The sequence below is a fragment of the Dreissena polymorpha genome, chromosome 9 (genome assembly GCF_020536995.1).
Source record: "Dreissena polymorpha isolate Duluth1 chromosome 9, UMN_Dpol_1.0, whole genome shotgun sequence".
Lineage (NCBI taxonomy): Eukaryota > Metazoa > Mollusca > Bivalvia > Myida > Dreissenidae > Dreissena > Dreissena polymorpha.
In genome coordinates this window covers 42,967,428-43,109,252 of record NC_068363.1, presented here as the reverse complement: position 1 = coordinate 43,109,252, position 141,825 = coordinate 42,967,428, and the positions used below count along the sequence as shown (strand labels likewise).

Here is a 141,825-nt window from a genome sequence, read left to right as displayed (position 1 = left end):
TGCTTCTGTGCGTCCCATTCTGCGTTAGCCATGACTTTGCGAAGAGTTTCGTAGTTTCCCTGAATAAAAAACTATATATGACGCTTAAATGTGCGTTTATGTAACTTTGTTAAGTTAAAAAGACCATGGATAGGGCATTGATATCTAATATTTTGTTCAAGACAGGGGTCTCCCAACCCCGATGAGTGAATAAGGTTATGTTCAGTGGTAAGTATTAGTCAATTGTTGAAGAAGAACGCTCAGTGTTATGTGTAGGGTCATTCATGGTGTGGTAGAGGCCGTATTGGTTGCAAAACTGTTTAAGTTTGTTGTAAGAGTCCTGGAAGTTGGTAATAAAGTCACCGCTTATAATATTATTAGTGATTCGTGTCAACAGCAAGATGTATAGTTTTCTATAGCCTAGTGTATATGTGCAGGTGTATCTGGGGTCCAGACAGAGTATGTTTATAAAAGGTACAATGTTCGATCCATATTGATGCAGTACCATTCATTTCGAAGTCAATGCGTCTTACGCCAGATTTCTTTTAATGTAGACTGTAACACCACCGTGACTGTTCCCAGTACGATCTTTTATTTTAAGAGGTTTGAAATTTGGGAAAGTCAGATATTGTGTTTGGCAAGTTTCAGTTACGCAATCTTTCTGTGAACGATAACATGTCGAAATCTTCAAATTCGCTAGATAAAAAATCTAATTTCTTAATGATATGTAGGTCGTTGTAGAGCTTGAAGGATAAATTGTTTCATCTGAGTATGTGATGTTGAAGAGGACTATATGTTCGTTGAGGAGATAGGACCGGAATAAGGGTTGATGTCACCAAATAATAAGAAAAGTAGGAACATGTAGGCGTTACCACTACTGAATGAAGAAATAAGGAGTTTAAGTAACACCCATGTCATATCAATATTGGATAGGTGGATTTCAGTGATTGTGAACTTTGAAATGGTATACGGTGTTAATGTTGCGAGACGGCATTGGTATGTTCTCGTGTAAACGAAACACTAGCTAGTAGTCATGTTATTCCTGTACTAAAATGCATTAATGTTAGGCACGAGAAACAGTATCGGAACAATCGATAATTTTGAAAAGAATTAGAAAATATACCAAACTACATGGGTTGCTCCAAGAAATATAGTTCAGTGGGATATATACTGAAAATAACAAATAAAAAGTGAGAGAAGCGAAGAGACATGCATGGCATGTTTTGATTAAAGTACGAGTGTGTGGATGTTATGAATGGGGTTGTACAAGAAAGATTCAGAAAGGCCAAGTCAGTCAAGTTGGCTTGAGTCACCAGGAGGCTAATGTATTATAAGGACCAGTTTACTAAATAGAGTACTGCTACCCTTGTTAAATATGTTTGTCGGATTGATATTAAAGGGGCCTTTTCACAGATTTTGGCATTTTTTTAACTTATTCATTAAATGCTTTATATTGATAAATGTAAACATTGGATCGTAAAAGCTCCAGTAAAAAATCAAGAATAAAATTAAAAAAAGGAAAAGAACATTGCCCGGAGCAGGTTTCGAACCAGTGACCACTGGAGTCCTGCCAAAGTCCTGAAGTAAAAACGCTTTAACCTACTGAGCTATTCCGCCGAGAACACATGCTAAACGTATTTTATACGTTATATAAGCAATCTTCGTAGTTTCACAAAATTTAACGACAAAAACAGAACTCTCCAAATTATTCAATCGTTTCGCGTTGCAACGCTTTATAATTTTTAGGTTTTAAAATCGTCAAAAGATGCATATAATGGCTATATTAGAGCATGGTAAATGTTCAGTATTACTGTTTCCTCACAAATATCATAACCAAAACGAAAATTTGCGAATCTGAAACAACTTTTTTCAATTTTGTCAATTTACCAAAGCGTGAAAAGATCCCTTTAAGTCCGCATCATGGCAGCTCTAATACGAAAGCGAAAAACAAGGGCAACATTCTGTTTTAGTGGAGTGCTGTTGTATGCGTGCATACTTGCGTGTGCATGTTCGTGCGTGCGTGCGTGTGTGCGTGGGTGAAAAGGTATGAAATAGTATGGTAGTGTGCGTCCATGTATGTGTTTGGGATTTGTGCATGTGCTCGCGAAATAGTACGAAGCAAGACGGGTCGAAGATATGGTTCGTCATAGGATACTTCGATTTAATTCGGAGATGGGAAAAGAGCTGAAAAAAAAAGAAAAGAAATAATGATAGAATCAAAATAACAGAAAAAAACAAGTGAACCGTTGTTAAGTAAAAAGCATGTTGAAAAAGGTCATCGTTGTATTGGGTAACGCTCATTTTCTTTAAACACAGCTTATTTTTACATTGTAAGCATTTGCAAACAGTTGATAGAAGTGACTTCTTCGTGTTTAGTTTTGATGGTAATGTTTCCATCAGCAGACCATACCTCAAGAAGACTGCTGCTTTCACGAGAGATTCGAACGGATAGTTGTTAGCTGTCCATCGATGTAAATCCCTTTAAACTTAACACATTTGACCTTCAGTACGGAGCGGTTATTGTAAAATGTCTGTTGGCTCTATACGATGCCAACTTCACCAGAGTATCTTTTGGACCCTTTTGCTTTGTCTACCGAGACGGTAACTTTCTATAGATGTCGGCGACATTTATTTTTGTCTGAAGGGCCTCGCAAACTACGAGGACCAACTCGTCGGTGTTTTCACAATCGGATTTCGGTATGCCGGAAAACCGCAAACAGTTGCGTTTGCTCTACTGCTCAGCTGCGTAGGAGCGAAGTTCAAGGTCATGAACGCGTTTTCTAAGGATTTCGTTAGAGGCTGCTTTTTTATCTTCAATTTTGTACAGGTTTGTTTGCAGACCGGAAATCACGTCCTCGACAATCCATAGAATCGCTGACTGAAGCATTACCACGATGTTGCTTTGTATAGTGTCTTTTAGCGCAGCGGCCATTGCATTAATATCGTCCTGGTACAGGGATATATTCGCTCCAAATGCTTTGCTTCGAGTATTCGTGTCGCAGGTTTCTTGGAATAGGTAAAATAACTACTTCTTGTATTTAAGTAAAAATTCTGGTGAACAAAGTCATTCTTTTAGAATTTGGAATCAGTGTCGATATATTGCTTATACTGCGAGGATAACAATGGGATAACAGTCAGTGAAAAGCTATCGTTTGCGAGAAATATATTTTGCAAAATTGATTAGCAGAGTCCGATAATCATGAGTTTAGTATAAATCAATATTCGAATAACGGCATTTCAATGCCCGGCAATACTAAAGCTTGTAAAGTACATGCATCTTTATTTTCTTTTTTTACTTTTTGACTAACGACAGTTAAAATCAGCAACTGAAAAACGTTAACGTAAACGCTGTTATACCTTGAGCACCTCTCAAGCTTTGTGTCTAATTCCTAAATCACAGATTCAGACACTGAAACATCGCATTTAGCTTACACGAAAATACAAACTTCTCGCACTATTTGCGGAAGCGGTTTTAAAAGGGCTTTACAGAACGAGTTCGCGACAGAGTCTCGTTTTAATTTGATCATCAAGAACGGGTTCCAATTAACAAAAACTTTGTGTATGTAATACATTCGCGAATGTTGACCAAAAAATCTTATCCGTTAATATTAATAAACGATTGATGTATTGTTTCAATGGTATTCACGATATTCACGATAATATCAACGTATGGACAGATATAATAAAAATACAGTCCAATTGAATATTAACTTTTCTTACACTAGAGATCGTGGACCCATCTTAACAGAACGTAACGTTTTTGTATTTGACAATGGGGATGTTGTCCCTAATTCCCACATGACGGTATACTGCAAGTCATGACATTTCTGTTAATCAAATTATGGTGTTGATGTTGGCTTGTCTTAATACAATCAGCAGTATATGTTTGTTTACTTTGCTTAATAAATAAGAATAATCGCATGTCATAAAATGCGAAAGAATCGGAAGAACTATGAAATCTTTTCCCTGTATGCGTTTATTGGATACTAACAATGAAGCAGACTTGAAGACTCTAATGTTTCTGATTTGTAAGAATTGTCTTTCATAAAAGTATATTTATGATTTACTAAATGTGATGAAATATTAGAGATTATTAGAAACATAAATCGAGATTCTTTTGTTTACATCATTTTGACATGAATGAACGCTTTAATATACGTCCTTTTACTATTCATGATATTAAATCTTCAAAAATCAGACAACTGATAGCGTTCTAGCAAGTCTTTATCCCGGTTTTTTGTCTCCCGCAGTCGTATTAACCGAAGACGACTTTCAGGTGATTTCTTGAGTGTACGTTTTAAACCAACAGCCATTGGAGATGGTAATCTTTGCATTAACGTCATTTTAAAAATCGGGTTTGTGTAATACGATTTTGTATTCAGTCTACAATTTTGTCAGGCAATTCAATTCAATTCAATAAATGTCAATCCAATCGAAAGTTCAAAATTAAAAGTGAAGACAACAGTTTATAACTATAAGTAATTTATTTCATAGCCTTAATCTACCTTACATTTCTTTATCGTTTACATTCTTAAGATTTCTCACTTTACTGCGAACGTTTTTTACGGTAGTACCCAGAACGCTCATTTTTACTTTCGCAATAAACAAAGCAGATGTATGTTGCTTTAATGCTAGTGTTATATACAAATGGTGGAGCAAAATATAAAAAGAAATGTTCATAATTAAATACAATTAAATGGATTCAGTAAAAAAGTATATTATATGTCTATAAATGTCGGTTTATACAAACACATCATTGAACGTATGGCAAAGTGTATTAATTGATTTTCCAAGAATGTCTGATATGTGCCCACATTCAACTAAGTTGCATTTCAATACAACTGTACACCTTTCATTTTAGCAAATGTACTTGTCTGCTCGTTTAGAACAGGCATGTAAATGATTTTACCACCCGTAATATTATTTGTTTGTCTACAGCTCGCACAACATGCCATGCTCTTGATTTGAGCAGCCATTGAATCAATTGCACGTGTTATGGCCAACGGGAAAAAACCAAGTGATTAGATATAACTGTCAATTCTAGGCAATTATTAAAGATGTACTTGCTTTCTGGCAGAGAGCATAAGGTTAGGAGGGTTGAGAATGATTGCATATAATTTCCACAGGGCGACCTTTTATATGATACTCTACGTCTTCGACGGACCTCAAGCATGTGATTGTTATTGTAGTGTATCAAACGGGAGATATTGAATATTTTCCCTAACATTGCAAACGCAGTTGGAGTGCATAGTAAATATTGCATCTCGACGAGTTCCGCGAGATTCAAAGCCAAATGCAATTGATGACATTACTCTTAGAGGCGGCAATATTTACAGCCCCACTGATTATATCTATGATATTTTAATTTAAAAAACACACTTAACGTACGTGAAGTTTGTATTGGAATACCATAAACATATATACTTAGTTATTATATTTTATGAAATGCGCCAGCCCGTGTTTATTTGCTATGTTTGTCCTACATATATGCCATATTACGTTATAGGCAAAATCACATTATACATGGATACCACGGACTTATCGTTTATTCGCCTTTTATATTCGTGAATAGGGAACATTAATATTGTCAACATGAGTTATGACTGACTGGATCGGTTCTATAGTTTAAGTCAACAAAGTGCACATGTACACACGTTTTCAAACAGAATGTCATTTCTTAACGGACAATTGCATCATATGTCGTTGTACTACTACTACTACTACTACTACTACTACTACTACTACTACTACTACTACTACTACTACTACTACTACTACTACTACTACTACTACTACTACTACTACTACTTCTACTACTACTACTACTTCTACTACTACTACTACTTCTACTACTACTACTACTACTACTACTACTACTACTACTACTACTACTACTTCTACTACAACTACAACTACAACTACAACTACTACTACTACTACTACTACTAGTACTACTACAACTACAACTACAACTACTACTACTACTACTACTACTACTACTACTACTACTACTACTACTACTACTAGTAGTAGTAGTAGTACTACTACAACTACAACTACTACTACTACTACTACTACTACTACTACTACTACTACTACTACTACTACTAGTAGTAGTAGTAGTACTACTACAACTACAACTACAACTACTACTACTACTTCTACTACTACTACTACTACTACTACTACTACTACTACTACTACTACTACTACTACTACTACTACTACTACTACTACTACTCCTACTACTACTACTACTACTACTACTACTACTACTACTACTACTACTACTACTACTACTACTACTACTACTAATACTACTACTACTACTACTACTACTACTTCTACTACTTCTTCTACTACTACTACTACTACTACTACTACTACTACTACTACTACTACTACTACTACTACTACTATGTTTGTTTATCGTGGTGTTAACTATTATGAAAAAAAGTTACGGTAGGCAAAACTATTCGGAACAAAAAAGGTTCTTAATTATTATATACCAATTTTTAGTTTAATGAATTAAAACCATCAGTTATCTTGCCAGTAATCATATGTAATCAAATGTTTCAGTATGGTAGCAACTAACCGGTGTATTGAGCTGACAAGATAGAGATCACCTTATTAGGTTGCTAATTTGAAGGCAAATACTTTTAGTTTGAGGGAATAAAAAAGGAGAAGGGTAAAAATAGGCTTCTCACACAGTGTTAATAGCTTACAATAAGCTTTTTCATTACGGTAATTATTTATCAATGATTCTGTGTAGTGAAATAATCTTGAATAAAATTGTGTATTTTTGTTTTTTATTTCGTATAAATGGTGAATTTATGCGCAATTAAAACTTTTATTGCGCATGTGCTTAACGTGATAATGCGTTAGGTTGAGATATCTATTGATTTTTCTTTTTTAATATATAACAACATTTATAAAGACATTAAACAAACATGATTTGAAAGCATACATTAAAGACGTTGTTAACAATACACATTTACCAAATGATGATAGACGCAACAACAGCCAGAACATGTAAATAAGCGAAATAAAAATTGTTTATAATATTGAAACACAATAATTAACTTTTTCCGCCTACGACTACGCTTAAACGTTGCGTGGCTTCTCATAATGGCGTAGTTTCTGAACAGTTTTCCGCATCATTTGCTGCGCTACCAGCCGATGAGTTGATTTGCATTTCGTACACGCGCGCCCCTCTTTCGCAAAAGAAGCCCCGCAGCCGCTCCTGTATCTCTTGTCGAAACGTTGACGAAAATGCAAAACAGATTAAGAAAGAAAACGTTGGGTTAAAGTATGAGAGAATGTCGCCTATAACTACAACGATATTTACAATTGTGTGATAAATCTCTTTGTCGTGCAGCCACGCCCTGGGCATGTTAGTTTTAATTACAGTGATCACCGTGGTTGGTGTCACAAAGACGACGAAGAAGATAGACAATGCAATCGTCATGATAGTGATATCGACTGGCACTTGGTAGTTACTGGGCGTTTTCTTCCAGGTAGATTTTGTAAGCGTTCCGTACACAACTAGGATGATAAAAATACTCAACAGTACAAGAGGTATCATGCAGTTGAAACTCAGAGACACCCAAGGCCATATTAGGGTAAGAAGATCATTTGGAGTGTGAACAATATAGCATCCATTTTGGAAGAGTTCAAACGTCCATATGGCATGGACACTCACAACGGTTAAACCGATTATTATGATGACGACTGCAAACTTTGCCATAAATAATGTGCACATCGACTGCGCTTTATGCGGTAGGCATATAGTAATATACTGATCTACAAGCATGGCAAACACAAACCAGATTCCGGAATATACAGTGACGCTCATGACAAACTGCCAGAGTTTGCAGGTAAAATCGCTCAGCTCGGTGAAATAGGTCAGTCCTGTAACGCCACAAAGCCACTCAGTTCCAATCATGGGTACAAGTATAATCAGATTGCCAACGGCATAGGCAGACAGGTAGAAGCAAATTGACCAGTTCTTCATGTTCCGCTGTCGGACAGTGAGCAGAATAAGAATATTACCGATGGTTCCAACAACTACCAAGACTGGCACAACGTACAAAGCCGTTGCCGTTGCGAATGTGATGTCGCCATCGTTATTATAAAACGGTCTGCTTGTCGACATGTTGCTCGTATTGTTTTCCTGTAGCTGTTTGCTCGCGTCCTGTGTTATGATGTCCAGTCCGTCAGCTGTTGTGTCCATGACAATACCCCGGATAATACAGAACCCACCGAAAGGGTCAGCAGTGGATCTGAAAAAATATGAAGCTTAAGGTCATTGAACGTTTAACATTGATGAAGTCTTCGTAAAACATGACAATATAACTAGCTTCCAACAAATGACAAATGTTCGCTGTCGCATTTTTATCATACACATGGAACAATTTATCGAGATAATATGTAATAATGGGCGTTCATGTTACACCTATTAATGGTTAATTAAGTACGTCGTTTTGATAAATAAATCTTGATAACGTATATTTCCTACTTTGATGATATGTGTCTATAAGAATCCAACAATTAAATGGGAAAACAACATATTTTTTTAATTTTTGAATTTGTCTTCTAAAAGGACTTAATCTGGAACTGGCTTCAACAAGAATTGAAATTCGTATGCGAATATATGATTGAGCTTAAAACGTGTCCTGTTTTGTGTGTTTTACTTGATTTGTATAAAGTCGTATCTTTATCAGTTCACTTCCTGGCCATTGGGTAATTTTCAGTTTGCATGAAAAAACACCTCCTCAGGGATCCCGCTGAAACATTTTAAAACCTAATTGTGCTTAATTAATAAATACCTAAATTATGTCTTAGTGAATACTACTGAAAAAAGTATGCTGAATAATTGTGCATTGATGATGTTTTCAACATATAATTGCTCTTATTTAAGCGTGAAATGAATGTGAAACAAGCTAATTCGTTTAATTGATATCCCCTTCCAAAAAATGTAATTTGTGACGACGGACAACGCCAATTGTATATCCCTCCGCCTTTGGCGTAGGTTTTATTCAATGAACTACATCCGCACAGTTACCAATCTGATTAAAAGTATGTAAAACAGTTAAGCCGAACATGAATTGTTATCAAATCCATGTCTAAGGTTTTCAAGGGTTTCAAGTATTGCAAACGTATGTCGTGATCCTGGTAAATCATCAGATTAAATATGGATGAAGAAACCGTTTAAAGCATATCTAATTATCAGATTATTAACCGAAAAAATGCGCAGAGAAGCACATATACGTGTTTTTATACAGAAGCAATAAGAAACCCATTTTGTCGCCTCAATGAACCAGAGACGATAATATAAGGAAGTATGTTGCAGTGCGTTAAGTTGAAATTTCCATAATAAGTGCAAAGGGGTAAACAAATCATAGCACATGATCTCTATCTTTAACCTAATTTAAAACAATTTGTACCAGTAAATAATGATTAAACAGGTACGGTAAAATGAAAATGCTTATCTTGCTTTAAAAGATGATTTCCATCCTGAAAAGAGCTTTCCTTCCGTATGTGCTGTATTAATTGGTATTTTATAATTATGCGCAATTGCGTTCATTGATATAATTTTCAGGAAAAAAAAACACTAGCTGGGAACAAAAGAGGATGTAATTGTATATATATATATATATATATATATATATATATATATATATATATATATATATATATATATATATATATATATAACAATTTTGTGTGTTCGTGATTGATGTGACGGTGTCGTGTGGTGTATTATTTGAAATATGCTGTTGTTATCTGAAAGACTAAAGGATCTTACTATATTGATAGGAACTTGTTCACATATTTTAGTATTGATTAAAATGCGTTTTATTAAGGGTTTCGAACAGTTTAGTATGTGATACTTACAAATAAACGCAAATATAATTATTATTAAGCAAAAAACACGACGTAATTATTAAAGTATATTATTTACAGTTTTACCTGTCAGTTTCTTTAACTTATCACCACAAAGTTTGTCACATGTTATCATCATACGATTTACCTTTAACAAAATTTTAGCTCAAAAATAAAGAAATATACTCATATTTGTATATTTCCTGGAGGGCATATTAAGTGACATATTGTCAAGTCCTCTAAAATAGTAACACACTACTCTCAACGACATAACTGACAGAGAAACAGTATTTGTTCGAATAAAAGTGTCATCAGTGATGAAAATTGATGCTAATTCCCTGGGCGGTCCTTGATGTACCATCCAGCGATTCTTTACATCGACATGATGTTTTCGTATTTGTATGAACTCAACCAATGTACCTCATACAAACGTATACAAAACAATTAGCGGCACAAGGTAAAGCACGTTTTTGACTAAAGGGCTAGTATGATAAATGCTCAATGTTATCCATAAAATTTCAAAGAACACATGTTTATTATAAAAAGCACCAAGTACAGCAGAGCATTTTAATGTATTACCGAAATTGTAAGAGCAATAAATAATCCAAACAATTATTGAAATTTAACAGTTTAATAACTCTAATGTCTGCATCAAAAATGACAAAGATCAAAATGAACTATTTAAAAAAAAATGTATTAACAAAACTGATGTAATTCATTTATACACTTATGCTATATAACAGCTTTTTGTGTTTTCATCTAAATTCTAAATAAGAAACATAAAAGAAATCAAACTCAAACTTTAACTATGTTTTTACAATGTAAATAAAATTGTGGTCAAGTTTTCTCCACTCTTCCTTAAGAGCTTTTTTGCCACTTAAAACAGATTTAATGTTTAGCTTCTCCAAACGTCGTTTAAGGATGCACATTATACAAAAGTAAACTTGAGCAGCATCTGAAGACCTCGACATCCATTTTTCATAAATTTCACTTTCTCCTTCTTAAGAAACTCGATGGTATGTTAAGATGTATGACTTAAGAGACTGTTCTGATGGAACATCATGGAACCCGAACCTTGCAGAAACAGTTTCGGAACGTTATTTCAAAGAAACGGCTTCAATTCCTTATTAATATAGAAGTTGCTATTAACTAAAGTTACTTTGCTGACAAGGAGTGTTGATGTCACTTTTATTACGAATGTTCTTGATGGATCCTAAGAAATATTGAATACCCTATCGCTTTCAGCCCGTTTTGAATATTCCTATACGTATGTATAATCTTTAAAAGTCCAGACTAGAGAGAATTTCAATAAGGCTATTTTGAGCAAACTATTTAAAACAAATAGTTTTTAAAAAAAATATACAGCTACTATTCTTCCGTGTTTCATTATTGTTTATGCGCACCTTTCTATAAATAACGAATAGCAATTTTGAAACAAAAAACTGTTGATGGTAAATAATGAATTAAAACAAATTTCACGGTTTCTTAACTACGTATCAGAACTCAGAATGGTTTTTATAGATCAATACACAACGATTAATCGACATTTATATATTGAATTTAAATGCCTCTTGCGATTATTTAATAGGTCAGAAAAAAGCAACACCAATGCCTAAAATGCTTAATAATTACAATTTCAGTTTCTTCACCAGAACATTACACGCAGTAAGACACGAGTTCAGTGTTCTTTTGTCTCAAAAGCTACTCTGCTTCATCGAGAACAAACGGTATGGTGATTCACTTTTCTATACCGGCAATGGACAGGATGCTGTGTGGATATTATTTCCTGGATAAGACCGCAAATATAGTTACTTCTTTGTGAGTTCAGTCAATAAAATTGAGTTTCTGAACGGTATATATCGCCCATTGGTGCAAAAAGGTACCATGTGCCTATTAATTTAAAAGTCACAGGGTACCTTTTTGCACCAATAGGGCGGATTATCTATAATAATTACCACTCATCGTTTACGTTTATAGATACATATATGACTGATGTTTATCGCCAATTTAACAATTCACATGTATAATCATTAAACCAATGTCTATACATATATATTACACTATTGTGGTGCCCAAAATGTACTTTTATAGAAAAATCCTAAATTGGTGTACCCAGTTAATAGGTGAAAGTAGTTTACATATACCAATTTACGGTTACGTACATTAATGGGTCACGTTGATAGTTTGAATTGGTATAATAGAAACATTGTCGAATCGTGACACACACACGTTAATCGATATAAAGATAATTATGAACATGCATAGAAAAATGATATATTTATGAATCGATATGAATAAATTTATATTTCTCGAATGTCCAACATTATCATCCGGCTAAAATAATTGTTTATATACTCATGTTTTGATCTGATTTAACAATTTTGCCGACATATATAATTATACCATCTATACGTAGAAACGTTATTGTTCCCTATTATAAGTTTTGTGATATATAATAATTTCGGCTTGGTATATGTTGTTTCAAAAGACCATACACGCAGTTTTTTTAAAGCTTTCTCTTTACCTTGTTTCAAATGACGCGCAGTATTTCAAATTCATATTACTATAAATATATTCAGACTTTTAAGTTAATTAGCCAAAATGCTTGCGCATTGAAATATTGCTCAATGTTAAACACGAATGAGCTTTAATTATATGATCACAAAGTTTGCATTAAAACAAGTCTTCACGCAGCTGATTGTTAATGTCATATCCTATGCATAGGTGCTTCTACAAAAAAGATAATGAACAACGAATTAAATTGTTTCTAACAGTGGAAAAACACCACATGGAAATTTAAATTTGGAGGGAAATCCACATTTAGAACTTCAAAATACAACTATTAAATCGTGCCTAATAAAAAATTAGTAATTACAAAAAGTACTAAAAAACAAGACATCGTATATCACATGACTTTGAATCATGAAAATTCGTTCGATAATAGTTCAAGAATTCAAAAATAAAGTATCTACAAATTTACAAGAGATGTCATGGAGTATTCCGCATTCTAAATAATTTACATACACATGTCATGTGTTATGTGAAAATAGCTTCTGGCTGAGAACGATCATCATTATGTGAGGGACGCGTTGAACATTGGGTTTGCTTGTTGGTGTATAATTGGCACAACACAGCAGAAAGGTTTCGTACAAATGTATTATTATTTAGTATCAAAGCGAATGATTAATGTTCCCATTTGTTGACTATTAACCGGTTATATACATTTATAACATGAAATTTGTTGATTGTATGTGTCATTATTTTAAATATTGATGAATGAAATTATTAAGTATAAATTGGGTGCTTATAAATTCAATTGCAGAAAGTAGTATGGATAATGGGCAGTATGAATACTATTTTAACTGAAGATGTAAATCGAATACAGATTAATTTAAGTGAACAAAATTATCGATATTAGAATCCGGATTGCTTGAATTTTTGATGTCGGTCCCGGCGAAATATATATATATATTTATTTATTTATTTATTTATATTTATATTGGGGTCGTAAACGAATGCGATCATTCTTACTCGGATATGCGTATGCTAATTGGTAAAGGGTCAGCTTTAATCACGAAGTGCTCACCACACTTATATACACGATTTAAGTATATTGTTTTTTGTTGTAAATGTCAATAAAATGGGAAAACGGTTTTAACATATTATTGTTTACAACCATGTTAATAAAAGTGGGATGTGACATCACCATCTGATGTTAATCCGTTGATCGCATATTTAATCGAGCATGTCTATGAGTTTAAAGGGAGATCGCCTGCAGTTGCTTAAATCTTTGTTTCGGCGAAGCCGTTTACCCAGTTTGTTCACCTCACCTGGCCTTTTAAGCATTCAATGAAATTTGAAAAAAACTCCCTCCAGTAGGTTAGAAACTTTTCAAAAGAGAAAATGTGCATGCTAAAAACAGTAATCACATTTATATTAACATGAAATTCAATTGACTTTCTATTTAGTGAAGTATATGTATGAAAAGGGATACAACAGTTCTTTTTGCAACGATGTTACACTCAACCTTCGACATCAATACATTTTGTGGGTGCTCCTTTATACTTAGAAGATTGTCAGAGGCAGAGCGTCTGAATGTAAAAGTTATGTTCTAATAGTTGGTGATTACTGCCATATTGCATACTGTGTACTAGTACAATTTGTATCATTTAAGTATTGTTGTTCCAAGCCTGTTATTTGCTTTTTACCAAAATATTTTAAATTGTTTTCGAAATTGTCCGTTGACAAGTATTCAGTTTCAAACAAGCCGTCGTCCCAGCAGTTGAATCGTCATCTCAGTTTAATGCATAGCATTCCAACCCGCGATGTATCAGGGTCGGTTCGCGGTCAGTCAAAAAATCGTTATAAACACGCTATCGTGATTACAAAGTGAGATTGAATTTTATGTTGACAATAGGCGATTCAATTATTTTATGTCAACAATCGAGTATTTATGTGTTTTCAACAATTCCATAATAAATACTGTTTTTCAATAATTTAACAGGAATTATTCAATCTTATTGGCCAAATTGCTGAGCACGAGCGATAGTATTCCTTATAATATTTATAATCGAATCAAAAAGCAATTTCCTACTAACCACAAAAACAGGTTTGTTCGAAGAACGAGCGTATTAATATTTCAATTATGTACGGATAATGGTTGGCCGGTTGACTAAATTGTTTTTATTTCATTTGAATTATTCTTGTGTATTTCTGTTTTGTTTATATAGATATATGATCAATAAAATAAAGTAATGCGAAATAAGCCATGAAATCAGGCGCAACAACCCGTTAACGATTTGTGTGTGATGCAGCTCAGAACTGCGCAGAAAAGGACATTCGCCGTTTATCTTTTTTTAAAGATATTTCTTGTTTTATTCCAAAGACTTGAACAACGGATGGTGTATATGCTTAATAAAATGGGATGCAGTTATTTTGTTGTTGTTGTTGATATACAAATACATACCAAGTATCCGGATATTCTATTTTGTGTATTGTATGTGCCTTGTGGTGATCATAACTGTCCGTTATTCAAATGCATCTGTATGTATTGATAACTAGATTGAAGAAAAGAGGGAAACTGCCGTGGTTAAGAATAATAAATCTCCTTCTCCGTTTAAAGTATCTACAGTGTTATTTATGGATTTTCATGTAACACTCAAAAATTATATTATTGTGAAAGAAATAAAATCACACTTCATATACTAATACAGAAAAGGATATTGAGAATACACTGATTTGAAACCCAAATATAAATAGGCTTTCTCAAGTATTTAGGAATAATTGTTTATTACAAATATTAAATCATTCAAATGAAAGTGCGTATATGTTTTAAGGGCTTTGAGAGGAAATTAAGTGTAATAGTATCATAACGTGTTCTTCAATAGTTACAGAGTTATCCTTTACTATTGTTCTTGTACTTTCTATAACTCCATTATTGACACATATTTCCAAACAAAACTTCATTAATCTAAAGAAAACATGGTGATTTAGTCCGGAGTGCTTTACTTTTCATTCTCTTTAAAGTGTGTTTTTATTTTTCTGGCTTTATTCCAGGTAGAGCAAAATTAAAAAGTATAATTTTATTTATTGTTTTATTCAAATAATTCATGCAACTTTCCGATTCACTGTCCTTGGTTTATTTTTTATTTATTTTTTGGCAAAACATTGTTGTTTTTATATCATTGTTTGTTATGAAAATTCAATAAACAATACAATACCTTAGATATGTTTGATTTAAAAAAAATGAATAAAATGTGTGTGTTTTCTCCAATTGTGAAGGAATGTGAAGGAAAAGATCATACTTTCGGGTCGAACTTATACTTATTTAATATTATTTCAAATATTGATATTTAGAGACAATTTACACCGCAGTTGACATCATATCAAAATGTATGCCTTTCAAATATAATAATATTTTTCCCGCTCTTACGCAGAAAGAGTACACGTTAGCATTTATTTTGAATTGACGCCTATTATTATTAATGAACTCGATTCCTTCACAACAAACACCAAAGCCATCAACATGATACTTAAAGAATATGTGTAAGTCGTTATATGTGACTCTATTTACAGCTAATCAATTTAAACTCGTTATATACCGTCCAGAATAAACCTGTCAACAAAAAGATGTGTCGTTGAATAGATTTTCAGCGGTTACGCATCTCCTTCAAAACAACGCGAGTATTTGTTAAAACGTTTGTTATTCGTTTAAATTGAATATATTAAATATGTACTTCCCAGTTGGGTTTTAATTTAGTTATTAGTTTCAAGGATGTTTACTTTCACTCATTTTTTGTGTATGACCAATGAAGTTTGTATGTTCTTGTTTTTCTAATCAGTCGAGTATTTGAAGTAACAAACATATTAATTGAAAGGCTTGATTAATTTGCTTTTGATTCAATAATTGTTCATTCCAAAAACACTAGATAAAAGCATAAACACATTTAGGAGTGTTAAATAACAAACGCAGCAAGTATAATAATTTAAAGAAATACACTTCACAATACCATACCTATTTACGTCGTTCGCGATTTGATTTGTCGGCACTTTCTAGCGGCAAGCTAGATTCCTTGACTCGATCTTTTATTTCAAGTAAATTCATTCACGTTTTCAAAAAAATTGTTATTAAGCTCCAATGTTTGAGACACGATATTCACCATTCATTTTATCGACGATATTAACATTAACCGTCTATTTGTGATTCTGTTTTGACCTTCACATGTCATGTAATCACTTCTACAATACGTTCAGAATCCGTAATTTAGCATCATTGAATGATGTATAATAAAAATACATTCACAACCTATTATCAACGTATATTCGTTATAATAATATGGTCTTGTGTCTTTCTCCGGTGATTTGCCGTGTTTCAAAGTTGTCATATATTATGAGAGTAAGGCGATACAAAAAAACTCACAATTGAGAAACAATTTTTACTATGTTGTTTTCACAGCCTGCACCATAACACGATCCAACAATTATATGTTGCAAAATACTGAGCCTTCTGTCGCTGTTCCTTTAAATATCAAAACCGCATTAGTCGCTTTTAAATATCCGCTTTATGAACACAAATGAACAAGCAAATTGCAACAATTTAATATTTCTCTCAGTCTCTCTCTTACTAAGACTCGTTTACCGTGTCCTTTTTATGTCCAATAAATGTTTCATGTGCCATGCGAAAATTAACGGGCACCATGATCCATGAATAAACAGCGAAAACTATTTGATGCAACTAAGTGAAAGACAGCGTTCGTAGTTAGACTACTGAAAGCGTCTTCAGCGACGAAAGTGGAGAGAAAAGACCATTGCGCTCCGTTTTGTATCATGTGGCGACGTTGAACCGATATTCCTTGCCAAGATTAACTTGGTGCAGGAACCATTATTGGACAATTTCTGTCGCCTGGTTATGTTCTATAACCAATACGACTGCAGGATATATGAAAGTCCCTGGCCGAGAGTGTCGCGTTTGTGGAGTCATTTTAACACAAATTGAATCACATTGGGATTGATATGCACTTTGGGATGAATCTGTACTTTTTGGATAAGTGCTAATGTCCTCTAAATCAATATATTTTACACAGAAAACTTCCATCTTAAGGATGCCGTTTAAGTCAAATAATAATAGTTGCTAGCACGCTGAAATAAATGTAAATACCAAATGTTAATTTAAGATTGACTAAAAGTTATAAGGTTACCCTTTATGCATCTAAATTAGCGAAAGTCTATAAAATCAAACTAAGAATGTTCAATTTACCAACCGAATTTTAATATCTAAGCATAGTAAACTAAAATAAAACACAACACAGAAACACAAATGTCGTTTAAAGTCAGGAATAAAAATATAAAAACACAAACTTTTGCTGAAAGATAAACTTTTTCTGGTTAATAACATGTTAAATGTAACTTACACAATCAGAGTTTATGAATTAGGAAATTCTTAACACAAATGCATTGGAAGTGTAACACAATCTGAGGTCGTTGTATTCGGGAAATAGACATACCACAACCAGGCTTAAAGTTAGTATTGGATCAACTTTGCTGTGCATAATTACTAAAGTGCACAGAGGAATATAAATCAAATATCGATACCATTATACTGTTTGCTAATGCATTCTAACTATTGAATAAGTTTATTAACCGGATGTGTTTTTTTTTCAGCAACAAAAGAAATCATTTATTTAAATGCTGTGTCCTTTTCATCAGCTTTTTAGTAAATGAAAGAAAAAAGTGTTACCTGTCTGACTGGGGATATAGTTTTCTATGTATAGATTTGAACACAGTTAAACAAATAACTAAACAATATCATACACGTGAAATAATTCTACGTTCAATTACATATTTTAATACCATTGAATTACCAATTAGAATAGGAAGCAGTCAATATTTAAACACTTATGATAATACGTTTAACAGTCAGTGTAATCAACCGTTGGAGCCAAGTTAGCATTAAAATTCTGTTTGCAGTATAATAAAATTCACAACGTGTTGCATTCGCCTTTTTCTTACGCTACGGAAATGGAGCACGTGATCGGCTTGAACGCAATCGCAGTGTGCTCGTCTGAAATAAAGAATACTGCGACATTTTTCGTCATTGAGGTTTGAAAAGTATAGTTCTCGTATTTTGCTAGGCGGACTCCATATGCACTACGCTTTTGTGATAAAATGTTCACTTCCGTAGTTGTTCACGAAACATTCGGCATAATACATTTATGAATCTCAGACGCTATATGAACATTTACAGGAGAACAAATCTCAAAGATATACCTAATAAGATTTATTCATGTATATTATCCCCGAGAGCCTGTGCGACGACGCATTTTTTTCTAAGATATGCTAAATAAGCTTCATTAGGTTCATTATCCCCTAGAGCCTGTGCGACTATACAAATCTCTGTTTAATACCTATCAGCCTGGCCCAGCATTGACAATGTCACATTTGCAGTCCTAAAATATGGAAAGACCTTAGCACATTCACTGTTTAGATCAAATATTGTAAAACAGTGTTTGTGTCGAAAAAAGAAGCTTTGAAATTAAAAAGGGGTAAATTGAAGTTGATTCGACACTTTCCACATATTGTCTTAATAAAAAAAAAACTTATAAAAGTAAAAGGCATGTATGCGAAAATATATCACCATAACCTATAATAAAATAGTTGAATTGTGTGTGTATTATCCGATATACTAACAAGTGTCTTAAGTTGCACGCACTTTGTGTTTCGAAAAAAAATATTCGCGTTTATGTTGCATGTCAGACGGTTGTAATTTTGCTGCTCAGATAAATATTAAACCATGGAATGATCCATTTACAATTAAATTACTTGTTAATACATTGTAATGTTTTCCTTTTAATTGCCTTCTATGAGATTTATATTTAATCACTTGTGTGTATGGTGATTAAATAATGACTAAGTAAGAGATCTGGTATGTTAATTAATTGCTTTTAATTATGTGTATCGACTTTTAGAATGATGTGATTCCAGCGTTTATATACATGTATTTATATTTATTAATATTTTATATTTAATCCGTTGCTGTTTGTATTGTCTTGTATATTGTATTATGTTTCTCCATATAAGCTACCAGCGCAATACATTTTTGCAAAAATACCACCATGCAAACTTAATTTATTTATTTTAATACGTTTAAAATAACAATGACATTTACCAAAAGGAAAATCTGAACTACATGTAGGTAATCATGCAAGCATCTTGAACAAAATCACCCTCTTCCAAATAAAAACTTTTCCGCGGAAACCTTTTCTTGTTAACAGAGACCTTGACAATTATTCAATTAGACCCAAATGAAATAACTGTAAAGTACAAACATACGCTTTTAGTGCAATGCCTCCGTGCAACTTAAGTTATTGATCAGAAACAATAATTCTATTTTAAGAGAGATTGATCTTGGGAAATAGTATCGACCTTCATAATGTTCCCTCTATACAAAGCTACGTCAACCGTGATATATCACTCTAATATCCAGAATTATAAACTTCGCTGAAAACTTGCAGACGAGATGAGCTTGACCTATTGATGTGTTAGAATGCGAATTGGATAAAACTGAGTATATGAGCTAAAACGGAATGCTGTGAAAAGCATCCCACACTCCGGATGATATAGGCACTACAAAGCGTATTGTTTGGAAACACATGGAATAAATCCAGCAAAGCACTCTAATAATTAAAAAAAAGATAAAATGTTCTGCCATGTTTTCTCTTAACACCGATATGAGTTTTTGACTACAATAGCGAAATGGAGTAGAATTTGTGATGGGTAATTAAATATGGAAATTCATTAGCGTGGCTGTATGTAAAAAAATAAATTCGTCAATAATAAATGCATCGTAAATGTAGTTCTCATAACAATGCTGAACAGTTGTCAATTATAATATTTTATAAAAGAAATCTACGTATATATGTTATGCTAAATAGTAAACGTTTAAGTGTCATATATATTCGTCGATATAACCTTAAATTATCTTAAGATAATTCCGGGAAAATGTCATCAAATTTTTCATGTAACAATGTTCCCTTTCGATCCAATTTCGATATCACTAGTCAGTTTTGGTTTACAGTTTATTGTTTTTAACGCTACGTAAGCAATCTAGGTATTACATGTATATAGATATTAAAGAAAATTGTTACACATTCTGTATGATAATTTCGATTTCATTAGATTATAATCCATCAACAATACAAGTTTTTTCTTTTTGTCTTCGTTGTAAGTTTGAGTGTGTGTTTAATTGTTTAAATTATGTATCAAATATACTTCTTTTTAGATCTATTTTTAACGTGCAAAACAGGTATACGTATATTTAATTATAAGTATTCGGTGTGTTTGTTGTGATGTTGAAATTTGATAAAGCGACTAAAAGCATATATACGTAAGTTAAACGTTAACCTAGAACATTGCATCTTTCATCAGGACAAAGGAACAATGAAACAAAGAAAGAAGCCGTTGAAATATTACATTCTATATCCATAAACAGCTGTACGTTTTCTTGTCATCACATATTTACAACTGAAGACGCTGATCCCGTCAGCATTTTATGTGACATTAATTAAGGACTGTCTGACATTTTTATTCTATAAATACAATATATAGATACATATACATGTATTTAGAATACGTACAAATGACGATTTTGTTTAGGACTCGTAAAGCGATCCGAACGGAACAGCAAACACAAATAGCACGGCTTGCTCTGAACATGTACTAAAACATCAGTGTAATTAATAAATAAATAGAAGTGTATCTTGCTATGACAAGTTATTTGCCTGTGCGACACTTTGAAAACATACGAGGTGAAAATTAATACTAATATTATTGTTTATTTCAATGCCATATTTTGAAGACCAAAACAATCATGCAAGTACGGGTGTGGTTTTTAAATGTACTACGATTAATTCACAATACATTGATCGGAAGAACCATTATTTTCGCAAGTGGTTGTTCATTCTACAAATGTATGTTAACACGGTTGTGGAATCGAATCCACACGTTCTTGCACTACAATAAATACCCTATTATAACTAATATCTCGTTTCCACTCTTGTAAGTACTCGTCGATAACTCTTATTTTAAACAAAAACAAAAATGAGCCTCATTGTTTTGTGAGTTATAAGACCACACATAGTTAAATCCGTATTTACATCGTAAGTCATTGACATTTCCGTACCAGTTACATCAAGCTTCATATAAGTGTGCCAAATCATGTAAAATTATTGACAGTCATAGTCCTTCAGAGCTTTGTGTCAATCACACACTGCAGTCTAAAAGGGTGATAAATGAAAAAATTTAAGCTTCACAGAGAAAGGAAAAATATGAATTGTAAACAAAATGGTCTTAATTGTTCACGACACAAAGACAGCGGATAACGCAGATGAAGTTAACATATACATGTACGATGACTTTCCAGGAGCTAAGAACCCCAACGAGCTATCAAACGTCAATTGATAGTACTAATTACATAACATAAGTCAGGATGCGACTTTAAGGTCATACACTTCATCTATTCCGGAAAAGCCGTTATATCGTTAGGCGTATATGTGAAACCTAGTGGTGAAAAGTAGTTGTCATTACCATTATAACATTATATTATGTCTTACCATTAGCCATTTAGGAGATCTCTTTCCTGTTTGTAAAATGCGAATACTCTAAGTGCAAACAAACCATGTGGCGAGGACTTCCACAAACATGGCGCGAACAGACAGAAACGCAGTGGATACCTGTTAAGGTCTTGATGTACCTGGAGATCGTGAAGATATTTTGAGCATTCTCAAAACCTTCCTGTTCAGACTATTCACGGAGCATGACTTTAATGCGAACCTAGTTAAGTCCAAGTAAAGGCTGCTTTAAAGTAGTCAAGACCTTTTAGGAACGTAAATGGTAAATTCCTGAACCCACAATGACGTGTAACACCGTTGCACACTGCATTCTCGACACGAATGTTCTTGTAATGTATACAGCTGAGCGCATGGCGAATACCTACAGAAACCTTACTCAGACTTTCGCAAGCCCCTCCTAGATTAAATCTAGGAGTTAAATGTGTTTTTTATTTGAAAATACCGCTCGTACGTGACAACGATAAATTTAGTTGTTTGTGCAGCTGTGTTGTATGAGTTTGCGGAACCATAAGTCAAGAATCATAGTGTCGGTTTATCATAGTGTCGACATAGGAGCGGCTAATTTTAATTAGCCGATAATTAGACAGGTACAACTTGCAACATTTCATTACAATATCTTAGACGGGAAGTTATCAAACAGGGTATCTAAAAGTATTTCGCGATTTCGCCGAGTCATTTCCAAAAAATAAGACTTCGTGAAATACATAATTGGAACACGTTCTGGTGTAAGGTGGCCATTAGATGGCATGTGCTCTTCGTTTAAGGAACTCGTCCACAGATATGTGCCTGTTTTAAAGTGTGTGATTCTATACCTAACATGAGATCTTTCAGCTTTTGTGAACTGAAAAGTTCAATTATAATAACCAGATAAACATGTTATGTATATAAAAGATTACATTTCCTAGTGGCATTCGAACCATATTCTCTGGATCAAAAGGCATATACCTAATGAAAATCCTGTATTAACTTGGGTGCATTTCCCAGTTTAATAAAGATATTCACTGATAAAAACCTCCCAAAGCTCCATTTTTCCTTCTTTGATTAGAAATCAATATTTTAATTTTGTGGATATGATCTTATGTAACAAAAATTATTAAAAGAACTAAGGCTGAACTGATAAACAAAGTTTAAGACAAATATGTAGGGCGCTCGGGTTAATGGAAGCCAGCAACGTGTTTATACCCAAGCTAACGAATGATGACTTTTAGCAGGAAACAATTGCTACAAATAAATAAATGATTCTTTAAACTCATATGTTTTACCAATATGTATTTGCTAATACGGTTTGTAAAGAATGGTCCTTTTTATAAACATTGTATAAGTGTACAGGATACATAATCAATTATTAGAAGTATACACAGTTAATATTATATAACTTTGTCTTAAACTTTGTATGCATCTAATAATTGAATTAAACTTATAGTTCAAGCCAACAAATATTCCCTTCTAAATCTAAACAAACCAAAATAACAAAAATACTTAATTAATGGGTTCGAAATGTTAACCACCACTATGCATCTGTCTCTGACAGATAGACATGCGTTTTGCAGTTGACAACGCACCACTAACCTTTCCATGACGCTTAATGTTGACATTAAAAAACAAAAAACGGAGTTAAATTGAAGTCATATTCCGTGTGTGTCTCATCCAGACGATCGCATTGTCAATCTCAGTTGGGAAACGCTCAAGTGCAGAAAAGGGTTCATTGCCGAAAAGACAATTCGCGGAAATGATCCGACAAAACAACGGCAATCAATAACTGAGTGGGCAATTGCCATATAATGTTAATGTTTTATTTAAACAAGAGATCTGTTTGTCAGAAACACAATGCCCCCTACTGCGCCGCTTTGATTGATTTTTTTCATCATTTGGCAGGTAGAGATAATTATCTCCCTTTAAAGCTTATTACTTCCCTTGGATCAGTTTTTTTGCTATCTTCAATATTGAAAAAGTTATGAAGAAGCTAAAAGTTTTGATTAAAGTTTGGAACACACACACACACACACACACACACACACACACACACACACACACACACACACACACACACACACACACACACACACACACACACACACACACACACACACACACACACACACACACACACACACGCACACACACCCCCTCACACACACACACACACACACACACACACACACACACACACACACACACACACACACACACACACACACACACACACACACACACACACACACACACACACACACACACACACACACACACACACACACACACACACACACACACACACACACACGCACGCACGCACGCACGCACGCACGCACGCACGCACGCACGCACACACACACACAGAGAGACACATACAATGACAGACAGGCCAAAAACAATATACCCCCGATCCTACGATCCGGGGGCATAAAAAGATAGTTAAGTTTCAAATCAAACCAATACTGTTTGATGTACTTTTGTAGAAATGGTTTGAACTTATATCGTTCGATTGGTATACTGTTTGTTAAATATCATAAATCAGACGTCCTCATTAACAACTAAAATACAGAATCAAACGTATGAAACACTTTGATATTGATTGTTTATAGTATATGTGAAAATATAGACGTCAGTAAGAATACACTATCTTTATAATAATCAATAATGGAATCAACACTACTAATATATATTATATATATTAGTGCAATATGCCAATTATAAAGGGGCACACAAACGATAGTTGAGTGTGAAACTGGTGTATCCACTTTTTATTGGAGATAAAATAGTTTCAGGACGAAGTCAGTTAACGTAGTTACCGAAACATTTCTGTATGCCTATGCCTGATTATGACTCTGAAGTACATTCGCAGACACAATTCATTCAATACACAGTGTTTATTCCAATAATTTATACCAAACCTTTTAACCATATGAGTGGTAAATTGCGTTTCGTTCACTCTATGAAGATAAATCATAAAATTGTATGTTTTGTGAACAATGTAAAGTCGTGGTACCAAGAAATGAAATTATGAAAATAAATATTTAGAATTTTGTTTTTTCTCAAATGTATAATTATTTTCAAATATAGATGCATATTTTATGAAAGGAACTATCGCACTGAGAATAATATGAAGTAACTATTTAAACCAAGAAAAATCTTCAGTGTTTTTTAGTTTATTGGGCTGAAATGGGATACCCTTCTGATCATGCCGGAACCAAGGAGATCGTTAAACGTGTTCAATGCTAACAATTTGAAAAAAGAATGTTATATGTCAGTCATAAACCATACATATTAATAAAAAAGCAAATAATACTCGTGACATGTTTTTGCTTTCGAACGGCAAAAAAAACTGTTTTGGAATGGACTTTGCAATCTTGATATCCTTTTCATCAACGTCATTACCCCCTCTGTTCATCAAATGCAGTAAAGAGAAGTGTCACATGCAAAGACTCTACGAATGACTATCATACTGCAAAGGCGGATATAATGTGACAAACGCATCGATTCCGCTTTGATTTTAGCCGTAAGCAAACGCCCATAGTTATATTTAGTAAAACCCATGAGAGGAATATTGATTAGGAAATGTTCTTTTGTTCAAACAAAGAGTCTTCAGAGAGTAGCTTTAATTTAGAGCAAAACGCAATATTTGCAATTGTGAAAACACACATTCATTAAAGGAAATGCAGTTTTCTGAGAAGTTAATGACTTGTGGATGAATTCTATGTATCGGACAGCAGTTAATAAAATAAAAATTTGAATACAACTATTTACAATTTGTAATAATCGTAGAATATGTATAGGTTATTAGACGTTTCACCGTACAATGGCGAGTCCATTATGACTTCAAACTGTGTGCAAGTCCAAATATATCACGTATTACCGGTATACAGTTTAAACGTCTAATTAGATTTTTATTCTTTATTCCTTTCTTAAGCTCTTTGTTTGATTTTTACGCTGCAGTATGTTTGCTGCCCGATAAGGCCACTCCAAATTGATTTGTTGGTCAACGGATTTTTGTGAAAAAAGTTGAAGAGGCGAGCGAAAAAAACTACTTTTTTTTTGAAAACAGGACAATTTTCGAGCGAGCGAAGAGCGAAGAATACAAAAAAATCACATTTTGATAGAAAAATATTGCATTAACAAGAGATACAGGTTTAAATAGCTATAGTTTACATTCAAATCAATTCTTATACAAAGAAAAGAATCTTTGTACAATCAAGCAATAATATATCTATGAGTTACATACTTTTCAAATAAAAATGCACTAAAATTATGTTTCAGCACTTACACTTTAAAATGTAGAACACAAGTCTAAAGCTAGTGTTTTCATATTAGGAATAGCATTACTTGTAAGCTTTAATTTAACATTTTCTAATGCAATTAGTAAAATAATGTTTATATTTTTATATTGAATAACTCTTCCATGAAGATTCTGCGCTGTTATATGAATTTGCAGCCGTTAAAGCTTCCGATATGATTTCATGTCGGAACGATGCTACAGCAAATTGACGTTAAACGATATGAGGTCGATGTTTATCGACCTCATATTTATAGGAGTAAGTTGCATATGACCTTTGACCACGAAATATAACCATATCATTGAAGTGAGGGACACATGTCTACCCTACTGCTGCTTATATTTGTTCGAGGTATGCAATAGTGACAGCTGTGAAAAGGTATACCATGTTGCAAGCTGTGAAAAGGTATACTATGTTCCAATAGCACTTGAACAGGGACAATCATCAAAATGATAATGACAGACAGTCGGACAAAGGTCATGCATATAAACCATTGTCGATACCTTATTTTAAAAGGGGCATATCGATGGCTAGTACTGTATTATATTTTTCTGAAATAAATTATATACATTACAAAAAACTGTTTTGATGTTTCTAAAATACACGGACCTAGCTGTAAGCTGTAAAGCGTGTTCCGTCAACCATGTATTTTAATACTTCTAAAACATTGTCCCTGTGACTCTTTTAGAACCAGCCTTTAATGATTGTATGTTTATTTTTGTTCACTTTAAATTGTGTTATAGGAAAAATTTGCCTACATATAGGGAAATACCGTCAATATGCCCATGTAATGAAGAAAATACATACAAAACTTACGCCATGTTTCCCTTTGTTGTTAAATTGAGCATGCTTAAACTGTATCTGCTGATAGTTGCATGTTCGAACGTGAACAAAAACAATCAAATAAGTCTCAGAACGAAGCAGATATGTTTATATTTATAAGGGTTCGCTACAGCAACTTTTCACCGCAATTTGTTAAAAGGTCACAATATACTAAATAGTTTCCCTATATAATTCAATGTAAAAGCGACAACTTTGAGCGAAAATAAATGCAACAATTTGCACATAGAGACCCCCATAACCATACCTTTTCTTAAAGGCCATTCTAAGCGGAATCGATTTATGCAATAAAAAAGATATGTCATATTCAAACCAAAAAAGAACTTGACGCTAATCAAAATCGACTGTTTTTGCAACTTTTTTTTCGGCCGTTTCTTAGTGGAATGTAACCTTTTTCAGTGCAATGCTTTACTAAAGTCTCCAAGTTTATCATATTTCAGGGATTCGGTCGTGAACACCTATTTATGCCCTACCATTATCTCCGAAAGATAAAACCCGAACAATAGTTTAAGATGTAAAACATGCCTTCGGGTCAACTATATTTTTTTAGAGAGTACAGCCCTACATGAAACGAGTATTAAGTATATTGTAACCAAAACGGTCACGCAGGAAGCCATTTTTCTGGTCGTCTCGATCGAATTTTCGAGCGACTACAGTTATCGATTAAAAAGGTTACGAAACACTATATTGGGCATTCATATTCAGCGTCAAAATCGTTTCTGCGAGATTGCTTTTTTCACAAATAAAAAAACACATGCGCTATGGTTACAGAAGGACACAAAAATAATGCGAGCGGTATTTTTTTTCCCCATTTTGAAAAAATAGGTGCGGCAAATCCGACGACCAACACATCAATTTGGAGTGGCCTAACCTGTGAAACTTACTGAATATATACTATGTTCAAGACAAGGGCCTTTGTGAATTGATTATTTTACATTTCGATACTTTCTCGGTAACGGTTTTTATCGTTATAAAACAATTGCTTAGTGCACGTGTTCTGAACCGTTCAATATGGAAACAATTCTGACTTTTTTTATCCATTACCGGAATAAATTGGATGAATTAATTGGATATAGTTGATTTATTTTATTAATTATAAGATTTATGATTAATAAGACCTGTTCGGAGATTTTCTGACAAATGTCAAAATACAATTATACAATTATACAAATGCTATTAAAAAATGCATTTTTCAATCTTTTAGCAAATTATATATAATCATATTTTAGAGATAATATAAATATATAAAGAATTCAAAAGACAAAAAATCCGAAAATAAAGAACAAAGATGAAAAAAACATATTTGGTCTGCTTTGTTCAATTGTAATTTAATCGTTCAATTAATGTCACACATTGCAATCAGAAAAAATATCAATATACAATACATGTAAGACTCATTAAGTTTGAAGAGTTACTTACATGACAATCATTGCAACTTTGTGGTTACCATGGTTACCATTTAAAAATGGAAAAACATCATGCAGTGATTTAACGTTATTATTTTAGAATCGAATATATATTATTAAAACTGAATAATAATATTGGTATAGGTAAAATGTCTACAACTTTCAGGCATATTCTATACATCTGAGTTCTTGAGGTAGTTTACTCTTAAATCTATAGTCATAGCACAGTCCTATAGACTGCTCGTGATCTTTTAAATATTGCAGTAATATGAGCTAGTATATGTATTATGATATGTAATATTAGCTGAATTTTTTACCAATTGTTGGATTGTTACATCTGCCAGTGGAATAGACTCGCAATAGTTCATTTTGAATTGCGTTCAGATTCTTTCGCTTACAACACTGGCACTAAGAAGAGAGGCTGAGCGTTTCCAGTTGGTGTGATAAACAGTTAATTATCTAATTTTCTTCACAAGATTGTCACAAATTCATTGACATCGTCTGCACTGCAACACTGCCTGGCCTTTTCATCTGAATTATCTTATGTTATTCTGTATTTAAACAAAAATAACATGTAATAAATTGTCATAAAATTAGTCAAATAATTTCATTATTCTGCTTCTTTTGTTTAAAACAAAGTAGACATGGGTTGTTATTGTGTCATTGTATATTTCATGATAAGGTAAAGTCAATTGTGCCATAGTTAAAACAGAGCATTCTTTGTTTCAAAAATAGAATATCTCTTTAACTCATTTACCACAGTTACTTAACTTTATAAAATCAAATATTTCCAAGGCTGGTGTACAATTTATCCAATTGTTATGTCTCCCTGTTTATACTGGGGGACATAATGTTTTTGCCCTGTCTGTTTGTTGGTTTGTTTATTGGTTCGTTGGTTTGTTTGCGTCAAACTTGAACATTTGCCATAACTTTTGCAATATTGAAGATAGCAACTTGATATTTGGCATGCATGTGCATCTCATGGAGCTGCACATTTTGAGTGGTGAAAGGTCAAGCAAGGTCATCCTTCAATGTCAAAGGTCAAATATCTGGGGGAGGGAATAGTGTTTCACAAACCCATCTTGTTTTAAATGATTCTGCCATGTATATTCAGATGATTACCCATTAATTTTATTATAAATATACATCTGTTTTAAGAATTTGCATGTAGTTGTGTCTTATTGGGTCTATTTTAATTAATCCGCCTCAGGAAAATAAGACAAACACACAATTTCACTTTTTAACTATATTATACTATTATTACACTGTAGTTATTTAAATATTTCACAATATACTTTACTTTTCATATAAAGCATTAAACACCTATTATCTATTGTTTCTATTGTTTCTATAAAATATTCCCATGTATGTCCTTTCTCTATAAAACCAAAACTCAACTAAAACTGCTAATCTATCAAAGTTATTCTAACAGCTTTTTAAATGTCAAACATCTATTCAGGAAATTTATTTGCTGCAATATAAACAAAGAGCATGCTGAAATTAATTCTCTTTCAACAGAGTGATATTAATGTAAACAACAGGCATCACAATGTTGTTATTAATTTCATGGTTAAATGCTATCCATTAATTTCCCTGCAGAACATTCTTCCCTTCCTTGATAAACTTTAGTTTATCAAAATGTCAAGTATACCAGATGTATTCTAACTGCTTATGCTAACTGAACAAATTTGAAAAGTATGCCATATACTATATTCTATCAAATGCCGTAAGTATAAGACTTATACTGTATTCTATCAAATGTTAACAGTATGACATATCTTCTGTACTATTTGCTCATCTAGATTCAGTGGAAGCGTTTATCTTACTATACTAACTATAATTTACTGTAATATCATTCTACAATACAAACGAAACACTTTAATCTCCAAATTCTCAACTACACACAATCGCATTATTTTTATAAACAAATCTTTAGCATTTCACATGCATATATATGATAAAAGTTTGTAATAAAGAAACACATAATATACATTCTCTATCATCAAAATGTCATACAATGTATATTAAACTAAAATGTAATTACAAGAAATAAAGCAAAATTTCAAGCTCTTCAGTTTCACAAATGTTTACTATGTTTGTCTTCCCATAAATATGGATACACATTTATTATTATGCGCTCTGAGTCAAATTGCAAATCTGCATATAAAACTTTTTACACCTAACAGTTATAGTTACTGTGGCTGCTTTGTGGATTATTATGCCACTTAACACAACAACCAACATTCAACTCGCGTATTTACACTTTGTCTTGGAGCTGAGTTCATGCTCTAATCTTCTTCATCTGGCACAATTAAACGAAGTCAAACTGATCTCTTCAAAACTGATTGTCCAATACGAACACTGACAGTGCGAACATGACCATCAGCTCCTGGGAAAATCTCCACTATTCTACCAAGAGGCCATCGACCTCTAAGCTGCTCAGGATCGACAACAAGAACAACTTCTCCTATCCTAAAGTCTCTGTGTTGTTGAAACCACTTCTTTCTGCCAGCAAGCATTGGCAGAAACTCTCGCAACCAACGTTTCCAGAAGTGTTTCACGAGTTCTCGTATACGTCTCTAGCGTTTAATTGGGCTATAATCTGTGTCGTCAACTCAGTCTGGAGCAAATTGACCTCCAACTTGTCCAAACAGGATATGGTTTGGAGTAAGTGGAGTGCAATCATCAACATTTGCAAACTGGTACGTTAGTGGACGAGAATTTATCAAACTTTCAGCTTCAGTGCAAGCTGTGATGAGCTCTTCATCAGATATATCAGCTGAGGTAAAGATTGCTGATATTGCTCGTTTTGCTGATTTAATCATTATTTCATGTACACCACCCCAGTGTGGCACCGTAGGAGGGTTGAAAAACCACTGTATTCCTCGGTTAGCAGCACCTTCTTTGATTTTGTCTTTGTCTACATTCTGCACTAGTTCTCTTAGTTCTTTATCTGCCCCGACAAAGTTAGTGTCATTGTCAGTATACACTGAAAATGGTAAACCTCTCCTATTCACCATTCTGTAGAATGCATTCAAGAATGCGTTTGTGTCGAGACAAAAGGCTATTTCTAGGTGCACTGCCCGTGTTGATAAGCATGTAAATAGACAGAGGTATCTCTTTGCTCGTCTTGTTCCCCTTCCCTGGATTGTAATGTAAGGACCACCAAAGTCTACTGCGACATTACTAAATGCACGCATGGTTACTCTTGTTCTCACTTTTGGTAGAGGTGCCATGATTTAATCCTTTGTATGGCCTTTCCTTCGTTTGCATTCAGAACGCTTGCTTTCCCAGTCTCTTATTTGTTCTCTAGCAGCTACAATCTAGTATTTCACTGACAGATCAGAGAGTGTTTGGTTTGTTCCGCTATTATTGTTCTTTTCATGGGCATCTTTCACAATTAACTCTGTAACTGGACTCTTTCTGGGTAGTTACACCGGATATTTTGTGTCATATGGAAGAAATTCAGAGTACTTTAGTTTACTGTCACTTCTAATCACCCCTTCGGTGTCTAATCTTGGATTAAGTTTGATCAGTTTGCTGGAGATTTCTACTTTCTGATTCTTACTAAGTTTATCATACTCTTCTGATAAAGATCGTCTCTATGTCTCTTTGATCATTTCAGTCTTGCTTTCTTCAATTTCAACTACATTCAATGGCCCATGGACTCGATCTTCTTTCTTCATTTTGCAGTTTTCAACAAATCTAATGACCCATGCTCGAATTCTAACAAGTTTTGTCCAATTTGAATATCTTTCCGGGCTAAGTCTCCACTCTTCTTGTGACACATAAAATGTACGCAAATTTGTTTGTGGTGTTTTTCGCATTTCAAGTTTTTCATCATTACCCACATCAATTTTGCTCTTTGGCTATTCGTTTTCAATTTCTTTTAGGAAGCTGGGGCCTTCCCACCAATTGTTCGCAACAGCAAGACTGTTAACAGATAAACCTCTTGACACATAATCTGCTGGGTTTTCGTTTGTTGGAACATATCTCCATTGACTTGGATTCGTTACTCTGTGAATTTCACCAATTCTGTTTGCAACAAATGTTTTGAATTGTCTGCTGTTATTTCGTATCCAATGTATGCCATTCATGCTGTCCGACTATAATGTTACTTGTTTGATTTCTATTTCAAGAGTTTTGCAAATCCTTGATGTCAGTTTAAAACCAAGTGTTGCTGCGAGTAGTTAAAGTCTTGGGATACTAGTAGATTCTGTGGGAGCAACACGACGTTTTGAAGCTACAAAGCGTACAGTCACATCCTCATTTTTATACTCACATCTCAAATATGTTACTGCTCCATATGAATTTGATGACGCATCTACAAATGTATGAATTGACATTGACTTCAGGCGTGTTTCATTATTTTCGTTTTTGAGACAACGTGAAATCTTGATCTTATCTAAATGTTTAAGCTCTTCGAACCACCTTTCAAAATTCAACTTCTCTGCTTCTCTCACATTTTCATCCCACTTAACCAGATGTCTTGCATGAGTTGTTTCCCTCGCACTACATATGGCGCTAAAAAAACTAAAGGATCAAATATCCTACAAACAGTCTTCAATACATATCTCTTTATGATTTCATCTGGCATAGTCATTTCGTCACCGACTTTGAATATAAATTCATCATGTTTTGCTTGCCAGGATAATCCAAGAGCTTAAGTTGTTGGCAGATTTCCTGTTCCTAAATCTTTTTCTGCTGCTCTATCTTCTTCTGGTATTGTTTTTAACACTTCTAGTGAATTTGAAATCCACTTTCTAGCATGCAAATCAGCTTTCTGCCACAGCTCTCTCAATAGTCTACATAGTTCTATTCCCTCTGTCATGTATTTCGTAGAATCCATGCTATCGTCAGTGTAAGTAGACTTCAGAATTGTCTCAGCCGCCATCGGATATATGTCAGCATGCAGCACAGCATTATGTTGAGATACATACTGGGCTAGATATGGTGATGAGTTAACTCCGAACACTAAACGTGTGAATTCAAATGTTTCAATGGGGCTTTCTGGTGATTCTCTCCATAGGAATCTTTTGTACCTTTGATCCTCACTTGCCAGGCTAACTTTCAAATACATCTCCGCTGTGTCACAAACAACTGCGATCTGATTTCTTCAGAACCTTAGCAACACATCAAACAGTTCTCTTTGCAATTTGGGACCTGTACTAAGATACTCATTCAAACGTGTGCCTTCATGTTTGGATGACGCATCAAACACAATGCGAACTTTTGTTGTTTCTTTTTTGGCCTCACTACAACAAAATGTGGCAAATACCATCATTTTTCATTGCCTTTTCTTTCAACCTTCTTAATAAAGCCTTTCTCTTCATATTTCTGTATAATGTCACTATACTCCCGCTTCAATTCAGGAGATTTCTTCATTTGTTTCTCAGTGCCATATAGTCTTTTTAAGGCACTACTATAGTTGTCAGGTTATGTCTCTTTATCTGATTTCCATGGCAATGGAACTATGTATTTATTGTCTTTGTGTGCAATACTGTTTTCTATTTGAACATGCACTTTTTGTCTTCTAGTGACATTTGGTTACACTCCGTTTCACTTTCAACTTCCCAAAACTGTTTCAATGAAGTCTCCAAGGTATTATTAGCATGAAACACAAACATGTTAGTGCTATCGTGATTATTCTCTCTATTTATTGGCCCAACACATGTCCATCCAAGTGGTGTCAATCTAGCCACTGGTTCACCATCACCACCTACTATCTCTACAAGTGACCTATGAAGGTGCGCATAGTCAAGACCTATCAGTAAATCTATCTTCTTCTTTCTACCAGTACTTGGGAATGGTATGTCTTTAAGATGTGGCCACTGCTCTTTCATATTTTGCCAATTCACTGTTTGAAGTTTCCCAGTAACATTTCTTGTTGCTTGTGCTTCTATTTAAAGTTTATATTTTCTATTTAAGCTCTGGAGTTTGAACATAACATTCCTAGTGCTGAATCTATCTGATTTTCCATTCATCACACTAACTTCTATGGTTTTTCGTTCACCTTGGAGTTGTAATTCACATGCAATTCTTCGTTTAGATAAGACGCTGTACTCCCGTCATCTAACAATGCATTGATGACTAATTCACGATTGCCTGCTGATACTACTACCGGAATGGTTCTCAGAGCAATACTTGATCTATTATGAGCACTATATGTCTTCGAGACATCTTCTTGTGGTACTGGGTGAAATGCTTTAGCATTAACATTCAAAACATCTCTATGTAGTAGTCTGTTGTGTGTCTTTGTGCAACTATTTATTCCACACTGTCCCTTTAATCTACATTCTTTCCCCATATGATTACCTTAAAGGCATCTGAAGCAAAGTCCAGCATCTTTTGCTTGTTTCCATCGTTCTTCTACGTTCATAGCCTTGAATTTCATGCATTCCCATGCATTGTGATTTTCTCTGCAAATTTGACATTTAACAGATTGTTTTTGCTTTGCGTCTGTTTTTAGGAAAAAGGTCTTTTGGGGTTTCATTCGCGGGTTTTCTTGGTGTTTAAACTATAAATAGTCTCATTTGCATGGACTGCATATTCCGTCTCTTCATTTACAAACGTTTTCAATGTTTCAACAGAGTCTGGTAACGATTTGTCATGGAGTGGTCTCATATAGCGTGTTAACATGGTTTGTGGCAGTTTCTTTAACAAACGGTGGTATAACGACCCTCCTTCAAGATCATGAAGATGGTTTACTCCCTTTAAGTTAATAACTGCAATGTCAAGTAAATAAGCGAATTTTTCAAGTTCTTTCGGCGATTCATTCTTTAACGGCTGGAGATTCTCTAACTCATCTAAGAATTGGTTTACTACTCTTTTGGTACCACCATATTTCCTGTCAAGCCTTTCCTTTGCAGCATTATATGTCTCTTTCGAATGTCCCAGATTTTCAATAGAATGTAGCGCTTCGCCGCCTAGGTACTGACGTAATTGCAGAAGTTTGTACTGTGGGGTACTTGGCGATTCGTCAATACATGCTTGAAAAGCTGCCTTCCATGCAGGGTAGTTTGTCTTGTCACCAGTGAACACGAGGATCTTTACTCTTTGAAGTTGTTTCCACATATCCTTGCCTAATGCGGAATCCGATTGATTCATGATCTTGGTCAGACTTGGAGCTTACTGTGTGGTCAGACTTGGAGCTTTCTGTGTGGTTAGACTTGGAGCTTACTGTGAAAACTTCATCATATAAACTCATGAGTTCATCATACTGTTTTTCAAAAATGTCAATTTCATTCAAAGTACTTGCCAATTCTGTTGAATCTTTCACCACTAAGGCTAAGTCTTGAACACTTTGTACTGCCATGTCCATAGCCTCTTCAACCTTGTCAAGAGACTCTTTCGCAAGATCTTTGTTTGGCGGATCATCGCTTAAAATGTCTTTCATTTTATTACGCGCCCTTGTGAATGCTGCTTTACATCTAGATTTCTTCACTTTTAACTCTACCAAATTCTCCTGATGGGCCTCCTGAGGGGTGTCTTCATCTTCTTTGTCATTCATTGTGAGATGTAGAAATAGGCAAACCACGCTCTGCTACCAAAATTGTTCTATTGGGTCTATTTTAATTAATCCGCCTCAGGAAAATAAGACAAACACACAATTTCACGTTTTAACTATAGTAAACTTTTATTACAGTGTAGTTATTTAATTATTTCACAATATACTATACTTTTTATATAAAGCATTAAACACCTATTTTCTATTGTTTCTATGGTTTCTATAAAATATCCCCATGTATGTCCTTTCTCTATAAAACCAAAACTCAACTAAAACTGCTAATATATCAAAGTTATTCTAACAGCTTTTTAAATGTCAAACATCTATTAAGGAAATTTATTTGCTGCAATATAAACAAAGAGCATGGTTAATTAATTCTCCTTCAACAGAGTGATATTAATGTAAACAAAAGGCATCACAATGTTGTTATTAATTTCATGGTTAAATGATATCCATTAATTTCCCTACAGAACAATCTGAAATAATTGAAGTTGAATAGACAAAAAACGATTGTCACAAAACTTTACAGAGGTTTTTTAAGAAAATGGCATATGTAAATTTTAACTCGCACTTAAAATTTTGCCCGACGTCGGGCTCGGAAAGGAATCGAGTTGAGATCGAAAAAGGATCGGTCGATCAATGCCCGGTTATCGCCCGGCGATCGCCCGACTTCGGATGAATTGTACGTGTATCGGCAAAAGTCAATGTTTTTCCCAGGGACATATCCATCGGCCGGCGACCGTCTGATTGCCGGAGGGCCTCCGCACGATGACTGACGGACGCCGGACGGAGCTCGTCATGATACAGGTACAATAAATCCGATCGCTGGTCGATAACCGTGCGTTGATCGTCCGATTTTTGTTCGATCGCAACTCGATTCCTTGCCGGGCCCGACGTCGGGTAATGCCTCAGTCACAAATAATCCGGTCGCCGGCCGATGTGTCCGATCTCCAGGCATCGGGAAGACTGGACACGTCGGAGCCGTCCGCCGTCCGATGAGTGACAAAGTATAAAACCTCAGTCACAAATAGACACCGATCACCGTCCGATCAGCGGCCGACGTTTTTTTCGCTCATCGGGCTGGCGCCGGCCGATGATCGCACGCACATCGGGTCATTTTGTAGCTTCGGGTGGCGTCCGGATTAATTTTTTATATCAAAGTTTGTTTTACCCGACATCGGGCCCGGGAAGGAATCAAGTTGAGATCGAAAAAAAATCGGACGATCAACGAACGGTTATCGCCCGGCGTGCGCCCGACATCGGATTCATTGTACGTGTATCATAACGAGCATCGTCCGGCGTCCGTCGGGCATCGTGCGGAGGCATTCCGGCAATCAGACGGTCGCCGGCCGATGTATATGCCTCTGGGAATTACCTTTACTTTTGCCGATACACGTTCAATGAATCCGATGTCGGGCGATTATCGGGCGATACCCATGCGTTGATCGTCCGATCTTGTTTCGATCTCAACTCGATTCCTTCCCGAGCCCGACGTCGGGTAATTTTTTTAAGTGAGACTCACTGTATCTAGGTCTATTTTCAACATTAAATTCACATAACACTTCCACTTTTTATACAATGGAAGACAGTTATTGTAGGGATATTTCAAGGTAGGAAATTTTCTTGGAGAAAAACTTGGTGGGAAAGAGCTATACTTATCAGATGGAATTTATCATAAAATCATAAGCAAACAGTTCCAAAGTCTGCATTTAAATTACATTAAAATGTAACCAAAAATATAACAGGAACTGAGAAAGGTTACTATCGCCATTTGAACTTTCGTTTTCAGTTTTAGATATGTTGGTTTTTTGTAAAAAAAATCATATAACCAAAAAAAAGTGAAGTTGATTAAAAGAATAGCACTTGCCTTGTTAAAAGACAAGTTAAATCCAAATAATATTATTAGCATCAAGCTAAAACAAGTCAGCTCATTAAAATTTAAAGGTCAAAATCAACTATTTGTGTGACAGAAAATACTTTGAATGACCAGTCTGTGACCAGTCTGTGCCAATTTTATATTACTTCACTACGATAAACGGTAAAATAACAGAAAACATTAGGCAATTCAAACCAAGTAAAGCGCAATTAAGTTCAGCGACGTCATTTCACATGAGTATTCTCATTATGATGCTTGCCGGATTAGCACCAAAAGTCTCAGAACACGCCACAATTTTAAATTTATTTATTTATTATTTGTGAATATATTTTTATAATTTTTATATTGATTATTTCAAAAACAAAATCAAACATATTAGTTGCTTCGATTTTGCACGCGTGCACTATTTTTAGCAAAATTTCGTATAAAAAACTTATTTATTAAGTATTTGATTCTGCCTAAGAGAAAACATGGCCTTAACGGACAAGAGATTTTATTTTTAACAATTCACCGTGTCGAATAACCCAGGGCAATGCAAGGCATTCCGAACACTAGTCGCTTTAGCTCTTCGTAAAAGTTTCTAACAAAAACGAATGCCCGTCAGCAGGGACATTAAGTAAATTAACTGTGGGATATTAAGTAAATACATGACAGGAATTCCAATGTTCTTCCAATTATAGAGTTTTGTAAGAGGAACAAATGTAAAATCAACAAAAGTACTTTCTTTTTGCGACAAAAAAGGATTCTTATCCGACACTTACGATAAGATGGTTTCCGTATTTGTCAGACAAATTTGAAAAAGTAGTTACGGCCGTAATGGACATGCATTGACTTCGTAGCACTCTTCGAAAATCATAATATTTTTGTTGAACATTATTATCACTTTTAAAAGAAACAAATAGTAATGCATAAGTGTTTACGTTTCCGTATGCTCTAACGACGCGCGGGCACCCATGTGTCGTGTACAATATATGTGTTTTCGTCCTGATTACAAAAATCCGTAAAAGATGGTATTCACAATCGATGCAGTCTATGCCAAGAAGAATAAATAAACTTACGTTATAAAATATGACCGTCTGCACAGGGAACAAGCCTCTTCCAAGTTTTCTTCCAAGTTTATTAATTTAAAGCTCACTTCATGCATAGCATGACAATATGAGCCAAAGCGGTGCGGTAAAAACGAAACGTTTCACACATTCTATAATAGCCTTTATAAATCTCTGTTGTTCCAGTTGTATAGCTTTCACACGTGACCTCACTTTGTCTTTCTTTTATAATATATTTTGATATTTGACAAAGCTATGCGGATTGTGTCACGTAGTTCGGTAAATAGTCAGCTCTCGGTACTTAATACGAGAACTTGGGGTGAATACGTTAGAAAAAAACATGTCTAACTAGAATAATAATTCCTTTCTGCGCGACAAAACATTACAGCGCAAAATTATAGTTTTACCTTCAGATATTAAATCCTACCGATTAATAGTCAGATTTCGGCATGATCGATAACTGCGTTTAAAAATATTCGAACCATCATTCGAGTGTTAAAATATTAAAGTAAGGGTTGATGATATCAACCAAATTTTAAATGGGACCAATAACCCATACTTTTACAACTCACATCAAGGATAACAGAGATAAATGCAGAGACCTTTTTGCATGTATTAGTTACTTATCTACAATAGAGGGCGCTTGCACTGCATAAGTGGCTTATCGGTAATCCCTTTGCAATTTCATTCATTCATTCATTCATTGGATGCTGCTGCTACAGCACATTTCAGTTCTCAGTGTTATCTAATAATCTTAGATGGAATATTTCAACTTTAAAAAATTTCATCTCATTTATTAATAAATTAGCAATATTTTAAAATAAACAGACATTTGGACTTTTAAAAACTTGGTGTAAAAATTTCGTTAGTTTGGATTATTTGCCTAATTATGAACTAAAATGGACATAATGGCTTCAAGAAATAGCAGAAATACTTAAGGAGCATTTGCGGGGAGATCGGTCACTCGTTCTCGGGCAGTTTTTTGCCAAATAAATAACCTACATGTTGTCTTCATTGCAGATACTCTGTGATATAATCTACACGATTTCATCATTGCAGATATTCTGTGATATAATCTATACTATGTCTTCATTGCAGATATTATGTGATATAATCTACAGGTTTCCTGTATTGCGAATATTCTGTGATATAACCTACTCAATGTATTCATTGCAGATATTATGTGATATAATCTACACAATGTCTTCATTGCAGATATTCTGTGATATAACCTACACAATGTCTTCATTGCAGATCTTCTGTCATATAACCTACACGATGTCTTCCTTGCAGATATTCTCTCATATAACCTAAACTGTATCTTAATTGCAGATATTTTGTGATATAACCTACAGGTTGCCTTTATTGCGGATATTTTGTGATATAACCTACTCAATCTCTTCATTGTAGATATTCTGTCATATAACCTACTCAATGTCTTCATTGCAGATATTCTGTGATATAACCTACAGGTTGCCTTTATTGCGGATATTCTGTGATATAACCTACTCAATGTCTTCATTGCAGATATTCTATGATATAACCTACAGGTTGCCTTTATTCTCTCATATAACCTAAACTGTATCTTAGTTGCAGATATTTTGTGATATAACCTACAGGTTGCCTTTATTGCGGATATTCTGTGATATAACCTACGCAATGTCTTCATTGTAGATATTCTGTCATATAACCTACTCAATGTCTTAATTGCAGATATTCTGTGATATAACCTACAGGTTGCCTTTATTGCGGATATTCTGTGATAAAACCTAGTCAATGTCTTCATTGCAGATATTCTGTGATATAACCTACAGAATGCCTTTATTGCGAATATTCTGTAATATAACCTACTCAATTTCTTCATTGCAGATATCCTGTGATATAACCTACAGGTTGCCTTTATTGCGGATATTCTGTGATATAACCTACTCAATGTCTTCATTGCAGATATTATGTGATATAACCTACTCAATGTCTTCATTGCGGATATTCTGTGATATAATCTACACAATGTCTTCATTGCAGATATTCTAAGATATAACCTACACAATGTCTTCATTGCAGATATTCTGTTATATAACCTAAGATGTCTTCCTTGCAGATATTCTCTCATATAACCAAAACTGTATCTTAATTGCAGACACCGTGTCTTCATTTCAGGTATTCTGTGATATAATTATGGAACGAGGTCAGTTTGACACCATGTATAAGTTTATCTCACAAAAACACGAACCCAGACGCCCGTTTGAAAATACACATTGTCAGCTTACAGACAAAATGGCGGATACGCCTGTCACTTGAAAAGAAAGTTTTATTTGTTATATTAAAAAAAGCTTCTTCATACAGGCATCAAGCTGTAGGATATTTAACAGATGTATGGTGGCATTGTCAGAATAATACTGATATACAAGAATAAGCTAACACATCAAATAATAACACATTGGAAAGTACATATTTCAAACAGTTCTCCATAAATTATTGGAGGATTATAATGCAACAAAAGATGAAAATCGGGGGTGAGAAAACACACCGTAAAAATATTATTACATAGGTTAGTATGAGTATACCACTATTAACGAGCAATCTCAAGTAGAATGACACTCTTCCTTAGAATTTATTATATTTTTAAATAACACACTCTTCCTTATAAATTATTACAGTTTTTGATAACATAATCATCGGAAATGTCCTATAATTCAGTAACAAGTTACTTGTTACAGTGCCATGCGATTGCCTGGCTCATGCTAACCTACATCTAGTAAATTCCGATTTAACGTGTATACCATTACGCATGCTTCACTATTTGCGCATAAATTCTCTACTGCTCAATTGTTACATTTTTGTTAACGAAAATATGTGTGTTGACCAGCCCAGGTGAGCATATTTGAGACGAGGTGAGAAAACGGGGTGAAGTTTCCTTTTTCTCATCTGAATGTTCGCCATTTAAAGCATGTTCTGGACTTTTCTTTCAGCGACGAACTGTCCCTTCGGAGATGTTGTGTTCGGTGGCAACATGGCAAGGAACAGGGGGGTATCTGCTCCTGAAATCGTGAACGAAACAGTCTGTATGATGACAATTATTAAACAAATCATTTCATATCAAGTGATTGAATAAGCAAAAGGTAATACATGTAATATGGTTTTATCGTCTAAAGACTGATGAACTACTATTGAACTAATATTAATTGCTTGGTTAACTTTTTTTAAATGTCTGATCTTCTATTTTCAAGAACAACTTCACTCATGTATTTGGGAGATTTGACTGGTATTTTTATAAGTGAAATGATTGATCAGTTATATGTACAGACTTCACAACTTCCACAGTTTTACTTTTATGCATTGCTGCTTTTTTTCCAAAACGACAATCTGTATTTATTCCATTATAAAATAAAATAATTTGTAAAATACTTTGAGTTTAACACCGAACGAGGTAATTCTTCTTATTGAGACATTTGTAACTTAACAGTAGAAACAGTTCACAGTTTTTAGTCGTTTAGTGTTTGCTACACATAATAATTGTTTCATGTTAAACTATTTTACTCATACATGAGCATGTGGTTTCCGTAGGGACCTGGAGTCTAAACACTTTGAAAACATTCTTTTTGAGGTAATACTAAACTCTAAATGGGCAATATCATGTGTGTATAGACCGCCCAATATGAATAACTGTGAGTTTTTTCAAAATCTTACTATTATGTCAGACAATATTTTAACTAAATTTGATCACTATATGATTATAGGTGACCTGAATTATGATCTTATGTGTGACAAAGGTCGGCCACTTTTAGATTTTACTGAGATTTTTTACTTGCACTGTTTAGTAAAAAAAAACTACATGTTTTATGAAACATTGTACTCCATCCTTACTAGATGTTATACTTACAAACTCTAAATCACTATGTATGAAAACCCAAAATTTTGTTACTGGAATTAGTGATCGTCATAATTTTATATGTACTGAGATAAACAATACTACTCAAAAGATTGAAAATGTTAAAATAAGTTATCGAAGCTTCAAAATCTTGATGTAAATGCACTAATGCTGATCTTTCAAAAATCAAGATCCCAAATGTAAATGAGTTTGACCCTAGATCAGAATGTGTAAATATAATGTATCAACATTTTGAGTCTGCTGTTTCAGACGTCTACGATTTACATGTACCAGTAAAACAAATGTACAGAAAAACCCAAGCAAGTACCATATATGAACAAAACACTACGTAAAGGAATTTATCTTTAAAAGATGTACTTGCACAAATTCCAAAAACTTAAAACACCCGGAAATTTGGAAATTTATAGGAAACAAAGAAACATAGTAAATAAATTAAAACACAAATCAGCAAACCAATATTTTCAAGAAAGATGCATTGGTGGGGCAAAAACATCAGATTTTTGGAAAACCATTAAGCCATTTTTATCAAATAAATCATGTGCAGAACTGCCAAAGATAATTTTACATGAAAACAATAAAATCACAACCAATGATGATGATAACGTTGAAATTTTTTATTCATACTTTGCAAATGTTGCCCAGTTCATCGGGGAAAACTACATTTTTGATCCTGATAGTCACCCAAGTCTCAGAAAATTTCATGAAAATTATCCAGATGTTTGCACCTTTAATTTTAAACCAGCCATGTCCGATGTTGCCAAAGAAGTCAATATGCTAAATGTAAAGAAAGCCACTGGAGCTGACAAAATATCAGCTAAGCTTTTAAAAATTGGTAAACCAGCTTTAACTGAGCCTCTCACTAATCTTCTCTATTGCCACAAGTACTTTTCCGGATAAACTCAAAATGGCACAAGCCATACCCTTATACAAGAAAAATTACCCTTTCTGCAAGTCTAACTATAGACCATTAAGTGTCTTACCGATGCCCTCTAAAAATTTTGAGAAAGTAATTGCTAAACAACTAAACTCTCATTTTGATACAATTTTAAATAAATTTTTATGTGCTTTTAGGAAGGGACATGGCTGTCACACCACCCTATTTAAACTACTGGAGGAATGGCGGCAGGCTCTGGATAAAAACCTTTACGCTGCAGCAATTATCATGGACCTATCCAAGGCCTTCGATTGCCTGCCATACGATATTCTATTGTCAAAACAGTCAGCATATGGTATGTCAGAGCCTGCATCCAGACTCCTCCAGTCTTACCTTTCTAACAGAAAAACAGCAAATTAAAATAGGAGATAAACTTAGTACATGGGCCAGTATAACAAAAGGAGTACCCCAAGGGTCTATCCTGGGGCCCCTACTGTTCAACGTCTTTATTAATGATATTTTTTATTTTATAAAGAAGTCTACCCTATTTGATTATGCAGATGATAATACTCTTTCATTTTACACATCAAACTTTGATGAACTTATTAGTGTCTGACAACAAGAAAGACACATTGTTATTGATTGGTTTCAGTTTAATAAGATGCAAGCAAACCCTGACAAATTTCAATCTTTTGCAATAGGAAAACTAACTTCTCGTAAAAAAACTCATTTAAGATAGGTGATGCCGATATTACTTGTGAAAAAGTTGTTAAACTACATGGTATTGACTTAGATTATAAGCTTTATTTTGATACTCATAAACAAGGATTATGTAAGAAGGCTGCAACTCAGATTAACATCTTAAAAAGAGTTAGCAGAAATTTAAGTGTAGCAAACAAGCTTTTAATTTTCCATACTTTTGTTTTATCAAATTTTATTTTTTTCCAATGACCTGCCATTTCTGTTCAGAAACTAATATTAAAAAGATGGAAAAACTTCAGGAAAGGGAAATTTGTTTTATATAAAACGGCAATAGCACTCCAAATAATGATCTTTTACAAAGGGTAGACCGTCCGTCCTTGCAAATAAGATCAATGGCCATTGAAACATTTAAAATCATAAATGAAATTTCTCCACCTTTGTTAAATGATTTAGTTGTTAAGAGACAGTCAACCATAAATTTTAGATAAACAAATATTGTACAGATACCACAAGTACGCACAACAAAATATGGTAAGAATACCTTTAGATATGATGCCCCCTCGCTGTGGACTTCCCTACCGGAAGACATTAGAAAATGTACAAATTTTTCTCAATTTAAAACTTTAATTGGATCATGGAATGGCAAAATCTGCATGTGCAAAAGTGGTAGATTGAGTGGGAGCTCCACAGCAAGGGAGCATCACATCACTTAGTTCTAAAGTTTTACGTGTGCCCTACGTGGGCTATTTTTCTACTTCAATGTTATATGTTGTATCTGCTTAGCTTAGTTGCCGCTTACTGTTATATGTTGCGAGATCTGTTTGGCTTAGTTGCCGCTGCCTGTGTATGCTCTGTATACTTAATCCGCAAGCTTCTGTTTTATTGTTGTTGTTTTTTATGGATTCTCTGTCTCTGTATTATTTTATATGTGTTTTAGAAACCCAAGATACTGTGTATTGTTTATTGGTAACTAAAGGTGCTGCTTTGTATGCTCTGCAAACTTAATGTGCTAGCCTCTGCCTTATTTGTACGTGCTATACATGTATGTGTTTTAGAAATCCAAGTTATTGTGTATTGGTGACCAAATGTGCTGTATTACGTAATATGCTTGTTATATGTTAAATGTTTAGTAACAACGCCGCATTATATATTTTTTCTGTACTTGAAATATTTGTTTAAACCTCTTATTTACTTACAAGAAATATAATGGATATTTTATTCTTTTTCTTAATTTATCTGACTTTTAGCAGACATATCTTATCTTTTTAAATTACCATATTTGATGTTATAATGATGTTATAATATAATTCTATATATTTTATATATATTTGCCTTATTTATTTACAAATTGGTTTCAGTCTTTCAGCTTTTATACACTTGTTACCTGTATTCATCATGTTTTATGGTCGGTTGTACAAGCTGCCTAGCTTATGTTTGTTGTTTATTCACTTGCCGACTTAAAATGAATCTTATCTTATCTTATCCATGATTAGCCTAAGGGGAGTCATGTTGATCTGTTGTATGCACAGTGCGTAAATGTTTTGAATATTGATAAAAAAAAGTTGGGACAATGTTAATAAATCTTTGTTAACAAGTCTCTTTTAATAAGAATGTATTTTTCCCGTATTGTCGTGTGTTATGAACTTAAAACAGATTGGGAAAAAACGTGGTGGTTTATCTTATCAAACTATGGAAATCAAATTGTGAATAGTACAATCTACCCATTTCATTGAGTTTTTTAGAAGAAAATATCACCATCAATAGCTAAATAACCAGTGTAAAACCCTAGAAACATACCTGTCTTTTTAGTGGCCTATAAAATGAACTGCCGTCATGGTCAACTCTGCTTTAATATATTCCAACTTATCAAAAGGTGAATAGTGTGTGTAATATTGTATTATGCATTAAGATCGCCAGGACAAAATAACAAAGTGTTTGGAAAATTAAGTTTGTAATGTTCAAATTTTATAACAAGTTACAGATTCCATTTTTCTCGTTTTGAATATCATTGATATGCGACCATTCTAGTGAGAAAGATATCCAATTGTAACGGCCCAAAATCATTGTAACATATAATATGACTGCAGTGTGGTAAATTATTAAATTTGCCAAGTTTTAACCCATTTTAACAAAAGTGATTATTTATTTTAATTCGGTTATTACCTACACATTTATTTAAACAAGCAATATTAAACTAAAAATACTGAAATTAAACTGGTTCTCGCTGTTATTAATAATGTTCGTTTAACCTCAGCCAGCCTACAACAGACCCGTCAGGAAACAAGTCCGTATCGCCTGTAATTGTTCATGTCCCGAGAATAACCTTGTTATTTCCGGTTCAGTATTGTGTATACCACGCGAAAAAGCACGTGGTCGAAGTGCTGAGCGCCTTATGATGACTCACACATTGAATAGTGAAGTTAGGCATGTCATTTATAATTAATTTATAATAACAATATTTTAGCACGATCGTTCCGACATCATGCAGGCGCGTAGCTGTGCGTAGGCAGTGTAGGCACGTGCCTGCACATCATTATGAAAAATCGAAAAAATAAAACGCCCGAAAATGCAAAAACATCGAAGGCTATGGGGGGTTACCCCTATAGAATTAAAACATAAAATATTTTGGACATTACAATGCTCAACGAGTTCATATTCAAAACTAAGAAAGCAAGCGTAGCCTTTTTACTCTAGTCACGGATTCTAGATTACACGGATAAGAAACGGGACCGTTACGCCAAATATCTTGTTGTGTCTAAGTCACGTGACCGTGTCGTAACTATCGATCTTTTATCGAAGCGCCGAGGTTATGAATTTGATGTACCCACTCACGTATTTTGTTAAATTATAGTTTCATTTCTAGGCCGATTTTGACAAATTATATATCATTAGAAAGCTTACGTAACGTAGTTTTCAGATATATCAATATATATTAAGTTTTTCTTCTGATTTTGGCAGCCCGGCGAGTTATAACTTTTGCAAATAACATACCGTTTTGGAGTTTTAGAATCTAGATTTACGGTTGACATGTTCGTACTTTATACCGATTTGTAGCGTTTATATTTGGAGTTCAGTTTTAAAAATAACATCTTGCTTAGGAGAATAGAACTCTGTATACGATAGAAAAAAAATTGTTTAAAAACGAAAGTAATTAAGGAATGAAGGCGGGAAAATGTAGCGCGCGTTCCTAACGCACTGAACTGATGCTACGGTCTTGGCGATTATGCTTTTGTTTAGAAACCGGCCATTGAATTTCCTTTGCCATGATTATTATATTTTTTATGAAATATATTGAAATATTTTGTTCTAGAGACATATCCATAAAGCTAAGTATTAATGAAGCTTAATAAATTTACGATTTCAGCTCTTGATTATAACACAGAAAGGGTGTTAATTTTATGATGAAACAGCGTATACAAATGTATAGCGGACCCTCTTGATATTTTTCGGCTTTGCATACTTCAAATATAATGGGTGTCAAAACATTCATCGTTTGTTGTTTATTATCAAAAAGGTAATTATGTAAAATTATATGAAAGGTTATTTACCATAAATTATCAATTAATTAAAATTATGTAAAGATTCTTGAAAATCACGGTCAACTGTCTATGCATGTATATTGAAATATCTTTATAAGTTAACAGAGTTATAAATATATAGAATTCTAAATTAAAACTGTATTATTTGTATTTTTCGGAAAGATTATTTAACCCCGTTGTGGTCAAATGAGAACGCTGTTTTTAATTATGTTGTTCCGTACACTACCATACACTCTTTATAGAACTACGAAATGACAGAGTTTTTTTACCGGTACCCGCTAAATACGTTAAATGTTAAGTATTAGATATTTTAAATGTTTAAAATGTACATGTATAGGTATTAAGCACTTATAATTATTGTGATTTAGCTGGCTGACATCTATACAGTATTTGGTTTTTGGCAATCTGTATGGGCAGATGACTATAAATGTTTTCAATACGCTACATATCTTATAAACGCAAAATTGAGTATTTGGCGTTACATTACTCCAAGAAATGACCACTAATACCACGAGAAGACATGGAGGTATCATAAAAAGTGTAATCTGACCAGACATTGCCACCTGTGGTTAGGGACCAATATACAAGTATAGGTCCCTGCTGTGGCGTATGACACCATAGTGTTATTTAGTATTGGTCGGCACAGTATCTGATCATAACGAGATAATTGGTTTGTGCTGAACACAGGGGCAATAAAACCACAGATCTATCAATAAACAAGATTATTGAGATCTCTTTTTTTGAACACCGCGATAAAAATGCTCAAACCATGGACTCTAGATTACACGGATAAGAAACATGGCAACATTCTCAGAATCATCACTGCTATGTGTGTAATCACCTAACAATTCGTCTAAAAATAATTTATATATTTGAGTTGAAGACGATGTACTGTTGTTTAAGTCTGAATAAACTATCTGTCTGCCTGTCTAAATCCAAGCCGTCATCGTCCCGGTGAAAAAAAATCTGATTTTCAATAGTTGGACATGATGCCCTGATGTCAAAATACGAAATGACCCGCGTAACACGGACCGTGATTTTCAAGAATCTTTAATAAATTGATAATTTAAGGTAAATAACATTTCAAATAATTATACATAATTACCTTGTTGATAATAAACAGCAAACGATGAATGTTTTTGACACCCATTTTATTTCAAGTATGCATGCAAAGCCGAATAATATCGAGAAGGTCCGCTATATACGCTGTTTCATCATAAATTTTACACCCTTTCTGTGTTATAAACAAGAGCTGAAATCGTTAATTTATTAAGATTCATTTATAATAAGCTTTATTGATATGTTTCGTGAACAAAATACTACAATATATTCCATAAAAAATATAATAAGATGGCAAAAGAAATTCAATGGCCGGTTTCTAAACAAAAGCATAATCGCCAAGACCGTAGCATCAGTTCAGTGCGTTAGGAACGCGCGCTACATTTTCCCGCCTTCATTCCTTAATTACTTTCGTTTTTATCGTTTTTAAACAAATTTTTTTTCTATCGTATACAGAATTCTATTCTCCTAAGCAAGATGTAATTTTTAAAACTGAACTCCAAATATAAACGCTACAAATTGGTATTAAGTACGAACATGTCAACCGTAAATCTAGATTCTAAAACTCCAAAACGGTATGATATTTGCAAAAGTTAAAGTTATAACTCGCCGGGCTGTCGAAATCAGAAGAAAAACTTAATATATATTGATATATCTGTTTACTACGTAACGTAAGCTTTCTAATGATATATAATTTGTCAAAATCGGCCGAGAAATGAAACTATAATTTAACAAAAGACGTGAGTGGGTACATCAAAATGTATAAACTCGGCGCTTCGCTGTACGCTAATCGTAAAAGATCGATAGCCACAACACGTTAAAACGCGCGGTGGTAAAACATAAAATGTGTATTTCTTGTGTTTAACTCGCTATAAATCCATTAATAACAACGGGAATATACTAAAAGTTATATTTTTTTTGAAAGAGGAATTAATAAGCAACAAGATAACGTATAAACCAATAAAATCGGATGAATAGTTTTTGCATAAGATTGAATTTACTACAGTAAGGGTCAAATACTCGATTCATCTCCTGTCAATATACACTCCGTGCTCTAGTCAAATGCACCCAAATAAAGAAAAGCGCAATTTAGATAGTTTTATGTAACCCCTCAAGCGTTTATATTGTTATGACCGCCTGATCGAGTGACGTTCTAGTTTCCAGTGCTTGTACGTCATAGCGGTAAACAAACTGTGTTACTGTGGCGCGCAATGTGTCAACAAACAATCTTTCAAATGACAATAACGTAGTGACGTCACCATCTATGTATAGAATGCTGTGGACCGCTCGCATTATTTCAAAATAATGAATTCATGTAATATTCCACCGTCATATCAGATCCATGTTGTTCGGTTGAAACGTTGTCAGATGGTGACCGGCGTCGTATCCTTTCAGAAGAATGGACCGATCAAAGCACCTTCAAGTTTCCGTCAAGGTAGGAATGAGAACACACCAAATAACTGAATAGTTTTTCGGATGTACAGAACTATCCGATCGATTCACATTGCTGATTTATGCTTTATATAATATATAATTCTACCAATTCCTAGATCACCTCGTGCAGGAAATAAGTGACCGAATACTGAAGAATGAGGACCGGTAATTGTTAATACTTATCCAGACCACTGTATTTTCGTACAAAAAAAGCTCTCTACATGTTAAGTTTGACGTACACTGAAAGAGCTATTAAAGTTTGGTTCGGCAGACAATTGCACTTATTTGGTAATGTTGTTTTTTTATCATTAAAGCGCAACTTTTTAATTGCTTTGTCCTAGTTTATTTCACTTAAGAACACCCACAGGAAGAATTTGTTAGATTTAAATTAGGATTTGAACGTTTGTCTAATATGTTTTGTCATCTTACATGTTTAGTTTCGCGGCTCAGACGCTCATTCCATCGAGGGTACAGTCTGTCACAGATAAAGACATATAAGCCGTGTACGAATGCTATGCAGCGGACCTCCAGTGTGAGCGTCAACAGCTGGACCAAGAGGTCAATCGATGGAAGGTCCGATGGAGTCTAATAGATGCAGACAAACAGCCCAAAACCCTGCTTGATGCACTGAATGCTTGTGGAAGCGCTTACCCACTTATTCAGCTGATACTCACAGAATTACTCACTATGCCTGCAACATCAGCATCTTGCGAGCGGTCCTTCAGCTCCATGAAGCGTATTAAGACGTATAAAGTACATTCGCTCTACCATGGGCGAGGATCGCCTTACTGCGCTTGCAGTGCTCCGCATCCACCGGGAAAGTGTAGTGGACATTGAAAAAGTGATCAACACTTTTGCCTCTACCAAGAGTCGGAACATGCAGTTCCTCTAACCAAGCAAATTGCCATCTGTTGCCAAAACTGTATATAATAAAAAAATTGTGTAACAAATGTAAAAAACGTTTTCACCAAAACGAATAGTTTATTTGTTTTTAAATATAATGAGAAAAATCGCGTCTGCGCCCACTACTGGCCTTTAGGCGGGCTTTAGTTGGGTAAAAAGATTCATGTTATTGATCGTAAATCGGTTGGTCTTGTATTTGAGGATAGCTTCCTATCTTCTGATCAATTTGGTATCCTTCAGGAGCTTCCGGGGGCCTTCGGCCCCCTGGACCCCTGACAAGGGCTTTGCCCTGGACCCGACGGGGCCCTGCGGCCCCCTGGACCCACCGGGGCACTGCGGCCCCCTGGCCCCCAGCTAATTTTTTTTTAATGTGCCTGCACATCCTTGGAGGGCTCGCTACGCCCCTGTCATGCATCTTATAACATGCTTTGTAAACAACTTTGTAGTCTGATGCATTTTTTTGGGATCACATGATTTAATTTAATGGGCTTTATCGCGTTTATTGCAGTTAGCTTGTTCTCCAAAATTTAACTTCTTTCAGAAAAGATCTCATTTAGTGTTCGGAGTGTTCCATGTGTTAAAATGGAACAAGGGCTGTTTGTAAAACATGCATGCCCCCCATATGGGCTGTCAGTTGTAGTGGCAGCCATTGTGAGAATACGTTTTTGTCACTGTGACCTTGACCCAGTGACCTGAAAGTCAATAGGGGTCATCTGCCAGTCATGATCAATGTACCTATTAAGTTTCATGATCCTAGGCCTAATTATTCTTGAGTTATCATCCAGAAAACATTTTACTGTTTCGAGTCACTGTGACCTTGACCATTGACCTAGTGACCTGAAAATTAATAGGGGTCATCTGCCAGTCATGATCAATGTACCTATGAAGTTTCATGATCCTAGGTGTAAGCATTCTTGAGTTATCATCTGGAAACCATTTTACTGTTTCGAGTCACTGTGACCTTGACCTAGTGACCTGAAAAACAATAGGGGTCATCTGCCAGTTCTGATCAATGTTCCTATGAAGTTTCATGATCCTAGGCGTAAGCGTTCTTGAGTTATCATCCGGAAACCATTTTACTATTTCGAGTCACTGTGACCTTGACCTTTGACCTAGTGACCTGAAAATCAATAGGGGTCATCTGCCAGTCATGATCAGTGTACCTAGGAAACTTCATGATCCTAGGCCTAAGCATTCTTGAGTTATCATCCGGAAACCATTTTACTATTTCGAGTCACAGTGACCTTGACCTTTGACCTAGTTACCTGAAAATCAATAGAGGTCATCTGCCAGTCATGACCAATGTACCTATGAAGTTTCATGATCCTAGGCCTAAGCGTTCTTGAGTTATCATCCGGAAACCATCTGGTGGACGGACCGACCGACGGACGGACCGACCGACATGTGCAAAACAATATACCCCCTCTTCTTCGGAGGGAGGCATAAATATTATATTCGAAAAGATGTTGACTGTAAGCAGTTCAGAATTTTGAATGAACCAGCATGATTACGCTTGCATCTGTATAGGGAGGTTCAACAACTTGAACGGCATGATATATTGTTTTCATAGTTCGTCTAGAGTAACAGTACGTCGATTCTCCAGAGGAGCCCTACACGTTATGGGGAGAAGAAAAAGACTACCAGTAATTCCATTAAACCGTTCATATCAATCGTTCATTGTAAGCTTTTTAAATCGCTGACTGGTGTGAATAGTAGATCTTTATCGAGTTCATGTCCTCGATATTGGTCACCAAACGTTCATTTTGTTTATCAATGTCGTTTTTCACACTTCGTAGAAAAGTTTGACTGTCACGTTTCGTTGCTATTTTGTGTAGGCATCGTTTTGGCGATTGCGTTTCATATGTTGTTAATGAGGATATGTATGGGTTTTTATGACTAAAGAAAGTGGCACTAGCCTCATAAAAGCGGTATTTTCTGACTAAAGCGGAAAACACGAATTATAAAATTGAGTTATTTTCCAGAACACATAATATGCGTGTCTATTAAAATTTGAATAATTCGTTAATTGCCGTTGAAAAATTATCAACAGTTATGTTGCAGCTTATATTAAAAAGCTCAAAACAACAAAACTCTACATGTATCATAAGAAATAAATAGCCGAGTGAAATCCATTTTTAATTTAATTGCATGGACGTCTTGACCCTTGAAAACAATTCGCAAAAATCTACATGTGTTTTACATTTACATAAAGGACTTCAGATACTTACACTGGCGGGAAAACACGATTAGATTGTCGTTGTATTTATGCTTCAGCATTGCATATTATAAATTTTCTAACGTTTTAACTTTTCAATGTATGACTCATTGTTAACAAGGGTGCTCGTTGTCCGTTTGTATCATTTCTTGTTAGTTTAAATGAGCAAACACGCAACTCACAAAATTTGAAACAATTAATTTGGTCAGTGCATAACTTTCAAACGTTAAACTGTCTTTGACCTCTACTGAGAACAAAACATTCTAGCTCGCAACACAGAAATATCAGCGCCTTTGGTATATAAATATGCAGAATGTAAACCTGTACAAATGTCCACCATGCTAATCCAAGGGAGGCATTTTGACACAATACATACACAATACATGCAGATCCAAACACCTTGATCGCATCATTTAGTACTAAAACAGAATTAGCGATAGGATAAAACTTTAAGTTATAGGTTACCTTCGTCGATGGTCTTGGTTCCCTTATGACTGGTCATATCTGTGGCCACATATCCTGGGCAACACTGAAATATTAACACGGTTTAGTTTGCTACTATACACATTTTACTCGGGTACTTGTATTTATATACGTGTTTACTCAGGTATTGATAGTATCCTTTGTTTTATTCGTTTAATTACATTTAAACAAGAACAGGGTCGTAAAAAGATCGACACACAACTTGAAAACAATAATAAGCTCGAAATGACCGAGAAGAATAATGAATACAAACAATGAATAACGCATTTTCCTCGATTTCACAATCACGCGCAAAGGTTGTTTTTTGTTCTTTTATTATTTTAAAGAGGATTTAGTATTCATTTAAACGCGTGAAACCTTCATATAAAAGTGTACATTCGGTACGAGTCAAAATGAAATAAGCGGGGACCATGCAATGTTGTTATATCATATCTACCGCATTAACCACAATATCTGGTCGACTGTCGGCGCTAAGCTCTCGTTGTTGTACAAAGGTCATCAAAGTGACCCCTATCTTGCTCGTACCGTAGGCGGATTCGTGCCAGCCCTTGGCCTTGTGGGTGCCTGCTTTTGCGGATCTGAAGAACATTTGGGCAGATAGTGGTAGTGGTGTGTGGAAAATACTTGATAACGCGTTTGGTAAGCCATTTATTAATTCTGGGGTAAATGTAAGCTTCGAGTAGCCCTTAAACCAGGTTCAACCCATATTGATTTCTCTTTGGTAATGTCATTTGACAATTAAGCCAATATATATATATATATATATTAGTTCACGCAGTTTTTATGACCATTAATATATATCCATTTTTATGTCCCCCACTATAGTAGTGGGGGACATATTGTTTTTGCCCTGTCTGTTGGTTGGTCTGTTGGTTGGTTTGCTCCAACTTTAACATTTGCAATAACTTTTGCAATATTGTAGATAGCAACTTGATATTTGGCATGCATATGTTTCTCATGGAGCTGCACATTTTGAGTGGTGAAAGGTCAAGGTCATCCTTCAAGGTCAAAGGTCAAATATATGGGTCAAAATCGCTCATTTAATGTACACTTTTGCAATATTTCAATATTCAAGATAGCAACTTGATATTTGGCATTCTCATGGAGCTGCACATTTTGAGCGGTGAAAGGTCAAGGTCAAGGTCATCCTTCAAGGTCAGAGGTCAAATATATGGGTCAAAATCGCTCATTTAATGTACACTTTTGCAATATTTCAATATTCAAGATAGCAACTTGATATTTGGTATGCATGTGTATCTCATGGAGCTGCACATTTTGAGTGGTGAAAGGTCAAGGTCAAGGTCATCTTTCAAGGTCAGAGGTCAAATATATGTGGCCAAAATCGCTAATTTGATGAGTACTTTTGCAATATTGAAGATAGCAACTTGATATTTGGCATGCATGTGTATCGCGTGGAGTAGCACATTTTGAGTGGTGAAAGGTCAAGGTCATCCTTCAAGGTCAAATATATAGGTCAAAATTGCTCATGTAATGTCACTTCTGCAATCTTGAAGCTAGCAATTTTATATTTGACATGCATGTGTATCTCGTGGAGCTGCACATTTTGAGTGGTGAAGGGTCAAGGTCAAGGTCATCCTCCAAGGTCAAACGTCATATACGGGGACATAGTGTTTCACAAACACATCTTGTTCCCATTTACAGCCATTCTTGGCATTTTTCAGATCACGTCAATTATATGTTTTTGATTCTTATGATATACGTGTGGCAACTGGCGGTTAGAATCTTTTTTGTTTATAAAACCTCATTGCCTCGAAATTGACATACTCGACAAATTCGTTCATGAGTTGTTTAATTTTCGCCATGCTCAGTTCCGGATCCAGAAAGCGTGTCTGTAACTCCTTACTGCATTTCGCCGCGGTCATTGACCCAGCCCTACTGGACACATGCACGACTCTGAAACAAGTTCAAATTGTATTTTACAACATTATAACACACACAAAGGAATACAGACATACAGCTTTAGTTTTTACAATTGAGAATTTCTATCGGAAATGTTTCATGACGAAACTTTTCATTGATACATATGTGTTCATACCAAAATAATAGTGGTATCAATGTTGTGCTAATGAAAAACGTGACTAAAGATACGTAATGTTTTTGAACTATTGAACGACCTTCTTGATGTGAATGCAAACATCTTAAAAAACAGTCTCTAATATATTGCGAACACCATGCATAGATTACTGCCCTTTACTGATATTGCTGATGTTACACATAGATTACAACCCTTGAATACATTATCACTACGACGCATAGCTTGCTACCCTTGAATATAATGTAGTATATGCGACGTAATTAGTACTATCATTCAATGTATTTTCAAGCATGGCATACATTAGGACGCTTGAATATAATGTTTGAACATTTGCTGCACGCGGCATGGATTACCAACCTTCAAAATATTGCCAGCGAGACGCATGCATTTCCACCCCTGATTCAAGGCTGGAATCGCAAGAAGTGCCCGTGATACACATGCTTACCATCCTTGAATATATTGCACGCAAAAAACATGGACTTCCACCATTGAATATGTTGCTTGTATCGCGTGGAAAACCACTCGTGAGTGAATTGGCCGCGCGACGCATGGAAACTCATAATTATAGTGCCGGCGCTTAACATAAATTACAAGCTTTGATTATCGCCTGCGCGACGCATAGATAACAAATTACAAGCCTTGAGTATTCTACCCCGCGACTCTCACCTGGCATGGGGTCTTAGTAATGGAAACAGAACGTTGCATGCGTTTAACGTTCCCCAAAAATTGGTTGCCATGGATACCTCAGCCTGCTCGGAAAAGGGTTCTGTGGCGGCCATCTACAACAATGATACGAGATATTACGATGTTTAACAGCCAAGAGTTATTATTTCAAACTGTTGGTGGAAACAAGACCTCTATAGTGATGATTTTCATGATATTTACACCTAAAAAACACAAATACGAATATCGTCTAAACTGTTTATCCTAAGCGGATATTTGTTTATTATGATATACTTCGATTCTTTTCCATTATAAAACCGTGTAATCCGTGTTCAAAGGCGCTATACAGTCACTTTGAAGTAATAACAATTAGTATTGAGTATGTACCGCTGTCTTCTTTTTCATACATTTTATTGTATGTTTTTTTTTGTTTTGAATTAAAACGTGTTCCAGTATCGAGGGTGATAACGGTTGATCTCATCGATATTTTTATACGGAACTTATTAAAACGAAAAAAGCTCACTTCCGACCTTGTAAGCTAAATAAACGAATAAAAACTCATACACTACCTTGTAAGCTATGGCCGCGTTATTCACGAGAACATCCAGGCCACCGTAGTTCTTCTGCAGAAAGTCGCGCATGCGCTGAATGCTTGTGTCATCTGTGATGTCAAGTTGGTGAAACACGGGCTTGAGCCCTTCTGCATTAAGTTTCTTGAGGGCTTCTTGACCATTTGCCTCGTTGCGTGCTAAAAAGTGTAACACATTACAAGGGCGTGATCAATATACTATAGTGGGTATATTAATTAATCCCCAATCGAACCAGAACAAAAGTACAGATGCTGTTTATTCCGCCTGTCGCCCTTTATGGACAATGAGGAACGACACCCAACCCGATGCAACTTTCCTTGTCAAATACTACCGAGACAATGTGACAATCAAAATGTCGCGTATCGTTGGCCATAGTCGAATGACATATTAAATTGTCGAGTATCGTATCGCGTGTCGCGTTCTCAGAACGATGCACGATGTTCAATGTAGGGTATACCAGATTCCGTACACAGCGCAGCACAAGGTGTGCGGACGTTATGATCGAACTATGACTCTGCAAATTTGACATCGAGTGACAAATTTTGCGTCAAGCGTTTACATATGGTTAACATATTAATACACTACTACAAGAGATAACTTATTTCTTCATGAAATAAGCAAACTTTCCACGCACCTGTTAATATGACGTCTCCTTGAAACTGTTTGCAGAGACCCCGGACAATCGCGTACCCTATACCTTTGTTCGACCCCGTCACCTACAAAAGACACTTCCAAAAATGTCAATCGTATTAAATATTTTCTTACGTATAACACAAACATAGCATTTCGACACAACTCGAATCATGCCACGAAATTCGCGTTTCGACTTGTATTAAGGGTTAGCCTTGTTTTTGAAAATAAAATCGCCATCATCATCAATTCGTTGACCGGTTTAGCGGATAGGGAAATGAGGGACGACGATACAGAAATCCTCCACCAAGTCCATTCAGGTATGTTGGGTGCTGCAGAGAGTAATTCATCCGTGGGGAGGAATGTCCACTCTTTTACATTATCATTCCGGTTTTCCTCCGACGGCCTCGACGTCGACCTCCCGCTTGCGTTCCCTGGAGAACAGTCTTGCACAGAAAGTCGTGCCTGGTGACTTGTCCAAACCAAGCCAGCTTTCGTCGTTTGACGGTCGCCAATATAGGCTCTTGTGGACCAACAAGTGTTGCAGTCATGTTCCGGACGTACTCGTTGGTCTTGTGTTTCGTGTAGGAGATGCAGAGCAGTCTTCGGAGGCATGTATCTTCAACTGCCTGTATCCTAAGTTCTGTGTCCGCGTGAAGGGTCCAGGCCGATTTTTTTTTAAACAAATACACAAAATCACGGTTTCCAATGGGACCTTAATGATCACTGGTAGTCATCATTATCATCACCATCATCGCCATCACTATCTTTATTTTTTGTGTTATTATTATCATTGTTATTATTATCCGTATTGCCATCATCACCCCATCATCATCATTATTATCAGTAGTATAACTACTACCTACATTATTAGTTGTATTCGAATTTCATGGCTGATTGCTTATAGTTTGTTTACTTAATTGTGTGCGTTGTAGCTGTGCTCTCCGCCCCAAGAGAGGTGTTAGCGGGGATTCGAGTGGGATACAGGAAACGCCTCGATTCCAGAGGCGTTCCTGGTTTTTTTTAAGTGCCCTGTGTAGAGCACTGCACCCCCGTTTAATGTCCCTCGCGGAAGACATTCTTTTTCTTTTTAGAAGTTTTAATTTATATGCTGATTATTAATGACTATTCTGACGATCTTTCTCATGATTTCCGGTTTTCATTTAAAAGTAGGGCATGTTAATTCCAGGCCGATATTATGATTACCGGTACAAATAATTTGCAACCCCAAGTTTATAATTGTGTTAGTTTGTTTTTGGTTTATTAGTAGGTTAATCAAATGATGTATAAACCGCTTATTTGTGAGAAAAAATAATTTAAGAGAAACCTTAACAAGAGTTTTGTTTTTATTTAAGAAATTATTTTTAGAAAAGGAACATGCGCATACATGTAGTAACAAACCTTAGCAACCAATGAGAAGGGCCGATATATTGAGAAACAGTGTACATGATACCGATAATTACTAAATGAAACTTAGTCTCGCCAGTATTTCAGCAAATCATTGTAGATTATGTCTAAGAATACACATTAAACTATAGATTGACGTATTTAACTTTTTTCAATATGTTCACTAAAAATATTGAGATGTTTTGATTAAGAGGGCCGATACTACGGCATGCTAGCACCGATTATCATATTATTGCTATTTATATATGCATGCATTGTATATTATTAATTAAACGAAACTTACAACTGCAACACTTTTTGACGAACTCATTTTAAATATTCAAATTCCCGTGTAATCTATATTCCTTTGTAAAGCACGAATGCTAATGTTTGCGATATGTACTGTGTACTATATTTTGACCTCCGGCGACACGCTCAAAAAGCTAAGGGCGACACTGCACAATACGTACATTTTTACACTCTGAATCAGCAGGCGAGTTAAAGTCAATATAAATTGAGGGGTATTTCGGAGTAATCGTTGTATCGCGATGGTATGTATTGGTCACTCTTCACTCTGGATTGTATATAATTATATAATATTGGCAATCGTGATACATCGGCTATCTCGGATTCCTCCGTAAGATAGGCCTCGTGGCTAACGGTCGCCATATTGCCTTGTATTACTACATTACTACCCAAAATGTTGTCAGTCTATTGTTATGAGGCTGTATACGATGCGCGTTGAACTAGCGCCAAACTTTTTACCGAAACTTTGATATAAATAGCACTATTAACGTTCATTTGTGTTGCATTTTGACCTATTATCCAAGTGATTTAATTTTCCATTATTATTTAATCACCCTATCATCCAATTTTTAAGATGAAATTACGGTGTTTACAAAACCAACCAAACCGAAAGTGAAACTGGATGCATTACGTTTCGTGATGTAAACATTAACTATTTGTTCAGTTTGAGGAAGCGAATCAATAATAGACGTTGGAATATGTATGCAATACAGACTATCATTGCCGATTGTAGTACTGGCTAAAAAATACCTTTTATGACAGGTCATGTATAGAACGTTAATCAAATAGTGACCATAAATCACTACAAATGTCTGCGTTGTTCATTAATATAATTAATGCACGTTTCTGATCTAATTGCCTGTATCTAGTTGTAATTAACATGATATTGATAAAATTAAAACGTTTTTTTCATAAATTAACATTAAGTGTTTTATTTTTATCATTTAGGGAATATATAATTGTATCATTATCATCATTAAATATTCTGAAAATGATCCTAATTATCATGATTACTTTAAAGTAGAATTTTTAAATTTTACTCATTGTTTTTAATGAATTTGCACATTTGCTTGATTCAAAATAAAATGTATTAATAAGGGTTTCAGTTGTTAGTTTTAACCCATTTTTAGTTCGATTAAATTTAAAGTACTAACTACGTACATGTATGTGAAATGCTCTTGAGTTCGTTTCCTGGGCCTAGAACCAGTACTTGGGTGTCTCTTGGAGATTTCTTAAGAATGCTCCCACACTGGGGATCAAACCAGTGACCTCCAGATCATTAGGTGGACACCACATCCATTACACATCAGCGACCTTTAATTAGTAAATTACTTTAGTATTGCAGCATTATATAATGTAATGTTGCTACATATTTTTGGAAAATGATTAATGTGCAGTACTAAATAAATCTAAATGCATACAATTTTAATTGTGTATATTGTGTGATTATTAGTTACAAATTCCCTTTTTACAGGTATACTGGATTATGAAAGACTGATAAACATAAAATTGACAACTTATCTCCCCAACGATACTTTGTGTGGCTCATTCTCGGAACAAACCCATAGTCAGTGAGAAAACTACAGTGTAAAAACCCCACTTGATTGTGACAATTATGGCTGACCAAGCAAATGTTATCATTTAAAATAAAGAAAACTTCCAGTTCAATATACATTTTATACCAATTATGACATTGGCCAACACAGAAAATAATTATAAGGTTGATTTTCTCAAAATTGACTGTTACAATTGGATACTGTTTTAAGCTTCACTCTACTTTGTCTGAAAATAAAAGTCCTAAATGATGTAATAGAAACATACATATTTAATTTTTAGTTTTACAAGGATATATATATATATACATATATTATAATATCTTTTTATCGATGGTCAATCAATTTAAGTTTAACTAATATATACATACACATTTTATACATGTGTATGCTTTGTTTTGTTTTCTATTGAAGCCAAATTTATATCCTATTAGATAGATAGATAATATCACAGCAGTATTCCTAGTTTGTCTGCAAGTACTGCAGAAATCATGGATTATTATTTTACTGAGTCAGCCTTAATCTTTATATTATAATTGTTAAAACAGATTAAGATGTGCATTATACAATTGAGGATGCATCAAGATTAAAAAAATGGTACATGTATAAATTAATAAAGAATCAATAACAATCAGAAACTGTGCATTTTTTTCAGTATTGTGTGAAAGGATTTGAAGTAATTATGTGTTTTTGAAATATGATTTATGTGAATTTGAATAAATATATAAAATTTAGTGATTTTCTCAGACAAAACTGTTAATTACATACTAAAGTATTCAGAATGTATTATTGTAATATTCATTCGAATTTTTTAGTACAAAAAGCACTTTTCCCTGGCATTTGTATTTATAGTAATTGCATATTTTATAATTCTGACAGCATTTATAAACTGTGTTCATGCAAGCATGAAACCGGTTTCATTTTTTTAGTATTTAAACAAGAGGGCCATGATGGCCCTGTATCGCTCCACTGCTGAAAAAGGCTGAAACAAATTTCTCTGCATGTGCAAATACTTAAATATAGGCCCTATTTAAGCACATGTACACTTTTGTGACCTTCTGGGCTGGGTTAAATTTAACCCCAGGGGCATAATTTGAGCAAATTTTGTTGAGGACTACTATATCTCACTACATACAAAATGTGGTAGCCCTAGGTCCTAGAGTTAAGGACAAGAATATTTTTAAAGTTTTCACAAAATAAGCAAGATATAAGCGTATATAATGTTCAATTTTGTGACATGCGGGTCAGGATCAAATTTGACCCAAAGGGCATAATTTGAACAAACTTGGTAGAGGACTATAAGATGTTACTGCATACCAAATTTGATAGCCATAGTCCAAATGGTTTTCGACAAGAAGATTTTTAAAGATTTCACAAAATAGGCGCTTTAAAAGCGTTTATTCAATTGTGTGACCCCCGGGGCAGGGTCAAAGTTGACCCCAGAGGCATTATTTGAACAAATTTGGAAGAGGTTTATTAGATGTCACTACATACCAAATTTGGTAGCCCTAGGCCCAATGGTTATGGACAACAAGATTTTTAAAGTTTTCACAAAATAGGCCCCATATAAGTGTATGTTCAGTTTTGTGACCCCGGGCAGGGTCAAATTTGACCCAAGGGGCATAATTTGAACAAACTTGGTAGAGAACTATAACATGTCACTACATACCAAATTTGGTAGCCCTATGCCTTATGGTTAAGGACAAGAAGAGTTTTAAAATTTTCACAAAATAGGCACTATATAAGCATATAATTGATTTTGTGGCCCCCGGGGCAGGGTCAAATTTGACCCCTAGGACATAATTTGAACAAACTAAGTAGAGGACTATACAATGTCACTACATACCAAATTGTGTAGCCCTAGGCCTAATGGTTATGGACAAGATTTTTTTTTAAGTTATCACAAAATAGGCATTATATAAGCATATGTTCAATTTTGTGACCCCCGGGGCAGGGTCAAATTTGACCCAAGGGATTAAATTTGAACAAATTTGGTAGAGGACTATTAGATGTCACTATATACCAAATTTGATAGCCCTAGGCCGGATTGTTATGGACAAATATTTTTTTGAAGTTTTCACAAAATAGGCCTTATATAAGCATATGTTCAATTTTGTGACCCTCGGGGCAGGGTCAAACTTGACCCCAGGGGCATAATTTGAACAAACTTGGTAGAGGACTATAAGATGCCACTACATACCAAATTTGGTAGCCCTAGGCCCAATGGTTATGGACGGGAGATTTTGAAAGTTTTCACAAAATAGGCCTTATTTAAGCAAATTTTCAATTTTGTGACCCCCAGGGCAGAGTCAAATTTGACCCCAGGGGCATAATTTGAACAAATTTGAAAGAGGTTCACCCCAGGAACATTCCTAAGAAATTTCATCAGAATTGGACCAGTAGTTTAGGAGAAGATGTTTAAAGGAAAAGTTTATGCATGGATGCACGATGGACACAGGACCTTTGGCCAGTGGAGCTAAAAATCAAATTAAACATTTAGTTTTGATGTAAAATCAGTTTTTATATGCAAGTGTCTATTTCACTTATAAATTAAAACAGCATATTATTCATTATTGAAAAGATTATTCCAAGCTTGATGTCATATTTCAACTTTGCATAGTGTAGTTAATTGAACACATTGTATTGAACTGTATGGGCAGCTATATTTTTTAATTTATGTATGTTGTATTATACGAAATGCATTATTTCTACCACAAGTAGACCATATAAGGCCTACTGCTACTAAATAGGCACTGGTATGAATTTGACACTGTTTTTGATGCTCATACAAAACTTTAATTATTACTACACTTTAGTATATTAAATATTTTCAAGTTTTTGTTCAACATTTTTTGCAAAAGAAAAGAGTGTCTTAATGCATTTGAAAATATACTTAAAACAAACTAAAAATGCATTTTAACATACCTTTTTCCTGGTAAAGTGTATTTGGGATGATAAAAAATACACTTGAAGAGTATTTATGCTGGAAAAATGCAGAAAAAAATACATTTGTTTCTGTTAGAAGTGTGTCTTGTCTGCATTTTTAAGTGTATTAAATGCACATCAAATGCAGATAAATACTATGCCAATACTGTTACATGTATTGTAATGGACATAAAATGCACTTGTTCTTGTAATTAAATGCTTTAGTGAATTGAAATAACCTTTTATAACGTTTTAACAGTTAATAATACCTTTTTATATAAATTTTCTTTTGAAATGTGACACTTAAATGATTTTTGCACCACTAGTAAGAGGTATAATTTGTGCTCATAATGCTTTATCATTACACTATATAATATCATTTGTTGTATTAAAATTGCCCGTAAAATTCATGTGAAAGCTCAAGAGATCAATAGCAGCGTGCTATACCCTGCTCCTTTTTACATGACTTGATGGTATTTAGTCTCCAATTCTACATGGCTAAGGGAAAATTAATGTGCAGATTTGACAAATAAGTCTTAACTGGGATCCAATAGGCAGACTTTCATATTACTTGTATTTAATTTAAATCATGATCTGAATTGCTCTTTGGCAAATCTTTGTTGGTCACAGTATTCAACTGAATTTTGTTCACTTTGTAGTGATTATATTTTCTATATTTATCAGACAACATCTTTCTTCAAAAGTTTAACATGATTGCTTGGTTAATTTAGAAACAAGATCAATGCATCATAACATAAAATGAAAATAAGTGTAATAGTAAAAATGGCAGCAAAAAAGCACTAGATTATCTGCCTTAAATCTGAGACGATATGTTGATGTATTGGAATTTCTCATAAATAATGTGTTCCATAGTTGTATAATTGTATAGTCGCATGCATGAGTGGTGTCAATGTCACAATACCAATTAAAGCCTATAATTTACTAAAACAATTTGAAGTTTGATGTGTGTTTTTTTCAAGATCTGTTATGTATAATTATATATACATGTATATATATATTGTTGAAAAGTTAACATGCAATAAGTTTACTGTAATTAAGTGACAAATAGTTTTACTGATTTGGTTGGATGCATATATGCAGATATATCATGGTTTGTGCAGAGGACAGTAGCAAAAACAAGAGCTGTCTCCGTAGGATGACATATGCCCCCGATAAACGCTTTAATAAAAGTTATGAGCATTTTTCAAAACCTAAACGCCGACCCTTAGTTCAAGGTCAAAGGGGTCAAAATTTGTGTGTGTATGGGAAGGCCTTGTCCATATACACATGCATACCAAATATGAATGTTACATCTGAAGCGACATAGAAGTTATGAGCATTTTTCAAAACCTAAACGCCGACCCTTAGTTCAAGGTCAAAGGGGTCAAAATTTGTGTGTGTATGGGAAGGCCTTGTCCATATACACATGCATACCAAATATGAATGTTACATCTGAAGCGACATAGAAGTTATGAGCATTTTTTCGAAACCTAAATGCAAAGTGTGACGGATAGACAGACGGACAGTGCGATCACTATATGCCCTCCTTTGGGGGCATAAAAATGTGTTTCCCATTGTTTTGGTAAATTAGTAATGTAGTTAAAAGAACAGAATCATCAATTATAAAGTTATTGATTATAAAGTGTTGCTGGCATATTTGATGCATTCATTTAGCTATAAGAAGGTCCCTGTTTTATCCCCACTGGCACCGAGTGAGGGTTCTCAAAATCTTTAAACAATATGAATAACTACATATAGGGTCAAGAGCCTTGTTGATATGGGGGCTAAACACCTGAAATCAAAGCGACCCAGGTTAAAGGCCGAGGCCGCATGAGCCTGCTATACTCTGAACAAGTATTGTTTCTACTCAGAAAACTGGCTTAAGTGTCTTACTAAGCTTTAGACTTTGAGTTTCAGTGCAATCAATCTAAAATAAATTGGTCAAATTAAATAATAATTTGTAGAAATAAACATTCTGCACAAATTCAATTATTTACTTTACCTGTGTGCATGAATCATTTCAGTCTTGATGGTTAGTGAACTATGTCAAAAGCACCATAGCTATGAAACACTTGTATTTTGAATAGTGCAATGTTCCACAGAAATGATGCTGATGATAATTCTACACGATGATGAATTATTAGATATATTTCTAAATTCCATTTCCACCAACAAATCGGTTATTCCACTACCAGTTCACATGCTTCATACACAGTTGAAAATAACACTATTTCACTCAACAACCGTGACACATGTACTCAATTTTTCAACTTTTCGCAATTAAACTTGTCTCCTACTGTTATTGTTGTTGTTGTACTTTTTAAAGTAGTTCGAAAGATGGCGACCATTAACCCAGAGATTGATTTATGAAATAAATCGTCTGCTGATCCAGAGTGATAATATTGGTTGATTGGAGGCCAATCGTGATACATCGACTATTCCCGGAATCCTCCGCCAGATGGATTGATTTATTCAATAAATCGTCTGCCGATCCAGAATGTTTGAAAGCGTGCGCGAAAAACAACAACCTTTAATAAGAAAAATAAAGGCATTTATTTCTTAGATAAACAATACAAACAAACATAAATTTATACTCTGTGATTAGCGACATGAGTTGCATTACCATCTGTGCGTTGATATACTTATATATGTCTCGAAAAAAATACTACAATATTAACAATGAACGATTTACCCCACCCACTGCATTTTCTCTGATATGACGAAATGCGGCATGTTTATATAATTGCAGTTCGATGTACTTAATGAAAATTGTTGTTTTTGTAAAATAATATTTGCTTCATTTTATCGAGTTTGATGAAAATTCGACAGTTTCTATTGTAAATTATATAATTATTGCATTACTGTTGAAACTTAATTTAAACGTGATGAACATTATGGGGTGATGGACGTTTCGTGCCTCTACCAGTTCATGCCACTGTTATTTGTGTTGGAGGGTATAAGACGTTTCGTACCAATGATATATAGGCGGTTAGGTGTTAACAATACCCTATAAGTGTGAATCATATTAACACAAGCATGTGAATTGGTCATTTCCATGTCATCTTTTCATCTGCACATTTTTAGATAAAAATGCTCCTGTAGAGTCTGTTTAATACCCCATCTAATATTAAGCTGAAGAATTACACAGCACATATTTTTGCAATGACCTAATTTCGTTCAACATTTGCGATTGAAATGACAAAGGCGGCTGCAGCCTTGTAATTGGTGTTGTTTGTTCCCTTTAGCCTGATCCAACCGGCAAATGGTTTTGTATAAATTAGAACTTCAGTGACATTTTGCGAGCCTATGTGCTGTTCTAAATTTGAAAACTAACTTTTCATATAATAATTATTCCGCTTTTTTTATTTTTGACAGGCACATTGCAGCTGCACTTATAGACACAGGATTGGTGTATAGTGGATTTTAGTGAGTAACAGATAGGTTAAACGTTTTTTTGCAAAATACTTTTATTTATGTTAAGATTTATAGTTTTCTATGAATTGAATACAAAAGGCCTATCATTGTTAAGTCGATTCATGTTTTTGTTGACGTGTGTCAATGTTTACAACTGTTTCTTTTTTAGAAAGCAAAACAAGGTCACATTATGTACATGTACGCACCGTTTTTGTGACAAGAGGAAAAGTGCAGACAAATGGTTTCTTGAATTTCGAGATTTTGTTTGGTAAACATAATGTTCATTGATGTAATATTTTAGTATTATGTGTCCTTTTAAGTTTACAAAAGTAAGAATGCTCAGAAACCAAATTGATGCGTACCAAATTAAATAAGCATGAAAGCTGCAACTCAGGATTTAGTGAATAACGGACATGTGGTGACCCATATTCAGGAATGTGGGGATTGTCTCAAAATAAATATAAACTTAATTGAAGTTGTCCAATACACATGTGGTTAGCGTGTGGCTATGATATTAATTAGTGAAAACATCATTTTTAATGAAAAATAATCAAATTATAACGAAAAATCGATTTCTCTGAAAACATATTTTTCACTATCAAATCTATATAATTATATAACAAGGTATTCAACTCAAAATGACCCGAAATAGGGTGCATCGCTTTGAACAGCCATTACTTCATCAATTGTGCAGCGATTTCCGTGAACTTGGTCTTATTAAACACAGAAATGAATTTCCTTTCTGGAAATGTATCAGAGCCCTCAGTCTATCAAATCTGCCGCCGAATTTCGGCGGCAGTCGCCCACCTGAAAAGTATATTTTTTTCTCCAAAAAAACAGATTTTTTCCCCCTCAGAAAAATTTAAAAAAATCGCTGATTTATATTTGAAAATTGACTCCAATATATCAAACTTGTATTTTACCCTTTTTTTCACCCACTTTAATTTTGTGTTTAATCTGACATTCATAATCCAGTTTTGACCAGATTGTCTGCTTTCATTGTACATCACTTTAACACCTGTGTACTGCGATAAACAATAACACCATTGGCCAAACATCACAGGTCATTTTGGGTGTTACCATGCTCTCTTGAATTTGCTTTGAACTGCCGAAACACACCATTGCACACATGAAGGTGTATACAATTATAACTGTAAATGTCACAAGTCAATACTGACCTATCTCAACAATCATTGCGCGTTAGATACAATGTTAAATACTTGCTTTTAATTTAGAGGTACTATCAAAGCCCATGCTTTCCATGAGAATGAATGACGTCATTTTGTACATGGGTCTAATTTGTGCATGCTTTCTTGAACAATAAAACTTGACAATTGTTTTCGGATTACAAATTTAATGATACGCATTTGAAAATACTTACATGGAATAATGTTTTGTTTAATACCAATGAATAACATATGGATATAACGCATACTTCAATAAGGTAGGTAAATAGCGTGTTTTGAGATTGCCAAACTATGCTAATGCATACATACACATGCATGAATAACCTGACAAATTATATCGCGCGCCGGATATATCATGGTCGCGATCTTTGGTTTAAGACAGACTTTGCATGCAAATGGACACAGCACTAGCTTGTTTTAGGAACAAAAAGGACATAATGGTGGACTTTTAAATAAGATTACTGTTATATAGATTGAGTAAAAGTCCACCTTTCTGTCCTATATAGACAGTCACATATATAGAAATATATGTTTATAACAGTTAAACATAGTTGTTGTTTTTTAGTTATAAAAATTCCCCCATTTACAAAAAATTCCCCCTCCTAAGGGCTGCGGACCCCTTCCCCCAAAGTAGTGTAAGGGCGCTGTGTTCATATATTGCAATTATTTGTATGCTCCCCGAAATAAAATTTATGCGGAACATATAGTTGCCAGTTTGTCCTTCCTTACTTCCTTCCGTCACGCTTTTGCTACCGTTTCTCATAGCGCCTTCATATCCTTTACCAATCGCTTTCATATTTGGCATGTAGGTACCTTGCATGAACCTCTACCTTTTGATGAGGTTTGAGGTCACTGGGGTCAAGGTCACCGAGGCTAATAATAGACTTCCTTCTGTCACACTTTTGCTACCGTTTCTCATAGCGCCTTCAATACTTAACCAATCGCTTTCATATTTGGCATTTAGGTACCTTGCATGGACCTCTACCTTCTGATGACGTTTGAGGTCACTGGGGTCAAGGTCAACGAGGCTAATAATAGTTTTTTTTAGGTGGTTATTAACACATAGATTGACAAAGCGCATCATCGGGGAGCATCCATCAGTTTCACTGATATTCTTGTTTACAAATGCTGTGTCAAATTTCAAGAAATAACACGATACACATGTAATCCCATAAAGACCTAAGTGATCCGGTAATGGCTGAATTAGTGTACCATGAAATTTGCGCTGTAAACAAATAATATTTTTTTGGGAAATTTAAAACCGCTGGCATGTTTTAATAGGAAAGACATGTGTCTATCTAGGTTTAATGGTTTATTTACTGAATGCGTGGTGTTTACATTGAAATGAGACTCGAAGTCCTTAGCTATCCGTTATACAACAATCGACTGTATGGTTTTTGCTTGCTGTACAGCAGCATTTTACAGGTGCTGCTTGGATGCTGCATGCAATTTTTTTACATCAATCTATTCTTAAAGTTGTCGATGCCCGTCATAAAGCTGAAGAGTCAGTATCATTCACATTGCAGACAGAGCAAGGGTCACAATACATTTTCTTTGTTTCTTTAATGTACTTTAGCCAAGGAAACCTCTTGCCACGATGGCTGGAACGACCTAACCCTTTTTTTTCATACTCCATTTTTTGTCCCCTACCGGTGAAACCGGAGGGGACTTATGGTTTGCACTCCATCTGTCAGTCTGTCTGTCTGTCAGTCCGTCACACTTTTCTAGATCCTTGACCTTCGATAACTTTAAATGTTCTTAATATTTTTTCATGAAACTTGAAACATGATTAGATGGCAATATGGAGATTATGCACGTCATTTCATTTTGTGCCTACGTCAAAAAATCTGGTTGCTATGGCAACAAATATATATAAAAAAAATACTGACAATGGTGGAGTTTCACCGGTAGGGGACCATATTGCTTGGCAATCTCTTGTTCTTGAGGGACTTATGTATCTACATTCTTCTTTATTATCCTCTCAGACGTAAATAAAATATGGTGTAGAAGCCTACATGTTTAATGAAAGTGGTTTGTTTTAAATATTTATCAAAATCAAACCATTTACATATATTTGCATCCACAAACTAAACCTCCACCCGGCACTTTTGTCAAAATGAGTATGAGCCGCATTTTACACAATACACATTAGAAAAGGTTGCAAACTACCAAAAACTAGCGCAGCCATGATGTGCAAAAGGTACAATTTAAATACACCAGGTTATTAGGCATTTTTACAATTTAAGATATTAAAATAAATGGTCCACCACCGGTCCAGTGAAATTGTGGTCGACCACCGGTCCAGTGAAATTGCGATTGTTGCTGGACCATGTGAAAATTTGGTGGACTTGGTCCACGGTCCACCGCTTAACGTCGAAGATATATTATCCAGCAATTTTACTTCCCCAATTGGGAAAAGTACCTGAACCATACCGATTTGGAAAAATTAGCGCGAAAAAACCCTGAATTTGGGAAAATGTGCATCGTGAAATCGTCCAAGTGGGAACTACAGTATTTTTAGCGAGGCTGTTTTCGGAGAAAACCTGAGGTATTGTCATAGCCAGCTCGTCGTGTCGTGTCGTGTCGTCCACTGGCGTCGTGCTAAAACCTTAACATTGGCTCTAAAATCAAAGTGCTTCCACCTACAACTTTGAAACTTCATATGTAGATGCACCTTGATGAGCTCTACATGCCACACCCATTTTGGGGTCACTAGGTCAAAGGTCAAGGTCACTGTGACCTCTAAAAAAAAAAAAATATGACAAGCTTTACCATCCGAGCGTGGCACCTGTTATGCGGTGCTCTTGTTTAATTGCTTGGTATCAAATGCAAAAATCAACTCAAATATTGATTTACACTCTTCATTTTGGCTTGAAATGTTCAGTGTAAGTGCTCATTTTATTTGTTAACTTGCAGATAATGTACTTTTGGAACAAAATTGATGTAATTTGCCTTCCTTTTGGGAAATTTTCAGACAGCAATTGGGAATTTTGTAGTTTTTCTTCAATAGGGAAAGTACCTTTTACAGGTACTTTTGATATACAGAAGGGCAAAACTTGCTGATATCAGTGAGCAAAACGTCTACCACTTTTCAACACAAATATCAGTGGCACGTAATGGTAGTGGCACGAAACGTCCATTAACCATAAATGCATATTGTTATTGATTTACACAGTCAACATAAAGATTTAACACTCGACCACTGCATATTTTCAGAATTGACAATAAAATCTTAGTAACACCTCAGAATATGTTTAAACATAATGTGAACTGATTTCATTTCAGGTTTTTTTTTTATAAAATATTTATTCTGTGAACAATTGCATCGTCAAAATCATGTGTTATGTAGGCTAAAAATGAGTTGTGATACAGATAATGCAGAAGTTTCTCTATATATTACTCTTTATTTCTTAACAATTGAAATACTTAAAGTGTGCTTGAATTTTGTCTGTTAATTCAGTATTAACTCTGCATTTAAACCTCTGTTTAATTATCACTCCAAAATATGAAAGAAGCTGTTATTAACAAAATGGTGGTATTAAAATAAGTATTTAATTACATCTTCGATAATATTGTACTATCTAAACTATGAGGATGTAGTTAAAGTGCTTACATCACTTAAAGAATGTATTTCTCGTAATAGAGTTGACGATATAAGCACGTGCTCAACTAAAACCGCAAGTACTGCTTAGTACTTGAATATTTCTCCCTCTAGCGAAGGAACAAAGATTTCAAAAGGATTTTAATATCAAAATGAGTGCATCAAAACGTGTTGCTGTTGTAAGTATTATTGAGCATGATAGTCAATAAACAATAGCCTGGGGTTTTATCTGATTTAAGGGAAAGGGCCTGGCTTTTTTTGAGGGGAAAACAATTGTGCGAAATGCCGGATTTTGAGCAAAAGAATTACTAATATGATAAAAAGTTTCAAAAAAAAAAAAAAAAAAATATACGTCTAGGGGAAAGGGCCGATATTCGGCGTGTCTCAAAGAAGAAAAAAACAAACTTTTATAAAAATCTTTCATGTATCAAACATTGCAAAGTCAAATATATATATCTTTTTCATGCTTTATAGTTGTATATATTATATATACAGGATGTTAAATAAAGCTATATGTTTCGCAAAATTCAATATGTATGATTGTGTTAAGTTGTTAACATGTTGCTTTTATATTACACATGTTAATATTTGTTAAGTAAAAGATGTATGATGTACATTTATTTTTATGCTCCCCCAAAAAATTTCGTCCGTCCGTGCACAATTTTTGTCCGGGCTATTTCTCACCAACTGATGACCAGATCATTAGGGGACTGTGCAGGCAAAGTAATGTAACTCTGACTGGCATTTTGACAGAATTATGTGCCCTTTTTATACTTAGAAAATTGAAAATTTGGTTATGTTTTGTGTTTAGGTCCACTTTATTCCTACAGTATCAAAGCTATTGCTTTCATACTTGCAACACTTATTAACTATCGTAAGGGGACTGTGCAGGCAAAGTTATGTAACTCTGACTGGCATTTGGACGAAATTATGGGCCCTTTATACTTAGAAAATTGAAAGTTTGGTTAAGTTTTGTGTTTTGGTCCACTTTACCCCTAAAGTATCATAGATATTGCTTTCATACTTGGAACACTCGCAAACTATCATAAGGGTACAGTAAAAGGACAAGTTGCATAACTCTGGATGTCATTTTTACGGAATTATGGCCCTTTTTTGACTTAGTAACTTTGAATATATGGTTAAATTTTGTGTTTCGATCCACTTTACTTCTTAAGTATCAAGGCTATTGCTTTCAAACTTAAAATACTTTCATGCTATCATGAGGTTACTGTACCTGGCAAGATGCATTTTACCTTGACCTTTGAATGACCTTGACTCTCATGGTCAAATTATTAAATTTTGCTAAAATTGCCATAACTTCTTTATTTATGATTAGATTTGATACTTTGACAAAACTACTCTTACCTGACATACCACAATAGACTCTACCCAAACCATCGCCTGTGACACCCCCCCCCCCCCCGAATCCCCCCTTTTTTTTTTTTTTTAAGATCATCTCACAAATGACCACCACACCCTCACACTATACCCCCCCCCCACCCCACCCCCTCCCCAAATTATTTTTTTTAAACGGTTAAAAAACAAAACTATTTATTTTGATTATTTTATGTTTGAAATACCGTCCAACCATCGCACCCAAGAATCACCCGCCACCCCCCCTCCCCCCACCCGAATCCCCCCCCCCCCCCCCCACCCTAACTTTTTTTTTTTTTTTTTTAAGATCATCTCACAAATTACCACCACACCCTCACGCTATACCCCCCCCCCCCCCACCTCACCCCCCATTTTTTTTTTGAAACGGTTAAAAAACAGTTTTATGTTTGAAATACCGTCCAACCATCGCACCCAAGAATCCCCACCCCCCCCATTTTTTTTTTCTTTTTTTCGCATTTTTGGAAGATAATGTAATAAATGTCCACACCCCCACACAATGCACCCCTCTTCACTCCACCCCTCCCTCCTTTGTGATTGAAAATGAGAGTCCCTTCACCTTTAAAAAGAAAATAGATGAGCGGTCTGCACCCGCAAGGCGGTGCTCTTGTTCACAGAGTTATGGCCCTTTGAAATTTTCCATTAACTGTACATACATGTATGGTGCAATTCTTGTCCGGGCTATTTCTCAGCAACTAATGACCGGAATTCAATAAAACTTTATGGGAAGCTTCACTACCAAGAGGAGATGTGCATATAAGCAGCGGGTTCTGGTCGGATGATTTTTCACAGAGTTATGGCCCTTTGAAATTTTCCATTAACTGTACATATAGTGCAATTCTTGTCCGGGCTATTTCTCAGCAACTAATGACCGGAATTCAATGAAACTTTATGGGAAGCTTCACTACAAAGAGGAGATGTGCATATTATCACCTGGTTCTGGTCGGATGATTTTTTTCACAGAGTTATGGCCCTTTGAAATTTTCCATTAACTGTACATATAGTGCAATTCTTGTCCGGGCTATTTCTCAGCAACTAATGACCAGAATTCAATGAAACTTTATGGGAAGCTTCACTACCAAGAGGAAATGTGCATATTATCAGCGGGTTCTGGTCGGATGATTTTTCACAGAGTTATGGCCCTTTGAAACTTTATATATAAAAAAATTCTTGTCCCCCCAACTACTGTGCCCTCAAGACGTTTCCTTTTATCTGAATATATACTGCAATATTGTGAAAAAAAACACCTTTGGGAAGCATCACCCATCTCCGACGGTTTCTTGTTTTGTTTAATTGCAGGTGACTGCGGCCAAACTACCTCTTGTTCGGGGTCTCTGTAAAGAGTTTCAGGGCGATGTCATCATAACTGGTATGTTTCAAATACAAATACAGTGCCAAGCGAAATTAAAAAGCTTAAAGTGTTTTTGCTTTTTAGTCGTCTATATTTATAAAGTAGATGCTTACAAAGGTTTGTCATAAATCTTTTTATTTGTATTTACCGAGTCATTTACAAGAGTTTCTCTCAATAAACTGTAAATTTGCTGAGGTGTTCATCTAACCACCGAGAAGTCCCCAGTCAGGGATAATTTTTTATATCTCTTCAAAGACTGGATCTTCCTGTAAGCAAAAGGCTTTCAAAACAATCGAGCTAAAGTATCTAGAATAATGCCACATAAGTTAATACTAATTAATGATATTTACTGTGTTTATTTTTTATCCCCTGCCATAGGCGGAGGGATATTGTTTTGGCGTTGTCCATCTATCCGTCCGTCTTTCCGTCCGTCCGGCACTTTTGTGTCCGGAGCCATATCTTGGAAGTGGTTTGGCGGATTTCATTAAAACTTGGTATGAGTATATATATGGATAAGAGGATGATGCACACCAAATGGCATTGTACACCGTCTGTTAATAACGGAGTTATGACCCTTTGTATCTTGAAAAAATGCTTTTTTGAGTGTCAAATATAACACTTTTGTGTCCAGAAGCATATTGGCGGGTGATATCAATTCAACGAATTTGCTTGTTTGTTTTAGTTTCTTCAAGAGATTTCAGAAATGGAAGAAGCATACTGGTAATTTTTATACTAAACTATGGAGAGCATGCCATTGTTATTATGTGTTCCATCTTCTAGCCCGAGACATGGCCAGAGGTAAAGACATGTTGAATAAATTGAATAAAGAAGGACTCGAGCCTGTTCTTCACGACCTAGACAACACAGATGACGCAAGCCTCCAGAAATTCCACAACTTTCTGCAGAAGGACTACGGAGGCCTGGACTTGCTAGTGAATAATGCAGCCATAGTTAGCAGGGTCAGGAGTGAGATTTTTATTGGTTTATTATTTTTATGCTCCAGAAGGTTGGCATATCGTTTTTGAACTGTCCGTCAGTCTGTCCGTCTGTCAGTCAGTCTGTCCGTGTCCGAAAACTTTAACATTGGTTTTAACTTTTGCAATATTGAAGATAGCAACTTGATATTTGACATGCATGTGTATCTCATGGAGCTGCACATTTTGAGTGGTGAAAGGTCAAGGTCATGCTTCAAGGTCAAAGGTCTAATATATGGCTTCAAAGCAGTGCAGAAGGGGGCATTGTGTGTTTGACAAACACATCTCTTGTTTCCTCAGCAAAGCTAAAGCGGGTTATATGTTATTCTTATTTTCGTGTCTGCTCCATTATTGATCTTAAATATCTTGTGACGTATTTTTATGAAACTAGGCTGCAATAATGTTTAAGGGCATTAAGACCGTTTGCAGCAAGCATTACAGTTGCGAAGACTCCTAAAAATATATGTGTAGTGACTTTGCACTAACACAGATTTCGGTATGTGAATTTTTGTTGTTGCAGAATGCGGCTTTTCTCTCCTTTTCTGAACAAGTCAAGTTTGCCATGGCAAAAAATTTCTGGGGAACTTCAAATATCTGCAAGGTTCTGTTTCCATTACTAAGACCGCATGCTAGGTAAGCGAAGTGGGGTCAGTATATTTAAGGGACTGTCAACCACGACGACGAAGAAAAGAAAAGTTGTAAAATGCCGTATTTTTTAGCTCACCTGAGCACAACGTGCTCATGGTGAGCTTTCGTGATAGCCTTTTGTCCGTCGTGCGTCGTCTGTCCGTCGTCAACATTTGCCTTGTGAACACTCTAGAGGCAACATTTCTTGTCCGATCTTCATGAAACTTGGTCAGAACATTTGTCCCATTGATACCTCGACTGAGTTCAAAACTGGGTCATGCTGGGTCAAAAACTAGGTCACTGGGTCAAAAAAAGAAAAACCTCGTGAACACTGTAGAAGTTATATTTGATGCCCAATCTACATGTAACTTTGTCAAAATGTTTGTCTTAATGATATGTTGGTTGAGTTAAAAAATGGTTCCGGTCCGTTCAAAAACGTGGCCGCCAGGGGGCAGGGCAGTATTCCCTATATGGCTATAGAGAAACCTTGTGAACACTCTAGAAGTCACAATTTTTGCCCAATCATCATGAAACTTGGTCAAAACATTGGTTTCATTGATATCTCAGATGAGTTCGAAAATGGTCCAGATCGGTGAATAAACATGGCCGCCAGAGGGCGGGGCAGTTTTCTCAATATGTTTATAGTGAAAACATGTGAACACTCTCGAAGTCACATTTTTGGTCCAATCTTCATGAAATTTGGTCAGAACATTTGTTTCCTAGATACAACGGTTGAGTTAGAAAATGGTTCGAATAGGTAAAAAAACATGGCCGCCAGGGGGGGTCTTTTTCCTTATATTTATCTAGTAAAAAAGCTTGTGAACACTCTAGAAGTCACATTTTTTGCCTAATCATCATGAAATTAGGTCAAAACATTGGTTATGTAGATATCTTGGATGAGTTTGAAAAAAGTCGTGAACATTTGAAAAACATGGCAGCCAGGGGGTGGGGCAGTTTTCTCTATATGTATATAGTGAAAACATGTGAACAGTCCATAAGACACATTTTTTGCCCAATCTATATAAAATTTGGTCAGAACATTGGTTTCCTTGATACGACCATTGAGTTCAAAAATGGTTCGGATCGGTAAAAAAACATGGCTGCCAGGGGGGGTCTTTTTCCTTATATTTGTATAGTAAAAAAAGCCTGTGAACACTCTAGAAGTCACATTTTTTGTCCAATCATCATGAAACTTGGTCAAAACATTGGTTTTATGGATATCTTGTTATGATATCTAGGGCGAGTTCCTTTATGGTTGCGGTCTGTTGAAAAACATGGCTTTAAATGGCTTTATAGTGTAATCTTGTTTACACTCTACTATGAAATAACCGATGTACACGTTGAATGAAATTCATGCATATTATGATATTCATGATCTCCATGCAGTCATCTGAATAGTAATTCTGCCGATAAGATACAAATGTATACAATTAAATTGCAATTTTTTTAAATATTTTTTTTATCTTTTCTGAAGAGGATTATTATGTTTATGATTGGTTGGGGATGAAGTGCAACAAACATATTTTTGCCATCTGGAAACCCTTTATTGAATATTCTCAAAATTTCAAGTAGTAATATTGATTTCACAGAAAATTACTTAGGGGAGAAACAACTGTATACAACTTGAATTCTGTTTGACCTCCAATCATGAATGCCTGTCTTGTCAGGAATGCACTCTTATTTCTCAATAGCACAGTTCTGCTGTGACGTCACTAATTGCTTAGCTGACCTCTGTGCAGAGGTCACGTGGTTTAACCTCAGACAAAGATTCACTACATGTTCTGTACACTGCAATATTTACATAGAGCAAAATGGCAAATTACGCTTCGATGATGGGAATTAAATGGGCATCTTGTTATTTGTCCAGAAGTTTTTGAAATTTGTGTACCTAGGAACCTGAATCCTGTAGTTCTTGATTCATTCCAGAATGTATTTCACAAAGCAATACATTCAGGAATTAATCAAGAACTACAGGATTCAAAATGTGTATAGCTAACTACTAGTCAATTTTATTCTTTCTGTAACACATTATATTTATTTTTATTTGGCTACATAAAAAATAAAATTGACTAGTTATCCATTTACTTGTGACTGTCAGTCAATTAGCAAAAAACTACACATCAGGCAATATGGTTTGCATTTAGCTTCAGTTTTGACTGATATTTTTACAACAAAAGTTTTAAATTGTGAATTATGTTGATTGGATGAATTACTAAGGTTTCAAGTTATTAAAGACAAGTTCTTTTTAAAATTTAAAGTTAATTTATATATACACATCAACAGTAACAGTACTTGAATTGCATGAACTTTTAGACTATTGTATTTACATGTATATTTGTACATTTTGCATTGTTATGAGAAATACAAGTATATAATTATTTACATCATTAAACATTTGTTACCCAGCTACTTGTTCTTTTAATAACTAAGACAATTTGAGTTATACAGAATATGTTTTAATAACATTGTGTAGAAAGATTTCATTAACATATCATAATCAAACGAACCAGTACTAAGCAACAATGCTTTCCCTATAAAAAAGTGATAGCTACTAAGCAACAGTGTTTATTACCGGTACCTTCACCCTTTTTAGCTCATCTATTTTTTGAAAAAAAATTATGAGCTATTGTCATCACCTTGGCGTCGGCGTCTGCGTCGGCGTTGGCGTCCGGTTAAGTTTTGCGTTTAGGTCTACTTTTCTCAGAAAGTATCAATGCTATTGCATTCAAACTTGGTACACTTACTTACTATCACGAGAGGACTGGGCAGGCAAAGTTAGATAACTCTGGCGTGCAATTTGACAGAATTATGTGCCCTTTTTATACTTAGAAAATTGAAAATTTTGGTTAAGTTTTGCGTTTAGGTCCACTTTTCTCAGAAAGTATCAATGCTATTGCATTCAAACTTGGTACACTTACTTACTATCATGAGTGGACTGGGCAGGCAAAGTTAGATAACTCTGGCGTGCATTTTTACAGAATTATGTGCCCTTTTTATACCTAGAAAATTGAAAATTTTGGTTAAGTTTTGTGTTTAGGTCCATTTTATTCCGTAAGTATCAAAGCTATTGCTTTCATACTTGCAACACTTACTAACAATCATAAGGGGACTGTGCAGGCAAAGTAATGTAACTCTGACTGGCATTTTGACAGAATTATGGGCCCTTTTTATACTTAAAAAATTGAAAATTTGGTTATGTTTTGTGTTTAGGTCCACTTTATTCCTACAGTATCAAAGCTATTGCTTTCATACTTGCAACACTTATTAACTATCATAAGGGGACTGTGCAGGCAAAGTTATGTAACTCTGACTGGCATTTGGGCGGAATTATGGGCCCTTTATACTTAGAAAATTGAAAATTTGGTTTAGTTTTGTGTTTTGGTAAACTTTACCCCTAAAGTATCATAGATATTGCTTTCATACTTGGAACACTCGCAAACTATCATAAGGGTACAGTAAAAGGACAAGTTGCATAACTCTTGTTGTCATTTTTACGGAATTATGGCCCTTTTTTGACTTAGTAACTTTGAATATATGGTTAAATTTTGTGTTTCGATCCACTTTACTTCTTAACTATCAAGGCTATTGCTTTCAAACTTCAAATACTTTCATGCTATCATGAGGTTACTGTACCTGGCAAGTTGAATTTTACCTTGACCTTTGAATGACCTTGACTCTCAAGGTAAAATTATTAAATTTTGCTAAAATTGCCATAACTTCTTTATTTATGATTATATTTGATTGATACTTTGACAAAACTACTCTTACCTGACATACCACAATAGACTCCACCCAAACCATCCCCCGTGCCCTCCTCCCCCCCCCCCCCCACCCCCCCCCCCCCCCCCCCGAATCCCCCTCCTATTTTTTTTTATTTTTTTTTTAAGATCATCTCACAAATGACCACCACACCCTCACACTATACCCCCCCCCAAATTTCATTTTTTTTAAGCGGTTAAAAACACAAATATTTATTTTTATTATTTTATGTTTGAAATACCGTCCAACCATCGCACCCAAGAATCCCCCCCACCCCCATGTTTTTTTTGTTTTTTTTGTTGCATTTTTTTTCCGCATTTTTGGAAAATAATGTAATAAATGTCCACACCCCCACACTATACACCCCTCTTCACTCCACCCCTCCCTCCTTTGTGATTGAAAATGAGAGTCCCTTCACCTTTAAAAAGAAAATAGATGAGCGGTCTGCACCCGCAAGGCGGTGCTCTTGTTCTAAATTTTAATCTCATAATTCTCTTTATTTTCTTATAAAATTCCACCCAAATTGATGTTATCTGGAGCCATTTTGCTTATCAGACAGAAAGTGTAAACAAAGAAACTTGTCTGAGCTAGGTGCAGTCTTGAATGATGTCACTGATAAGGGATACAGGTGAATCTAAAAATAGCACAGCTAAAATGTGCTATTGATCCCATTCATCCCCCTGCTTATCAGCAACTAATTAATTCCCTATTGACTGTACCTGAATTGTTAATTTGATGTAACAGGCTTGCAGCTTAAAGACCGGGGAAGCAGTATAAAAGGGCCGCAAACTCACAAAATGTCTACTTTTCAGTTGTACACTGGTGTGTAAACAGCAGAAAACATAAATGATTATTTTCATAGTATTTAAGTTTGTATTCAATATTTTTCAATGAAATTTGGCATACATATCCTTTAGTATACAAACAATATGTATGTTTAATTTGGTGGTTGAAAGTTATATAGTTAGTGACTTACAGAAAAAGTTTTTTGTTGTCTGCTTGAAATTCAAATTTCCCTGTAAATGCTAAGCACCGCCCACTTGAAAAATTATGAACTTCTCTCAGCCAATGACTCAAATCAAGTTTAAATGTAAATACAGATGGAATGCTATACCAAATGGCTGTCTGCTAAAACACGTGTTTCTATTTATAAACACTCTAATGTTATCAGCAAATCACTGGCAGATAAGCCCAGCCTACTAGTTAATGCAGGTTAACATTTTTAATTACCACCGCAAAATCAAGCAGTTGAGATCCGGCTTTTAAAAGCCCTTAGTCCCTAGAAATAGGCCCCAGCTGGGAACTCACATCAAAGACCTTCAAACTGATAAGAGTGGAACACAATTGTTATGGCACACAGTTTATGGATGTCAGGTCCGTAGTTTTGGTGTGATTATCAAAAATTTGTGTTTTAAATAGGGTTGATTGTTGTTTTAATTGGAAATATAATTGCAAGGTGAGTCTGAAAATAAGTCCAGTTTGTTTAAAAGCAAGGCCCTGAGGTGGGTTGCAGATTTCTTTTTATTGCTATAGTGAAACATTGTGAACTCTCTATAAGTCACATTTTTGTTAAATCTTAATTAAACATGCTGAGAACACATGTTCCTAAAATATATTGATTTACTTTGAAAATGGCTCCGGTGCTCTGAAGAGCATGGTTTCCAGGGGTGAGCAAATTTCTTATTGTGAACCTTATGATGATATTAATGTTTCATGAAGTACTTTTATTATTTTGAACTCCACCTTCCCAGAATAGTTTAGTTCCTTTGGGTCTCAGGTGAGCGCCTTAGGGCCCATGGCCCTCTTGTTACAATTATTAATTTATATTGATTAAAATATCATGACTGGTATATACATATTACATTACTTGAAAAAAGTTCATATTTTCAGTATATTCGGTAATAAAATTTCGCGATGTGAATTCAAAAGTACATTGCGAAAATAGGTGACATAACGATATACACACTATAAATAACGCAAGTAGATTGATAATTTTATATATAAAATATATACAATTCACTATGCATGCTCAATTTGCATTCATGGGTTTACCACATGACAATGATGATCAATCTACTGGCGTTATTTATAGTTAACTGGTAAGTTACCTGGTAGACAGACCCAGTAAAATTTATTACCGAATATACTAGAAATATGAAAACTTAACTTTTTTCAAGTAATTTAATATACCAGTCGTGATATTTTAATCAATATAAACTAATAATTTAAAAAAAATACGGTATTTTACAACTTTTCTTTTCTTCGTCGTCTTGGTTGCCAGTCCCTTTAAAAGAGGGTAATATATGAGTCAATCAGTTATGTAATTGATTCATTTAGATCTACTAAGGGAGTATGTTCTGTGTATGGGTGGTAATCAATATGTTACGCCAATCAATAAAAGCAAATGTTCTACGCAAGTCAATGTATCATGCTTAAGGAACAAAAATTATAGATACATTTATTTGTGTATTTTAAAGTCTCGGCATTGAGAATAAGAATAATTTTGTTATTTTTAAACGCCCGTTTTTAATAACGGGACGTATTATAGTTTCACCCTTGGCGGGCGGCGTCCACAGCAGTGTCAGCTCTCTAATTCAAATAGTTTTCATCTGATCCTCACCAAACTTGGTCAGAAGTTGTGTCTAGACAATATCTAGGTCAATTTCGAACGTGGGTCATGCCGGGTCAAAAACTAGGTCACGGGGTCACTTAGTCCATTTCAAGGATTAAGCATGGTGTCCGCTCTCTAATTGAAGTAGTTTTCACCCGATCTTCACCAAATTTGGTCAGAAGTTGTGTCTAGATGATATATAGGTCAAGTTCAAATATGGGTCATGCCGGGTCAAAAACTAGGTCACGAGGTAACGTAGTGCATTTCAAGCATTTAGCATGGTGTCCGCTTTCTAATTGAAGTAGTTTTCATCTGATCTTCACCTAATTTGGTCAGAAGTTTTGTCTAGATGAAATGTAGGTCAAGTTCGAATATGGGTCATACCGGGTCAAAAACGAGGTCACATAGTGCATTTCAAGCATTTAGCATGGTGTCCGCTCTCTAATTGAAGTACTTTTCATCCGTTCTTCACCAAATTTAGTCAGATGTTACATCTAAATGATATCTAGGTCAAGTTCAAATATGGGTCATGCCGGGTCAATAACTAGGTCTTGAGGTCACTTAGTGCATTTCAAGCATTGAGCATGGTGTCCAAAACCTTTGAACGGGTGTATCTTGTGACAGTTTGGCACTCTTGTTAACCAATAGTTTACAGGTACCATGGATTCATTTATCTCAGAAACTATATAATATTTCAACATGAAACTTCATAGGTGTATCAATGAGGTGAAGTGCCATGCACAAAAACTATAGTCAAATTGTTGTTTTTGTATGATATAAATTATCAGGTCTATATCTCGGATACGATACAATATTTCAACATGAAACTTCATGGGTTCGTACTTTATGATAAAATTTGTGTTTTATGAAGTACTTTTATTAATCTTAACTCCACCTTCTCAGAAAAGTTTTGTTCCTTGGGGTCTCAGGTGAGTGCCTTAGGGCCCATGGCCCTCTTGTTTATTGTATTGCCCTGTTCATCCAACCGCGTGTTGGTCTGTCAAAAAATAAAATCAAGCTCATATATCCCTTTGTTTTTTGTTTGATACATGCGTTTGTTTTCATCTGGTGGTTGCTCTATATCACAGATGCTATACAAGATTTCAGATATATATTATCCCCCTTTATAGGCGGAGTGATATTGTTTTGGCGTTGTCCGTCTGTCCGTCCGTCCGGAGCCATATCTTGGAAGTGCTTTGGCGGATTTCATTGAAACTTGGTATCAGTATATATATGAATAAGAGGATGATGCACACCAAATGGCATTGTACACCATCTGTTAATAACAGAGTAATGGCCCTTTGTACATGTATTTTGAAAAAATGCTTTTTAATATAAGCTTAGAGCTTTATCTCCATTAACACATGAGCCAGAGCCATGAAACTTGCCTTAGTTGTTCTCAATCATCTAGGGATGCTTCACATTCAACACCCATAATCCTAGGGGCTAAAGTCAAGGTCACACATTGAGGTCAAAGGTCACAAATTTGATGAATTATTCATTATTTAGTCATTCCTTTACTATGCATCAAGGGATTCTGTAGTAACTGTCCACAATTGTTCTCCATTATCTAGCTGCGTGTCAAAAATAAGATCCAGGTTGCTAGAGTCATGGTCAAAGTCACACACAAAAGTCAAAATCACACATTTTGATTAAATATGCCTTATTTGGTAATGATTCCACCATAGTAAAATGGATTCTCAAAATGTTCTGATGTAATTGTTCTCAATAATCAGGCACAACCCTTCACTTGTACCTTTTCTTTAAGTTCTACACCCATCCATAAACAAAATTTATTTGGCGGGGGATATCAATTCAACAAATTTGCTTGTTGTTTATAGGGTTAATTAAACCTTTATTACCGTAAAGTGTATCATTCTATTATTTTATACGTAATTGTGTACAGAGTTTTGCTTTGCAAGTATTTTGCTGGCGATATCAATTCAATTAATTCACTTGCTTATAAAGTGAGGATTAGAAGGCCATTTGGTTTTGTGCAAAGCAAATTAGCTTATCTTGTTTGACAGTGAACTGGTAACGGAGATCCAGCTATTTCTCATTCAAGGTGTATAACCCCTTCCCTTTATGTTTTTTTTTGTCACTGACATTAATATACAATTCATACCATACACAATTTTAACCAACTGTCTGTATTGACAACCTTAACATTTCCATCTAGACTACATAATGCTGCAACGAACTTACTTGTTCGTAGATTATGGTATTTTTTTAAGTTTGTCATTTAACGCTTTCATTGATAAATGTAAACATAACCATTAGAGCTTCAGTATAATACTGCAATACAATAAAAGACAGAAAAAATAGAAAAACAATTCCCGACTTGGACTGGAATCTCTAACCTTTGGATCTAATAAACTGTAAGCTCCTCCCATTTCAGGGTTGTAAACATGTTGAGTGGAGAAGAGCTAGGTGCAGAATGGACATGGAGCCAAGCACTACGGGAACGATTCCTAGACCCAGAACTGAGCCTGGCAAAAATTGAACAACTCATGAAGGAATTTGTTGAGTAAGTTTGTCATGTTGGCAAAACTTGTTCGGATAAAGGAAAATCAGTTCTATTATTTATCTCATAAGCAAACATCAATATAAGAATTTAGTTCCTGCATAAGGTCAATTATCTCAAATAGGAATATGTTAATAGAAGATAAGCTACATCAGAAGGACTTTTCCTTTAAAGTTCACAAATTTGATTCTTTTGCCAAATAGGCATTCATTGCTAGCAACATTTTTATTTGATTATCCCCACACTTTTTGAAAAGCGTGGGGATATTGTGGTTATCTCCGCCGTCTGTCCGTCCATCTGTCCTGGCCACTATCTCATCCTACACTATAAGCACTAGAACCTTGAAACTTACACACATGGTAGCTATGAGCATATGTGCGACCCTGCACTATTTGGAATTTTGATCTGACCCCTGGGTCAAAAGTTATGGGGGTTTGGATGGGGCCGGGTCAGAGATTTTCACTCATTTTAGCTCATCTTTTTTTGAAAAAAAATTATGAGCTATTTTCATCACCTTGGTGTTGGCGTCGGCGTCCTGTTAAGTTTTGCGTTGGGGCCCCCTTTTCTCAGAAAGTATCAATGCTATTGCATTCAAACTTGGCAAACTTACTGACTATAATGACGGGACTGGGCAGGCAAAGTTAGATAACTCTGGTGTGCATTTTGACAGAATTATGTGCCCTTTTTATACTTAGAAAATTGAAAATTTTGGTTAAGTTTTGTGTTTAGGTCCATTTTATTCCTAAAGTATCAAAGCTATTGCTTTCATACTTGCAACACTTACTATCATAAGGGGACTGTGCAGGCAAAGTTATGTAACTCTGACTGGCATTTTGACAGAATTATGTGCCCTTTTTATACTTAGAAAATTGAAAATTTGGTTAAGTTTTGTGTTTAGGTCCACTTTATTCCTAAAGTATCAAAGCTATTGCTTTCATACTTGCAACACTTATTAACTATCATAAGGGGACTGTGCAGGCAAAGTTATGTAACTCTGACTGGCATTTGGACGGAATTATGGGCCCTTTATACTTACTTGGAACACTCGCAAACTATCATAAGGGTACAGTAAAAGGACAAGTTGCATAACTCTGGTTGTCATTTTTACGGAATTATGGCCCTTTTTTGACTCAGTAACTTTGAATATATGGTTAAATTTTGTGTTTCGATCCACTTTACTTCTAAAGTATCAAGGCTATTGCTTTCAAACTTCAAATACTTTCATGCTATCATGAGGTTACTGTACCTGGCGAGTTGAATTTTACCCTGACCTTTGAATGACCCCCCCACCCCACCCCACCCCCAATTTTGTTTTGAAACGGTTAAAAAACAAATATTTATTTTTATTATTTTATTTGTGAAATACCGTCCAACCATCGCACCCAAGAATCCCCTCCCCCCCCTTGGAAGATAATGTAATAAATGTCCACACCCCCACACTATACACCCCTCTTCACCCCACCCCTCCCTCCTTTGTGATTGAAATTGAGAGTCCCTTCACCATTTAAAAGAAAATAGATGAGCGGTCTGCACCCGCAAGGCGGTGCTCTTGTTATGCCTCGCTATGGATAGATATGTTAAGATGGTTAAATACTGGTTTAAACTTATTCAAACCGATAACATAATTTTTTAATCAATTTATATACAAGCTCTAAATGATTGCCAAAATGGTCGTTCTAATTGGGTATCTAATATAAAAAAATTGTAAGACAACTACGGTTTGTCATACGCGTTTAATAATCCAAGCTCCGTCTGTGTTAAAATATTTAAACCACATTTTAAAAATGTTTTTATTGATACCTTTTAACAAGAGTGGTTTCGATCTGTTGAAAATAGCTCTATTTTAGATATGTACCGTGTGTTTAAGTCTATGTTTGTTTAAGAAAATTATTTAGATTTATTACCTAAATCACTAAGACACTACGTCACAAAGCTTCGAACTTCGAGTCTGCCACTTAAAATTCAACCTGGAAGATATGCTGGTCAAAATATACCACGAAACCAATGTTATTGCCTTTGTTGTAACGAATTAGATGTCGAAGATGAGTTTCTTTTTGTTTGTAAATGTCCTTTATACATTGATATTAGAAGAAACTACCTAAAGAAATGTTATTATTTCAGGCCCTCTGTTTATAAATCCACCAATTGTTGAATACAACGAATACATTTGAACTAATTAAATTAGCAAAATTTGTAAAAGATGCTCTGATTTTAAGAAATAATATTTCTAATGTTAATTAACTTTAAAAAGTTATCCTCCATATTTAAAAAAGTATTTTACCTAGTATTTTCGTAACCGTATACGATGCTGCTTATGTTTATATGAGCCGCGTTCTGAGAAAACTGGGCTTAATGCTTGTGCGTAAAGTGTCATCCCAGATTAGCCTGTGCAATCTGCACAAACTAATCAGGGACAACACTTTCCGCTTTTATGGTATTTTTAGTTTCAAGGAAGTCCCTCCTTACTGAAAATTGTGTTTAGGCGGAAAGTGTCGTCAGTGATTAGCCAATCTGGGATGACACTTTACGCACATGCATTAAGCCCAGTTTTCTAAAAACAAGGCTCATATTATTACTATGTTTATATCTGTGACATATATGATTGTATAATATCTAGTGTTTAGACAATGTACACTGTGCAAGTCTGAATAAATGTGTCTTGTCTTGTCTATGGTGCATTGGCCATAACTTTTGCAATATTGAAGATAATAACTTGATATTTGGCATGCATGTGTATCTCATAGAGCTGCACATTTTAAGTGGGTAAAGGTCAAGCTCAAGGTCAGCCTTCAAAGTCAAAGGTAAAAAAAAACTAATCCAAGGGAAGTAATAAGCTTTAAAGGGAGGTACGTAATGAACCTGCCAAATGATAACAAAAAAATCACAGCGGCGCAGGAGGGGGCATTGTGTTTCTGACAAACACATCTTTTGTTTTCTGTTATATTACATTAACTTCTTCATTTTTACACCAATTCACTTCCAATTGATGCTGAACATCTCTTATGACAATACGGTCTATCTCAACTATGCATGGCCCCATTACCAACCTTTGTGTGCCCCCTGGGTCGAACATGCGGCGTGGGGATACGCGTCGGCCTCTGCTGTGCCATTTCTAGTTAATATTCAAATAACGCTACTGTGTAGTTACCCTTAAAAGTAACTCAATTATAAAAGAAGAACAAAATTACAGAAAGAAAAATGAGGAAAAGGGCTCAAACCACTAAAAGACTAGCACCAAAACAACTCAGCCATCCGTGCTTCTTTGAAATTCAATTTATTTTATATTTTATATAAGCAATCCACGTAATGGCACAAACTATTACGATAAAAACAAAACTCTTCATATTGTTCAATTGTTTTGCTTTTGTAATGCTTTATAATTTTATCAATTTCTTCTGAAGATTATTCCATAATTCGTAAACAAAAATGTATTTTCAACATGGACCCTCTTCTCATTTTTGACAGACTGTGAACAAGTCCCTTCAATATGCTAATTTACTTTAAATATGATAATGTACTCTTAATTTTGTATTTGTATACCAAAGAAATTTAACCATAATGGGGCATTTTTGAAGAGACAGACATCAATGTCCAAACAGGTAAGCCCTCTAGGTTCATCAACGTTCTGTAAGCTTGAAAATGTAAACAATTTTACTTTATGGAGACACTTGCTGAGAATTTTTTTCTTTGTAGAACTGAGTGTCTTTGAAAATGATGGTTTGACGGTATCTTACTGTACGACCTTTGAAAAACAGGACAATTAACAGCTGATGGTCGGCCCTGTTTGAAAAAGTTTAAATCAGATCATTATCAAACTTATCACAATATTTTTAGACATAATATCTGGGCAAAGTTGGATGCCATATGGCTTCAACACTTCTGAATGAAGGCATTTACTTATAAAAAATATTGGCCAAAATAACCTTGTCTGCCCTAAAACTCAGATAATGTAAGTACATTATTTATAGTTGTATCATTGTGAAACTTGATCACATTTGTGGGCCTCAAAGGGTTATCAAGGATGAGAAGCAGTCAGATGATCTAAACCTCTTCTTAATTTAACAAGACTTTTACATTCATTGTTTGCTTTCTTATATTTTCTTAATATTTTTATTGTGTTTTCCTAATTTCCCTTATTCTATGTACCATTATTTCTACTGCAAATAAATATATTGTTCACAGATACCATACATTCAAAGGGGCATATTTTGTGACACTTTGGCAGTCTTGTTCTCAAGGCCATTGTTATATCTGCTATGTAACAAGTTACAAATTGCGTACATACATGCTTTTTGTGGTTCGCTCCTATTAAACTCTATTGCTGTCTTCAACATTTAGGTGTTGTTTATTGGAGACTTAATTATACCCCCATTACCATTGGTAATGGGGGCTATAAAGGAGTCACTTTTTCGGTCGGTCTGTCTGTCTGTCCCAAAATTTCATCCAATCTTCACCAAACTTGGTCACAAGTTGTATCTAGATGATGTCTAGGTCAAGTTTGAAAACAGGTCATGCAGGGTGAAAATAGGTCATCAGGTCACTTAGTGCGTTTTAAACAAAGTTTGTCCGGACCATAACTATGTCATTTATCGTTGGATTTTATAATGACTTGGTACATTTGTTCACCATCATAGGATGGTGTGTCATGTGAAAGAAGAACGTCGATATCTCCAAGGTCAAGGTCACACTTGGAGTTCAAAGGTCAAATGCTTGTCTGGGCCATAACTTTGTCATTTATTGTGAGACATTAAAATCATTTTTCACATTTGTTCACCATCATTGGACGGTGTGTCTCGCGGAAAAATTACGTCAATATCTTCAAGATCAAGGTCACACTTTGAGTTCAAAGGTAAACAAGGTACCTACATGCCAAATATGAAAGAGATCAGTAAAGAATTGAAGGTGCTATGAGAAACTGTAACAAAAGTGTAACGGAAAAATCTATTATTAGCCTCGGTGACCTTGACCTTGACCCCAGTGACCTCAAACCCCATCAAAAGGTAGAGGTCCATGCAAGGTACCTACATGCCAAATATGAAAGAGATCGGTTAAGAATTGAAGGTGCTATGAGAAACTTTAACAAAAGTGTGACGGAAAAATCTATTATTAGCCTTGGTGACCTTGACCTTGTTCCCAGTGACCTCAAACATCAAAAGGTAGAGGTCTATGCAAGGTACCTACATGCCAAATATGAAAGAGATCGGTAAAGAATTGAAGGTGCTGTATGAGAAACTGTAACGAAATTGTGACGGAAGGAAGGAAGGAAGAACGAAACTACAAACATTTCGGGGAGCATAAAAATGGCCATAAATGAGCTTCTCCGGGCCATAACTATATCATTCATTGTGAGATTTTAAAATCATTTGGCACATTTGATCACCATTATTGGACGGTGTGTCGGTGAAAGAATTACGTGGATATCTCCAAGGTCAACGTCACTTTTTAGTTCAAAGGTCAAAAATTGCCATAAATGAGCTTGTCCGGGCCATAACTATGTTGGTCATAGTGAGATTTTAAAATTATTTGGTACATTTGTTCACCATCATTGGACAGTAAGTCGCGTGAAAGAATTACGTCGATATCTCTAAGGGTAAGGTCACACTCTGAGTTCAAAGGTCGAAAATGGCCATAAATGAGCTTGTCCGGGCCATAACTATGTCATTCATTGTGAGATTTTTAAATCATTTGGCACATTTGTTCACCATCATTGGACGGTGTGTCGAGCGAAAGAATTACGTCAATATCTTCAAGGTCAAGGTTACACTTTGAGTTCAAAAGTCAATAATGGCCATTAATGAGCTTGTTCAGGCCATAACTTGGTCATTCATCGTGAGCTTTTAAAATTACTCGGTACATTTGTTCACAATCATTGGATGGTGTGTCATGCAAAAGAATTATGTTGATATCTCCAAGGTCAAGGTCATTTTTTGAGTTCAAAGGTCAAAATGGCCATAAATGATCTTGTTCGGGCCATAACTATGTCGTTCATTGTGAGATTTAAATTTAATCCGTTCACAATCATTGGACGGTGTGTCATGCAAAAAAATTACGTTGACATTTTTTTGTTCACAGTCATTGGACGGCATGTCATGGGAAAGAATTCAAGAGTTCAAAGGTCAAAATGGCCATAAATGATAATGGCATATTAATTCTTAAAAATCACCATAAATTAGCTTCTCTTGTTTTGTGAAGACAGCATGCAAAATATTTTGTGTCAATGCACCATGTGGGGGTATACGTCACGTCTGTGACAAAGCTCTAGTTGATTCATGAACTTTTGTGGTGCGATTACTGTGGTATAAAGCTTTTATAATTTCACTGCCAAGGCCCTTTATTTTGCCCATGTCTTATTTCAAGCAAGATTCATTTAACTAAAAACCATGACATGTTCATTTATTATGCCCCCAGAAGAGGGGGTATATTGTTTTGCTGGATGTCTGTCAGAAGACCAGTTCGTTTCCGATTAATAACTTGTCAAAGAATTGACCGATTGGATTGATGCTTCTTGTATGCATTGGCCTTGGACAGTGGATGACCCCTATATAAATGTGGGTCACTTGGTCAAAGGTGAAGGTCAATGTCACAACAAGTGTGAAAATCGTTTCGAATTAATAATCCTCAAGGAATTGACCTATTGGCTTGACACTTCACATGTGCATTTGCTTTGGACAGTAGATGACCCCTAATTAAATTGTGGTCACAGTAGATGACCCGTATTAACATGTGGGTCACTAGGTCAAAGGTCAAGGTCATTGTCACAACAAGTGTGAAAATCTTTCCAATCAATAACTTGTCAACAAATTGAAGGATTGGCTTGACACTTCCCATGTGGACAGTAGATGACCCCTATTGAAATTGGGGTCACTAGGTCAAAGTTCATGGTCACTGTCGCAATAAGAGGGAAAATCGTTTCTGATCAATTTCTCGTCAACAAATCAACCGATTTGCTTGATACTTCCCATGTGCATTGGCCTTGGACAGTCGATGACCCCTATTGAAATTGGGCTCACTTGGTCAAATGTCAAAGTCACTGTCACAATTGACCGATTGACTTGATACTTCACATGTGCATTGGCCTCCACATGCAAAAGATGGAATAGCTTGCACAATCTGAAATGAAGGAAGGGCAAGAAAGAACACTTGTAACATGGGACCCTATGGGAAATGAATTTACTAGAATCTTACATATAATCAATGCGAATCACCATTCAAATACTTCAGGTCTGCGAAAGCTGGGAACTACAAGGAAAAGGGCTGGCCAGATCATCCGTACGGCGTAACCAAGATTGGAGTCACTCTGATGGGTCTTGTCCAACAACGAGAGCTCAATGCTGACAAACGACCAGATATTGTGGTCAATTCGGTAGATGTGATTTACCACCCGTTGCAATTACTCATGTCATATCTTAACTTGTACCAATTCCTAGCTCTTTGTTTCAAAGATATTAAATGCACATGTGTTTAAGTAAAGGCCTGTAGTATTTACCTTTTATTAAACATATAACGAAAACATTTGCATTCTCAAAATGAGAAATATGTTACATTTCATTGTTTGACATTTCATTGTTTGACCCAGCTCTTCTACCTAATAAACTTAAAAGACTTACTAAAGTTTGGAAACTTATAAGATATTGTAGTGTTAGTGTGGTAATATAGCATAGAGAGGTGTGTAGCACCTAACAAAACGCCTTCTGACATCTATGGTTACAAACAACCAAACTCAAAGTGTATGAATTCTACTTGTTTTCATTGATAACTAGTACCGAACTAAAACGTATTTTTATTTCAGGGTTGTCTAGACATCCAGGCTGTAGATATCGACAAGGATACAAAGACCAGTGATGAAGTTAACAACAATAATAGCTCCAAGATTACAAAGCCCAGAAAAAATCGTGAGAATCATAATCTTAACCATAAATAATATAAATGTATTAATACATTTCTTTTTGGCAATGTACACCAGAGTTCTTATATCAAATTTCATATACTTATACATATACTTTAATTCTACGTCCACCCCCATTATTAGAGGGGTATACTGAAATCACCAAGCCAATTTTTTGTCTATCTGTCCTTTGAAACTACATAATTATGACATGACGAGCTAAAATATGCTCAAGATTGCAGGCACATTCATCCCCAATAACAACAGTTTAATTATTAGTAAAAAATTGATCTTTTAAAAAGAAAATACTTTTGAAGTAACAAATAAACAAACAAACAGCTCCTGATTACACCCAAACTTTGATGGGTGGGCAGAGTGTATACATTTAAGTCAAAGGACAATTGAGCATATGTTTATTGTCCACCTACCTGTCCAAAATAATCAGTAAAATGTCCAACATACAGGAGTAGACCAGGGAGTTATTCACAAATCTCCTTAAAGAACACTAGAGTTAAATTAAAACAGATAATAAAACTCAAAACATTTCACCAAAATAAATAATTGTCAGTCAATACAAATGCTGTGACATATCAAGAAGATTAAATACTTTTGTAAATGTGTTAAGGTTCCCCCCGAATATGCCTGTTTCTACGTATCCACAAAACTTAATGTCATTGAAAATAAATTCAACTACGGAAGCAATCACTTTTTATCAACTTGAACCTGATTTCATATTTAATAATTATTATCCCCCGCCATAAGCGGAGGGATATTGTTTTGGCGTTGTCCGTCTTTCCGTCAGTCCGTCAGGAGCCATATCTTGGAAGTGCTTTGGCCGATTTAATTATGCCCCCCTTCGAAGAAGAGGGGGTATATTGCTTTGCTCATGTCGGTCGGTCGGTCCACCAGGTGGTTGCCAGACGATAACTCAAGAACGCTTGGGCCTAGGATCATGAAACTTCATAGGTACATTGATCATGACTTGCAGATGACCCCTATTGATTTTGAGGTTACTAGGTCAAAGGTCACGGTGACCCGAAATAGTAAAATGGTTTCCAGATGATAACTCAAGAACGCATACGCCTAGGATCATGAAACTTCATGGGTAGATTGATCAATACTTGCAGATGAACCCTATTGATTTTGAGGTCACTAGGTCAAAGGTCAAGGTCGCAGTGACCCGAAATAGTAAAATGGTTTCCGCAGGATAACTCAAGAACGCATACGCCTAGGATCATGAAACTTCATGGGTAGATTGATCATGACTCGCAGATGACCCCTATTGATTTTGAGGTCACTAAGTCAAAGGTCAAGGTCACGGTGACCCGAAATAGTAAAATTGTTTTCAGATGATAACTCAAGAACGCATACGCCTAGGATCATGAAACTTCATAGGTAGATTGATCATGACTCGCAGATGACCCCTATTGATTTTGAGGTCAAAGGTCAAGGTCACGGTGACCCGAAATAGTAAAATGATTTTCGGATGATAACTCAAGAAAGCTTTTGCCTAGGATCATGACACTTCATAGGTACATTGATCGTGATTTGCAGATGACCCCTATTGATTTTCAGGTCACTAGGTCAAAGGTCAAGGTCACAGTGACAAAAAACGTATTCACACAATGGCTGCCACTACAACGGACAGCCCATATGGGGGGCATGCATGTTTTACAAACAGCCCTTGTTAAAACTTGGTATGAGTATATACATGTATATGGATTATAGGATGATGCACGCCAAATGGCATTGTACACCATCTGATAATAACAGAGTTATGGCCCTTTGTATCTTGAAAAAATGCATTTTTTAGTGTCGAATATAACACTTTTGTGTCCAGAAGCATATTGGTGGGGGATATCAATTCAACAAATTTGCTTGTTGTACATTATTTTGAAAATTCAAAAGCCTTTTCCTCCATTTCAGTTGCAGATACCATGCTTTATCTCGCCTTGTTGCCACCAAACACTTCCTCCCCAAAGGGCGAGTACGTTAGTGGTCGGAAAATCCAGAAGATTTTTTAAGTTTGGAGACATTGATTGGACAAATAAATGGAGTTTCAGTGTGTTAACTTTTTGCCACAACCTTCAAATTTGACCATCCGACAGTGCTTGCATTAACTTTTGAGAACTGGAAATCTGAAGAGCTTAATTCTTATTTTTGATTATTTGATAATAATATTTTAAACTTTTGACTGTCCCAGAAACCGTTCATATGCTGTTCAGAATTTTAAACAAATTACTGTACATTCAAGGTTTAATTAATGTCAGCATTGTGTTTCTCTGCCAATCTTGTATATAGAAAATCAGTAAAATGTCTTTATATGTATATGTTTATATATGTATATATATAAATATATATATTGGGTATAAAAAGTAAACATTGTTTTATAGAATTGATATAGTCTGTGTTTTGGATATGCTAATTGTGTGGTATATAAATACTAGCTAGATTCCTGTCGGCAACATGTCGAGCCCAATGTGGTATATAAATACTAGCTAGATTCCTGTCGGCAACATGTCGAGCCCAATGTGGTATATAAATACTAGCTAGATTCCTGTCGGCAACATGACGAGCCCAATGTGGTATATAAATACTAGCTAGATTCCTGTCGGCAACATGACGAGCCCAATGTGGTATATAAATACTAGCTAGATTCCTGTCGGCAACATGTCGAGCCCAATGTGGTATATAAATACTAGCTAGATTCCTGTCGGCAACATGACGAGCCCAATGATGCTTGTAGTTATTTTACCACGCACATGTATGTCATTTTGCCTTTAGTGTGACCTTGACCTTTGCCCAAGCAGCTACACACCTCCATACAATGAACTATGGTGAAAGTTATTTTGGAATTGCAAAATGAATGATTAGTCTGGACAAGCTATATAATGACCAGAATTAACCTTTGATCCTAAAGTATTGCCTTTAACTTAAAGGTAGAAAAACAGTTGTTACATTTAACAGAAAGTCTCCACATGGTGAACATTTGTTTTAAATTATTTTATAATCGAATGATGAAGTTTCAAGTTAAAGTCCCGACATGCAGTTTTATTACAAATTTGACTTTTGAAAAGTGTGAACTTGACATTTGTTGTAGGGAGACTGGTTATACAAAGGGTACTTGACATTTGTTGTAGGGAGACTGGTTATACAAAGGGTGCTTGACATTTGTTGTAGGGAGACTGGTTATACAAAGGGTGCTTGACATTTGTTGTAGGGAGACTGGTTATACAAAGGGTACTTGACATTTGTTGTAGGGAGACTGGTTATAGAAAGGGTACTTACAGTTTTCCTATATCAAGCTTTCTACAAACAGACTTGACATTACAAATAAATATTTTAATATCTGTAATGGCCATCATATGATTGTTCACTTTTCACCATTTTGGGAATGGGACGGAGTCCCTTTGGATTTCGAAATTTCATGTTTTGACTTAAATTGTGAAATAAGTGTTTTGTTGTGTGTTGTTTTTATTGGTTAAAAATCACTTTAAAATTGACATACAAAGTGATTTAAATATTACATTTCCTAAGGTTTAACACATACAACTGGATGGATAAACTTAATGTTGAGACTTGTAAAAATATATTTTTATAAATATATTGTCTAATGCATGTTATAACTAGTGTTACTGACATTTTGTAAATTATTCAGGAGTACATATTTTCCAAAATACAATGAGAGCACTAACGTTATTTTTTTTGGCATTCAAAATATTTCACATTTGAAATTATGGTATTAAACTACTCCTTTCTTAATTATGCTCCCCTTCGAAGAAGAGGGGGTATATTGATTTGCTCATGTCGGTCGGTCCGTCCGTCTGTCTGTCAGTCCGTCCACCAGATGGTTTCCGGATGATAACTCAAGAACGCTTAGGTTAGGATCATGAAACTTCATAGGTACATTGGTCATGACTGGCAGATGACCCCTATTGATTTTCAGGTCACTAGGTCAAAGGTCACAGGGACTCGGAATAGTAAAATGGTTTCCGGATGATAACTCAAGAATGCTTAGGTCTAGGATCATGAAATTCATAGGTACATTGATCATGTCTGGCAGATGACCCCTATTAATTTTCAGGTCACTAGGTCAAAGGTCAAGGTCACAGGGACTAGAAATAGTAAAATGGTTTCCGGATGATAACTCAAGAATGCTTACGCCTAGGATCATGAAACTTCATAGGAACATTGATCATGACTGGCAGATGACCCCTATTGATTTTCAGGTCACTAGGTCAAAGGTCAAGGTCACAGTGACTCGAAACAGTAAAATGGTTTCCGGATGATAACTAAAGAATGCTTACGCCTAGGATCATCAAACTTCATAGGAACATTGATCATGACTGGCAGATGACCCCTATTGATTTTCAGGTCACTAGGTCAAAGGTCAAGGTCACAGTGACTTTATATAGTAAAATGGTCTCCTGATGATAACTCAAGAATGCTTACTCCTAGGATCATGAAACTTCATAGGTACATTGATCATGACTGGCAGATGGCCGCTATTAATTTTCAGGTCACTAGGTCAAGGTCACAGTGACTCGAAACAGTGAAATGGTTTCCTGATGATAACTCAGGAATAATTAGGCCTAGGATCATGAAACTTCATAGGTACATTAATCATGACTGGAAGATGACCCCTATTGATTTTTAGGTCACTAGGTCAAAGTCACAGAGGCAAAAATGTATTCACACAATGGCTGCCACTACAACTAACAGCCCATATGGGGGGCATGCATGTTTTACAAACAGCCCTTGTTATTTTTTGTTTTAACAAAGACATCTAAATGTGGAGTTTTGTTTTTGAAATGTTATAATACTGATAAGAAATTTGTAATATTGAAAAATGATTATTATTTTAATAAAACAGTATTTCCTCTTGTGAACATTTTACAAAATGTCATTCAGTAGATGGCATTTGTTCGCTCATGTCAATCTGGGAAAAAACGTGATTTTTTTCAAAGAGGTTGTATTAAGACTTTTATGCCCCCCTTCGAAGAAGAGGGGGTATATTGCTTTGCTCATGTCGGTCTGTCCGTCCACCAGGTGGTTGTCAGACAATAACTCAAGAACGCTTGTGCCTAGGATCATGAAACTTCATAGGTACATTGATCATGACTAGCAGATGACCCCTATTGATTTTGAGGTCACTAGGTCAAAGGTCAAGGTCACGGTGACTGCAATAGTAAAATGGTTTTTTTAATGATAATTTTAGAATGCATACGCGGCCAACAGGGCACACTCTGAACAATATTACTGAAGCAACTGGTCTGTAATCCTAAATCTATAATTATCAGTCCAATGAAACATCATCCTTTTAGTAAAATACAGTGGATCAGTAAAAATATTATCAGAATATGAGATTTTTTGTATATTTTGTATATTATATATTGTGTTTATGTTTAATTTTGTTGATTAATATAAATATAAGCAGGACAGGGGGGGTAATACACTAAAGGGGAAACAAATGCAATAAGTTTAAATTTATTGTTACAGATTTGCCTCCCTTGTAATATATTTAAATTTTACCAAATGTAAGGCTAACTGCATTTTTGTAATGCATACTACTACTACTACTACTACTACTACTACTACTTCTACTACTACTACTACTACTACTAGTACTACTACTACTACTACTACTACTACTACTACTACTACTCTACTACTCTACTACTACTACTACTACTACTACTACTACTACTACTACTACTACTACTACTACTACTACTACTACTACTACTACTTCTTCTTCTACTACTACTACTACTAATACTACTACTACTACTACTACTACTACTACTACTACTACTACTACTACTACTACTTCTACTACTGCTCTACTACTACTACTACTACTACTACTACTACTACTACTACTACTACTACTACTACTGCTATTTCTTTTGCTACCACCACCACCACCTACTACTAATACTACTCTATTACTACTACTACTACTACTGCTGCTACTACTACTACTACTACTACTACTACTACTACTACTACTACTACTACTACTACAACTACTTCTACTACTACTACTACTTCTACTACTACTACTACTACTACTACTACTATTTCTTCTGCTACTACCACCATCACCACCACCACCACCATTCACAGTGACAAAAAACGTATTCAGTGACAAAAAACGTATTCACACAATGGCTGCTACTACAACTTATAGCCCATATAGGGGGGCATGCATGTTTTACAAACAGCCCTTGTTCAAGTTGATGTGTCACCATAATAATCATAAAAAAGAAAAAAGGGAAAAGATATAAGTTTCATGACATACTACATTCAGTTGACAATATTATAAAACAAATTGGAAACATTCAGTTGGGAAATGTTTGGTCCCATCTCTCACTGCGGGGAATCACGTGATCACAAAAGTGCAAACTTTATTTTGACTTGTTTGCTATTCAAGACGACAAACAACGAAATAAATACATGTTTTGCTTGATAACATGCTTAGAATATTTCATACAAGGTTTTGCACGTTGTTTAAGCTTTAATAGATCTGTGGCGAGATATTTGAAAAATAGTACATTGTCTGAACGTTTTTTGTTTTAGTACATCGTCTGAACGGTTCTTTCTATCTATCTTTCAGTAAGGTCAAACCCCTTCTGGGGACATAAACCTGTCGCGTGTCAACCGACAAGAATGTAAGTAAGACTGAAATAAAAAGAGAGAAAGAAGTGTGTTATTTTTTAAAAACAGGTTAAAAACAGATCAGGTATTCTTATGGGGAGATATGTTCAACCCGGCTAACAGCCGGGCTGAACTCGGGTCCAGGGAGGGTGACAATATCAGGAGGTAGAGCATTCCAGTGGATGATTGTTCTGGGAAAGAAGGAAAACTTACGATAATCAGTTGTGATAATTATGGAATGCTTTTGTATGGGAGGTTCTTGATGGTCTAGTGATAGGTTTGAGATAGTCAGGTATAGGAATGGCTACCTGGTTATGCAAGATGTGAAACATAACCACGCGCTGGTCAATACGGCTGAGGTCAAGGCCTCGCCAGTTTAAGGAAGAAATCATGTCTGTGACACGGGACAGCCTACTGAAGTCCTGTTTGTCCCAACGGGCAGCCCTACGCTGAACTGACTCAAGTTGTTCAATGCGGTATGCGGGGACCACACAGAGGAGCTGTACTCCAGCTGGGGTCTGACCAGTGTTTTGTATGCGATGGATTTGAGTTCTGGAGAATGTACTTTTAGGTTGCGTCTGAGAAAACCTAGGGTTTGATTTGTTTTTTTTGTGATGTTGTTGATGTGGTTCTTGAAAGAAAGGTCATGGGATATAGTGACGCCGAGGTATTTAGCAGAAGGGACAGATTCTAGAATGGTGTTATTAATAGATATTGTGTTGGTATGAGTGTTTTGCGTTGTGTGATTTGGATGACTTGGCATTTTGATGGATTGAATTGCATATCCCACTTTGTTTCCCATTGTTCGAGTTGTAGATCTTGTTGGAGTAGGCTAGAGTCAGATGCAACAGTGATGGAGAGACAGATGGCAGTATCATCAGCAAAAAGTCTTACTTTAGAGGAGCGGACATATTCAGGAAGGTCATTTATGTAGATAAGGAATAGGAGAGGTCCGAGGACCGAGCCCTGGGGTACACCGGAGGAGACAGGGAAGGTACTGGAGGTGTAGCCATTGACAACTACAGATTGTGACCTATTGTCCAGGAAACTTTATCTGAACTGCTTTTGTTTTTACTTTTAATGCGATATTTATCATAATAAAATTTGAATAACATCTGTGATCAGCCAATTACTGTATTTATGACGCTAGTATTCTTTTAATATTTCTACAAAAAAATGATAGACAAAGAAATAATTAATGCCCATATGTGAATGTGTGTTTATTCAATGTGTTAAAATGTTTTTGCTGTTATATTGTCAACTGTATGCTATTATATCTTTAAAATTTCAGAACTGAGATCAGATTGTACTACACAAGGTCCAAGAAGACTACCATATATGCCAACAGCAAATTGAATCCGGAAATGTTCTACATATCGATGGGTACATAAATTAAGCCATCAATATGAAGTGGACAAATTACACTGGATTGCTTTTAATTGTTTCACTATCCCCCGTAACCAACTAACACGTCTTTCTGTGGGCGATGGCCATAAAAACTATCTTTATTTAAATGTGCGTTTTGTGTCAAATCAAATCATTGTTGTATGAATGATTGTTACACGTTCTGTTGATTTTGTATATTCTATCTTTATTTCTGTCTCATCACTGTACAAGTATATACAATAATAAAAGTATTCATATCAATTACAGGGAGACAATCCCGGCGCACTCGATAAAAAAATAATGAAGAAGAAGGTGTTTCGCCGAAACCTCCAGTAAACCTTTATGTTGACGGGTTTGCTATTCAAGACGACAAACAACGAAATAAATACAACATTGTTTTCTTGATAACATGCTTAGAAGATTTCGTACAAGGTTTTGCACGTTGTTTAAGTTTTTATAGATCTGTGGCGAGGAATTTGGAAAAAAAGTTCATAATCTGAACGTTTTTGAGTACATCATCTGAACTGCTTCTGTTTTTACCTTAATGCGATGTTAATGATAATAAAATTTGAATAACATCTATGATCAGCCAAGCGATTTTTCGTCCAAATGACGTTCCGTTCTATGATCAGGAAACACAAAATCCTGTGTTATTTTACATGTTAACATAGTTTTTAATTTTATTAAATTTAATACAAGTCACTATTTACTAAGAGCGTTAGTTAGTAAAGCTATGAGAGTACTACAACACAAGCAGACAATTTAACGAGATACATATTCATAAAATAGTTGGTACTAATGTATCTAAGATATGAAATAGTTGTATATCTACATCTCATATATTAACTCTTCTCAGATTCTACCACCTCCTTTTAATACCAATTTTATGGTATCGGGTCCGTTCGCCCTAGTTACACGTTCGCCCTGGGTTCGTTCGCCCTATATTATCATTTGCATATCGGGGTATGAACAGTTGATTGTTCACACATATAAGCAAGTTTGAACCTTAAGTTTTCATTAATTAATATAGTAAGCAATTAGGGAATATTACTGGCCTTTGTTACAAATACGCTTACAAGTTAAAGAGCGCCGTCTTTTATATTTTGGTAATACTTTTTTGTTTGATATGTTCGGAATAACTGAATTATCCCAGTATATAAAATGGAGCTCAAATGTCTGGTTCTATTATTTCAAAAATGGACAGTGTGTTGTGCATTTCGTGCAATTTGGCGGTACGACCTAGACAACATGCGGTTACATGCGACGTTTGTGAACGTTGGCAGCATCGGCTTTGTGGAACTGGTTAGTTTAATTTAATTTGTCAATTGTATATAATAAAAACATCTCAATAAAATATAAATATTCAGTTTTTATTATTTTATCATTATTACTAGCTATAATCATTTATAATAATGGAACTTGTGAGTATGTAAACTCTAAATTATAATGTACACATAAAGTGCATCAAAAAGATTTTGAGTGTAACTTCTTGCGTTGTTTATGGTTCTTTGATTCAGCAATATATAACCACCGTCTGTCGGATTATCTAATTTCTTGTAATCTTGTCGATCCCTGCATAGGCAAATGAATTTAAAATTCATATAAATATCATTAAATCTCAATAAAAACATCATCAATATTCAATTTACTAAACTGATCAACTTCCAATAATTCTCGCGTGTATTGCGCTGTGTGAAGTAGCAACTGGCTTTTATTGATCGTTGTCGATTAATTAAGAGATTAAAGAGATAACGGTCTGTGTTAATTGATTGATTGAGTGTCGAATTAACCTGATATAGTTAATATTGAGAACAATTATTGTACTTCGACGTACATTTCTCTTTTTAACTTGTAGGTCTTCTTGACTTTTAACCCAAATGGTACGCCATAGTATGTAGTTAAGGCTATCTAAAGAATGCTCCCACTTAAGGGATCAATACAGAGACCTCCCAGTGACTAAGCCAGTTAGCAGACACCCCATCCACTATACCACAGACACCGAACCAGCTATAAATTCCTGTGGCTAGAAACAAATAAATAAAAATAAGATGCTAGATCTTTAAGCTTGGAACATGTAACTTGTTTTAAGATTGATTTTGTTTGATGCATTACTTAATTATTGCAACAATTATAATATTTTGAACACAATCATGTCCATATATTTATTAAAAATGCATGGTTATCAAAAAAAACTTTAAAAGCTTTTGCCCGTAAATTAGGTAGCACCTATAATCATATTATTATTGCATAATGTGTTCATTGTATTATACTTTATTCTGTATTGTTGTTCTGTTCACTGTATTTGTTTCATGTACATATGTATTGATTAATGTTAAGGTGTAACATAAGGTTTTCATTAATTAATATAATAAACAATATGAGAAAATTACTGGCCTTTGACGGCTTTGTTACAAACACGCTTACGCGTTAAAGAGCGCCGTCTTGATTTTTCACACATGTAGGCAAGTTTGTAGCTTAAGTTGTCATTTATATTTTAAAATGTTAAAAAGATAACAAATTTCGTTATATTTATTGCTTCCCTGCTTTGATAATAAAATTTAGGGCGAACGGACCCAGGGCGAACAGAAATTAGGGCGAACGGACCCGGATTCCAATTTTATGAATTGTTATAGACTTTCCGAATGTTTTAAGAATGCTTTGTGCTATTTTATGCCAAATACAAATTATGTTAATGTTATGTCATGAAATAAAGTTTAATGTTAATAAAAAAGTCATAATGACCTAGTGTTATTTTTTATATGAAGCATCATATAGAGGCCCTCGAATACATGTATGTTATTTAATATTGACTGGGATTAGAAGTGGCCACTAACAGGAAGTAAAATATTTTATTGACTCGAATAGCTAAATAACTGATAAAATAACTTCTACCGGACATGTGCCCAATTTGATGGAGGCGGGGGGGGGGGGGGGGGTGTGCTGACATACGGCATTAGAAAAAAAACAGCAAATACACTTTACACACGTTATGACGCTTCAAGAGGAATTTACTGGATTAAAGCATTTTGTGGACTTTTATATCTATTTTATATTTATTATACCCGGTACATGAATGTCTTCCTATCAGAATATATTGCTGTTGATAGCCTAGCGCAATGTTGAAATTATGCAATTTTACACTTCAGTACATGTATGTGGTGCATTACAACTAGTGCTTAGGGTATTTTCTACATTGTCAGATACAAGTTCCAATAGACAACATCAGTGCAGCAAGATTATTTTTTGTAAACGATAGTGTTAACAAGGTTTTGTTATAGCCATACAAGGTAAACTGCCCCGTTCCCTAGTGGCCATGTTTTTCAACGGACCGTAATAATTTTCGAATTCAGCCGAGGTATCATAACAACAAATGTTCGGACCAAGTTTCATGAAGATTGAAGTAAAAATGTGACTTCTAGAGTGTTATAAAGGTTTTACTATAGCCACCGAGAAAATATGCCCCCCTGGCGGCCATCTTTTTCAACGAACCTGAACCATTTTCAAAGAAAGCTGATATATCATTAAGACATACGTTGTGACCAAGTTTCAAGAAGATTGAACTATAAATGTGAATTCTAGTGTTAACAATCTTTTTCTTTATTTTGACCAAGTGACCTAGGTTTTGACATGGTGTGACCCAGTTTCGAACACGACAAAGATATCATTGGGACAACTTTTCTTACCAAGTTTCATGACAATCAAGTAATAAGTGTTACCTTTAGAGTGTTTGCTAGGAAAAATTTTGAGAACAAATTGTGATCCTAAAAGCACACCATGAGCACCTTGTGCTCAGGTGAGCTAAAAATAAAAAACTTAACGTTATATGTTTTATGAAACAAATGTAATTTTTATTTGCACTAAACTAAATTTCCAGTACTTTATATTGGTTATGTCATAGTCAGAGAGGTAAATACTATGCACATATACAGTACATACTGTATATAGATTGGCATGTTCACAAATTCAAATATATGACTGTTAGTTTAAATAAATTCTTTTTCACAGTCATTCTCAAGATTTTTTAAAGTCATATCACGGTGATAATTTTCTCATCAATCCCTTGACCGGTATGGCTGTAGGGGGGAAATGAGGAACAGCAATACAGAAATCCTCATCAAGTCAGGTCTGTTGTGTGCTACTTAGAGTAATTCATCATAGAAAGGGATTACATTATACATCCAGCTTTTATTCTGATGGCAAAAAGAGGCCGTCGACCTCCTTCTAACATGCCCTGGAGAACAGTCTTGCACAGAGAATCGTGCCTGGTGACGTGTCCAAACCAAGCCATCTGTACCTTAGCACAAATATTCGTGGTCATGGTAGTGCAGTTATAAAATTGCCATTACTGAAGCCAGGGACCTATACAAACAAAGGGATGAGACACTCACTGAACCGAAGAACAAGCTAACGCGTTGTTACGCAAAAGGGAAACGAGACTTGCGACCCAACGAGACTTCGCGCTTCGAGGCAAATTTTCACAGCCGCCATTTTGACAAAGCGAGACCGTGACAAAGCAATCGAGAAAGAATAAGAAAACAAATTAATCAAGTGTTGCCAACACAGAAGTATTCATTGCAAAGGTTTGTTGAGTTTGATACATCTTATTGTTTCATTTGTTTTCGACTATGCTTTGTATTTACTTATAAAACAACGGTGGGTATTTTCACCAAATCATGCGTATCATTGTTTACAATTCCACAATCCGAGAAACGTGTGTCGTGGCTTTTTTCAAAAAGCTTTGTCAAATAAAGCTCTATAATATTCATGTTGGTATTCTTACAAACGTTACATTTCAACGCATTGTGTGATGCTAATTATATTTGCATTATTAGCAAATTCATGATTTTGAATGAGCACAAAAGCAATAAAATTTTAGTCATTTTTTTATATTTTACCACTTTCAGTTTCATCAACATATGCCGTGGCTCTTTTTAAAAGGCTCAGTCAATACTAGCCCTATATATATCATGTTGGTATCTTTACAAACGTTACATTTCAATGCATTGTGTGGTGCAAATTTAATTTGCATTATTTGCAAAGGTATCATTTTGTATTAGCTCAAAGATTATACAATTTTAGTCATTTTTAGCATAGGTGCGTTTACGCACCTATGCTTATGGTATATACCACATTTCAAAAATACACATCTATCGGTTACCCATTATGAAGCCTTACCTGATCAAAAATCAGACGAAATATCTATTTAATTTAGTATATGGTCATTCTTACAATTTTTTTTTTGAAACGTTTTTCTAACGTTTTCTTCCAAGAATATTGCTGACACCGTTTTTAGTGAATTTTTCTAAGACCGTTTTGTGTCAAAAAATCTTCTTATAACCTAAAACAAATTTCGTTCGTAAAACAATTCTATGTGCACTATAAATCTCAAACTCCTACGCAGTGGCCTCCCTTATACGAGAAGTTACTGACCGGGCGAAGCAAGGGAAGTAACTGCTGTGAGGAGTTTCTATAAAAATCTGCATTCAGAAATCTGTATTCAGAACTCAATCTGTTGTGCACGTCTGCATCTAACGCTTACCAAAAGTTTTACGACAAATTCTTGACGCAGACGAATAGGGTAGCGTCTTTTTTCATTTGTGAAAAGAATAGTTCGATACAGATCTGTCCGTGCTTAAATTTTGAAAGGCTTGGGTAATTATTTTTCATAAGCGTTTCAAACACTGATGTAAATGGAAAGATTATCTATTTAAATAGTCGGTAATTGTTTGAAATTATTGATTTGAGAAATTCGCGGATGGCGATATCGAACTACATAATACCACGTGACGCCATTCTTCCCTGTATCTTGCACCTATGCTTTTAACGCCATCGGCGCTCTCGTTTTATTTTGTTTGTATAGGTCCCTGCTGAAGCTTGTTTCATTCCGTTCACTGTTGTTTATTACAGGAGACACCCCGTTCCAGAGGTGACTCTGGGTCTTTTAGTGCCCGGTGTATAGCACCTAGTACACTGCACCTCGGTTTAACGTCTCATGCGAAAGACGAGTTAGTAGGTTAGGTGCAGCGGGGGATCGAACCAGTGATCTCTGGATTGTGAAGCCAGTGTGTTACCACTAGACCACGGATCCGCTACCGGCGAAACACCAGTTCGGCGAATTGATTATAAATAGTAGGTGTTAAACCGGTTCGGCGAAATGATTTATAGTTGATAACGCATTTACATAACTACTTAATAGGTGTGAATAGATCGACGTACAGCATTGCTATCACATTCCAATTGTCGGCGAAGTGTTAACAAACCCTATTGTGTTGCCCATTAGCAGATCAATTACTATTGTAGTTGATTGCTCAAATTAGCGCACGTAGCGCACGAGGAGCAATTTAAAGGCTCTATAAAGGTGAAGATCCGTTATTATTTACCGATTTTTAAATATTATTTTCAAATTTTATTTATAAAGGTTTTCAAAAAAACAATATATATATGCTATTGGACATTACAATAAAAAATGAGTAATACAACTTGTTTTGAGCTAAAACTAAAGTGTCCGCCAAGTCAATTGTGTTTACAAACAATCCGTTTATTCGTTTATTTACATCGCTGTTTATTCGGAAAAGAGAAAGTGAAAGTGACTCAGGTCACCAAAAATATATCGATGATTTTTAACGTTTTTCGGTATTACTCACAAAGTAGGTTTCCTCTAAATGGTTAAAACGTTTGTAGTGAACTAATTAGTTTCTTTCTGCTGGTAAAAAGTTGTTAAAAATATAATTAAAATTTAATTTTCTTTCGGCTATTTTTAGTATATGTCACCGCTCTGAGGCTACACATCACGTTAGTTGCAAAAATGTAAACATTTCTTCCAATTATGAAACGGGTATATCTTCCATAATTCTAGGCAACGTTGTACCTAAGCTGTGTCATTAGCAGTTTTTATGCAAGAGTAACTGAAATCCGGTAAAAATTTGACCACATGATATGCATAATAATTGGATTTGTCACCTTTATAGAGCCTTTAAAAACAGTATGAATGAGTATTTAATCGTGTGAATAAAAAAAGGAAAACAGTGTGTAGTGTAATATTTTATTGAAATACCTTTTAACGATTGTTCAACATGTTCATATACACAAATTTACTTGCAAGTGATTATACATAAAAAAATAGTCATAATTACCTTATTTACTTATACAATTCACCATTATATATGCAATGGCATGACAACACATGAAAAACTTGGAATACACAATATTTATATGCATTTACACATACACATGTACCAAGCCAATCATGAACTAAGGCAATCAATTTGCAAATGATACAGCACAGACATTTCAATATACATGAGAGCATAGCTTTTAACAATCTTCGTCGTGGATAGGTCCAAGTCCTGCGATGTGGCTGCATGTTCTCAGTAGCTGTGTCGTGGTCATCTCGTCGTCTTCGTATTTGTCCCATGCTTCGAACAGTCTGCCGTGTATGTTCACATTTTGCTTCCTATGTATTCATGTTAGAAGATTTTCAGATACCAGGCGGATTTGTAGATCCACAGTTTGTGCTTCGCCGCGAAGGAGTGGCACATGTACGTAGTATGTCAGCTCTACCAGCCCTAGTGTTTATGCGACGATGCCACCCCTCCACATCATTATTTGTAAACAGAAATCTAAGAAAAACGACGATTACCAGAGTACACAAGGCGACTTTGCGCATACGGTAGTTATCATTTATTTTGATATTATAAAATATGAGAATACCTTGATTTTCGTCATTAAGCGAGAGCTTTTTCCGCCATTTTGTGCGTACGATGTACTTTTGTGATCACGTGATTCCCCTCAGTGATCTCTGATTTGGGAAAATATACATGTATACTTTTTATACCCCCATTACCATTGGTAATGGGGGCTATAAAGCAGTCACTTTGTCGGTCGGTCTGTCCCGAAATTTCATCCGATCTTCACCAAACTTGGTCACATGTTGTATCTAGATGATGTCTAAGTCAAGTTTGAATATGGGTCATGCCGGGTCAAAAACTTGGTCATGGGGTCACAGTGTGTTTTAAACCGAAAGTTAGTCCGGACCAAAACTATATCATTTATAGATAGATTTTAAAATGACTTGGTACATTTGTTCACCATCATGGGGCGGTGTGTCGTGTGCAAAAAGTACATTGATAACTCCACGGTCAAGGTCACACTTGGAGTTCAAAGGTCAAATGCTTGTCCGGGCCATAACTTTGTCATTTATTGTGAGATTTTAAAATCATTAGGCAAATTTTTTGTCCATCATTGGACGTGTGTCGAGCAAAAGAATGACGTCAATATCTCAAAGGTCAAGGTCACACTTTGATTTTAAAGATAAAAAATGGCAATAAATGAGCTTGTCCGGGCCATATTTATGTCATTCATTGTGAGATTTTCAAATCATTTGGCACATTTGTTCACCATCATTGGTCGGTGTGTCCCGCGAAAGAATTACGTCAATATCTCCAAGGTCAAGGTCACACTCTAAGTTCAAAGGTCAAAAATGGCCATATATGAGCTTGTCCGGGGCCATAACTATGTCGTTCATTGTGAGATTTTTAAATCATTTGGCACATTTGTTCACCATCATTGGACGGTGTGTCGTGGGAAAGAATTACGTTGATATCTCCAAGGACAAGGTCACACTTTGAGTCCGAAGGTCAAATATGGCCATAAATGAGCTTGTCCAGGCCATAACTATGTCGTTCATTGTGAGATTAAAAAATCATTTGGCACATATGTTCACCATCATTGGACGATGTGTCGTGCGAAAGAACAAGGTTGATATCTCCAAGGTCAAGGTCACACTTTGAGTTCTAAGGTCAAAAATGGCCATAAATGAGCTTGTCCGGGCCATAACTATGTTGTTCATGGTGAGATTTTAAAATAATTTGGTACATTCACCATCATTGTACGGTGTGTCACGCAAAAGAATAACGTCGATATCTCCAAGGTCAAGGTCACACTTTGAGTTTAAAGGTCAAAAATGGCCATAAATGAGCTTGTCCAGGCCATAACTATGTTGTTTATTGTGATATTTTAAAATCATTTGGCTCTTTTGTTCACCATCATTGTGTCGCACGAAAGAATCAAGTCATAAGTCCAAGGTCAAGGTCACACTTTGATTTCAAAGGTCAAAAATGGCAATAAATGATCCTGTCCAGGCCATAACTATGTCATTCATTATGAGATTTTAAAATGACTCTGTACATTAATTTTGTTCACAGTCATTGGACGGCGTGTCATGTGAAAATATTCAAAGTGGCTATAAATGATAATGGCATAATAATTCTTAAAAATCGCCATAAATTAGATTCTCTTGTTTTGTGAAGACAGCATGCAAAATAGTCCTTGTCAATGCAGCATGTGGTGGTATATGTCACGTCTGTGGCAAAGCTCTAGTTTACATTGGGAATGGGTCCTCTTACTGGCCCAAATTTGAATGAGGAAAAAAAACATTTTTTACTTACGGACTAGGCCCTTAGTCATACATTGTTCACTCATGGAATGGGCCCAAAGGCATACATTTTCCACGTATGGAATGGGCCCATAGCCATAAATTAACCACCTATGGAATGGGCCCATTTACTTTTAATGTCCACTTATGGAATGGGCCCATATGCATAAATAAACCACCTATGGCATGGGCCCATATACATTTATAGTCCACTCTTATGGACTGGGCCAATAGGCTTTCATTGTCCACTTATGGAATTGGCCAATATGCATTATTTGTCCACCTATGTGATCAGCCCATATGCATTTATTGTCCACTTATGGACTGGTCCCTTAGTCATACATTGTTCACTTATGGACTGGGCCCATAGACATACATTGTCCACTTATAGACTGGGCCAATATGCATTAAATGTCCACTTATGAACTGGGCCCATAGGCATAAATTGTCCACTTATAGACTGAACCAATAGGCATTAATTGTCCACTTATGGACTGGGCCCATAGACATACATTGTCTACTTATAAACTGGGCCCATAGGCAGAAATCGTCCACTTATGGACTGGGCCATAAGCAGAAATTGTCCACTTATGGACTGGGCCCATATGCATCTATTGTCCTCTTATTAACTGGGCCCATTAGGCATTCAGTGTCCACTTATTGACTGAGCCAATAGGCAAAGGTTGTCCATTTATGGACTGAGCCCATATGCATGTATTGTCCACTTATGGACTGGGCCTATATGCATTTATGGCCCACTTAAGGAATGGGCCCATAGGCATAAATTGTCCAGTTATGGACTGGGCCAATAGGCATATATTGTCCACCTATGGAATGGGCCCATATGCATCTATTGTTCACTTATGGACTGGGCCCATAGGCATACATTGTCCACATATGGACTGGGCCAAAAGGCATACATTGTCCACTTATAGACTGGGCCACTAGGTATACATTTTTCTCTTATGGACTGGTCTCATTTACATGAACATACGTTTTAATTACAGATCAAAAAGTAAAGTTTTAACCATGTTTAAATACAAATTTGTATCAAATTATTCAATATTTGTTATGATAATTTCTGTTTTTCAAAAATATATGTATTGTTCACATAAGAGATATTTAAAATCTTGACATGGCTGCATTTGTATTTTGTTTTCTTAAATTAACTCCAAAAGGTAGTTTAAAAAGCATATATGCTAAATAATTGGTAAGCATATTCGACAATTTAATGTCTTTTATTTAATGCTTTTCTGTCACTTGTATCTCTTAGTAGGAGTGTGGTAATAAATATCACAGAAAAATATCTATTTTTATTTATTAAAAAAAATCTAGATGCTTGGACAAAAACAGACAAAGTTGAAACAAGACGCTCAATGTGAGTATATCAGTGCCTTTAATCATGTGTAAAGAACAAAATTCATATACAATTGTACAGCCTGTATTAAGAATTGGACCAATGTGGTGTGAATTTGAAACACAACTCCCCATGTGCAGGATCAAACTTCACAGTTGCCTCGATTGCAGAGTTTGTCAGAAGCTGGCCTGATGATTTTGTATTGTTATAGAACAAGTGCACACCCTGTTTCGAATAATAGTCCCATATGACCTTGCAGCCAATTTTGATTGGCTGAGTGGGGCCAGTAGATATCACGTGATCATCTCCGAAATTAAACTCTGCCCATAATGCTATTCCATTGCATGGTTGATTACTGAAATAAAGAATTAAGAATCAGTACTTGGTGTCTTGGAAAAGACGTTGAGAAATCTTCCAGATTGTGAATCAAACTACTAGGCCATCACAACCTGTTTGAAAACATATTAATAGTTCTAACTTCCCTTATTAGTTTCACTAATAAATATTTGCAGATTAGATAAACAAGGATTACAAGGCATGACAAAAAAAATCGGTGATATGGATGGATGCTCCCTGATGCTTTGGGTTGATTGTTTGAAAATGAATATTATTTTCAGGGAAAACAAACTCAACTAGAAATGGCGCGGCAGAGGCTGACGCGTATCCCGACGCCGCATGTTTGACCCAGGGGCACCCCATGGTTGGTAATGGGTCCATGCAAAGTTGAGATTGACCGTATTGTCATAAGAGAAGTTCAGTATCAATTAGAAGTGAATCGGTGTAGAATGAAGAAATTATAGTAAAAGACAATTTTGGGTGGGTGTGGCCTATTATGGGCAGGGCGCCCCAGGGTTGGTAAAGGGGCCATACATAGTTGAGATTGACCTTATTGTCATAAGAGATGTTCAGTATCAATTTGAAGTAAATCGGTGTAGAAATGAAGAAATTATAGTAAAAGGCAATTTTGGGTGGGCGTGGCTTATGTGGGCCACAGGGTTGGTAATGGCGCCATGCATAGTTGAGATTGACCGTATTGTCATAAAAGAGGTTCAGTATCAATTTGAAGTGAATCGGTGTAGAAATGAAGAAATTATAGTTAAAGGCAATTTTGGGTGGGCGTGGCCTATGTGGGCGGGGCACTCCAGGATGGTATTGGGGCCATGCATAGTTGAGATTAACTGTATTGTATTAAGAGAGGTCCAGTATCAATTTGAAGTGAATCGGTGTAGAAATGAAGAAATTATAGTAAAAGGCAATTGTGGGTGGGTGTGGCCTATGTGGCCGGGGCGCCCCAGGGTTGGTAATGGGGCCATGCATAGTTGAGATTCACCTTAGTGTCATAAGAGAGGCTCAGTATCAATTTGAAGTAAATCGGCGCAGACATTAAGAAGTTCATGTAAAATAACATAAAAAAATGAGTGAAAATCTCTGACCCGGCCCCGCCCCAACCCCCATTACTTTTGACCCTGGGGTCAGATCAAAATTCCGTCACTGTCACCGTCGCACATATGCTCATAGCTACCATGTATGTAAGTTTCAAGGTTCTAGTGCTAATAGTGTAGGAGGAGCAGGACGGACGGACAGACGCACATCAATACAATATCCCCACTTTTTCTCGGAAAAACGTGGGGATAATAAAACTCAGTGGAGTGGAACTACATAACAATGATGGGGAGCCTATACACACCATTAAGGGATAGCGTAAATAACATGTCAAAAACATCTTATCATTAGTACCTGATATTTGACACAGAAACGTTTTTTTGTTTTACAATTTTATATGACAAATCAAAGGGTTTGGAGCGGTAAAACTTGTAAGTATACAAATGTCTACGAAATAAATGTTACAGAATTTGGATAAGTGCCCCAAAGCAAAAGAGAAAATCAATGACTTTTCAAAGGGAAATATTTTCCTGAAAAATCAATGGAACAGGAAGGAGAGTGCATTTTAAATTCCATCAAATTCTGATAATTTGTTCTCGAGACCTCCTGCGAGAACAAAATATCCTTTTGAAAAAGGATTCTCTAATAAATCATTTGATCAGAGCAACCTGACAAAGATGCAAATGAACACCCTTTAGGAAGCTTCCTTTCAATTTTTATATGTTGCAAGGTCTCATGAAGAAACGAAGTGACTTCTTAATAATCAAAGGGCAATAGCTCCAATAATGCATTGGGCCAGAATAACCTGACAAGGATGCACATTTCCAATCAATTCTTGAACAAGAGTGCCAAACTGTCACAAGATACGCCCGTTTGATTTTGGACATCATCTAGACACAACTTCTGACCAAATTTGGTGAAGATCAGATGAAAACTACTTCAATTAAAGAGCGGACACCATGCTAAATGCTTAAAATGCACTAAGTGACCTCATGACCTAGTTTTTGACCCCGCATTACCCATATTTGAACTTGACCTAAATATCATGTACACACAACTTCTGACTAAATTTGGTGAAGATCGGATAAAAACTACTTCAATTAGAGAGAGGACACAATGCTAAATGCTTGAAATGCACTAAGTGACCTTGTGACCTAGTTTTTGACCCTGCATGACCCATATTTTAACTTGAACTAGATATCATTTAAACACAACTTCTTACCAAATTTGGTGAAGATCAGATGAAAACTACTTCAATTAGAGAGCGGACACCATGCTAAATCCTTGAAATGCACTTAGTGACCCCATGACCTAGTTTTTGACTGAGCATTACCCATATTCGAATTTGACCCAGATATTGTCTAGATACAACTTCTGACCAAATTTGGTGAAGATCGGATGAAAACTTCTTCAGTTAGAGAGCGGAAACCGTGCTTGATCCTTGAAATGCACTAAGTGACCCCGTGACCTAGTTTTTGACCCGGCATGACCCATATTCGAACTTGACCTAGATATTGTCTAGATACAACTTTTGACAAAATTTGTTGAAGATCGGATGAAAGCTATTTGAAATAGAGAGCGGAAACTGCTGTGGACGCCGAACGACGGCCCACCCGCCCGCCCGCCCACCGCCAAGGGTGAAACTATAATACTTCCCATTTTGAAAAACAGGCGTATAAAAAGCCTTTTCCAACTGACACATTAATAATCACAGGGTAATTCATTGAACTAGAATGACGTGACAAAAGATGCGCATGTCCAATCAAGTTTTATTAAAATCGAATAATTAGTGTCTCAGATCTTCAGGGCATTTTTTCCTCTTTAGCAAAGGCCTTATATAGGCCCCTTCCCCAAAGAGAATTTTTTCAAAATTATGCAATTGTCCCAAAATTTCAAGCTTACTTTGGGAATTTTTTCCCCTGTCTCAGTTTTGTTCATTATTTTTTTCCCCAAAATGGAAGGCCAGGCATATTCCCAAAATCAAGAAAAAGCCCTGGATCTTGCTTGGAAACAATAATAATCTAACTGCAATAACTCTTGAAAAATCAGTGTTTTAACTGAAGAGAATGTAAATCCTGTAGCGATGATGAATATCAAGGTTGAGGAAACTTAATATGTGACAGATGGAAAGACAGACAGACAGATTTCCAGTGCAAACGATCATGTTTTTTTTTAGAAATGTGTAACAAAAACTTAATTCCATCAAAGTGAGATTTCAAACAAAAGCACAATTCAGTGACTTTATGTTTCACCCTTTCAGGGAACATCAAAAGTAGAAGCTAACAAAGTTAATATATGATTGCATTATTCTGTCATTCAATTTATTCATTTATTTTCTTAGCATCAAATTAGCAGTAAACTTGGCATAAAAACTGGAATACAATACTAGCATCTCCTTTCCCTCCTGATTTATATCTTTAGCCCAAAATTTTCACATCAAACATGCTTAGATAAACAATACTTGCCTGTCTACATGCAGTTGTACCACATTCTCCAACAATGGCATGCTATCCAATGGCTGTGTCCCGTCCACTGTGAGAACTGGCATGACCGGCCCAGAGGCGCGACAGGGGTACTCCCACAGGGGCTGGGGCTCTACCACTTCATCCACACTCTCACTGTTTGACTGAAATCAGAAAGCTGGCCATTCAGACCTCACTGATCAACTGAAATCAGAACGCTAGCCATTCGTATAAAGCTTGTAATGAAAGCCCCTTTCAACTGAAAATGATTCCATGTTAAACAAGGCAGTTCAGAAAACAGCTGTATTTTTTGCCGAGATTCTTTTGACCTTGAAGAGTTGGCCTTGAGTCAGAGTGACTGACCTTGAAGAGTTGGCCTTGAGTCAGAGTGATTGACCTTGAAGAGTTGGTCTTGAGTCAGAGTGATTGACCTTGACGTGGTGGCCTTGAGTTAGAGTGATTGACCTTGACGAGGTGGCCTTGAGTTAGAGTGATTGACTTGTGACTTCTGAGCATCATCAGAGTGACATTAACCATGAAAACACATCTGTGGGTATAAGATATATGAAGCATATATACAACAAGAGCTGTCACCATAGGATGACATATACCCCGAAAAAACGCTTTTTCGAAACCTAAACGCAGATTTCGAAACCTAAATGCGGACCCTACGGTCAAAGGGGTCAAAATTTGTGTGCGTATGGAAAGGCCTTGTCCATATACGCATACATACCAAATATGAAGGTTACATCTGAAGCGACATAGAAGTTATGAGATTTTTTCGAAACCTAAACGCAAAGTGTGACGGACTTTCAGACAGATGGACGGAAATGCGATCACTATATGCCCACCTTTGGGGGCATAAAAAAGAAGGCAAAAATTCTGACCAACAAGTGAGACATTGAGTCAGTGTGCCTGACTCATGCCTTCTGCAATCATATTAATGACCTTGACATTGAGTTAGTGTGCCTGACTTATGCCTTCTGCAATCATATCAATGAACTGAACATTTAAGCCACGTACCACAAAAAACTTATGAGAATAAAGTGCCACCTTGACCTGGAATAACTTACTCAAGCCTTCAGCACATTGTCTAACATTTCAGGCAAGCCTTCAGCACATTGTCTAACATTTCAGGCAAGCTTTCAGTACATTGTCAAATATTTCAGACAAGCCTTCAGCACATTGTCAAATATTTCAGACAAGCCTTCAGCACATTGTCAAATATTTCAGACAAGCCTTCAGCACATTGTCTAACATTTCAGACAAGCCTTCAGCACATTGTCTAACATTTCAGGCAAGCTTTCAGCACATTGTCAAACATTTCAGGCAAGCCTTCAGCACATTGTCTAACATTTCAGGCAAGCTTTCAGCACATTGTCAAATATTTCAGACAAGCCTTCAGCACATTGTCTAACATTTCAGGCAAGCTTTCAGCACATTGTCTAACATTTCAGGCAAGTTTCTTAAAAATCTTTGGAATGGTAAAGAAGAAATGGAACAATACTATTGCCAAGCAGTATATGTTCCCTACCGGCTCCACCATTGTCAGAAATTCCACCATTGTCAGATTATATTTTTATATATATATTAGTTGCCATAGCAACCAGAATTTTTGACGTAGGAACACAATGAAATGACTTGCATAATGTCCATATTGCCATCTATCCATGTTTCAAGTTTCATGAAAAAATATGTGAAGAACTTTTAAAGTTATTGCAGGATCCAGAAAACCACCATTTTCAGCAGTATTTCTAGTCTATTTGTTGCCATAGCAACCGGAATTCTTTATGTAGGAACAAAATGAAATGATGTGCATAATCTCCATATTGCCATCAATCCATGTTTAAAGGTTCATGAGAAAATATGAAGAACTTTTAAAGTTATCGCAGGATCCAGAAAAGTGTGACTGACCGTCAGACAGACAGAGTGCAAACCATAAGTCCCCTCCGGTGAAACCAGAAGGGGACAATAAACGTGATGATGGTGGTTCAAACCTTTCACCTGAAGTATGTCAATGATCTAAGCCAGCAAACTGACTCATGCCTTTTGCACATACATGTAATCACAATGTCCTAAATGTTTGAGGCACCTTTTGTAAAAATTTGGTAAAGGGTTTATGAGTTATGGAGCGGACACAACAATAGAGACTCAAACCTTTGACCTTGAAGAACAATCTTGACCTTGAGACAGCATGATGACTCATGCCTTTTATTGATCATATTCAAGACTAGCATTTTAAAGTACATGCATTTTCATGGGAATTTCAAATGTCCTTCACTCTAGAAATGTTGTATGTCATCCTCCACCAGTTCCTAGTTAACAAATAATTGAAATGGTTCAAGAAACCATAATGCCCTCCGAATGTCCTAGAAAATCCTTATAGCTTCAGTCCACCACAATACTATGATTAATGACAAAATGGCATAAGTTCCAATGAAAGAAGACAATTTTTATTTCGGTAAGCAATATTTGTTTTGCAGAAATTCAAAATAAATTTCATAAATGGCATCGGTAAAGGATGATGATTATCTCACGGAAAATATTTAAATTCAAAGAAAAACTTTCAATGACTTGTATGTTCGAAAAGGCTTGGTATAAATCGCATATACACTTAACTGTACAAATAGTACCAACATTATTAATGTACTTTAATGACCTACAATACACACTATCACAACTACATCTTTAATAATATTATAATGTCACAGAATTATTTTTTGTTTGGTCACTAAGACGCCCATTAGAACTTATATCTGCAATATTTTTTGTACTTAAGGTTTTTTAAAAAGGAAATTTGTTCACATGAAATCAGAATTCTGATAAAAAAACTAGTTAGATTAAAAATTCCATTGGTTTTTTGTAAGAAAAAATGGCTTTAAAGTAAAAATAGATTGTATTATGCAATAGCCTGAAAATCAGGAATTGTAAAATTGTAAGCAACTAGAGCTTTGTCATAGACGTGACAATACCCCCACATGCCGCATTGACACAAAATATTTTGCACATTGTCTTCACACAAAAACAGCGGACGCCATGCTCAATGTTTAAAACGCACTAAGTGACCCCGTGACTTAAGTTTTTGACCCGATATTGCCCATGTTCGAACTTGACCTACACATCATTTAGATACAACTTCTGACCAAATGTGGTGAAGATCTGATGAAAACTACTTGAATTAGAGAGCGGACAACATGCTGAATGTTTAAAATGCACTAAGTGACCCCGTCACCTAATTTTTGACCCGGCAAGGCCCATGTTCGAACTTAGCCTAGACATCATTTAGATACAACTTCTGACCAAGTTTGGTGAAGATCTGATGAAAACAACTTGAATTAGAGAGCAGACACGGACCGACCGACAAGTTTACTCCTATATAGTCCCCTAAACTTCGTTTGTGGGGGTATCATAAACTGTAGTTTCAAAAGGAAGCTGTATTCATACAAGCCTCTGAGAATTACATTCAAACATGACCAACAAGAACATGTCGGATAAATAAAACTGTATGCATCTGCACAGAAGTATTTGTTGTCACTTAAGACAATTTTACTGGAAAAATTGCACATTAATTATTATTATTCTTAATTATGTTATAAACTCATGGCTGAAAGATACTAGTTTCTCTCTGTGAGAACGGGATTTAATACATGTGCGGTAAGTGTGTTCCCTGATAAGTCCATGCGACTGCTTTTCTGGAGTTTATGTTTAAAGGCAGCCTCTTCCTAAACAATGATCGACTCTCATTCATTACACCCTGTTCTGGATGACACTTTACGCACATTCATTACAGTCCTGTTCTGGATGACACTTTACGCACATTCATTACAGTCCTGTTCTGGATGACACTTTACACACATTCATTACGCCCTGTTCTTGATGACACTTTACACACATTCATTACACCCTGTTCTGGATGACACTTTACGCACATTCATTACAGTCCTGTTCTGGATGACACTTTACACACATTCATTACACCCTGTTCTGGATGACACTTTACACACATTCATTACGCACTGTTCTGGATGACACTTTACGCACATTCATTACAGTCCTGTTCTGGATGACACTTTACACACATTCATTACGCCCTGTTCTGGATGACACTTTACACACATTCATTACAGTCCTGTTCTGGATGAAACTTTACGCACATTCATTACAGTCCTGTTCTGGATGAAACTTTACGCACAATCATTACAGTCCTGTTCTGGATGACACTTTACACACATTCATTACGCCCTGTTCTGGATGACACTTTACACACATTCATTACGCCCTGTTCTGGATGACACTTTACACACATTCATTACACCCTGTTCTGGATGACACTTTACACACATTCATTACACCCTGTTCTGGATGACACTTTACGCACATTCATTACAGTCCTGTTCTGGATGACACTTTACGCACATTCATTACACCCTGTTCTGGATGACAATTAACGCACATTCATTACAGTCCTGTTCTGGATGACACTACACAAATTCATTACGCTCTGTTCTGGATGACACTTTACACACATTCATTACACCCTGTTCTGGATGACACTTTACGCACATTCATTACAGTCCTGTTCTGGATGAAACTTTACGCACATTCATTACAGTCCTGTTCTGGATGACACTTTACACACATTCATTACGCCCTGTTCTGGATGACACTTTACACACATTCATTACGCCCTGTTCTGGATGACGCTTTGTGCACATTCATTACGCCCTGTTCTGGATGACACTTTACGCACATTCATTACAGTCCTGTTCTGGATGACACTTTATGCACATTCATTACAGTCCTGTTCTGGATGACACTTTACACACAATCATTACGCCCTGCTCTGGATGACACTTTACACACATTCATTACGCCCTGTTCTGGATGACACTTTACGCACATTCATTACGCCCTGTTCTGGATGACACTTTACACACATTCATTACGCCCTGTTCTGGATGACACTTTACACACATTCATTACGCCCTGTTCTGGATGACACTTTACACACATTCATTACGCCCTGTTCTGGATGACACTTTACACACATTCATTACGCTCTGTTCTGGATGACACTTTACACACATTCATTACGCCCTGTTCTGGATGACACTTTACGCACATTCATTACGCCCTGTTCTGGATGACACTTTAGGCACATTCATTACACCCTGTTCTGGATGACACTTTACGCACATTCATTACGCCCTGTTCTCCTACAGCATGGCTCATATTAATATGTGGCCATGATTAAAATGTCCATAATTTGAAATGAGGACTAAATCTGCAAAACAATAAAAAATAGCTGACTTTCACAAGATGTACCTGAATAAGCTTGTCAAACTGACTGATGTCAAATCCCTCAGAAACACCCACGTTGGCCCGTATCTTCCAAAGATGTTCATACTCCACCGGAAGGGCATACACAGTGAGGGTCCTGGGGAGACAGACCAACCCAGGGCTCAAGCAAGACCCCAAGGCCTGGGCTATGTACCAGAACGAGATTGCATCCCAAGGTAGGACGGCTGTCTGGAACACTGGCTCCCCCACCACGATGTCAATCTACAAAATGACATCAGCTAAAAACAAACTTTGCTTTTAACCGATTTCAAGGCGTGTCACAGTATATGACACATGCCCCAAAGTACATGTATATGCTTGTAGAAGGGGGGGGGGGCATAAATCAATTAACAATTAAAAGTATAAACAAGTGTACAAAAGACAAAGTTATGACCTCTGATGCTTGTACTATAACAACCTTGACCTCTGAAAGCATAAGAATTGTATACGACACATCTCATAAGAATTGTATACGACACATCTCATAAGAATTGTATACGACACATCTCATAAGAATTGTATATGACACATCTCATAAGAATTGTATATGACACATATCATAAGAATTGTATATGACACATCTCATAAGAATTGTATATGACACATCTCATAAGAATTGTATACGACACATCTCATAAGAATTGTATATGACACATCTCATAAGAATTGTATATGACACATATCATAAGAATTGTATATGACACATCTCATAAGAATTGTATATGACACATCTCATAAGAATTGTATATGACACATCTCATAAGAATTGCATATGACACATCTCATAAGAATTGTATATGACACATCTCATAAGAATAAGGACGAAAAATAATAGTACAAGTTTCCTCCAAGGAATGGTAAGTCACAGAGCGTAATTTTAATTAATGACCATTGTCCTTAATTTGTGACCTTAAATTTTCAATGAGGAAAAATAAGAATGATATTCAATACATTATCTGATTATTGAGGCTAATAATTCAAAGAATAAATATTAACAGCCTGCGAGACATTACAAAGATACAGAAACAATAACTCTTGACCTTTGACCTTGATTTGAGGCCTTGATCTTCCACCAAGTAGCCTAAGACTTGCACACTGCACATCATCAGGTCATGGGGAAAAAATGACGCAAAATTATATTTAAATCCTCCAAGGCATGTTTAAGTAACAGAATCGAAAATACAATTATGACCTCTATCCTTGATTTATGAACTTGATATTTCACACAGGAGCATGGAATTTGCTAGCAGCAAAATGTTTGTCATGTGGACTAACAATTCAAAACAAGAATATCAGTAAAACTGATGGATGCTCCCCAATGATGCGCTTTGTCAATCTATTATTAGCCTCGGTGACCTTGACCCCAGTGACCTCAAACCTCATCATAAAGTAGAGGTCCATGCAAGGTGCCTACATGCCAAATATGTAAGAGATCAGTAAAATATTGAAGACGCTATGAGAAACTGTAACAAAAGTGACGGAAAAAATTATTATTAGCCTTGGTGACCTTGACCTTGACCCCAGCGACCTCAAACCTCATCAAAAGGTAGAGGTCCATGCAATGTACCTACATTCCAAATATGCAAGAGATCTGTTAAATATTGAAGGCGCTATGAGAAACTGTAACAAAAGTATGACGGAAAAATCTATTATTAGCCTCAGTGACCTTGACCTTGACCACAGTGACCTCAAACCTCATCAAAAGGTAGAGGTCCATGCAAGGTACCTACATGCTAACTATGTAAGAGATCGGTAAAATATTGAAGGCGCTATGAGAAACTGTAACAAACGTGTGACAGAAGTAAGGAAGGAAGTAAAGAGGACAAACTGGCGAAATATTCAGGGAGCATAAAAAAATCCAAGGCACATACAATTTACTTAGCAGAAAGGAAAATGTATAAATATTGACCATGAATTGTGACCTTTAATTATCCAAAGCTATATTAAAATCCTTCAAGGCATGTTGAAGTTACAGATCAGGAATGAAAATTAATGGACTTTGACCTTGAATTGTTACCTTGACCTTTGACAGAGGAGCATTAGAGTTGAAGCCAGCGATATGATTCTTGTGCATGATACATCTCCTTTACGAGACGATCGTTTTTACCAATTTTTTATGAAATACCATTATGCACAACAAAGTTTATGGCAGACTATGAATATGATGTTACAATTAATATATATATATATATATATATATATATATATATATATATATATATATATATATATATATATATATATATATATATATATATATATACATATAAGGAATATACACTAACTTCAAATGTCCAGTGTGACTTTGACCTTTTTACTAGCAATGTGGTTGTTGTACATGAGATCTGTTCCGTATCAGTGATATCAAAATACCGTACAGCATGACGAAGTTATGGGCTAGTCCAGAAAATGCAAATGCACACACCCACTTGAATACACACGAGAGTAAACATTGCATGACTGTCTACAGGGCCCTCGATTTGCACTTTTTACCGCTGAATATTGGCAGCTTCCCCCATGAAAAAAGTATACTTTTTTACCCATATCAGCTAAAAATTTCCCCCTTATTTTTATATATATTTTTTATTCTTTTATACCTATGTTGCCAGCTGGTATCGTGCTTTTAACCTTTGATTAAATGTATATTTATTTAAATTAGATTTAAATATAGCAATTTTAAGTGTTGAATGGTTGTTGAAAAGATCTTCTAAAATTCCCCTTTTCACCCTAAACGACGCGAAATTCCCCCCTCTAAGGGCCCCGGCCCCAATCCCCCAAAGTGTAGCAAGGGCCCTGGTCTACTTGTATCATAGTATGGGCATTAAGAGAGTGAGAATGGCCTCAACTTTTATACATCTAACTGGCCCTAAATGCAAGACCAAGAAAGGTCTCTTTAAATGCTTTATCCAAAGTATCATTAAACTGGGTCAATGCAATGACTGGACATCTCTTGTCTCATGCATGCCACTGCCTGTCCAATGGCACTAAACAGGATTTTTTATTTTGTTGGAATCCTCAATTAAAACAGGTTATATGAAGGCTTATTATAAGGCTTATTATAATATGTTAGGTACCTTGTCAGGTATATCTGCAGCTTGTATATCCTGAACTGATCTGTCAAGTATCGTGACCCGATCTTTAAGTCCATTGACCGTCACAAATTCCCCCATCACCCTAGTACACAGGAAGTTGCTCTCAATGACGTAGACATGTTTGGCTCCCAACCTGGCAGCCATTAGAGGCAGCAGACTTCCATCACTTATACACAACACGGTGCTCTCCCCTGCCTTGATGTGCTGTAATAAAACACAGGAAACCATTGGAGAACCTTTTCTTAAATATGAGCCTCGCTCTGGTAAAAGGGGACTTAATGCATATGGGAAAAGTGCTGTCCTAGATTGGTTACCTGCCTTTATCTATCGCATACTCTCTATATAGGGATCGGTACAAGCTAATTTAACTGGTACAAAATTGGACCAGTTATTATTAGAAACTTATCGCGAGATTATTCGAGGTTCAGGGGAAGTAATCCGTGTACCATTTCCAGTTTATTTTCTCAAACTTTTTGGCAGCTGACAGGTAAGAATAAAAGCTTGTTCTAGTCAAATAAGATTCATAATACATATGCAATTTGAAAACTACATGAAACATATCCTCGCTTAACTCACAAGTGGAAATTCTGGATTTGTGAGCATGTGAATCTTTGTATTACAAGAGCTGTCAGAGGACAGCGCGCTCGACTATTCGAGTGCTTGACAGTATAACGTAAGCCATCATGGGGAAAATGTTCATATTCAATAATTTAATAGACGATCTTTCAAAATTAAAACAAGATGCGTTTGTGAAACACAATGTCCCCCTATATGACGTTTGACCTTGAAGGATGACCTTGACCTTGTGAAGGATGACCTTGACCTTTCACCACTCAAAATGTGCAGCTCCATGAGATACACATGCATGCCAAATATCAAGTTGCTATCTTCAATATTGCAAAAGCATTAATAAAATAAGCGATTTGGGCCACATATATTTGACCTCTGACCTTGAAGGATGACCTTGACCTTGACCTTTCACCACTCAAAATGTGCAGCTCCAGAAGATGCACATCCATGCCAAATATCAAGTTGCTATCTTCAATATTGCAAAAGTATTTATAAAATAAGTGATTTGGGCCACATATATTTGACCTCTGACCTTGAAGGATGACCTTGACCTTGACCTTTCACCACTCAAAATGTGCAGCTCCATGAGATACACATGCATGCCAAATATCAAGTTGCTATCTTTAATATTGCAAAAGTATTCATAAAATGAGCGATTTTGGCCACATATATTTGACCTCTGACCTTGAAGGATGACCTTGACCTTTCACCACTTAAAATGTGCAGCTCCATGAGATACACATGCATGCCAAATATCAAGTTGCTATATTCAATATAGCAAAAGTTATAGCAAAATGTTAAAGTTGGCGCAAACAGACCAACCAACAGACCAACCAACCAACAGACAGGGCAAAAACAATATGTCCCCCACTACTATAGTGGGGGACATAAAAAGGGATTTTTTTAATTTTATTTTTTTTTGTGGGGGGGGGGGTGGGGGGGGGTTGAGAGGGGGTATAATGTGGGGTGTGGTCATTTAGTAGATGATCTTTCAAAAATGAAAAAATAAATTATTTTTTTTGTGGGGGGGGGGGGGGGGCAGGGATTCTGGGTTGGGGCGTGGGGTATTGTTTGGGTGGAATCCATTGTGGTATTCAGGTAAGTGTTGATTTGTCAAAGTATCAATAAAATCTGATCATAAAAAAAAGAAGTTAAGGCAATGTAACTAAAGTAATATGCATATTATAATGGAAAAAGGGCCATAATTCTTACAAAATGCTTGATACAGTTGTCTGCTCTTATTTATAGACTGGGGTCATGTTGGTAAAGAAGTTTGCAAAATATGAAAGCAATATGTCAAGGGACATTAAAAATATTTGAGGTGGTACGCAAACTTTAACATAGATTTATCAATAATATGCATATTCTAAGTGGAAAAGGGGCTATAATTATTACAAAATGCTTGATAGAGTTTTATGCTCTTGTGTATAGGTTGGGGTCATGTTGGTGAAGAAGTATGCAAAATATGAAAGCAATATGTCAAGGGACATTGAAAATATTCGGGGTAGTACGCAAACTTTAACATTTGCTGCATATTCTAAGTGGAAAAGGGGCCATAATTGTTACAAAATGCTGAATAGAGTTGTCTGCTCTTGTTCATAGGTTGGAGTCATGTTGGTAAAGAAGTATGCATAATATGAAAGCAATATGTCAAGGGACATTGAAAATATTTGGGGTAGTACGCAACCTTTAACATTTGCACGCCAACGCCAACACCGACGCCGGGGTGAGTAGGATAGCTCCACTATATATATTTTATATATAATAGTCAAGCTAAAAATGTGACGTCACAATGTTTATGTTGGCGCGTGGTATTTTTTTATAAAAAATAGTTATAAACCACGCTCCGCTTGGTCTTAGTCTCGCGTTATCCAATTAAAATCGCCGATACATTAGCCTGTACCTGTTGTATATTATAGTCAACGGAGTCAACGGTTATATTCAACGGGGGACCAGTTAAGTGTCGTCCCAGATTAGCCTGTGCAGTCAGCAGGGACGACACTTTCTGCCTAAACCATATGTTTTCTAAGAAAAGACTTTATACAATAAGTGCATTACGCCCAGACTTCTCAAAGAGCAGCTCATATTGTTACAGAAGCTTTAAGGTCATTCTTGGTCTTACAGATGCTGTCAATAAAATCTAGAACTTTGTCACATGAAATGTGACCACTTATTCAAGCAAAGTCAATATACCCTTTATTAATAATCAAAAGCCGCCAGCTTACAATATTTAACATACATTAAGATAAAATAGAAGAATCTAGTCTTCTTGTTATTGTTCATACTTTCTGAACAAATTGTTAATTGTTCAAGTAATACGCACTAGATCATTTGAGTCATGACACCATGCCCGTTGCTATATTAAAGGTCATATAACTCAAAAGTAAGTGGATCACTTTGCGTAAAAAAATGTGTCTTGTCTTGGTCTACAAACTTTTGGTCTTCAAACCATCAACTGACAGAGTGACACTTATCAGTTCTAATGAAATCAAATGACAATGATTTCATCCAAGAGTTTTAATTTTATAAGACACACAATTTTGTATTATGTTATGTTTGAAATTATTTTGGGGAAAAGTGGAAAATATTAACTCACTTTATGCTTGGTTCAAAACATACTGTACTTATTCTACAGCCACTACATAATATGGTGTGTCGAGAAAGTAAATGATTTATCATAACAAAATCATTATGATTTGCCTGATTTCAATTCTTTTTAATTGGGGGAATGTCCCTTAGAAATGATTTCTGAAAAGTTTTAAATGTTGGGGCTTTTTATTGAATTATCTACGGACTGGGAAACTAAAAACACTTCATTATTAGCAGTAATTGTACTTGTTTAGGATCATTCAGTAAAGACTTAATTTTGAATATTAATAAGATACTTTGGCAGGTCTCTTATTTTCTCTCAAGGCAGATAAAGACTATGAAAGACCAAACACCACATACCTGTTTGAGTATCCTGGTGTATGTGTCACGCCGTGCAGGGTCACTAAGCATGCCCATTCTGGACCGGCTATAAGCGATGTGAGCACCACATGTGCAGATAGGCCTATCATCTAGACAACCACCTTGCCTACAAACATTTGAGCCTCGTTCTGGGTAAACTGTGCTTAAAACATGTGCGTAAAGTGTCGTCTCAGATTAGCATGTGCACTTTGCACACTTGCCTAAAGCCTGAATCCAAGAACTAACCCTTTTTGTACTTTTGACTTAAGTGACAAAAACCACCCTGTGCATTGAGTAATTCTTAATTTAAAAAGTGGAATAACTGTACCATTTTTAACATATGAGAATACAAATAGAACAAGAACATTTTGTATTCCTTTTGCCACATCAAAGTACTGGTAATACTAACAAGTGTTGCTTTTGCCACATCACAGTACTGGTAATACTTACAAGTGTCACTTTTGCAAAATCAAAGTACTGGTAATACTTACAAGTGTCGCTTTTGCCACATCAAAGTACTGGTAATACTTACAAGTGTCACTTTTGCCACATCAAAGTACTGGTTATACTTACAGGTGTCCCATTTCCACATCAAAGTACTGGTTATACTTAGAAGTGTCCTTTTTGCCAAATCAAAGTACTGGTAATACTTACAAGTGGCTCCTTTGCCACATCAAAGTACTGGTAATACTTACAAGTTTCCCTTTTGCCACATCAAAGTACCGGTAATACTTACAAATGTCCCTTTTCACATCGAAGTACAGTAATACTAACAAGTGTCCCCTTTGCCACATTAAACCAATACTTATTGGTTTCCTTTTGCAGATCAAGCCAATACTTACAAGTGCCCTTTTGCCACATCAAACCAAAGGCTGTACTCGTCATGTTTACTGATCACATTGATGGTCTCCCCTTTCTCAACTGTAAGCTGACTGTACGGGTAGTAGATTGCCTGCATCCAGTGGTCCCGCCACTGAATCATGAAAAGTGAAAATCATGAACTGGTTTTTTTAGTTGGTTATATGAACAATTGTTCATGGAACACTGGGCTTAATGCGTCACACTGTCTTATCAGGGACAACACTTTCTGTTCTAATGGAATTTGTTGGTTATAGGTAGTCCCTGCTTAACAAAAACCCAGTTAAAGTAAAAGTGTCATCCCTGATTAGCCTGTCCAGTCTAATCTAAGGCTAATCTGGGACAACACTTTACGCACATGCATTAAGCCCAGTTTTTCCCAGAACGAGTCTCATATAAAGGTTAACCATCCCACCCAAGATGAAGATGAAGTATCATTCTCATGTAAGAGTGTCTAATTCAAAACTCTATGTAACATTTTGACGTGTAGCATGTCTTAAAATATGGACACATTTTCAAACTAGAGCTTTGTCACAGACGTGACATATACCCCCACATGCTGCATTGACACAGAATATTTTGCATGCTGTCTTCACAAAACAAGAGAAGCTAATTCATTGCGATTTTAAGTATTATTATGCCATTATCATTTATGGCCATTTTGACCTTTGAACTCTTGAATTCTTTCGCATGACACGCCGCCCAATGACTGTGAAGAAAATTAATGTACAGAGTCATTTTAAAATCTCACAATGAATGACATAGTTATGGCCCTGACAAGCTCAGTTATGGCCGTTTTTTACATTCGAACTCCAAGTGTGACCTTGACCTTGGAGATATCGACGTTATTTTTTTGCATGACTCACCATCCAATGATGGTGAACAAATATGCCAAATAATTTTAAAATCTCACAATGAACAACATAGTTATGGCCGAACAAGCTCATTTATGGACATTTTTTACCTTTGAACTCAAAGTGTGACCATGACCTTGAAGATATCAACATAATTCTTTCGCATGACACACCTTTTAATGATGGTGAACAAATGTGCCAAATGATCTTAAATTCTCACAATGAACGACATAGTTATGGCCCTGACAAGCTCATTTATGGAATTTTTTACCTTGACCTTGGAGATATCGACGTAATTCTTTAACATGACACACCATTTAATGATGGTGAACTAATGTACCGAGTAATTTTAAAATCTCACAATGAATGACATAGTGATGGCCTGGACAAGAATATTTATGGCCATTTTTGACCTTTGAACTAAGTGTGACCTTACCGTTGCAGATATCGACTTTTTTTTTAACATGACACACAGTCCAATGATGGTGAACACATGTGCCAAAATTTTTTAAAGTCTCACAAAAAATTACAAAGTTATGGCCTGGACAAGCTTTTGAACTTTGAACTCCAAGTGTGACCTTAACCTTCGAGATATTGACATACTTCATTCGCATGACACACCGTCCTATGATGGTAAACAAATGTACCACGTCATTTTAATATCTAACGATAAATGACATAGTTATGGTCAGTACAACTTTTGGGTTAAAACGCACTAGGTGCCCCTGTGACCTAGTTTTTGACCCAGCATGACCCATACTCAAACTTGACCAAGACATCATCTAGTTACAACTTCTGACCAAGTTTGGTGAAGATCTGGTGGAATTTTTTGGGACAGACAGACCGACTGACAGACCGACAAAGTGACTCCTATATAGCCTCCATTACCAATGGTAATGGGGGTATAATTACAGTAATAAATACAATTAGCTGATGGGTTTCATTTTATAAAGTGAAACAGTGTTTTGAGTTAGAATAATATCCTTCTAACTTTCCCAAAACGAGTTAGCTTTATGAAACAAGAGGACCAAGATGGCCCAAGTTTGCTCACCTGAGAGAGAGTCGGTTTATTCAATCTTTACCAAATGTCAAACTTGACCTAGATATTGTCCAGACAAACATCCTGGTCAAGTTTCATCATTATTTCATCTGCGAGTCATGATCAATGTACCTATGAAGTTTCATGATCCTAGGCGTAAGCATTCTTTAGTTATCATCCGGAAACAATCTCTATAGGCATGGGGTCATATTTATGAATTACTGCATTATAAAATAATGTTCATTTTATATAGGCAGGCTTTTCCCCAGGAGGTTTTGGCACAATGGGTCCGCAGACAGTATATTAAAAATCTATTTTGCAGAGGAGCTGGTTTTTCTGGTCATGTCTTAATGTTTATAATTTAATATTATAAACTATGACTTAAATGAAATAAATATGAGTAATAAGAAATAAAAAGATAACAAAAATGTCTTTAAATAGCTCTAAAGTAATGTAGATTTTCATTTAGAACATAACAAGAGATGTGTTCGTCAGAAACACAATGCCCCCTACTGCGCCGCTTTGAAATAAAATTTCTATTTATCATCTGGCAGGTATAGAAATCATCTCCCTTTAAAGCTTATTACTTCCCTTTGATTTTGTCCAATCCAACCAGGGGGGTTGGGGGTCTGTAGACGGTCAGAATGACCAAGTCAGACATCACTGACAACCAAGGCCTGTGGTTTATCAAAGAGATCATAACCAGAGTTCATCATGTACCTATAGGGAAGTGGACAACGACAACGAGCGAGGCATGGTATTGTAATGCGCATGGGGGGGGGGGGGTTAGAGGGTTAGGGTAAGGGCTAGGGGTCGGGTTTGGGTTAGCCTTAACCCAAACCTTAACCCTAACCCGACCCCTAACCCTAACCATACCCCAGGGTTATCTTTCCTATACAATGCCTCGCTAGTTGTAATTGTCCTCTTCCCGTACCTATCGACATAAGTCCAGAGGTATGTAATGAAACCTACCATTCACAAATTAGTACAGTAAAGAAATGATAATTATATCATTTAAAAAAAACCTTGACAAATCATTCATTTGAGTTATAAATAATCCAAATAAAAAATCTTTACAGTAACAGTGAAAAGAGGATAAATTCTTGGTAAGGAAATATATAATATGAGATTTATAATTATATAAATTACTTCCCTTGAAAATAATTGTCTCTAATAAATCTCTATTTTTAGTAGCAAATAATTAAAAGCCACTCTCTATTTTTAGTAGCAAATAATTAAAAGCCACTACCGTGACTTTAGATTCACCACTCAATGTGCCGCTCCATGAGATACACATGCATGCCAAATATCAAGTTGCTATGATCAATATTGAATAATTATCTCCCTTTAAAGCTTAATACTTCCCTTTGATTTGTATTTTTGACCTTAGACCTTGAAGGATGACCTTGACCTTTTACCACGATTTGTTTGTCAGAAACACAATGCCGCCTACTGCGCCACTTTGATTTATTAAAAAAAAATAAAAATTTGGCAGGTCAGATAATTATGTCCATTTAAAGCTTATTACTTCCCTTGGATTTGTTTTTTCGATCCCTAGACCTGGAAGGATGATGTTATCCTTGAAATTATACCACTCAAAATGTGCAGCTCCATGAGATACACATGCATGCCAAATATCAAGCTGCTATCTTCAATATTTAAAAAGTTATGGACAATGTTAAAGTTTTTTTCGAACGGACGAACAGACTGACATACTGACGGACAGTTCAACTGCTATATGCCACCCTACAGGGGGCATAAAAATTTATTTTTTTAAATCTACATGTAAAATGGCCCCCCACCCCACACCGCATCAACTCCCTTCCGTGCTGCCTTGTCGCAGTTCCTAGCCAAAATCCTGGGGAAATGCCTGATATGACATATATAATATTTATCAATTGTACACTGAATGGTAAAAATACATCTGAAAATTCAAGCATACCCAATTTGGATGCCAGTTTATAATCAACCCCCCCCCCCCCCCCAATGTGTACCTGCATGTTATGTGGGGTTGGATGGGCCCAATGCGGCGCACAGCTCAGAGTGATTTCCCCTTCAGGGTCCATCTCAAGGTCCCACCACATAAACACCGCGTCCACAGACCCAGACACGATCATCTCCACAGACGACTTGGTTGTTCGGTCCGCAAGTAGAGGTGATTGGCCCGTGAAGTCAAAACTGGTGATAGAATATAGAGCAGTATGGACTTCTGAATAACACGGTGATAGGTACAAGCATTTCTCACCTAGGTTATCCGGGTTTAATCCCCATTCCTGGCAGCATGTGGGTTCTGTAGGTAGTCACCATACCCGGAAGGTGGAGTTTTCTCCAGGTACTCCTATTTCCCCCCAAAACCAAGGACCATTCCAAAATTGAAAAACATCTTTCAGTAACATCAAAATAGCTGGAAATTACAGGTAAAATTCAATGTTCCTCCCAACTTTTGTGAGTATAGCAAGTTAATCAGGTAAGAGTGCTTGACCACACTCCGGTTCCACAAATAATGCAGCCATATGCATAGAGGTACCTTATAAACTTCAAAATACACACACACATGTCTATTACTGATCAGAGAAATATCACGACATCATCAATATACAGGTGCAGACAAAATATGTAAAACCCCGTGGTAAAAAACAGAGCTTTATTTCAACACAGTGAAACACATACAAAGTAATATTGTTATCTGATTAATTTCCTTGACTTCTTATGTTTTCTCATGTTTCATATATTTATAATGTGTCTCTCATAATTAAACACAATAACAGATACACATTGGCTAACTTAATACTTGGTAAATGCTAAAATAGGATAAGTGTATTGCGTGGCACAATAAAACTTAAAGAGAAAATCCCAATAGTTTGAATATCATATTTCAACAGCCTTTGTGAATGAACTTATCATTATTCACTTGAATTTTTTATCTTTAATAATTTCTGATTAAACTTATCTTTATATGTATTCATTTGATTTTTTTTTATCTTTAATCCTTTCAAAATAAACTTATATGCGTTTATATAACTTATATATATTTTAATTAATTTCCAAACAACCTTATTGTAATTCATTTCTGAATATAAACCTTCATTAGATGTGTACTAGTATTGTGTACATACCTGAAAACCTTGAAAGGCTCAGAGAGTTTTGTAAACTTGTCTTCTGGGAGCTGGTCCAGCTGTAAGTCATGCAGACTAGGGGCCCCTCCACATCGCAGGATACCAGGGGGTGTTCTCAAGTCCAGCGGCCCGCTGAAGTCTGTGATCTGATTCCAACGTCTCACCAGCTCTGAACTCACAAGCTGGATAAAGACTGTGCCCCTAGAAGGGACCACTATACAGCCCTCCTGTAATATGGTGAAAACTGATAGGGGGCTTTCATTATTTATTGAAAATTGGAAGTTTAAAGTAGAGGTTTAAAGAACTTTTGATAACAAGACTTACATAACTTTTGAAAACTGTAAGTTTGAAATATGGTTTTCATTAACTGAGCCTCGTTCTGGGAAAACAGAGCTTAATTCATGTTGGTAAAGTCTCATCCCAGAATAGCCTGGGAAGACAGAGCTTAATTCATGTTGGTTAAGTCTCATCCCAGAATAGCCTGGGAAAACAGAGCTTTATTCATGTTGGTAAAGTCTCATCCCAGAATAGCCTGGGAAAACAGAGTTTAATTCATGTTTGTAAAGTCTCATCCCAGAATAGCCTGGGAAAACAGAGCTTAATTCATGTTGGTAAAGTCTCATCCCAGAATAGCCTGGGAAGACAGAGCTTAATTCATGTTGGTAAAGTCTCATCCCAGAATAGCCTGGGAAAACAGAGCTTAATTCATGTTGGTAAAGTCTCATCCCACAATAGCCTGGGAAGACAGAGCTTAATTCATGTTGGTAAAGTCTCATCCCAGAATAGCCTGGGAAAACAGAGCTTAATTCATGTTGGTAAAGTCTCATCCCAGAATAGCCTGGGAAAACAGAGCTTAATTCATGTTGGTAAAGTCTCATCCCAGAATAGCCTGGGAAAACAGAGCTTAATTCATGTTGGTAAAGTCTCATCCCAGAATAGCCTGGGAAAACAGAGCTTAATTCATGTTGGTAAAGTCTCATCCCAGAATAGCCTGGGAAAACAGAGCTTAATTCATGTTGGTAAAGTCTCATCCCAGAATAGCCTGGGATAACAGAGCTTAATTCATGTTGGTAAAGTCTCATCCCAGAATAGCCTGGGAAAACAGAGCTTAATTCATGTTGGTAAAGTCTCATCCCAGAATAGCCTGGGAAGTCTTAATTCATGTTGGTAAAGTCTCATCCCAGAATAGCCTGGGAAAACACAGCTTAATTCATGTTGGTAAAGTCTCATCCCAGAATAGCCTGGGAAAACAGAGCTTAATTCATGTTGGTAAAGTCTCATCCCAGAATAGCCTGGGAAGACAAAGCTTAATTCATGTTGGTAAAGTCTCATCCCAGAATAGCCTGAGAAGTCTTAATTCATGTTGGTAAAGTCTCATCCCAGAATAGCCTGGGAAAACAGAGCTTAATTCATGTTGGTAAAGTCTCACCCCAGAATAGCCTGGGAAAACAGAGCTTAATTCATGTTGGTAAAGTCTCATCCCAGAATAGCCTGGGATAACAGAGCTTAATTCATGTTGGTAAAGTCTCATCCCAGAATAGCCTGGGAAGTCCGAACAGACTAATCAGGGACAACACAATATGCTTTTTATGGATTTCTTTTTTAAGGAGGTCTCTTCTAAACACAAACCCAGTGACGGGGGACTGTTTTGTCTGTGATAAGCCTCAGTGGACTACACAAACCCAGTGACGGGGGACTGTTTTGTCTGTGATAAGCCTCAGTGGACTACAGTGACGGGGGACTGTTTTGTCTGTGATAAGCCTCAGTGGACTACACCACCATTATAATATCTAATAATACATACATTCTTGTTTTGAAATTATGAGAATGTTTTTGCCAAACGGTTTACAATTCCCTTTTATCAAATCAATGGCACTGGTCAATGGTACATAACAAACTAACGAGGCTTGCTTGAAATCAGTAATGAAACCCACTACCTACCTCTAAAAGTTCATTATGAGCATGCGTAAATGTTGAGATGGCTCCTTCACCAATCAGCTCTGTGTCAAACACTTCAGTGACCAGGATGTTGGCGCGACAAGGCATATCTGTAAAAAGAAACAGCCAATTCGTGAAAATTTTTAACCTTTTACCTCTAAGTGTGAACTTGACTTTTAAGGTAGGGAGACCAAGTTTTATGATAATTGGGCAATAAATGTGGCCTCTGTTGTTCAGAAGCGTTACATTTCATCTGACCTTACTGACCTATTTTGATCGGAAGTGACTCAGTTTTAAACTCAACTGACTTGAATTGGGACAAATGTTCTGATCAAGTTTCATGAAAATCGGGAAATAAATATTGCCTTTTGTGAGAGTTAAAAAGCTTCCTCTTAAATTTGACCTTGCTACCTAGTTTTTGACCTCATGTTACCACTTTTTAAACTTGATTGAGATATAATTGGAACTTGTTTTCTGACCAAATTTCATGAGGATTAGGCACTTAATAAGGCGTTTAGAGCATTTACAAGCTCTTTCTTTAACTTGACCTAGTGACCTAGCTTTTGCCTCAATGTAAAATAGTTTTGAACTGTGTCAATATATCATTCGGACTTATGTTCAGACTAAGTTTTATGATTATGTCCAAATGTAAACAAACTAAAGTTTTTAAAAGAGGCTCCAAATTATAGTTATTTGTATCTCTATATGCATTAAACATACAGAGGGCTTAAAAAAGTTATCCATATAATCATGCAAATACTTTTTTTCTTATTATCACATATATAGAACAAGTTGTATCTACCAAAAGTACACTTTTTTCTACATTTCAGGTTTTTTATTTCCTGTTTAAGGCTTTTTAATGATTGAATGTGTTTTTTTTTAAATAACCATTAGAGTTAATGGATTGGTATATTACATAAATTGTAATGTGTTTACCACAATCACACAATCACTATCCAGACAGAATTTAAAAATGTTAGGTATGTAACACTCAATGTTTGTGAGGAGACACATTTAATGTTCATGATTCTGTGAGCTTGGGGGAATTTTTTTTTAAATGATAGAGTGACTGCTTTTTATAAGTGAATTTCCTGAAATATTGACTCTAAAGCAGATCCTGAAACATTTATCCTTCTTAAATTTGATAAAAGGTACAAAATACAGTACAAGAATATTAATGTACGTACCTGGTCCAATCTTAAGCTCTGTGGATCGTTTTGGGATGACGGTTATTTTGTCAGTGAAGCCATTCTCTGCAATAATTTTCTTGGCACACTCTGCCATGGGAGTAAAAGCCTGAGGAAATAAAAATGTTCAAGTTTAAGTTATGCACTATGTAGTAAATTTACTTGACACATTTATATTTATACCAATTTATTTATTATTACATTCTTAATTACAAAACTTTTTAAACTAAATACATAGAATTCAGTCCTTAGTATTTGTACAATGATGATGTGTTCCTGATTGTCCACACACAAAATTTGGCATATTATTAATAAACAACAAATAATCTCTCAAAACTTTGAATAACGTGAATAAAGGATTTCTGTGTCCCCATGTAACATGCACTTCTGGGCATGCATCTTAAATAATTGGACTTCACAAAACTCATTATGTAACATATTCACTACTACGGCTATCAAACTTAACAAATCAATAGGGTGTTCAATTTTACTGAACCTCCTTCAAACAATATCTCCATACCAGATTAATAGAAAGTGCATAATTACATATTGAACTATACTTATATCCATTTTTCATCATATTGTTTTACATACAGTCTTGTTTTTGGTTATTCTGGTCGCAATTTTGAGAATTGCATTTTTTGCCTTTTGTCTGGAGACAGCTATTACCTTACAAACCTATACAGTGTCTTCCCTACCTCTCAAGTGTGTACAGTGTCTGCCCTACCTCTCAAGTATGTACAGTGTCTGCCCTACCTCATAAGTGTGTACAGTGTCTGCCCTACATCACAAGTGTGTACAGTGTCTGCCCTACCTCACAAGTGTACAGTGTCTGCCCTACCTCACAAGTGTGTACAGTGTCTGCCCTACCTCATAAGTGTGTACAGTGTCTGCCCTACCTCACAAGTGTACAGTGTCTGCCCTACCTCATAAGTGTGTACAGTGTCTTCCCTACCTCACAAGCGTGCACAGTGTCTGCCCTACCTCATAAGTGTGTACAGTGTCTGCCCTACCTCATAAGCATGTACAGTGTCTTCCCTACCTCATAAGTGTGTACAGTGTCTGCCCTACCTCACAAGCGTGTACAGTGTCTGCCCTACCTCATAAGTGTGTACAGTGTCTGCCCTACCTCATAAGTGTGTAAAGTGTCTGCCCTACCTCACAAGTGTGTACAGTGTCTGCCCTACCTCACAAGTGTGTACAGTGTCTGCCCTACCTCACAAGTGTGTATAGTGTCTGCCCTACCTCATAAGTGTGTACAGTGTCTGCCCTACCTCACAAGTGTGTACAGTGTCTGCCCTACCTCACACACATGTACAGTGTCTGCCCTACCTCACAAGCATGTACAGTGTCTGCCCCAAGCCTCGCAGCCATCATTGACAGCAGACCAGTCCCAGTGCCAATGTCAAGGACGTGCACGGCTTGCCCTGCTTTGCGCTTCAGCTCTATAGCAACTTTCAAGCCTTCATAATACAAGCGATTCTGCAACATGTAAAAGAGCATTTGATTAACGTTACTATATTAGTTTAAATAATACATGATTCCTTCTTAACAATGTCTGTAATGAATAATCCTCATAAAACAAAATATTAGTTTGTATATAAACAATACTATTTCTAAATACTAATCTATATTCAAGTGAACTTAAATGTAAAGACTGTGACATAAATAAAACTTGTATATATGTGAGATTTTAAAAATTATATGAATAAACACATTAAAATGACATTTCATTGGTTGAATAAGGTACCTTTAGTTTAAATAATGATGTTTGCCATTAATTTAGAAGAACATAAATAAATTTTAATGAAGTTACAAATTTCCTATGCATGTATTTGGGACTTTTCGTTTGGTAATTCCTTCGTTTTTTTAATTGGTTAAAAAAGAGAACATTTGCTAGTTGATTTTACTGGTTCATGTTATATTTAAGGGAAATGAATCATTGGAGTATGAACAATGATATAAAGTCAATACCCTCTCTGTGTCATGCAGCATGTCAGCATAAGAGGACCTGCAAGAAATTGAGGAAAAGTGTAATACAAGATAATTATTAATCCATCTTTGTGAATAAATACTAAATGCTCTAACTAACCAAAATAATATAAGCAATAAACAAACAAATTTTAACTGCAAATAGTTTGTTTAGAATACTTTGAGCATACGCAGCAATTTTTTCATCAAATCAGGAAAAGTACCGGTACTGGTCCTATTGAGTACCGGTACTGGTCCTATTGAGTACCGGTACTGGTCCTATTGAGTACCGGTACTGGTCCTATTGAGAAAAAGTAGCACTTAAACCCCTCAAATTGGGAAAATTGGAGTCGTCAAATCCTCAAAATGGGAATTTCGCGTTGAGAAATTTGTAATTTTGGGTCTATTGAATTACTTGGTACATTATTGCACATATCCATTTAAATAATTACTTGCAGGCATGCCACACGGACCGTTTAATACTTAAGTAAAAAGAACAAAATCATCAACAACAGCAGCACAACTTTGGATTGAGACGAACAGAAATTGATCAACTTGCTTGGTTTGACACAGATTGGCAATCATCAACTTGCAGCAGCACAACTTTGGGTTGACACGAACAGATATTGATCTACTTGCTGTGCTTGGTTTGACACACATTGGCAATCATCAACTGCAGCAGCAACGTTGTGTTTCTTAGAGAGCATGCAAAGGGTAACATCCATATTATGCCATTCAAGTAAATTTAACGTGTTTATGAAGTTTATTCATTGCTCTCCACAATTTCATTATTTTGTCATGAACAACGTCTGTTTACGGATGCACACTGATCAGCTGTGGAGAACTGCTGTTGTGTTTAAGTAGGGGTGCATATAGACTGGTAGGGCCGCCACAACAAAAATTATCAAAGGCTTTGGGAGTCAGTTTGTATGGACTATGCTGGAAGTTGTTAACTGCGGCGTTTTCTGTAGTTATGTGAAGTATCTAGTCAATAGCGATCAATATTTTTATATCTGCGTTTTTTAAATGTGTTAAGAAAGGGAAAATGTTTTCATGTACACATTTATAACAAATGTATACAATTAATTGAAAATTATCCGAAAAATATTGTCCGAAATGCTATAAATGATGAAACTGGCTCGGACATACCTTGCAATTTCCTGTTTAAAATCGTATTCATCGTCTCTAAAATCCCACTCCATCTTTCCGGTTATTCGATTGATTCGTGAAACAAATGTGCTCATTGTTCTTATGTTTCTGCCAAAGCAGATTGGAAAAATCATGCAGACATGTGGGTGTAAACAAGAAGTGCAAAGGTCAGACGCTCTTTAAGGTTACATTACACTATAAAAGCCGAAGTACCCGTTCAGTTTGGATCAGCAGACTATTAATTGCATAAATCTATATTACGGAGATAACGGAAAAGTCGATGTATCGAAATGGGTAATAAAAGTTTTCAATTTTTAAATATCTGTTTATGTCACCGCGTTTTGACCGTTGTGAAACGTGCAGTTCCATGCAAAGTAAAACTTAAGTGTCGAATTAATATTGAACTCAAAGCCTCGCATCACACTGCAATACACTAAAATAAGTATCCATTTATTAATATAACCGTACCACTCAAGTCTGCATGAGGTTTACAACAGAAACTGGGCTGAAACTTTCAGAGACCGTGTCACGTCGTCATATTTAAATTTATACTTATTGTTGGGTCATAATTTTGATTTAACTAGGTATCGAAAGTCGTGTTAACCTTTGAATTGTATCGTTTCAAATGACTTCATATCGAACGCGTGCGTCTACTTGGATAGCTCTACATTGCTAAAAGAAATATTGCCAGCTGGAGGGCCTCATACCACATATAAATTCAAGTTTCATACACACATCTGTTTAGAAAGTTAAGACACGGACTCTAGATAATGATATACAATTTGTCAAAATCGGCCGAGAAATGAAAGTATAATTTTAAAAAAGACGTTAGTGGGTACATCAGAATGTATAACCTCGGCGCTTCGGTGTACGCTAATCGATAGCTACCGGTCACGAGACTAAGTTACGACACGGTTAAACGCGCGGGGGTAAAACATAAAATGTTTATTGTTTGTGTTTAACGCGCTATAAATCCATTAATAACAACGGAAATATACTAAAAGTTATATTTTTAGAAAGAGGAATTAATGAGCAACAAGATAACGTATAAACCAATAAAATCGGATGATAAGTTTATGCATAAAATTGAAATTACTACAGTAAGGGTCAAATACTCGATTCAACTCCTGTCAATGTACGCTCCGTGGTTAAGACAATATTACACCTTAAAAATTCCGTGTTCATTTTTACATATATTCTCATTGAAAATGTATTCAAATTTAGATCTTTAGAGAACAATTGAAACACACTGTTGCACGTTGGTCTTAATGGGAGGAATCTACAAGGAGATATCATCCACTTGTGAAATGGGCGATGACTTGCTAGAAACGGTAGTGCAGAATTCCTATAACTGAAAAATATCGTGCAAAGGCCTGATGCTTAAAAAAAACTGTAACACATCTTAAATGATTTTATTGCATGTATTATGTTGCAGTGAAAAGTTTCTATTCCATTTTTTAAACACACAATAGAACAAATATTAGAAGAAAAATAGTCAAGTAGCGGTATAGTAATGTATAGTGTTCATTATTAAAATAAGGCCTAGTTTGTGCATGTAAATAATGACACAGAATGCAAGACTTCGTTTAAAATTTATACGGTCACTAT

At 35.7% G+C, this 141,825-nt stretch overlaps 4 protein-coding genes and 2 long non-coding RNA genes across 12 annotated transcripts; 3 read left to right on the top strand and 3 right to left on the bottom strand.

Moving 5' to 3' along the window:
- Positions 1-6,801: 6,801 nt before the first annotated feature.
- LOC127843651 (cephalotocin receptor 1-like) lies at positions 6,802-17,127 on the bottom strand. The gene is made up of 2 exons (XM_052373348.1): positions 16,379-17,127; positions 6,802-8,261 (listed from the first exon to the last, which is right to left on the bottom strand). The coding sequence occupies exon 2, from the start codon at positions 8,210-8,212 to the stop codon at positions 7,103-7,105; it is 1,110 nt and encodes a 369-aa protein (XP_052229308.1). The 5' UTR covers positions 8,213-8,261; positions 16,379-17,127; the 3' UTR covers positions 6,802-7,102.
- A 24,104-nt stretch (positions 17,128-41,231) lies between these two features.
- LOC127843653 (carbonyl reductase [NADPH] 1-like) lies at positions 41,232-59,835 on the bottom strand. Its single transcript, XM_052373356.1, has 8 exons — positions 59,669-59,835; positions 57,983-58,064; positions 57,328-57,506; positions 56,762-56,874; positions 55,825-55,953; positions 54,476-54,617; positions 54,022-54,085; positions 41,232-41,979 (listed from the first exon to the last, which is right to left on the bottom strand). The coding sequence occupies exons 1-8, from the start codon at positions 59,693-59,695 to the stop codon at positions 41,882-41,884; spliced, it is 834 nt and encodes a 277-aa protein (XP_052229316.1). The 5' UTR covers positions 59,696-59,835; the 3' UTR covers positions 41,232-41,881.
- On the top strand, positions 50,145-51,415 carry LOC127843658 (uncharacterized). The gene is made up of 2 exons (XR_008032270.1): positions 50,145-50,439; positions 50,876-51,415. It is a non-coding gene; the product is annotated as an uncharacterized LOC127843658 (long non-coding RNA).
- Positions 59,805-98,358, top strand: LOC127843652 (carbonyl reductase [NADPH] 3-like). 6 transcript variants are annotated; one of them, XM_052373352.1, is made up of 9 exons: positions 66,564-66,696; positions 72,393-72,529; positions 75,042-75,111; positions 75,874-76,052; positions 76,588-76,700; positions 85,463-85,591; positions 92,810-92,951; positions 93,378-93,480; positions 95,400-98,358. In XM_052373352.1, exons 2-9 carry the CDS (start codon positions 72,503-72,505, stop codon positions 95,495-95,497), a joined length of 861 nt encoding a protein of 286 aa, XP_052229312.1. In that variant the 5' UTR covers positions 66,564-66,696; positions 72,393-72,502; the 3' UTR covers positions 95,498-98,358. The 6 variants fall into 6 exon arrangements, with proteins under 6 accessions (XP_052229313.1, XP_052229312.1, XP_052229310.1 ...); XM_052373351.1 differs by having other exon boundaries at positions 66,631-66,776; XM_052373354.1 differs by lacking the exon at positions 72,393-72,529 and adding an exon at positions 67,524-67,574 and having other exon boundaries at positions 66,685-66,776.
- Positions 64,651-66,447, top strand: LOC127843660 (uncharacterized). Its single transcript, XR_008032272.1, has 2 exons — positions 64,651-65,383; positions 65,523-66,447. It is a non-coding gene; the product is annotated as an uncharacterized LOC127843660 (long non-coding RNA).
- A 13,971-nt stretch (positions 98,359-112,329) lies between the features above and the next one.
- LOC127845213 (protein arginine N-methyltransferase 7-like) lies at positions 112,330-140,388 on the bottom strand. 2 transcript variants are annotated; one of them, XM_052376007.1, is made up of 14 exons: positions 140,218-140,388; positions 139,628-139,741; positions 139,072-139,108; positions 138,430-138,579; positions 137,098-137,206; positions 135,914-136,020; positions 133,973-134,199; positions 132,851-133,034; positions 128,948-129,078; positions 128,106-128,232; positions 124,569-124,790; positions 121,480-121,716; positions 116,158-116,318; positions 112,330-112,664 (listed from the first exon to the last, which is right to left on the bottom strand). In XM_052376007.1, exons 2-14 carry the CDS (start codon positions 139,726-139,728, stop codon positions 112,397-112,399), a joined length of 2,061 nt encoding a protein of 686 aa, XP_052231967.1. In that variant the 5' UTR covers positions 139,729-139,741; positions 140,218-140,388; the 3' UTR covers positions 112,330-112,396. The 2 variants fall into 2 exon arrangements, with proteins under 2 accessions (XP_052231967.1, XP_052231966.1); XM_052376006.1 differs by lacking the exon at positions 139,628-139,741.
- Positions 140,389-141,825: the final 1,437 nt, after the last annotated feature.

Coding starts and splice junctions, on each gene's coding strand:
- LOC127845213 (XM_052376006.1), bottom strand. CDS start 140,351: ATGATTTTTCCAATCTGCTTTGGCAGAAACATAAGAACAATGAGCACA. Junction 137,207..138,429: donor ACACTGTACATGCTTGTGAG/GTAGGGCAGACA, acceptor TTATTTCCTCAG/GCTTTTACTCCCATGGCAGA. Junction 133,035..133,972: donor GAGCCTTTCAAGGTTTTCAG/GTATGTACACAA, acceptor TTCTATCACCAG/TTTTGACTTCACGGGCCAAT.
- LOC127843652 (XM_052373350.1), top strand. CDS start 66,646: ATGTTTGAAAGCGTGCGCGAAAAACAACAACCTTTAATAAGAAAAATA. Junction 76,701..85,462: donor TTACTAAGACCGCATGCTAG/GTAAGCGAAGTG, acceptor CTCCCATTTCAG/GGTTGTAAACATGTTGAGTG. Junction 92,952..93,377: donor CAGATATTGTGGTCAATTCG/GTAGATGTGATT, acceptor TTTTTATTTCAG/GGTTGTCTAGACATCCAGGC.
- LOC127843651 (XM_052373348.1), bottom strand. CDS start 8,212: ATGGACACAACAGCTGACGGACTGGACATCATAACACAGGACGCGAGC.
- LOC127843653 (XM_052373356.1), bottom strand. CDS start 59,695: ATGAGTTCGTCAAAAAGTGTTGCAGTT. Junction 58,065..59,668: donor CGTCAAAAAGTGTTGCAGTT/GTAAGTTTCGTT, acceptor TGTCTTTTGTAG/GTGACGGGGTCGAACAAAGG. Junction 54,086..54,475: donor CAGATATTGTGGTTAATGCG/GTAGATATGATA, acceptor TTAATATTTCAG/TGTTGCCCAGGATATGTGGC.